This window comes from Peromyscus eremicus, chromosome 5, assembly GCF_949786415.1.
Source record: "Peromyscus eremicus chromosome 5, PerEre_H2_v1, whole genome shotgun sequence".
Classification (NCBI taxonomy): Eukaryota; Metazoa; Chordata; class Mammalia; order Rodentia; family Cricetidae; genus Peromyscus; species Peromyscus eremicus.
The window spans coordinates 131,207,102-131,351,280 of record NC_081420.1 but is presented as its reverse complement, the minus strand read 5'-3'; the positions used below and the strand labels follow the sequence as shown (position 1 = coordinate 131,351,280).

General features: G+C 42.9%; 1 pseudogene; it reads right to left on the bottom strand.

The window, feature by feature from the left end:
* Window positions 1-100,396: 100,396 nt before the first annotated feature.
* On the bottom strand, window positions 100,397-100,834 carry LOC131910797 (large ribosomal subunit protein uL24-like; annotated as a pseudogene).
* Window positions 100,835-144,179: the final 43,345 nt, after the last annotated feature.

Here is a 144,179-nt window from a genome sequence, read left to right as displayed (position 1 = left end):
ATTTGAGGTATTTCCCTGGTTTTGTAAGCTCTCACTTTTTCCAGGTCTAAAAGGTCACACACAAACCCCTCCTCTTTCAACCCGAGGTACACCACGGAAACCTGGGACATACTCACCAGAATGTTTCCAGGCAAAGCCCAGGTGAGGCGGGAATGGCACCCAGTGGAGCTGTCTGAGGTAGGGGTCTTCCTGTGGCTTAATTCTTTGGTTTGTTTTTTGTTTTGAGAGAAACTGAGCGTTAGAGTGGTTAATGAGGCTGCCTGAAGTGAGACCGAGGGCAGGGGGTGTGATCTGTCCCAACCGAGGGCAGGGGGTGTGATCCGTCCCAGACGCATCGGCTTCCTGTGACGCTGTCATGGTTTTCCCAGTTGCCAGCTTGTGGACCAGCCTGAGTCTGAAAGGTCCTCTTCCCTTCTCCATCCATTTTGTCCGAAATTCATCCTAACAAAGGGCCCGTCTAGTGATTCCTGGGGCCTCTCCCAGGGCTGGGTGTGAGCTGTCCCCTCTTAGACCACTCTGTGGTCTGGTCTCTGTTGAAGATTTTTTTTTCCCCTTCAGGAGGCCCAACTGCTGCCACATTGTCAATTGCTAGCTGGTTACTATGGAAACAGGTCTCAAGAGGGCTCTGCTTTTCTCCCTTCTTGAATGAGGAGGAGAGGGCTTTGTGAGGGGCAGTGCTTCCCCCTTCGTGGCCAGGAGAACTGGCTTTGGGTAATGGGGCTTACATAATTTTACCTAAGGACCCCACTCTTTGTTAGCAGAGGATTGTCTGTTTTCTTTCTTACTTGCAGAATATGATGTCCTTCCTCTTTTCCGATAGTTCAGATAGGATCTCTTTTATGAAATGACTGTGACAGCAGAAGAGACAGTTTAGAGGACGTGAGCCCTTGATGGAGTAAGTTTGTTGATGAACACAACATGGATGAATCTCGGAATCACTACAGAGAGAAAGAAACCTTGCAAAAAGAGCGTGCGCTGCAAGATTCCATTTATACAGAATTCTAGAAAGTGACCCAGAAATCAAATCAGATCAATGGTTGCTAGGGGATGGGGTCGAGGGAGGGATGAATTATAAAGGGGCATGTGGAAATTTTGGAGGGAGATGAAAATGTTGCCTGACCGTGGTGCTGGTTTCTCAGGCAGGTACAGATTTCAGAACCAACAAATGGCATACTTTAAATGTGCACAGCTTAGCATCCATCAGTTAGACCTCAGCAATGTTAAAACAAAGCAGCAACCTTTTGTTGGTTCCTAATTTTTATTTATTTACTTTTGTAATTCCTTTTATCTGAGAGTGACTAGTGACTACAGTGTTGTTAGCAACAGGTCTGGATATAAGTAGAGAGTAGCAAGGTTTGCACCTGTTCCCTTTATGTTTGACCCAGACCCCCAGGTCTCATGCCATGGTTTGAGTATCATTTGTTCCCTCTAACTATACAGGGCTTTAATCTCCAAAGTCTTGTGCTAATGGTGTTGAGAGGGTGAAATCTTAATCGGACTATACAGTTTAGAGACAGAATTTAGGGAAGTGATTCGATTCGATTCGATTAGGTCACTTGGGTGGAAACCCATGATTGAATCCTGGTGGCTATATAAGGAGAGGAAGGGACACCTCACAGAGCTATGTATATGCTCACTTCTCCATGATAGGAAACAGATGCACGTGGGCCTTTATCAGATTGTTTTGATCACAGATTTCCAGAATCACAAGGGAATAAAAATGAACCTCTTTTCTTTACATAGTATCCTGTCTTCACCATATAGTTATGCTGACTAGTATTGATCTCCAGCGGTGGGATTTTAAGTGCTAAGTCAACTAACTAAAGAAGGATTTTCAGACTCTGTTCGACTACCTTTGCCAGATGTTAGAATGAATGATTCCTTCTGAGTTCCCGGAACCGTCTCTTGTTTTCCACCTTAGTAATTTTTTTCTATAGTTATCATTCAGCCTGGAGTTCCTACTAAGTAATATACATACAAATGTATGTATCTATATATGTAGTCATATGCCATATAAGGGCATTTCAGACAATGACAAGCTCATATAGGATAATGGCCCCGTAAGTGGTGTTATGTAGTAATACTTTAGCCATCCTACTACATGTAAGACCAAGAAGTTCATACCATGATGGCATTGCCCAACAACACAGTTTTCATAATATAGCCCCAGCATATGCATATGCATTTGTTCATTTATTTCTATCGAAAACTATAGTTTTTGCCATAATTTGCACGGATGAAGCATTGATTAAAAGTAGTTTGCATGCTCCCAAACCAGATCTCTCCCCTACTGTGTACTCAGAACTACTCTGGGAACTGAGACACACATTAAAACAGTTCCTGTAGTAGGGAAATATAGCCCAGAATATGAGTTATAGAAACAGAGCAGGGGTACCTGCAAAGAGCTTGGTAACTCAGGAAAAGAGGACTCATGGAAGTGAGCTGCAAAGGAGAGGACTGATGGGAGTCCAGAGGACCAAAGGACCAGAGGACCAAAGGACCCAGCAGCAATGAGCTGGAGAGGGACTCGTGTGTAATAGGTGCTGCGTTCTGAGAAGAGACAAACCTCAGAGAAGTATTGAGGGTTAAGATCATCATGGTCCATTTGAAACTCAAGGAGGAGGTTAGACTTTTGTGTGTGGTCCATAGGCAGCTTTTGTGAGGTTTCAGTCTGGCAGAAAGCCAGATCTGAATTTAGAAGGATAATTTAGCTGTAGCTATAGCTGTTCATAGACAACATAGCAATTGGGAATCAATCTAGGAATGGTACTAACATCCAAGCTATGGGTGTGGATGGAGGCAAAAGATACATGGGAAAAGTATTAAGAAAATAGAATCAACAGGAAACTGACTGGGTATGAGGTAGAAAGGCGAATAAGGAAAGCTAGGAATGATGTCCAAAGGTTGGCTTTATCCAATTTCTGAGTAAATTATTACATAACAGTTTCCGAGTTTAATTGAGGTTAGAGGAGATCACGAGTTCAGTTTGAGGCAGATTGGCAGGTACCAGAGACTCACTTAGCAATTGAGAAAGAAGTCAAATTTGCTTACGTGCATAAAATTCTGGGACTGGGTCTAGCATGGAGGAAGTTAGCACACCGATGGGAACTGAACCCACCAGGAGGGACTGAAACAGTAAGTGTGCCTAGAGTTAAAAATCTGGGTGGCTCCCATGCTCATGGATAGGGAGAATTAAGGTTGTGAAAATGGCATCCTACTAAAAGTAATCTATAGACCCAACACAATCACCATCAAAATCCTAACACCATTCTTCACTGAAATAGAGAACCAATCTGAAAATTCACATGGCAGCACAAAAGGCCCGGGATAGGCAGAGTGATTCCCAGCAAAAATAGCACCTGACACATCATCATCCCTCATCCCAAGGTGTGCTACAGGACCGTAGCAATAACAATGTCAGACAAATAGATTATACGTAGATGAATGAAGTAGAACGGAGGATTCAGATAAAAGCCCACACAGATACAGACACCTTTGTTCTTCACAAAAAAATGCTGAAAGTACACATTGGAAAAAAGAAAAATGAGCCTCTTCAAAAAATTGCACTGGGAAAACTGGGTATCAACATATAGAAGAATAAAACTTTATCCTTATCTCTTACCGTGCACAAAATTCAACTGCAAATGGACCAAAGACCTTAGCGTAAGATCTAAAAGTGCTGGAAGAAAAGATTTTTGCATATGACTCTGCTCAGTCAGACCAACAAGTGACAAATGAGACCCCATGAGATTAAAAAGCTTATGCATTATAAAGGGAACTGTTAATTGAGTGAAGAGAAGACCTACAGAATGGGAGAAAATCTTCACAAGCTACACATCTGGCAGATGATTACTATCTATAAAATACAAAGAATTAAAAAAACTAAACACTAAGAAAACAAAAAACCATCAATAAAAACAAAAACCCAAAACAAAACAAAACAACAACAACAAAAAAACCCCACACAAATGTGCTAAGAAACTGATCAGAAAGTTCTCAAAAGAAAAATACAAACAGCCAATACTTTTTTTTAAGTGTTCAACATCCTTAGCCACCAGGAAAATGCAAATTGAAACTAATTTGATACGTCTCATTGGAGTAAAAATGGCCATCATCAAGAAAACAGGCATGGATGTGGGCAAAGAGGGACTCCCGCTCACTGATGGTCAGGGTATAAACTAGTGCGGTAACCTGGGAATCCAGTGTGGAGTTTTTACAAAAAAAAACTAAGATAGAATGATAGGACTTCCATATGATTCAGCTATGCAATTCTTGAGCATATACCCAAATGACTCTAGATCCTATCATCCAGGCACTTGTACATTCATGCTTATTGCTGTTTAATTCATAATTTCAAGGAAATTGAATCAACCTAGTTGACCATTGAAGTGGTGAATTGATTAATGGCAATGTACTATTTTGGATTTTTTTTTTTTTTCATTTTGAGATAGGATCTCACCAAGTGGCCCTGTCTGGTCTGGAACTCATTATGTAGACAAAGATGGCCTCAAAGTTACAGCAATCTGCCTGCTTCTGTCTCCAGAGTATTACCATAAGTGGTTAAACAATGGAATTTTATTTGGTCGTGAAAAATGAAACTATGAAATTTACAGGTAAGTATTATATTAAGTGAGGTAACTCAGGCTCAGAAAGACAAGCATCAAATAGTCTGTAGTTATACGTGTGCAATTCTGTGGAAGTGAGTGTGTACAGAACTCAGGAAACAGGAAGGAATCCATGATTCTTTACATGTGAGATGGTAGTAGAGAGCACGTGAAGAGAGTGGATGGTGGAAACTGAGGCAGGAAAGGTTTAACTGCAGAGAAGGCAGGGGAGCACACCTAACCTAACAATGTATGAAAAAGCCATGAGAAAATCTGACACATGAAGAGCTAATTAAGAAAACAAAATTTTTTAGAAAGAGTGTGGGAGAAGAGAGCTCCTTCTAGAATCTGTATGTTGTTGTCAATAAACGAAAATCCCAGTGCAGGCACGGGCAGCTCGTGAACTGTTGGTCAGGGAGGCCCCTGGGACCATTCCAAACAATACAGGCACTTGCCGCTGCTGTTGGCTGCACGCAAGAACTAGATGGTAAGACCCTAGCTATTGCTGAAGACACTATATCTTGAATGTAAGTCATAGAGAAGTCAAGTTGAAACTGGCTAGGCATTTTCTCTGCTGGTCTTTCCTCATCGTACCAGGAGGTGCTATGCAGGCTATTGAGGAATAGTTAACAATATCAATTGGCCAGGCCAGATGTGCCCACTGGTAAAACAGTGGCATGCTATGGGTGTAACCAAACACTTCCTGATTGGATTTGATAGCCGCTTCCCAGGAGGGAATTCACATCTGGTCCTGTAAACCTGGTCAAAAGCTCATGGCTGGGGAGATCAGAGGCCCTGGGGGAGAAGCTACTGCTGTTGTTTTGCTGAATGAACATGATGGGCCTGTCTTCAATAACCTCCAAAATAATATGACGGCTAAAGAATAGCGTCACTGTCAGCTTTACTCAGAGAAGCTTCCTTTTACAGTGGTCAGCAAAAAGAGGAAGCTCAGCCAAACTACAGAGAATAAGTAATTATTGAATATCCAGCCATAAATAGGGTGTCTATATAAGTCCCTCCAGGGCTCAGGGACTATCACGGAAGAAAGGGCGGAAAGAATGTAAGAGCCAGAGGATGTGGGAGGAGAGAGCTGTGGAACTCTGACTTCCGGGGATGGCATGACTGGTAGCCCTTTTGAACTCACTGCTGCTGTTAGTACCTGCACAAGATCAGACCTGTGAACAGCCTATGGGGAAAGGGAAGGGGCTAATGGGGCCTTACTCTTCTCTGAGGATTTATATGCAGTTAATGGTTAATGGGAGAGGCACAGACATTTTCTTCGGTGGTGCAGCCACTGGTCAAGTGTCCACTTGTAAATAAACTCTCATCCAGACTTCTATAAACCCTAATGAAACTCATTAGCTCATTTCCAGCTCCCCCAAAAGGCATCAAAATAGAAGGGGAACTAGTTGGGATGAAGGGAATTACCAAGGGAGACAAGAGGTGCAAGAGTGGTGAATATGATAAAAATATAGTATCTACATGTATAAAAATGCTATAATGAAGTGCACAATTGTGCGTAATTAATATATGCCAATACGAAGTTTTTAATTATACAAACTGTGGGATCTTAGTAGAGACTGCCCATGTTTCCCAGGTACTTCTGCTCATCCAGTGTGGAAAGAAGTCTCTAAATGGTGCCAGGTGGGACTGATGGCTGACTGTGCAATTTTAAGAAAGTGTTCCATGTTCTTCCTTTCCATGACTCTCTCTCTCTTTTTTTTTTTTAAACCTAGGCTAATATTATATATTCAGGCAGGTGTTATTTCTCTGCCCCTTGCATCAAGCCTTTAAAGCCAGGTACCAGCATGCTTTATTTGAATTTTGGCATGTGATAAGGGGTTGGTGAGGGAAATTGAGTGCTTCCTCCCCGCAGTTCCCATGTTGAGCTTTGCAGCAAATTGTTCTTGAAGTCCCATTGACATTTCATGAGAACAAATTTAAATGGGGAGGTATTTGTCTGCACTGAGAGGAGAATTTTAGTCATTTCCACATAAGGAAGGAATAAAGGGCTGTATATGTGCTGTATATGTGCTGAATGCTAGGTCTGTAGGCATGCCTTTGCTGCTGATAAATTGAAACCACTGGACAGATGTTCTCTTGGTTTTTGTGAAAACATTCGGGAGATTCCCTTTTGTTTAGCCCTTGGACTCTTGGATTTCTCCTTGGCTTGCCAGACCAAATCATCATTCTGCCCAAACCGCCCAGAAAACATAAGTAACTCCCGGTCTTTGTTTCTGGCGAACACTAAGAGAAACCAGCCATGGGGCGCTACCCATTCACATCTACGTCTTAATGTTAAGTGAACATTTTTCGTGTTTACAGTCCGCATTAATTAATGTACAGCATGATGAAAATGGTTTTTGTGTGTGCTGGGTGAGTTTCATAATGAGCAGAATTTCTGCAAGGATTTCTTAATCATTTAGCAGTTGAGAACATGCTATTATTTTATAAGCACTCCTGATAAATCGTTTGACAAATACTTCTCAGCCCTTTACAATAATTTTGATTTCCTGTGATTTCAATTGTCTCCGCGTTTTTCCTTGTAAATAGTTGAAGAGTAAGCACATTTTCAAAGAGCTGCAGGGAGGCTAAGATGCCAGTTGCATTTTAACGATATAGGGCATTATCGTTCCTACTGTAGCCAATTCTCTTTTAAATCATTGCAGTTTCTGCTCTAGCCTCCAGCTATAGAATTCTTTTCAAGCTGGCAGTGAACTTGGCAGGTTGCCAGAAGAAATATAAAGGTGTTTTGGTCCACCAAAGTATTTTGAGTGGTTCTTAGTGATACAGTGTTCTTCAGTACATCTGCAAAACATTTTTTCTGAAGGGAATTTTCATGTGAAAAGCCCCCTTAATCATCCCCAGTATTGTTTATCTCAATGCAGCGACTGCGGCGCCCCCCGGGGGGCCTACAAAATAAACAAGGGATAGTCTAAAGAGTTTCCAAAGTGGCAGGTGCTGAGGCTGTGCCCTATTCACTTAGTTTGCGATGACATTTCTGTGCTAATCTACGGACAAACAAGAGACAGGTGACACAGCGAATCAAGGACAATGCACACGAGAAGCCGCTTGCAGCCGGTGGGGTCAGCGCTAGATAAGCGCCTCGGAGGCCGGCCGGTGAGGGAAGCAACTGTTTTTAACGCTCTTGCTCTCTCTGTTCTCATGGTAAAGTTCTAATATCTAAACTGAAGATGTTAGGTAAGCCCTTTGGTTTCAAATGGGAACAAAAGGAGACTCAAATGGACATGTCTTCTGATTGACTATTATAAGTGTGTGCGTGTGTGTGTGTGTGTATGTGTGTGTGTGTGTGTTTACACATATACATACCTTAGAAATATATTTGCATTTGAAGAAAATAAATACATCAAAACATGGGGAAATAACCATCCGTTGGCTGTTTGGGCTCTGAATTCGAGCCAGGTATGCCATATTTTCACAACAAACCAAGGTATTTGCATGCCAAACACTGACACACACAGAGGAATTTAAGGAATAACTGATTAAACACATTGGATAGTCTTTCCTTTTCACTGATTGCCACATATGTGGAAGATGGCTTCTAGCAGACATTGTAAGAAGTTGGATTAACTATGGGTTTGCAGAGGCTCCCTGGGAAGGCGGCTGGAGGACCACTGTTAATCAACACCCTCCTACCGCTTTTTAAAAGTAATTAGTCAGAAACTGGAGACAAAAGAAGTGGTTTGTGAAAGATTATTTTTCTTCAAAAACTTCTTTTTTTTTTTTTTTAAAGTGAAGTATAGCTGTCATGAACAACACCGCATACACAAGAACACTGGAAAGTCATTAAAGTCTACTGCACTGACTTGTAGAATTTGGGGATTTACACAGTGCTCAGGAAAGGTTGAAGGCTTTGCACGAGATCTTAGAAAACAAAACAGAAGCCAGATGGTAGCATTTTCCCTAGCCTCTTTTCCTTAGGAAGCCGTGGCAAGGTCCGTTTGAGTACTGTGATCAGGCGTAGGGAGCGCTCAATGCCCTTCTTCACTCTCGGTTCTTTTCTAGCCCCGTCATTGTTGCCTGGTCTCAGGTACTTCCGAGGTGGTCAGCCTTGGGTAACAAAATATGTTATTTACCAAGTGGTGGATGAATAGAAGGAAGCTGTCTCCTCATAGAAAACACGGCAACTAAAACCAACATCGCAAAGAAACCTCGACATTTTGGTGACACTGTGAGACTATGAACTTCAATAAACTCAAACTGGGAATCTGTGAAGCAGACATGGCGCATGTTTATCAGACATAGTTCATTAGAGAGTTTATTAAAATCAGAGATGACTGTTGGTAAAGCGGTATTAGCCATGCTAAAGGGCCCGCTGCCCTGACTCAGAGGTTTACCACAGTAAGTGTGCCATTAAGAAGACATCAGTGCAGGTGTGTGACAAGCAGGGACCGCCTGTTGGCCATGTTGAATCAAGACCGTAATGGAAAACTTTGGCTTTCCAATCTCTACAATGCTTTTTATACTGAGCACAATAATGACAGTTTACCATAAAAAAGTGGCTTGAGATATTAAAAAAGAAAAAAGTTAACTCTTCATGGGTGTTATCTTTGACTTTGGTTGGCATACTCTCCAACATTCATGGAAAGTCTGATGTTTCACTGCCTGCCAGAGAATGAAAGTCAAACAAAACAGAAGTGTAAGGGAATTGCAGCTTTTGCAAAAATAGATGCATTAAGGGAATCCATCATCTAAGCTTTGCTTTTAAAATATTCTTTTAAAAATGCAAAGAATTGCAATGAAATGCAGATGATGTAGGTGATAGATAACTACTGAATGGAAGTGGTGCCTCTTGCTAATAGGAAAAGATTGGACCTGTGGTAATGATAAAAACACACACCATTCTTTGGGTAGAAGTGCACAGATATAAATGTATTCTTGTACATAAACACACATGGATGATATAACTTCAGAGGAAATAGAAATCCCTGAAGAGAATCCATGGGCCTTCCAAGGATTGTGGTCCTGAAGTAGAGGGTTCCTGATAAAAGCACACAGAATACTGTCAGCACGTAAGTGTAAGCCTTCTCTCCGTTGTTAGCACAAAGCCTGGCAGGCTATCCTAAATGAGGAAAGATCTATTTGTGCCCGTGGTTTCAGAGGGTTTAGCTCATAGTCACTTGACTTCATGAGCTTGGGCAGAACGTGCCAGCAGTGGGGACAGGAGGTAGGGCAGAGACACTTCATGCTGGTCTGGAAGCAAGAAGAAATAGGCATTCAGGAAAAGCCAAGGGCACAGGAAGAGACCTAAGGCCACAATTCCAGTACCCATGTCCTCCAACTAATCTCCATCTCCTACCTTCCACCTCTTCCTGTTAATGCATTGTATTACAAATCCAACAAGGAGTCAATTCATTGATTAGGTCAGAGCCCTGAGGATCTGATAGGATCTAACCATCTCTGGAAATGACCTTGACATGTGCCCAGGGGTGTGCTTCATGAATCTCCTGGAGGATTCTCAATTCATGCTCCGGGCTCATTTCCTATGTGGGATCACAAAACGTTACTTTGACATCTGAAACCATCTTCACTCTGATGACCAGCTCAGAAACTAACAACCAATTATTCCTTGAACTGGATATAGCTGATCCTTGACCTGTGTGTGGAGACAACCAAGAGTGCTTGCACTTCCAAAGGACTTTACAGTTTTGAAACCTCATGCCTATCGACAGCCTTGTTCAGCAAAGAACAGGTATGATTGTATCCTCCCCACTTTTCGGGAAAATCAACAACTTGGGAGTTAAACATCTGTGCCCAGTGAGAGACCCCTACCCTTCTCTTCTTGTCTCCACGTCACTACGAGAAGGCTTTTTTAAAAATTGTTTGAGTTGAAGTCAAATCCTTGTCAATATTAGCTTTTTTTCCTTAATTTTCAAGCATTTAGAGTAGGCTATGGCATTAATATAACCCACTTGTTTTCTTTGCTAGGGTTCCTGAGTAGGTGATATTTGTGGGGGGTCCCAAAACAGCTTGACCACGAAGTTGCCATGACAGGCTTAGAGGCCCAGACACAGCTTCGGTCAGGCAACACCTAGACCCAGGAAGAGCCATAAGCTGATCCCACCCAGTGGGCCTGAATCTAAGAGAAAATATCTGACATTCCAAACATTCTCTATACCCCTAGACAAATGTCAGCCAATCAGGGTCCTGAACCCTGGAAATCCCCTCACCCCAACCTCTGCTATGATTAAAAACCCCATCCTGCCTGAGCTCAGGGCTCTCTGCTCTCACCGCTGTGTCGGATAGACAGAGAGACCAAGCCCCAGAGCTTGAAGGTAATAAAAGCTCTTTGTTTTTAGATATGGGATTCGGTCTCCGTGATGGTCTTTTGGGGGTCCCCTCGATCTGAGCATAACAATATTGAGTCTAGTTATTTTAGACAGGCCACTGGTTGGATAATTTTTAGCCCCACCCTCCCCCCAAAGTCCCCACATCATTTCAACTTAAAGAAGATGTCTGCTGTTAGCTCACATCTGTAACTTCCATTACGATGTTACTTTCAGAATCTTTCCCAAATGAGCTGGCAGCTCCTGCAGCTGACTAATCATTTCATTTCTGACTCTCAGCAACAAAGGCAATGGGGGACAATGACATTCTTCCTGATGATTCATGAAAACAAAAGAAAGAAAAGAAGAAAAAGAAGAAAGAACTCCCAAATTCTGCTCGACGTCTATAAAATTTGAGAAAGGTCTGCCTCAAGTGATGAGACATGGCTGCTGTCTCCTCGGCTCCTCCTTCAGCTCTTGGGGACAGGTACCTGTTGAAGAAGGGAGACAGAGTGCTCATGACAAATGACATCCTGGATTCTGTCCCTTCTCTTTCACATGGCAATAAATGTCTGTTTTCTCTTGCTTCTTACAACACATTCTTGACACTCATTTCATAGCCTGAGAACTCAGAAGTGGCTCCATCTCTTGCCTTTCTGAGAACAAGCCATGAACTTGAAATTTGGAAAATTTGACTAGGTGTCTGAAGGGAAAACCACCCTCTCATGTTCTATGGTGGTTTGCATCTATAAAGTATTTTCAAATGCATAATTTTGCATGTGGTGCTGGGCTCAAACTTATGGCTTCATACATTCTAGGTCACAGTACCCCAGCATTGAGCTACACCCCAGCCTTTATTATCACATTTCATGGTCCTCTGTGGTAGCCTGTGTTAGAAACAGGACAAGTTAGCTGAGAGAGGCTGAAGAACTGAGTAGGGAATCAAGGTCTTCCCAGTATGGGCCTCCCCACTGGTGCTTCTGACACGATTGTTATGCTAGGAAGGGGCCAATGAAGTCGCTCCTTACTTCAGACTTATTTCTTCTGACCCTCCCATGTCCTTGCAGGCGGCACCTCAATTGACTTTCAGGATTCAGGTAACCAATTTTCTTGCTGTTTGCTTAAGAACACTGCTTCTGAAGCACGTGTAGCTGGCTTGGACCTGTAGACAGATCCCCAGGGGATGACTTATGTGTGCAGTGCTGAAAGTCGATTTAACAAAACCATTAATTTGGGTTTCTGGGAATAAACAGTAGCTGTCACCCGTCATCAGAAAATACACACACATGGAGATAGTGCTTCGTAATCCAAATCACAAAGGGCCTGGGCGGACGAAAGCATCAAGGAAAATAACTTTGCGGGTTGTTCCAGGCTGTGTATTGTTTTAACTTTCTGGCCAGGATGGTTCATTTCAGTGTGGTTTTCAGAAAACTAGATATTCTGTTGTGCCTGCCACATTTCATCAGTCACGCCGTATTAAGTGCATTAGGAGGCCCTATGAATTCTTTTACTCTCAGATTTACTGCAAGATGAGGCAGAAATCCATTTATGAATCCAAGGAAAAAGACTGTTAAAGATGGTCCCCTTCACCAGGGGAGACAGACCTCGCTTTTGCTCACCATTCTCTTGTGACAATCCTTCTGCCAAACTCAGCCAGCTCCCTCCCACCACCCCCAGTAAAAAGAATTGGAACTCAAAGAAAGCTAAATTCAAATACAGGGAAAGCAGTTTTCAAAGATGCATGGCTGATCTTGAAGTTATATTTATTTTTAAAAAATTGCAGGAGGTAGCATTACTATGATAAACTTAAAAAAAAAATAGCAATTTTAGCTCCAATCTCCAATGAGCTGATGAGCCAGGAAAGAGCACCTACTGCTAATCCCCACTGCCTGGAGTCTATGCTTCTACAGGAGCATGCCTATTGATTTTCTGCTCTGAAATCTTAAAAAGTATTTAATATGGAATATTTCAAATGCGCAGAAAAATAGGGTGCCGTATCTTAAAGCATCATTCAGATAAATGTGAACATTTTGCCATTCTTTTAAAGATCGCCCATTTCTTTCTTCTTTTTTTTTTTTTTAAAGATGTATTTATTTTATATTATGTGTATGATGAGTGTTTTCCTCCTTGGTCACCATGTGCATGCAGTGCCCTAGGAAGCCACAAGAGGGCATTGGATTCCCCTGCAACTAGACAAAGATGATTGTGAGCTGCCATGTGAATGCTGGGAATTGAACCCTGGGTCCTCAGCAAGAGCAGCCAATGCTCTTAACCAGTGAATAATCTTTCCAGGCCCAATATCTCCCATTTCTTACGTGAACAATGGAACAAGACATTTTTACATATAGATATGCACATATATACCCAAATATTTTGTACCTACACATGCAAATATACTTGCATAAAATACATATGTATGTTTGTCTAACATATTTGTTCATATCACATCTAGAGGTCATACACATTGAGGACATGATTAGCCAACATCCAGAATGGGGAGTATGAGGCTCCCTGTATAGATTTGGAGGCTGACAAATATGCCTCCATAACAAAATATGCTTGCGAAGCATTCCTGTAAGGAAGTAGAGAATCATTAAACAGAGTGTTGTGGCATGCACCTGCACCCCAGCCTTGGGGAGGTTGAATCAAGAGGATTACAAGTTCAAAGCCCACTGAGACTACACTGTCTACAAACAACTAATCAGCAAAACCAAGTATAATCCAAAGATCCAAGGAAAACTCTACCAAACCCTGTAAGTCTTTGTTTGTTCAAAAACACATTTCTTTGGTCTTTTTAAACAAAAATATAGTAAAACTAAAGACTCTAGACTGACAGGACTTGCCTGCATGCTCCTTGTTAGTTTGCTCCTCTTCCACTTGAGGCTGTTAGTGGCCTCAAATAGGCCTACCTTTTGCCTCTGGGCTCTTACCTTTTTCTATTCTATATTCCTTTCTTTCTTTCTTACTCCATGGCTGGCTGTGTTGCTCGGTGGCTGGCCCCTGGCATCCTTCTCTCCTTCTCCTCCTTTTCTTGCTCCTCATTCTTCTCTTCCCAGATTTCTCCTTCTATATATTCTCTCGGGCTGCCAGCCCTGCTTATCCTTTCTCCTGCCTCTCTATTGGCCGTTCAGCTCTTTATTAGGCCAATCAGGTGTTTTAGACAGGCACAGTAACACAGCTCCACAGAGTTAAACAAATCAAAATAAAAGAATGCAGCACATTTTTGCCTCATTCAACAAATGTTCCAGAGCATAAACAAATGTAGCACATCTTCACTGATATTCCACAACAGTCCCCTCTTCCTGACTCTGGCCAGCCTGAGTTGCAGTCAGGCTCAAACACTCAGTGGGAGGCAGACCCTTGCTGCTGTGACTCCCAGCTTCTTCTTACTTGTTGTTGTGAATTCGATCCTCTTTTCTCTCAAGGAGATATGAGTCTTCTAGTCTCTGACTTTGGTTTTACCCCTTTCTCTTTTCATGTTCTGTTGCTAGATGACACTGATCTAACGGGAGGAGGGGAATAAACAATGAGCTAAACCTTTAAAATGTAACTCATTACGATTGTGTAATAGTTTTTAAAAGTAAGAGCAGCTCACTGATGCTTCAAAAGATGTGAAGTAACTGAGTACAAGAAGAATGCACAGGAAATGTATGTCACGCAAATTAAAATAGAAAACTGTTGCCAAAGAGCTGAATAGTGAAAAAATAAGCTGATAAAAGTGACAGAAAACCATTTAAAACAGAGAAAAAGAACAAAAATTAAACTAAAATTATGGGTATGAGAGTAGATATACAATATAAATCTAAAAGAAGGCAAGTTTCTCTTTTCCCTCTGCATTGTGAACATACATGCCTGTTGGGATGTGAGTGGGTGTGCGGATATGTGAGGATAAGTGTGGAAGCCTGAAATTGACATCAAGTGTCTTTTTCAATGGCTGTTCACTTCATTAATCAACGCAAAGTCTTTCTCTGGAACTAGAACTTACCAGTTCCAGCTAGTCAGCCTGCCCTGGGATCCTGTCTCAGCCTCTCAAGTGTCATGATTACATGAGATCCCTGCACTTGTGGGGCTCTTAACATGGATCTGGGGATTCCAATTCTGGTCCTCACCCTAGCAGGGAAATTGGACCATCTTCTCAGCCTTCAGGATGGGAGATTTCAAATGGACATTATAGAAAGAGAAAACTGGAATGAGGAAAAAGTAACAATAGAACAAATGGGACTGTTAGGTCACAAAATTTAGTACACTGCATGCCGGATAGAGACTTGAAGAAAAAAAGACCCAAGTGTGCACACATTAGCATTGTGCTTTTGACTTATTGGAATATGTGAAAAGTAACCTATACAACCTCAGAATGAAGGAAGAATGTGGCCTATTTTAAGGAAGGAAATTCATCTAGCAATGGATGGCGGATACACAGCTGTGCCAAAATCTTAGAGATTCAAGTTTCAGTATTCCTTGTCCTCTTAGAGTTTTCCTTGTGTGGAAGATCATATAAAAGCGATTAGAACAATGAAGTCAAGGAAATGATGTTTAATTACAGTATGATTTTTGCCTAAGGTTTCAGGCGAGGTGTGTACATATGCTGTTAAAGTCTTAACAGAGATGTATAGATTTGTTTACATGTATTAGTGTTTGAACAGAGAGCTTGGTTATATAGGGAGAAGCATCCTGGAGCTAGCTGAGGAAAGCAGGGTCACTTTTAAGAACTGGGCAGCTGAACTTAGCCATAGAAATTAGAACCCAGTGGAAACCAAAGGCCCACCCTCAGTCTCTGGGGCTACTTGATCCATTTCTCCCCTTTAGGAGCCACAGGGTCTAGCCTAGCTTTAATTCTCCTTCAGTTAGTCTGTATGTCCATAGCTCAATGATGTCACACAACGTAAGTCTACAAAGTAGACAGCTGGGACTAGTGACAGACCAACTACATTATTTCTGTGACTCTTCTTCCAAGGTCCTGGGCATAAGGGCTCAACTTGTTGACCTCAAGATCCAGGCAATTTGCCAGACTGGGTGTAACGGCGGCATATCACATGGCCTAGTGGGCTTGTCTTGGCACAGGGCATAGGGTAAGAGCCATTCCCAGAGAAGTGAGTGGTGATAAAGCCAAGGGGCACTCCTGGCAGGTGAAGAGTGGTATAAGCAGCCATTTGTGCCGTAAGAACAGGATACCTGGCTAATTTCCTAAGAATCTAGCTTCCAACAAACATACCCTACTTAGGAGAGTTCTTTCTGAGGACAAAATGTGTCTTTTCCATATTTAACCAGATAATCTCCCAGAGCTATGCAGAGGAGTACTCTTCTATCTCTTCTGTGGAAGTCCTGCAACTCTCCACCGAGAATGGTGCATCCCCTTGGTCTCACCATCATTTATTCCTCAGGTTAGAGAGTCTTGCCTGTGTTATTAACTTCAAAGTGTTTGGAGAGAGAAATACAAATTGGCACATTGGTTCCGTGGGCATTCCTGGAATTCTATTTGGCTCACCGTTGATCATGGTTATCTGCCTCACTTCCTAAGGTGCTCTTTTTTTTACACATTGTCCAATGAACCTCTATGATCACTGGCTGTTTGTCAAAAATACATTTGACTTTCAGTTAGGTATTTTATTCTATGGTTCTAGATAATTCTATCCTGTTGGTGGTCATTTCATCACAAGGAAGGTGTACTAACTTATGGAACCTCATATTGCATGTGAGCCAAGCATCCCACCTTCTCTAGCGCCCCTTCCAGGGAAACGCCTTCTCTAGGACTCAATCACAGCTTTCGGAGGCACAAGGAAGTTAGCCATAGTCCGGAGACACAGAGCCGATTTTCTCTGGGTAGTTTAATCACTTGGGGAGAGAAATGGGGCCCATTTTTGACTTTGCCCTCTGGAATGCTGAATGACAGCCACTGGTTTGAAACAATAATTGACACTTTCAAAACTAAACCAACACAGTTCTGATTTCTCAGACTGAGTAACGGGGGTGGGGTGGGGGGGGAGTATTCTGGGCAAAAGACAGTCAACTGGATTTTCAGCTATGGACTCTTGTGACCCATGCAGCCCAGCACAGCAACCTACTGTTGATTTGGAAGAACCCAGCAGCTTGTTGGACTATTGGGGTAAAGAGCAGGTGCTCTGTGCAAACTCCACGCTGAATCTCCTCTACAAGGAAATGTTCATCCACTCACATACATGCCAACTAGAAAAAGCAACCTGATCCAAATGGAGCAAGCCATTTTCTGCTCTGTAACCACAGTCAAGGGGCTAAGGAGAAATTAACACCAACGCTGTTGCTGAAGGGATTCAGTGCTCACAGCCCAGGCCTGCTTATTACAGCCTTCCATTGTTTCTTATCTGACCCAGATTTCCAGCACTGCTCTGAACTTAATTTAAGGAGTGGTTCAGTATAATGAGTTTCCAACTCTGTGCAGAAAACAAATTTGCATTTTTTCCAACTGATTAGTTTCTCTACTGATTAACTCAGCAAGGTCAGCCTTTGGCCACTGATGTTGATGATAGGCAGAGCTGATATTTTCCAGTTTCAGAGTGGGGAGGTCTACCTTGAAGCTCTGGTTTTTTTGTTGACAGACAAATTACAATTCCAGGAAAGAAGGGAGCACTGGCATGCTTCCATTTTTGAGGGGCTTAGCAAACCTGAAGATTCCCTTCCCTGTTCTTTCTTACAGGAGGGCAGGGCCTTGCTATGCAACCGAGGCTATTCTCAAACTGGAGATCCTCCTGCCTCAGCCTTCCAAGCACCCAAGGCCTCTTCATTCTTGCCATCAATCACAGAGCTTTTTGGTGAGACTTGGCCAGGGTGGCCCTGGGCTGTCAACTCAGTTCCACTGGAAATAGTGTGGAAAAGAACAGCTTCCGGAAGCAAAGAACCCTGGACTGAAGCCACTATTCTGCCCATTTTCAAAGTCTGAATGACTTTTGTTCCTTGGTTCACTCATCCGTTAATGGGGACCATGGCAACCTCCTTATGTTGTTAGGATCCCCAGAGGAAATGGTGAAATGTCTAGCTTAGTGTTGGGAACAGGATAAGAAAATGCTAACTGTCTGCCACTGTTAAAGTTCTAGGTTGATAAACAGAGGGTTAATACAAAAGCTTAGCATGCTTGCCCCATCCCCATGTCTGAACTCTTCTCTGTAAACAACCCAATTATTTTTGTTCCCAGTTCCAGCAGCTGGACAGCTGTGACCGTGTAGTCATGATGTTCTCAAATCCCGAATTCTCCCTCGGTCGTCAGCAGGTCCCAGCACAGATTGTTCCTTCATCTCAATCCCAAACAGTGTGTCTGTGAGTTAAGGACACACTCCTGGTGGTGTCAAGATTGTTCAGGGTGGGTGGGCGGTGGTGGAACACACCTTTAATCCCAGCACCCAAGAGGCAGAGCCAGACGGATCTCTGTGAGTTTGAGGCCAGCCTGGTCTACAGAGCAAGATCCAGGATAGACACCAAAACTACAAGGAGAAATCCTGTTTCAAAAAAAACAAAGCAAAACAAAACAAAAAAGATTGTTCAGGGTGAAATAAAAATGATTTGGGATCCCAAAGAATTCTCAGCCTTCTGTCTGCATAAAGTGTCCACCTGACATTTTGTTCTTTTCTTATTCTTAGTTCTTTGTTGTTATGTTTCCTAATCTCTGGCAGATGCTAGAGATTTCCATTTGGTAGTGTTCTAGTTTTCTCTGGCTAGTGGACTATTTAAGAAAAAAATGAGTGATTTTATTCATATGACACTGATGGCTAGGGATAAGGAGTCAGGATGGCATGGGGAAGCAGCTTCAGGGAAACTCATCAGATTGTCTTGCACGAAAGTGATATTAAGAACACTGGCCTGTTTCACTCACGGAGTCCAGTCAAAGGGGCTGCTCTCTGTTCACCCCCCAGTCCGAGTCCTGTTTCCTCCTCAAAAGGAAAGAAGCTGTCTCTCTGCATCCCACCATAACAGTTGTATCATTTATCTGTACAAAAGTTAGCCATTATCTGATTAAAGAGGAATATGGTTCTCAACAGTCCTTTGTACACTGGCATTTACCTATAGCACCATAACCCAAAAGAAAATAGTTAAGGTGTGAACAATGATATTGTAATAAAAATGAAAGTGTACCTCACGCATGCCTACCTTTCTTTCCATGTTAGCATCTCTTAGTGCTGGACACTGATCATGACTGTGACTTTAAAAATCATGGAAGAGGCTGGAGCATATTCTGATTGGATATTAGATTGAAAGCAAGCTTACCTTTGAGGTTCCACCAACAGGGACGGCCTACCTTGTCAGTCAGGCCTGAGTGGCAGTTAGAGAGAGGAACATTTTGGTGTGGTGGCTCTCATCAGTTCTTATTCATCGTAAAAATCCTTCTCTACTTGATTATTGAAAGTAGAGCTTCGTTAGGGAGAGGGGTGGTGCAGACCTTTAATCTCAGTACTTGGGAGGCAGAGGCAGGAGGATCTCTGAGAGTTCAAGGCCAGCCTGGTCTACAAAAGAGTTCCAGGATAGCCAGGACTGTTATACAGAGAAACTGTCTCCAAAAAAAAAAAAAAAGAAGAAAAAAGGAAAAAAAAGAAAAAAGAAAAGAAAAGGAAGAAAGAAGAAAGGAAGTAACTGTTTAGTTACTGAGAGGGGACAAAGACCATGCAGGAAATCCTTTGTTAAGCATAAAAGAAGACTGCACTCACACTCAGCAAGGGCTCCCACACTCTCTCCTGAAAAGAGTTTTATTTGGGTACAGTCAAGCATGCATCTGGTATAGGGATTATCTCTTGGGAGTTCCTCAAAGTTCCTTACATCATCTGATCATGCTACACTGGCAGTGTGCTAACACCACTTTCCCTAAGGTAGCCTTTCTGGAACTCTGTCTCAAAGTCACAAGTGGCTGCCTCCTCTTCCTCTAGGTTCTTTCTAAATGATTCATTTAGGGCGCTGGGGCTGGTGTTTCCATCAGGCTGGCCTGTAAGATGTCCTCACAGCACGCACGCACGCACTGCTGGTCAGACTTTTCATTTTCTAGCACTTGATGTGTCTTTGGTATTTTGTTTTTGTAGCTCTTGGGATCTAAGTCAGGATCTTGCTCATCTAGCACTAGGCTGCCCATCCCAGCAGCCATGGTAACAGTGTGTTATACTCTTTAGGTGCAGTATCACATCACGCAAGCATGCACGCACGCACGCACGCACGCATGCACACGCATGCACCCCTTCAAAGGTAGATGTAACTCCTAAGACATTCTCAGAGTAGGGTAGCAGCAAAAGCCAAAGCAGCATTTGTGAACTTCTGTAACTTATGCTTAGCCTGGAAGAAGAAAACCACGCTTTGAAGAGTGAATCTGAACGTATAAAGGATATGAATCTATAACCAGATGTTATACAGTATTGAATTTTCTTAGCATTTTGTTGTTTGGCTTTGATGTTCCTTTGTGGAGGGAGGGAGCAACCAAACCTCTTTAAAGCAAATAAGAGCTGTTGTTGATGGCGTTAATTTGAACAGCATCAGTTAGTAATATTTTATGCTAATGTCAACACCCAATTCACACTAGCCTACAACAAATAGTTGTTTTCTTCTTTTTCCATTTTCCTCCGTTTAGCAGTTGGCTCATACAGCCTATAACATTTAGGGTCCTGGCTTAGACTAACTAAAGACAAAGACAGGGCTTTTGTCCTTCCCTGTCTGTACACTGATGTCATTCTGTCCAGTTGGAAAAGGTCTACACAGTCAAGGGACTATTTTATAGTTCTCTAGGGATATGCCAGGAAATAACTTTGACCATTCCAGCTTGGGCCACAGGTCTATTTCTTGAACAAGTCACTATGGTGATGGAGTCAAGGTCATTTATTTGGATGAATTTCACACTTGGAATAAATGCTAGAATGCTTTCCTTCTTCTCTTCTCTTCTCTTCTCTTCTCTTCTCTTCTCTTCTCCTTCCTCCCTTCCTTCTTTCCTTCCTTCCTTCCTTCCTTCCTCCCTTCCTTCCTCCCTTCCTTTCACTAGACCTCTTTCTTAATTAGTCTCTCCAGTGCTGAGATTATCATCACGGTCCTCCAACCCTGGTTTAGAAACTAGAATTCCAGGGGGGAAAGGGGGTGAGAAAGAGCTAGCAGTAATGTCAACAAAAAAAAGAAAGGAAGGGAGAGAGAGAGAGAGAGAGAGAGAGAGAGAGAGAGAGAGAGAGAGAGAGAAGAAAAAACAAAGGAGACTCAGATGAGGCTATATAAGTTGTGGCTATGACTTCCATTTGTAAGCATCTTACTGAATGAAGGGAGGAGAGGGAGAATCAAGAGTGAGTGAGAATGCTGCTGACATGGACAAAGGTAGGAGGAAAACATGTCTTGAGACAGAATCTACTTAGATCTAAACTGTCAGTGAGATGAAAGCTACACTTTTATTCACAAAAGGACCCTAAATGCAGAACACCTAGATGGGCACTCGGTTCTCTGTTAGTGGAGTCTAGAGTTGGCAGGGGTAAAGGTTTCCGAGTTCCTTTGTTCAGAGCGTTCATCTAAGAACCGGGGTTGTCTCTGTCTTGTCACCCTGCCCCAGGTGGAGCTTCATGGGGTAAAATCTGGGCCTCGCCATCACATTTACACCCCAACCTCCAGGAAGGGAAAAGGGGGGAATGAACAAGAGTCCACACAGAAAGCTCTTCAAGGTTCTGCTGGCTCTATCTCCTCAGTCCAAACAGTCAGCTGGCCGCCGTGGTTTACAAGGAAGTCTGGGGAAAGCGCTTTTTAGCTTACTCTTGGGCACAGGTTAAGATCTGCCGGTGCTGTTACAGATTCTGGAGCCCATTAAGCACTTATAATTCCTGAAAGGTAGAAGACTTCAGAAACTATTCTGCCTTCAATGGTGAAGGGAGAGCGTGCTCAGCGCGTGACTCTGATGAGAACACAAGCAGCCAGGGAGATGTGGATCCTGCTGAGGCACTGGCCTGAGTTTCTCCAGCCCCGTTGCTGGCCACGCCTCCCTGGGACACACTCTTTACCTTGCCATCAATGATGTTTTTCTTTTGCCCCCTGCCCCATGTTTCTCAAACAAAGTGTTGGTAGAATCTATGGCATCATATCTGCCTGGTTTAAGTGTGGGTGAAAAGGGTGGATGGTGGAGAGAGACTTCCTGAACATGGAATCAATGACACACATCCTGATGTCCTAATGAGCCCATTTGGATCACCACTGCTGTTACGTCTCTCTTGTAACATTTCCTGTGTGTTCATCAGAGTTTCCAGGAGTGGGGAACGTTGCCCCCATAACAGCCCTCTTGTCTCAGGCTCTGTCAGCCTTGTCTTTCCAGGTCTCCAAGCAACAGAACCTTAAAAATGAAATATCCATTTTCAGAAACCTAATTTAATTTCCGTGATGACCAAGTTGCTTATCAGATCAAATAGTCTAAAAAATTCTCTGAATTAACAGTTCTCTGCTAGTGATGGGCTTTGTTTATTGTATTGATTATTTCCCCCCAACACTTTGTTAAAATATACACATGTAGTGTAGTTTTAACCTTGGTTTACCTGGCAGTGATTAATTCATTTGAGATCTCAGAGTAATGAGAAACATTTCAGGCAATCATCCTGCTGTCAATAAATGAAATACATCATTATTTTTCTAAAACAAGGATTAGTGTTTCTCCCCAGCGCAGTTTAAATTCCGAGCGAGCAATAAGCTAATCTTTAGTTTTATTTTGGGAGCACGTTCTAAAGTCTGGTAGTAAGGCATTCATGTTTCATAACTTGTGGGGCTGATGAGGATTTGCTGACATGGAGCGTCCTGTTAGAGCAGTGACGGATGTAATTGTGTGGGGGTGACACAGTGTGCCGTTCTGAAAGGCGTGTTCTGGTAAATGCTGTTTTGCTGAAAGGCTGCAATTACAGCTTGTTTTCAATGGGCTGTCTTTGTTTTAAACACAGGGTAATGGAGTTCTAAATAGAGAGATTGAGTTAAAAGGCACTTCAGAGGGCACTTTAACCAGGCTAGCTCACAGCTGGAGTTTGGCTACCCTTGTCATGTCTACCTGTAGCCACCATCTATCCAGATGCCTTAACTGTGGTTGTTTCTAAAAATCTAAAAATGTCTGACTCAGGTACTGAAGTTCTCTTGAAATCCCTGGGACGACTGGACTGGTACTAACTCTTTGATGTTGTAAGCTCTCAAAACAATATAGAAACTCAGAAATTGTTTCAAAAAGTTGGCTGTCTTCAGACAACTACTGAGAGTCTGCCCTGTGTTACCTTCTTCCAGAGTGTTCGGTAATTAGACGAGTGGCTGAATTTTGAATTGTGCAGATAGTTTTCCGTCTCTTGGTATAAACCTTCTAGAGTTTTATGGCTGTCACTCCCTTATGTGTGGGTCTTGTCTAGAGCCTGATCATTCTTGATCTTAATGAGAAGATTAAGATAAGTGGTGATGATTGTACACAGTGTTCTTTTTTTTCATCAAACTAAGTGTGATGAATGCTAAACATCTAAGCCATTCTCAGACAACGTTAGCACTGAGATAATGCTTCATTTTTACTGATGGTCATCTTCTAAAAACATCATAAAACACTTACAAAATAATGATAGTAGCAGGTTATATTGATCAGGAGCCCTGCTGTGTTGAAATGATATCAATTTTAGTGTTTGCAAATTGCTTCACTAAGCACGGAGTACCTGAATCCAAATATCTCTGTTCAGAAATACATGGTTTCTATCTATCAGAAGTAGAGTGCTATATAAAAATGCACCTGTGTTTCTCCCACAGTGCAAGTTTTCTAACGATATTCAGATACAAGGAGATTATAGACTCCAATTCATACCTATCAGCCAGATATTTATTTTAACAGTGTGGGGACCATTTTCTTTTCTTGTGATCATGGATGTGTAAGTCACAAACAAATTATCTAAGGTAAATCAACTTATAAAGAAAGAAATTCATTTGAGCTTACAATGTGAAGCTTTCTGTCCATGACCACTTAGCCCCATTGCTTTGGGCCTCCTGCAGAAGAAGAGGCCAGGTATGAAAACGAGAAACAAGCAGCAGTCCCACGATCCTCTTCAAGGACACATGCTCCCAGTGACCTAAAATACCTTACTAGGCCCCACCTGTTAAAAGATTTCACCTCCTTACCGTAGTACCAAGCTAAGGTCACACATGGGGGCCTCCATCACAGGGGCCTTTGGGGGACATTTAAGACCCAAACCACCATCATGTCCGAGAAGACAAACTCCTGTGGAGGAAGAACGTGGAAATAGCTATTGCTTTGAAGACACTGGAGAGCTTCCAAGATGGAAGGGGTTCAGGGACCCTCTCCTTGTGAGAAGAAGGGTACAGAGAAGTGAGTCCATAGTTAGGGCCACTTGTCTGCTCAAAGCAATTTCTGCTTCCAAAGCAGTACAGCTCAAACATGGCAGAAGGGAGCTTTCACAAGAATGAGAAGCGGAAAACTCTGGACAGTTTGCAAGAAATGGGTACATGTATAAGATGAGTCATTAAGACTGACTTCAGAAGTAAGAAGGTTTGAACAGAGTTAAATCGAAGGAAGCAAAAACATTCCCCCACACAAACTCAGGCCTCAGGGCAGCCACTATGAACAGGCTGGATTTGCTAAGGAGTACTGAATACTAGTCTCACAGAAACAGAGGTGATGCTTCCTGGTTTGTCTGCTGATGTCAGTATGACCTCTAACAAAGCATTGCAGGAAAAGAAACGTAGATTAATTTCTCAAAACCACAGAAGTAAAGATATCTAACTGTAAAACTCTAACAAATGACATCAGAAGGTAAATACGAACAATGTTGGCTTTACTTTACTTCGTGAATTAAGTTTAGTATAACATTTAAAGTCACTATAAATTACCATGTGAATTAGAAAACAAGGCGATAACTTCAGTAGATTACATCATTATCTCAACAGAAATAAAAAACATTTAATTAAATTCAGCGTCTGTTATTTAAAAGGTGGTAGGGGAAGAGAAATTAATAACTACAACATGCATACATAGAAACACGTACATCAAATACGAGATGGAAGGCCAGATGTTATTTTCTTTCTCCCCGAAGTCAGGAACGAGGCAAGCACGGTGACTGTCATCATCTGCGTTTCTCACTGCAGCAGCGTGCCGATGCAGTAAGGGGAGGTAGGAAAATCCCAGTGTGTGGATTAGAGAAGTGGAAATGTAGATGTCGACTCATTCTGCTCCGCATGCATTGTATTCCAATGTGGACCAGGAGCCCAGAGCTCTCCTCAGAGCATGCTTTCAGCATTTCACAACACTGCAGAGCAAGAAAGCCGCTGTACCCCAGGGGATCGCCCTTCCTTGGAGCAGCCATGTCCAGTGACTTGTGGATATAAACATCAAAGTCCTAGGACTCTTTCTCCACTTTGGTCATTCACACACAGTTGCCCAGGCCTTTGCTGAGATTACGCCTAGTATCCACCTCTATTATGGATGCCTATCCCCAAAGCTGCCTAATAAACCTCTTGCACACTAAACTCCACTTTAGATCTGTGCTTCCTGGTGAACGACACCTGACAACTGGTAATAGAAGTGGCTGTAGAAATTAGGTACTAAGATGGGATTTTTGGAGCTGAGTCTCTTGAAGCCTGAGTGGCAACGAGGACTCGTCATTGGGGTAGGTAGAACAGAGAACCCCTGTCATAAGGGAACAGTACAATGATTAGGTGTTTTTGTGGTAATAAGGGTTAATATACTAGCAGAACGGAGTCCACAAACGGTGTAATGGCTGATCTCTGAAAGGCGTGGAGGCAACTGAAATACAAAGAATGGTGCTTGTGGGTAACTGTCACTAAGCTCTGTTGCTGCTTTGTAAACCGTTGTCAATCAAAGGGTAAGGCATCCAGAAAGCCTTGATGGCAGTAAATACAGAGGCTTCGTAGTAACTAAGGGCAGAGAAGGCTAAGGAGTAGGCCCAGGTCATTAACCTCTAAACCTAGGAATGACTGCTCTGGCTGGGTCCTGGTTAGGAAGAGGAAGATGAAAGCACATTAAAACCTCACATATGGAGTTTTCCCTAAACCTCTGAGCTTCAACATTACTGCCTATCTCTCTTGATTCCCGTTATTTGAAGATTACATGGACTTCATCCTTGCAGGACATGTGCCACCTGTCCTCAGGATTTGCTCTGTTTCTGACCAATAAGCCTACAAATACATTCAAAATAAGTGGGTCAAAGATAAATGATAAAAAGCCAGCTATTCAGAAAGTATCAGATCAACATTGAACAAAATACAGAATCCAGAGAATATGCACCGGGCTGTACTTTGAGGGGGCTCAATCCATGAGCACTTTGCACTCAGGGAGGCAAGGCTTATAAAATCAGGAGCGTGGTCCAAATTCACAGCTGAACATCCTGGCAAGGACCTTACAAAGATGAGGTATAATGGATACCTTTCTTGTTGCATGGAAAACTTCTGACAGAAACCATTTAGGGGAAGAAGGATTTGGCTCATGGTTTCGTGGAGGGGAAGGTGTGGAGGTGTTTGTGCTGGAAGCTGAGCTTGAGACTGCTAGCTCATATCTCTTTGAGCCATGGAACAGAGCCAGCAGGTCAGGGGAGGAAGGGATTTAGAGCTACAACTCTGTGACTGCCGTCTTTGCCCCTGTCCCAAAGGTCCCACGACTTCCTAAAGCAGCACCACCAGATGAGGACTGCTCAAACACACAGGTCCGTGGGGTACATTCCATAACAAACTATCACAGATGAAGGAGCGAGAATGGACAGCGCAGCCCCAAACACCAGCAATGAAGTGTCATGCTGGTGAAGACAAGGGAGGAGAAAAGCCTGCAGAAGCTAGTGTGTTAGGCAGATAGAGAAGAGCAGTGTGGAAGATCCATGGGTGTCCAAGGACCCAGTCAAGGCCTGGTCCATACACACCTTCCAAGCGAGGCAGATGACAACATCCACTATAGACCTCCTACCCCATGAGCTGCTCAGAATATCAGTTACCGAAGGATGATCATCTCCAATCTGAAGATTCCAAACACAAAAGGCCAGGAAGCCCAGGCATCTTCTCGGTTAGGGGTAGGAGCCCGTATCTACTTCTTCTCCCCTCAGCGATAGTCTCAATAGTGAACAAAGTAGATAGGAAAATGCAGGCTGGATAGGAAGACTTCAGCATACTCAGTCAAGGATGACCAAATACATACGTTATTTAGAAATCAGCCTCACTAGAGTAGCTCAAAGCATTCTTAAATTCATGATCCTTCTGCCTCAGTCTCCCAAGGGTGGAATAACAAGCATGTACCCTGGTTCCCAAACATCACTGATGATTTGCCCATTTAGATAAATTAAAAACCAGACAAAATTGATCTGTGGTGATAAATTGAGAAGGTGAAACAACAACAAAGTGGACTTGTTTGGGCGGAGTGCTTCCTGAGGAGCTCAGTTTCTTGGTCTGGGTAGATACATGGGTGTGTTCATGTGGAAGACTTCACTTCCGATTGTGAACATTCCCTGGAGGCTACACTTCAGCTAAAGTGTTAAGAGTCAAGTTAGGCGAGCAGCAGCATCCAGGACTTATCAGCAACCACGGAAGTGGAAAAACCAACGGTGGTACTCAGCACCGACTCTTCCTGTGTGAGTGGCTCTGTGCACTGCCTTCCACGTACTCTGTCACTTGTTCCCTCGGTCATGTGCACAGGTGTTCTCCAACTGCTGGCCTTTTGTCCTCGTGGCCCAGATTGCTCTTTGAATTTGTTTACTTGTTCTAGTACAAGGCCAGCTCGATGACAGAGGGAGGAGCAGAGATACTGCCTCTAGCTCGTGTCTCTGCCTCCTGCACTTAAATCAGTGTGCGGCACACAGCGGGAGCATAGAAATATCTTTTCAAGGAATAAATGAAGGAGAAGAAGTCTCCAAATGTTTGTATGCGAGAAAGACAAAGGGCTTTGAACAGGAGTTAAACTCACTCCATGGTCATATTTGTTCAGTGGTATTTACATTTTATAGCCATGCACATCTGTTCTTAAATTTGTGCAAGAACTATAACTTTGTTCCTGTGAATATGAGGCTCTTGATCTCATAATTCCCATTTTCTCCATCAAAACAACAGGTTTGAAACAGTACTTTTCATAATGATAATTTCTTTGGGCTGCAACCACACATTAAGGTAGAAAAGAATGAGCGTAGTAAGGTGTCGAGGTGGGAGGGAGGGATTATAAAGACTAAACATTTGGAGAAGGAAACAATCTGGGGCTGAGGCATCCAGGAAGCTCCATGAAAGATGAATAGAATATGGGGAGGAATCAGGAAGTAACAAAGGCACCTGGAGCATGGGGCCCATGGCCATGTCCTGTGGCTGGAGCCAGGATGACCTACCAGGATAGTGGTCAGTGGTGGACACCCAGAGAAGGAGGAAGAAATGGGCTTCAAGAGCTCAATATCTACGTCTCAGCCTACTTCTTCAGTCCCCAGAACCATAGTCTTTAGTGTTGTTTACAAATCACCGTGGCCTTTCCATCCCTGATGGGCTTAACACAGGATGTGGTGATGATGATGTTTTCAAAGTTAGAGCATACATATACACAGGTATGTATATGTGCATTATATGATACGCTGCATCTTAGGGGCATTTTCTTCACTTCTTGAAATCAACAAATCTGTTCTCTGTAGAAGCAGAGGTGTAAATCTTTCTACCCACAGCTGAGTGTCAGAAAAGTGTATAAGGCACGACTCGGTAGAGAGAGACAGTAAAGGGGGTGGTGAGGCATCAGGAAAGAGAATTTGCCCTCTTGATACTCCTGGAGATAGTGATTGGCTGTTTTGTGCCAATGATGTTGTCAGTACTAATCCAGAACACACCAAAAGGAGAGAAATATGAAGTAAGCAGGAGAGACAAACGAAAGAAAGCTCCTGAGGTTGATACACACACACACACACACACACACACACACACACACACACACACACGGGCGTGCATGCACATGCACATGCTCATGCATGAATGCGCACAGAGCCACACATACATGCATACACATGGACACAGACACACACAAACATACGCACATACAAACACAAACATGCACACAGACACACACACGTGCAACTCATGCACATGCACAGATAGACACCACACACACACACACACACACACACACACACACACACACACACACACAAGCATCCATGCCAATTTTGCTGACAGGGTTGAAAAGGAGAGTGAACACAGAGTGGTTATCACTTAAACATTGGCTCTGGCACAAAGCTCTGGACCGGTTGTCCCTTGAGATAGCAGCAGACCTGGCAGCACCACCTTCCTCCTCATGGCAACAATGCTGAAGTCTGACTTAGCCCCCGTCATGCAACTGTTCTTCCTCGCTGGTCCCTGTGAGGATTTCAACTTGATCCTTATTTAATGGGAGGGTGGGGTCAAAGAGCAGTGAGGGGACGTGTAGCATATGATACCAAGTAGCCAAAAGCTATGCTTTGTCTTATGGGTCTGCCAGGGAAGATGATTAATATATGATCATATGTAGAATCATTAAGAAAGTCCACTCTGGAATCATGCATCTGCTGGTTAATTAAGACAAACACTTAAAGCCTCGAATCAATAGCAGCATCCATTCTTAACATCCTTCCTCCTTCTGAGTGGCCCTGAGGGTCGAAGGATGCCAACAGACAGAAGTGGCTTATATCCACAGGACAGAGTAACACAGTGAATGCAGTAGAGGGACACGTCCAGACACTAACAAATGATACAGACACTGTTGAAAACAACAGGTTTAAAAACCAGGAGAATTAGCAGGCAAAAGTGACACTGCCAGTCAAAGCAGGCTAGAAGTCCGGCAGAGTCGTGTCACTGTGCGAGCTAGCTGTGTTCACCTCCTCAGCGGGCCTGGGCTTCTCAAATGGTGGCATTTTTGTGTCTTCGTTATAAGAGCTGTACAAACATTGGTGGGGATGTCTTTGCAACATGTGAAAAAGGGGAGGCCTCCGCTCATTGAAGAAAAGGAACAGAAATGGAATTGGTGGGCAGGGAGAATAAAGCCAAGGAGAATGACTTCCTTCTTTGAGAACACTGTCTACCAGTTTCACCTCTGTGACAATTTGTCTGGTAAGCGTGTGTGATGAGGTCATAGCTGTTGAGATTCAGATAGAAGGATCCCTGCGGGAGTGGTGTGAAGGGCAAATGGTGCAAAGATAAACTTAGCATCCTGCCTATTAGTACATGCACTAGTGTATCTCTGGTCATCCAACAGAACAGACCCCAGTCTCTTCCCAACTCAGTTTCCCTGGAATCAGCCTCAGCCCAGAAGTGGGGAAAATTGGTTGACTGAGCAGGATGAGGACTCTTAAAAGCTGAATGATCTCCCCAATTCAGAGACAAATGTACTAACACAGTGAAAGCAGATAGATGCTCCAGGAGAGGTGGGTCTTAACCATGACTTCCGACAGAGTCACTTGGGTGCTGATACTCAGCCTTTGTCTTCCAGTTAATGCACTCTCTGGAGGTAGAGTTCTGCATCAAGCTGTTGGAAAGGTGCTTCCGCTGATTTTATTGTGCAGTCAATGTGAGAGGGAGACAACCTTTGAGGTCCAGGTGTTTCTGAAGTCCTACTGACATCACAGTGGTCAGTCGTCAGGCTTCTCCAGAAAGACCAGGAGAGCACTGAAGGGACCCCTGAGGAGACAGCCCTGGAGCCCTCTTGCTTTTCTCAGCTTTCATTGCCTGTTCCTCCTCCTTCTTTGACTCTCCTAGGTTAACACTCACCCACTCTTCCAGTGTCAGAATCTCAGGGCTCCTTTGCCTAACCAAACTTCTGGAGGTTTCCACTCTTTGAGACGCTGTTTATTGAACTCTGGCCACACCCACGCCATTCCTAATCCCCTGGTACCTCAAGTTGGCTGATTAGAATACTCACCCGGAGTGAGTGGGAATCTGGTCCCTAGCCAAGGGCCAGCAAGGTTCCTGGGTTCCTAAGAGTTCTATAGGAGCTTCTGCCTGTCATCTGATCCCACGTGGCAAGAGCCATCCTTACACAACAGGGACCTACCAGTGGGAGATGAAGGCAGGCTGCAGGTGCCCAGGCCCATGGGGCAGGGCTGAGGGTGGGGGAGCCATGTTCAAGGTGAGAGTCACAGCTGAGCTTTCTGATTCTGCAAACACTAAGCCTCTTTTGTCCCTTTTGCCCTTTGTCACAATTTTGCATCTTGGTGGGACTGATGCTTTTTTGTTGTTGAGAAAGATCAGTAAGCTGTTGGTGTGGGCAGCTGTGACTGCCCTAAAGAGAGAAGATGTCAAGGGGTCCCTCACTAAGAAGACCCCACCTGATGCAACCCACAGCCAGGGACAGTGGGGTGTGGGCTCCACTTTGGGAAAGGAATGTGAAGTCTAAATGGAACCACTTCCGTCAACTCTGGCAAGGAAATGAAAGCCAAGGTTATAAACTGTTCCTGCTTATGAGTACCTCTAGTGATGGTCACAGAAGGCTGCTGACACCACAGATGCACACAAGGGCCAGCGCAACCTCACAGGACCAAACAGAAAACAGAAAACAAAAAACAGAAAACCTCAGCGAGACACCGGTGCAGGCACTGTATACTCAACCTCAGGTGATCAGCACTACCGTGATAATCCTTGAGGTCAAAGATTATTGCATCAAAATACCTGAATTAATACTTCTCCCTACCTTTAAAACTGTCCCACATCTCAGCCTCTTTGGATACACCCGATGCCATAGTATGCCACTGTCATGCTCTGCCAGCCCTCAATAAATACCACTATGTTTGGGAACTCTCATTTTGATTTTTCTTCTAGGTTCACCACTTTGGTTGTGTCTTTTCCATCGTCCTGGGTAGGGGACAGTACAGACAGCCAACTGGAGGGCAGTCCAAGTGGGGTGCTCCAGAGTGCAGACAGAAGCCCCTCGTGGGGAAGGACCACTGAGAGCCTTGTAAACCAGTCTCAAAACTAGTTGTTCTGACTTAGTTTCTTTGCTGATTGGTGGGAACCAGTTCAAGCTTGTGCTCCTCTCATGGTCCAGTGCCCCAGAAGAGCGGTTTTCAGTCTCTGACAATGGCTCCATTGAATAAGAGGAAATACTGTGTAAGATTTGGGGGCTCTCAAGAGTGTTGTAGCTAACAAGTATTGGGGAAATTATAAATGTTAGTCATTGTACTTGTGTTTAGCATATATATATATATATATATATCAGATTTTATAGCATATAAATATATAACATTAATTTGATGTGGGCCATAGTCACAATAGGCTGTTCTTGCCTTTTTGTTCATAGTCACAACCACAGAGTTCCAGAGGTGGGATTCCAACTCTAGAATCTGTTGCTCCAGGACCAGTGGAATGCTATATCCTAGCCTGCCCATGGCCATGTGCCCAACCCAGGACAGTTTTGTCCATTTGGTGGAAGGTGAAGAAGATTGCAGGACACGGGGCTATAGATGGATGCTGTTGACAGATGGCTTTCTCACACACAAGAGCATGTAGCCACCATCTCCTCCTGAATGGAATGTTTGCTCCATTGGACCTGGGCTTGGCTACATGAGTATATATCGATTTAGGGCTGTTCTAAGGGCAAAGCAGCCAGTAACTCAGGAATCAAGCTTTAGGAGCATATTGCCAACTCCAAGTGCAGCATCCTTTCAGCAAAGCCTCAAAGGGTGCTTTGTTGATAGAAGAAAATGTTTAGTGAGAGTTCCCCTTTTAATTTAATATGAAAGTAATGCTTGATTCCCTGGGCGTTTTCATGTCTAACTAGTGCTCCAAATCGCAGCCTAATTAGCACCATTGACTCCAAAATGGAAGCTTCCCTCTTTCAGGGAACGAAGGGGCTATTAGAAAGGTTTCCTGTCCACACTCCCCCATTCGCTCTATACTGATTTCAGTTTGTTCAACTTGTATCTCCTGGCCCCAAACAACCTTCAGGAACAAAGAGAATATAATCTCACTTCTGGCCACACCTCACATTCTGCTCCCCTTTCCCACTTTTCGCTAAAGCTGAAAAACACAGCGTTTCCATATGGCTGTTCTCTCCTGCGGTTGGAGACCAGCCCTGAAATTTCAAAGAAACCTCCTTTGTTCAAGATTTAAGGAAACAATCACCACACAGCAAATATTGATATGACTTTTAATGGCCATTTACCTGATTAATATCCTTTCATGCGACGAGGCAGCGTGAGACTCAGTGCTTAAATGAAAGCCAACAACAAAGCGTGGACCAGGTGTGTTACTAAGAAACAATCTTTTGTGTGATTTAATTAGTCAAAGCTTTGGCTGGAGCAATTACAGGCAACCTTAGAGAAGTGGCAGCAGTGTGGAGCCCTTTGCTATAAATTGGTTTTTTAAAAGAAAGACATCATGGTTTAATAACTGCACATCTTGAGTGAAAGCAGAGCCCACTTTTAATTGGGAGCAGGAGAGGGAGGAACAAACTCATCACGGTGCTTAGATCTTCCTCCTCTGCCTCGTTTCTCTTGGGGAGGAATATGAACAACTTACAACTGTTTCTGGGATTTGACAGGGACTGTTGCTGTTCTCTTTCCTTTTCCCTCGAACCCCTCACTCAATAGCATTTTTGAAACTGGCATTCCCATTGGTGTGGCGACTTTGGAGAAAATGGATCAGTCCACGTGGTCAGGACATAAAAGTTGGCTGTATTGCATTGTGACACGTGAAAGAATAAGAGGAGGGATGGTTTGATGGGGCTTTTTTTTTTTTTTTAATCCTCATGTGTAGGTTTAATGATGTGTCAACCTGCCACTGAGAGACTGACTGGCATAATGCTTATTACTAAAGATAAAGATAGATTCCTTGTGTGATGCCGGGGCTTTGCAATAGATAGGGTCTTATCAGGAAAGGCTGCCTAACCCAGGTAGGATTTGTGACTGACTTCTACATTTCAGTGCTCTGTGTGTCTACTTAAAGACGAAGACAAGCACTCATTGTAGAGGGAAATAAAGACTCCAGATCCAAAAGTGAAACTTCTTCTCCATCAGGCTCCCTTGATGACAGTCCTATGGTGTGGGAAGAGGGAATTTGCACATACCGAGGTCTCAAATTTCCTTAAAACATGAGGAAGTGAACATCATCTATCCTTACAGAGTCCTTTATCTGGGATCACTGGGTGAGCTAGGAGGAACCTGTACAGATAGACATCTTAATGTACAAGCTGATGCTATTTAGGGTTCAGGAGCTCCACCTGACACTGGGCTTGGGCATTTGGGGCCAATGATGACTTAAAGAGACAAGATATTGGTAGTCACCCTCAGTCTCACCTGAGGTGGCATTGGTGAAGAATGGATGTCACACAGACACCCACATTGCTATTTGTGTGCTACAATAGTCTGGTTAAATGATTTCCACATCTGTCCCACAAACCTTAAACTGTTTACTATCTAGTTCTTCAGCACTGGCCTTTGTGCACTGCCAGAGATGATTCTGATCAACAGTCCTTGCTGATGTAACTTCTTATTAAAAATGATCCTAGAGGGATCCACTTCCATATTTCTCAGTGCCTGTCTTAGGGTTTCTATTGCTGTGATGAAATACCATGACCAAAATTAACCTGGGGAGGAAAGGGTTTATTTCACTCATAGTTCCATATAATAGTTCATCATCAAAAGCAGTGAGGGCAGGAACTCAAGCAAGACAAGAATTTGGAGGCAGGAGCTGATGCAGAGGCCATGGAGGGGAGCTGCCTACTGGCTTGCTCCTCATGGCTTGTTCAGTCTGCTTTCTTATAGAAGCCAGGACCACCAGCCCAGAGGTGGCACCACCTATAATGGGCTGGGCCCTCTCCTCTCAATCACTAATTAAGAAAATGCCCTACAGGCTTGCCAACATTGGAGACATTTTCTTTATTGAGGTTCCCTGCTCTTAGATGACTTTAGCTTGTGTCCAGTCAATATAAAATTACCCAGCACATTGCCCAAGAAGCTCAGGCTGAGAGAGACCTGAATAAGAGTCCATCTCAGAACAGTGAGGGGTCTTTTCAAGGCTGGGGCTGGAATTCCAGATGCAGTTTGAGTCCATTTGGAAAGAGCATGCAAGCCTTCCTTAGCTTTAAATTATGGTGTGTGAAACGGATCCATGTATAAGTTTGCGCACTGCAAAGCCATATGCTCTGAGCTCTTTTTGTAGAGAAAATACATATGCTTTGCACATATAATTTTTTCTTATGTGTAACTTTTTAATTTCAGAAGAAACATATGAATTTGTTTTTCTAAAATCTTTTGAACAGTAAAGACAAGGCTGATGACCAAGGATGATACTCAATACTCAACCACAGTGGGCCCATACACTGGCCAATCAGATGGATGCCAGCCCCCAACAGTAAATGCTGGATAATGGTCTGTTCTAGCGTAGTATGTACTCTACAAATGGATCCTTAGACCATCCACCCCTGACTCCCATCCATTATGTTTCCTTTCTCTTTGTTCTTAATTTGACATATCACTTTTTGGAGAATGTTGATACTTTCATATAGACATTCAGTAAATTTAGAGTACTTGGAGATCAGGATTTTAATCAACAGTGTCATTATACAATGCATTATTTAGGAACTTGTTTCTTTTGGTACCAATAGATGATGCTGCCCCATTCCTTTTAGTCACTGTACTGTACACACAGGACAGATGCTCTTAAAAACCTCTGAGTGCATTTTAAGAAAATGACGGCAGATGTTAATAATAAAACACTAGTTTATTTAACATGTCACTAAATTAACTATCTGAACACAGAGAAGCAAAAATAGTAGTTATCATACTATCGTGGTGACTGAGAACTGTTCTTTGTTCAAAGGAGGGGCAGGAAATGAACAGCAATTGTGTACATTCACATGCTAGCTTGCTTGGGCATGAAAGTCTTTGGAAGGTTCCCGAAATAGCAAACTTGGAAACAGAGAAAGCCATTGCTTTTTTGGCATGAATTTGGGGACAAGAAGTAGGGAGAAGTTTCTTGGTCGATTGAATTGTGTGATTCTACCATTTGTTTCAGTGACTAAAGCAAAACATACCAGGAACAAAAGCCGAAGGAAATGACCTGGAGTTGATGCTGTGATTGTCTGGTCAGATCTGCCACTCCTAACAATTGTTCTCAAATCAGACCAAATCACCAACACCTACATCACTATTAACAACCTCAAGGGAGGGCAAGGGCTTTCCTGAAATAAACTGCAGATTGAATCTTTTCTGGAAAAAAATAAACATAGAATATAGATCCACTAAATTAAGATCATTTCATTGAAACTTAAACAAGCAGTCCCCGGAGGACCCGGTCCAGCAAACAGCAGCTGCTGCTCCTTGGGTCCCTCCCCTTCCCAGCCCACATCTGACCTCTGGGTCCCAGGAGTCACCCATTCAGATGTGCCTCCCCTGACCCATGCAGCCTGTGAGTGGCAGGCAATGGGGGAGCAGCTGCTTTGGAAGCATAGGCCCAAATGCCAAGGCTAGGACTCCAGGCTTACTCCCAGCCCCGTCTCAAACAGCATGGCTCTCTAAGGGCCTTTGTCTCCCATTTCACCACTGAGGTCCACAGGACCCCCAGGAATCCTATCAGCTAGGTTGGGTGAAGAATTTTGTGCAGACTTTTTATCAAAGACAATTTCTCCAGACTAGCAGCTAGATTCTCTTTTTGGTATCTTTTATACTAGCAAACATTTATTGATCATTTACTATGTGTGAGACATTTTACTGAGTGGGCTGCTGAATTGCCTTTGAGATGTGTAATGATATTATACCCGTTTTACTAATGAAGAAGCTCAAAGTGGTTAAAAAAAAAAAGTCAATCACCCATCTAATCACACCTTTCTTTGTATCCCAAAGACTCATACTCACATTTGGTTGGAAGAGTAAATACTTTGGCTTTTGCAATACAGGACAAGGTGCCTGGATAATCTCACACCAGAAGCTGGCAAATATAATAATGACCTCTGAAATAATTGCTTAGGGCATGAAAAGGATCCCATCAGCACCAAGTGATGTACTCAGGCATGTTGAGGGTCTTCCAAAACCCGGGAGTTGGACAGGGTAGAGAACGCAGGCATGCTGCTTGCTGTGATAAGCTGTGTGTACAACTGTGATCTCAAAGAGATACTGTTTGGTTAGAAAGTTCCTACCACTTAACAGCGTCCTTGTAGCATAGTGCAACACGGAATCAGTTGACTCTGGGGATCGTGCCATAAGCAAACTGCTTCTCTGCCTGGCGTAAGAATGTAGAACACATTGGTTGTGTACAATATGCAGTCCTTGGTAATGATCATAAGTAACTCTGCTACTGGCTTAAATATTTACCACACTCTACTTGTAATCAACACTTCAGCATACCTTCCTACTCATTAAGCAAAAAGCAAAACAGTATGTTGTGTCACACTAGCAATTACTTTATTCACCCTGCGCTTACTGGGCCTCTTGAATACACCAGGAGACCACACTGAGTGACTGCATTGCCTTGTCTAGGTTCGCATAAGTGTGTTTTATGATGTTGGCACGAGACTGTCTAATTACCAGTTTCTCAGAAAATGTCCCAGTCATTAAGCAACATATATAATACCCAATACCCACTGAGTACTGTTATAGGTGCTACTGTTGGGGATCTACTTATTACATTGACTCATAAGCAGTCATCTTTTGGCAGAGATCTGTTAATTCTTTCATTTTATAGATGAGGAAACAGAGGACTAGAGAGATTAAGAGTCTCTCAGGCAAGACAATTTCTGAGCTGGGAGTCAAACTTTGATCTCTTCTTATATAATATACTCTACTGCATGAATCATGGTATTCTATAATACCATATCTAATTGGTCTACCACTGATGATATTAATGTTTGTATCTTGCTTCTTTTATTTGCTATGTTCTCTGCTGTTTCCCCTTCTCATATCCTATAATTTGCAAGTAACTAAATCTAGCCCACACTCACAGGGAAGGGACCATGCTGTATCTACAGCAAATCTTCAGCGAGCAAGATTCCCCCTTTCCCCATGCACTCACCTATTCAAGTACTTACACCTGTATGCACTCATGTATATGTGTCATATGCTCTGTGGGACAGTCAAATCTATCTAATTTTGTTACTTAAGTCACTGGGACTAGGCCTTTGAGAGCCCTTTGGGGTTGGTTCTTATGTCACTTGGACATGTTTTCTCTCTTGTGTTTTATGCACTTCCTTAACTTCTGGTAATAGGTGGTGATCTAGCTTATTTTTTAATTTCTGTGTCTCATCACTAAAGTCAATTGTTTTTCTAGGAACCCTGGTTCCTTTCAGTGAATAATGGTACCTGGAAACCAAGGTCTGGTGTCGGGGTGTGCTTACTGTTGTCTGAAATGCCTCTGCTGGGAGAGCTTGAAGATTATATAAACATTAATATGTATTATTGCATCTAATACATCAATGCATATGCTACTATAAGTATACACTAATCATTTTATAGGCATATGTCTAAAATTATTTCTACATCCATCCACTTCAGGAGTTTAATCTGTTATCTCGGAGGCTAATTAAGAGCTCTGTCTTTCCTCCCTTACTTGTAAACATTTTTTTTTTGAGAGAGTGAAAAATTTATCTCCCATGACTCTCCCCTTTACACTTTTTCTTCAACTTTAATATGCATGTAGGTACAGAATTGTAAGTCTATGTGCATAAGATCAATAAGTTACCAACTCGAGTGCAATGACTATACACAATTCTTTTTGCCTTTAGCATGAAGTTTCCAAGTGAAAACACTACTCTACCTGGTGATTTAGTTCAACACTATGCTCTTCTCAGAAGTAAATAAGCTCAGCTCCAAAGGCAAACCAAAGTTGGCATGAGTGAGGCTCACTGATGTTTTCAGTTCTCTTCTTTAAGCAATATGGGAGGTTTGAATTTCTCTGACCACACTGAAGTTAGATAAGTGTGGGAGTCTGCTCCCACCTTTTGAAGAGTTCTTAGGTGGAGGAGAGAGGAATGAGGAAATATCATATAGAAAGAGAGACCTAGCTGACGGGAAGAAAGAAACACAGGATAGCTTTGGGAGGGCCTGGGTCAATATCCAACAGCCTCGTCCTTTATTGAAAAAGGCTTTTTATAACAAGCCAATGGGAGAGGCAAAAGGCCTCTTGCAAGATCAAAGCACACTGTACATACAGCCAAGTGTAGACCTTTCCAAACAGCTGGTAAACACGCTTGTGACCAAATCATCTCGTTACGCAGTCCTGCTGGGTAAAGCAAGCTCAGATTCTCTGACCCTGAGTAAGTTCTCACTTGAGGCCTCTGTGGGCTCCCACAGATAAGAACATGTTACTTTGCCAGATGAAATGAAATAGAGGATATTGTTGTTTTTAGAAAGGAGCCCAGAGCTTGTTACTATTGTCTCTGGGCTCTCTTCTCATCTTGCTGATTATGGAAGGGTCCTCTGTAGCATGAATCTTAAAGAGTTCTTATTAATAAAATCAAACCCGAGGCCAGTTATTGGGTTCAATGCTGGTAGATCAGAGAGACAGAACAAGCCACAGTTATCTCACCTCGCCAGATCCTCAGCTGGTCTTGTTTCCTCAGACTGGAAGCTTCTGTGTCCTCATCCCAATGGCTCTCAGCTGAACTGCTGCTCGAAAGCCTGAACACTTAACCAGCCAAATGCTTAACCAGCCAAATGCTTCTAGTTTCTGGTCCTCATGCCTTATAAACCTTTCTGCTTTCTACCACCACTCCCTGGGATTAAAGGCTCGCTTTCTGGGATTAAATGCGTGTGTCACTATGCCTGGTCTTTCCAATGTGGCCTTGAACTGCAGAGATCCAGAAGGATTTCTGTCTCTGGAATGCTAGGATTAAAGGTGTGAGTGCCACCATTTTCTAGCCTTTGTATCTAGTGGCTGTCTGTTCTCTGACCCCAGATAAGTTTATTAAGGTACACAATATTTTGGAGAACACAATACCACCACATTTCCTCTCTTTTTGTCTAAAATTGAAAAAGGCTTATAACTAATACAAGAAAAACTATCCGATAAGTATATACACTATATACAGTCAAGATTACATTAACGATGTTTAGTCCATTAACATTTGACAGATTCAGATAAAAACTCCATTATATATATATTAACAATGTCCAGTCCAGTAACAGTCCTCTGCTGTGAAATTACAGAATTTGTCACATGGAAGATAGCAGCACAAGAGGACATTTAAGAGACTCATAATGGACCTCACATGGAATGATACATTTGTTGTTTTAAACACCTGAGGTTTTAGAGTTATTAATGCAGAGTTACATATTTTGTCCAATATGCAAATAAACACAAGCAAGAACATGAAACATGTGAAATAACTCTAATGTGTTTTGTGGGAGGGAATTAGGAATATGGAGATATGCTATGAATTATGGTTTTTAAAGCTATCTGTGCTCAAAAATTCATTTGGAGATCTAATGAACATAACTGATCTTCTCAAGTGCAAGGGGTACATGCTAACTATTTTTCTCATCTCTGACAAATTTCTGAGAGAGGGAGGATTTATTTTTGGCTCATGGTTTGTGGGGATACTGTCCATCATGGTGAGGAAATACACGGAAGCGGGTGGCCAAGTCCCTGAAGGTGGGACCTCTGGTGGTTGGTTACATTGCCTTGGAAGTCAGAGATAGGAAACTCAGCAGAAGTAGGGCCAGCCTAGAGCCCTCAAAGTCTATCCACGCCCTATAAAAGCAGCAAGGTCCAGTATCTCAAAGGCTCCAGAATGTCCCCCAAACGCTCCACATCCCATTTTGGCTGGTTTTGTGGATTTCCAGAAATCTGACTAGGTCATATGTCCCGTCTCAAGCAAGCCGTCACTCAGCCAACATCTGCCATGGGTTGGGGTTGTGCTTGGAATCAGGTTGCTATCCTGTACCAACCGGATTCAGGTGGATCTGGGTGGGTGGACCAAAGATGGAAGTTGTCCAGGCTGGAGAGATGGCTCAGTGGTTAAGAGCATTGACTGCTCTTCCAAAGGTCCTGAGTTCAATTCCCAGCAACCACGTGGTGGCTCACAACCACTTGTAATAAGATCTGGTGCTCTCTTTTGGCCTGCAGGGACACATGCAGACAGAATACTGTATACATAATAAATAAATAAATCTTAAAAAAAAAAAGATGGAAGTTGTCCAAGATGATTCTTAGAGAAGCTCCTACTTCTGCCAAACCTTAAAGGAAAGGCAAAGGAGATACAGAGTCAAATTTCAGAGGAGCATTTGAGTAAGCACTGGGGAAAAAAATCTTTAAAATCAAGGCTATTATGCTCTGGGTCCCATGTCAACGTCTCCGTGATGGCCAGGCCAGCTCTACTGAAGCACCGTCCTCTGCTTCAACAAAGAGGGGTGGACTCCTTAGCCAGATGAAGGTAGAAGGATCTAAGACCCCAAGAGTGGCAAAATTCAACAACGTCAGTGCTCAGCAGGTTGAATCAGGTGAAGGACAACGTGGAGAGAAGCAGACTGTGGTAAACTGAATGAAAAGCATGGGGGGGCCATCTCAAATGCACACTATGTATCATCTTCAACAACTGCTGTCATGAGAGATGAGGGTAGTGCTCCCTCATTCCAGGTTTTCAAGAGGAAGTGTCTGGTGGGCTTTGGTGAACTATTGTAATTTCTCAGAGATGGACAAAATCAGAGCAGTTGGCATCCTAAGCAGGTGGAAGTCCTGGAGAGCAGGTTTTCCCAGAGCAAAGGCTACCTGGTTGTAATCGACACATGTCCACAGAGGGTTGGAGAGACCCAAAGCAGCCTGTCCTCAGTGGTCCTCCATTTGCTAGGGTCCTCAGGGGCATCTTATTTTCAATGTTCTCAGCAGGCCTTCCGTGGAGCTAGTGAGAACAGTTCACAAGGCTCACCGGGTTCTCAGCAGCCCTCCACTCCCAACCTCTGCCCTGCATGTGAAGCCCTTGTTCCTGCATGGGATGGGGAAGCTGTTCATGGTGGGCATTTTGAGTTCTAGCAGCTGGCACTTCTAAGTAGATGGTATGTACCTGTTCCTGTTTTTATGAACAACAGCATTCGCTGACTTTTCAGGAGGCCATGCAAATCCGATCACATAATTCTTGTCAACTCAAACAAAGAGGAGAAACAGAAGCAGGGTGAAATTACATGTTATGAGCACCTTCTGAACTGCACACACGCACCAGGAACTTGGAAAGGAGTGAACGCCTAAGCTGTCATTAGCGGCCCTGATCTATTTCTCTAGTTTGTTTCACATACGCCTGCTTCACATTCCAGGAGCCTCTCCTTGCTGGGGTTTCCTGTTAACCTCTTGTTTTCTTGGATTATACAGATTGGGGGTAACAGTATTGTTTCAGTTTTCCTCACAGCAGCAAGCTTGCACCCCACCCCCCAAGGTCTTAGAGAGCTGTAATCAAATGAAATCTGAGCAAGATGGTAAACTCTAACGCTTATTCCACCCTGTGAGGAAAGAAATAAAGGGACTCTGGCCCAAAGGGTGGTGCTGTCGTTCCAGATCTGCCTCAGGGTATTGAGAGGGTACAAGGCATTAACTGATGGTATTAAAGGATGGTTCTAGAATTAAGAGATCCTTCACTGATCTGTTGGGCCTCAACTTTGTGCAAGGAGAGTTCTCCAAAGAAGTTGATTCACAGATTTTCAATGGGGTCAAGGTCTCAGCAGAACTTTGAACGTTCAAAGGCTATTCTGACAGCAGAGTCAAAGAAGAGCCACACTTGGTGGCTATGAGATGGATAGATAATTAAATTAAAACGGAGCAGAAATGCGACCAAACCAAGGAACAATGGTAACAAAATTGAGGTGGGGATATTTAGTGTCACAGTGTAAACCTGAGTTTCACACATTCCCCTCCACTGGCATGGTGTTGATTTTGGTCCTGTGAGGAGGGCACATGGTGTTCTGTCATGAAAGATTGGTTGGGTGGACAGTAGGTGGATGCCAACTATCCCACTTCATTTACTCATTTAATAAGTCTGGATCATGATTTCTTAGAACAACAATAGAAAACAGGGACATGAGCATATACATAAATACAAACATACACACACACATCTACACACATACACAAATATCTACACACATGGAAACATACATATGCACATGCATGGACATACACAAACATTATACACACGTGCCCATGAAATACACATACACGCATACATGCATGTACATGCACAACACACCTGGACACATATATATACACACACGGATGCACACATATACACACATACACATGAACAGACAGGCACACACACATGTGCATACAAACACACACATACAGATGTGTGGACACATACATGTACAAACACAAGTTTACACACATGCACACACACGTACACACACACATTGTGATAGCTATTATATGTTGACTGGGTGAAGAGGTGTTCAGGGAGCTAGTAGAGCATTCCTGTTGGGTGTGTCTGTGAAGGTGGTTCAGTTGAATTAGTTACATGTGGTAGAAGAGCTCCACACAGTGCGGGTAGCCTCCTCCAATTTGTCAAAGACTCTAAAAGAAGAAAAGGACAAAGGAAGGATGTATTCTATTCTGGTTTGTAAGCTTGGGAGTCTGACCTCAGAATTTCAAGTCTGAATCTTGGGTTTCTAGACTGTGGACTCTGGGGCTCACATCAGCAGCCTTCTTACTCAGTGCCATCCAACCCAGGCTCAAAGGTGTTGGCTTAATACAGAGTCATAAGAAAATTAATATATGTATGTTAATGTCAGACAAAATGAACTTCAGAACAGGAACTATTACTCCACAAAAGAAAGGCATTTATGATCATATGGCCAATTTTTTGAGATGTCCCAGGAATCATAAAAGCCTATGTGTCTACTAATAGGACCTTAAAGTACCACCATAAGAACCGACAGAATGAGGGGGGCGGGGGTGGGGTGGGACACTGAGTAATCCACAATTGGAGTTGGAAACCTCAAGGCTGCTTTCTCAGAAGGGAGAAGACAGCACAGATCTGATGACATGATGTTCTCTCTAAGCACCTGGGCCGAGTGACAGTGGACATCACCCCCAGAAACCAGGATCCGAATAAATCCTCCCTCACTTGTGTCTCTTAGGTAATTTGTCAAGATGATAAGAACAGTGGCTAACAGGAGCCTAAAAACCAACCAACGTGGGGCCAGTGTCATGGCGCAGTGGGTAAAGGCAGGCTTGCCGTGCACACCAGACCACCTGAGTTTGAGTCCCAGAATCCACATGAAAAGCCAACACTGAAGCACACACTTATAATCCTAGCACTCCTACAACAAGGTGGGAGATAGAGACGGGAGAAGTGACAGGAAGCTCGGGGACCAGCTAGCCGAAAGTTCACAGTGTGGGAAAAAACAAGAGAATCAGCCTCGATAAAGAAGGTGGAACCAGTGCCTTAAAGTTGTCCTTTGACCTCCATATGTTCATCATGGTTCCCGTACAGACACACACACAGACACAGACACACAGACACAGACACAGACACACACACACATACACACACACACACACACACACACACACACACCAAACAACAAACAATAAATTTCTAGAGATAATATGAATGAAAATATCAAGAGATCTCTACATATAAATCTATGAAATACTGTGAGGAAAACAGACTTAAATAAATGGGCTTTTTTACCTGCTCATGTAGGAAGACTCAATCTCATAGCGATATTAAATTCTATAGAAGTTAATTGGTAAAGGTTTAACGTAATTACAATCACAAATCTGCCATACTTTTTTGATAGGGATAGATATGCTGCTACTAAAATTTACACACAAATGTGAAAAACCAGCTGGTCAAAACCACATTAAAGAGGAACCAAAATGAAAGATGTATCCAACCTTATCTTAAGACTTACTATTCTACAGTAGCTAAGACAGTCTGGTTCTGGCTGATGAAGAGACAAATAGTTTAATCGAATAAGAAAGAAGGTCCCAGAAAAGACACACAATACAGTCATTGATTTTTGAAGCAAACACCAGTCAGTTTAAAGGTGCCAGGAACACCTTTTTCAACAAATGGTACTGGGCTGCCTGTCAATACAGGTTAAAAATCGACCTTCAATGCATGGTTCAAATATGCAAAAATCTACTGCAAACGGATTGCAGAGTAACCTACAAAAACTGAGCTGGGAAGCCTTTCAGTGGGGAGTGACTCTTTTATGACCTGGCTAGACAGGAAAAGACACTGTTAGACAAATTCAAAATGCAAACAATAAAAAACAATTGCTAAGCATGACATCATCAAAACTTTAAAATCTCACTATCAATGGTGCCACTGTAGAAATAAAAACGTTCACCTGCAGAAGGAAGAAAACACCCAGACTGGTTTTCACAAGGAACTCCCTGCACATCAGTGCACTCACATGCAGAGTGTGTGAAGACTCCACAATGAAGCACAGAGATAAGTGACCCAACACGTAACGGCCAAAAGGCTAGACAGTTCTCCAGAGGGGATATAGTAATGCCACCAAGCACACCAACAATTGTTCAGCATCATAAACCTGTTGGCAAGTTTATATTGAAAACACAAGAAATTACTATATATTCATTAAAAATCTACACAATTGAAAATACCCGATCTTAAAGGATGCAGAAAACTAAGCTGTTTGTGTATTTGATAGGTAAAAGTATAAAATTATACAACTGCCTTGGGAATCTGGCAGTATATTACAACGTTTACAACGTTTACTGTATACCAACCCCTATGATTCTGCAATCCTGCTTCTGCCTGCTTTCCCCAAAGCTGATGTGCGTGTGTGTGTGTGTGTGTGTGTGTGTGTGTGTGTGTGTGTGTGTGTGTGCAGAGTGACCTGTGTTGAATGCTTACTGTGATTTTTGTAGTGGGTAGCCATTCCAGCTTTGATCTGGAAGTTCCAACCCCCATTGAGACTTCGGCAACTGTCATGCCTACAAGGTGGGGCCAAGGGAGGCGCCTGGGGACCCAAGATCTGGATCAGCGGGCGCTCTCTCCGTTCCGGGACCCTGGATGGTGGAGGTGGATCAAGCAGAGCTCCAGAGAACACCGCTGGACTGTGATACACCTTCCCCAGACCCCGCGACCTACCTATCCCTTAATTTGTAAGTTACGCCATTAAATAAATCTCCTTTTAACTATGTGGAGTGGCCTTAATATTGACACCAATAGATTTTATTCATAATAGTTATGATACAGCACTCAGGAGGAAAGGAAAGGAGGACCTTGAGTTTAAAACCAACTTGGACTACATAGTGACATGTCTCAATAAACCAGAAAGAAAACAAAATCCAAACAATTTACAAGTTCATCAACAAGAAAATGGATAAACAAATTGAGATAAAACTGCACGCTGGCATAATATACAGCAAAAGAAGTAAGACAGAAATGTGAGTAAGCTTAAAAGACATCATGAGAATAAGTCCATCAAAACATAAAATATTGCACAATGTGTGATCCCATTTATGAGATGGTAAAGGACAGACGACACAGTGGGTTAGAAGCCAGACTGGCATTCGCCTCTGATGGAAAAATGGGCAAAACTAGATAGGGACAAAGAGGACTTCCTGGGGTGATGACACTTCCCTACACCTTGAAGAAGATTCTGCTTCAATAATGATAGACACCTGTCTAAACGTTCCTTTAAATGTTCACAGAAGAGCTGTGCACTGTGTTGCATGCAGTGACATCCGAGAACGGAATGTGTGGATGTCCATGATGTGTTGGCCTCTGCACTCAGCCTTGGGATGCAAACATGGCTTCGTGGAGTTCAGAGATGAGAAGAGGAGAAAGGCGTCAATGGAAAAAAATAACTCACTTGTAAAGTGGGAAAATATAGGTGAGTCAAAAGTTAGAGCAGAGGAATGGGGAGAGCGAGCATGCATACTGCTCTCCCGGAGTTCAGTACCCAGCGCCCACATGGGGTGGCTAGAAACAGCTTGTAACTGCTCTAGGAGACCCATGCCCCATTTTGGTCTCCTGGGGCATTTTGCATTCGTGTGTGTGTGTGTGTGTGTGTGTGTGTGTGTGTGTGTGTGTGAATACACACCCATAAAAGTAAAGTAAATGATATAAAAGTAAACTAAATAAAGCTTTAAAAAAGTTAGAAGCAGAAAGAGAATTAAAAAATAAATTTTTAATACCAGTCCCTAAACTTGGGTATGTACAACTCACTTCACGCTCCATTTCACTCATCTTGATTCCTGCAAGTCTGGGCGGCTAGGAAGTTCCATTTCTACCCACATCTGAAGCCACCTCTGCTTGCTGGTCACTTTAGACACAGGCTGTTCTAACAGTCCCTGGATAATGAAATGAGTCCCCCGGTTTCCATCGCTGCTCCAGGTCAATTTCATTTGTTGCGGCAATGTCTCAGGGAACACAGACATGCTGCTATTGGCCTCCTGAGGAATTCTCTAGAAATACTGTGGAAGTACCTTTGGGTGTAGTGCCATCTCTTTGGGTCTGACGGGGAGAAGAAGTATCTACAGCTTAAAGGGTTTCTCATTCCTTTGTTTACACCCCACTCCACCCCTACTCCCTCGCCACACCCTCACCATGCCATCCATCTCCTCGTAGATGCCAAAGCCCTCCTTTCCATGGGATTGTACTGCTTACAAAGGTGGAATAGTTTTGCTTTCTAGTCTATAAGGGTTGATAAGGCAAGGGAAAACAAAAACCATAGGCCTGAAGTGTGAGAAGGAGGCAGATGGTAGTACGTGGGTCAAACACACTTCCCTTACTCAATCTGGCCAAGATTATATACTAGAGGCAATGGTCTGATGGAGGAGGCTGGGAAAGAGCTCCGAAGAACCCATGGTTGATCTGGAATTTGGAAGACGCAGCAAGGCAGTGGGCAGGGAGGAATGCTCCAGGAAGTAGAACACAGAACATGCAAAGGACATGTTTAATTAAAGAATGGAAAAGAGCACTGTTGTACAGTGGTCACAGCCAATGACACAGGACAAAGACAGACAAGTAGGCAGCAATCTTGCAAAGGCTAAGATTTGTCTTAGGATAAATGGAAACCCCTTTGGATCCTCTCTCTTTTAAACATGTTTGTCTGTCTGTTTATGTGGGGAAAGGCTGGTCCTCATACTACCCACTTCTGGGGATACTGCTATATGGAGGAAGGAAGCTTTGACAAAACATGATGTTACAGACTTCGGAGGGCCACCACCCCAGAGACTGATATCCCCTGCAAATGGGTAATATACTCCAGCCAACTCTTGCTAGAGCATATTTCAGCAATTTGGGATATGGGATCATTTTCCTGTTTGATTCAAAGTAGTTAGGTGAAATGGCTGGAGAAATAAAAGTAATTTAGGTTATAAATGAGAATGCTAACCACATGATAGGTTTCTATAAAGGAAGACCAACGTTAACATGCTGTAATATGCAAGTTGAACTTAGAGAGGAATGAATTATATTCTGCAATAATGAGGAGGCGAAAAAGTTATATGAGTCCTTACTGTGGGGAGAGCGCTTTCCACGGTGAGGTGTTCCCATCCGGGTCCATGCCCAGGCATAATTTCCTTATGAGTCTCAGATATCGTATGTTATATCTAGAGAGAGAAAGGGGTTAGTGTCCAGGGGAAGAAAAAAACCCCTGCTATTAAACTCATTAATTTCAGGGCTCTGGCTGTAGAGAGACGGTGAAAGACAGTCATTTCTTGGCTCAGATGTAGTCCTGCGCTACAATTCTAAGTGTGAACTTGTGAAAATATTGAGTGCATGTGTTAAAAGAAGCGAACGCAGGGTGAAACCTTGTTTATTTAACCTCACTTTGTCAGTAATAAAGGAAGGCTGTTTATGAAGACAGGAAGGGTCTTTTTAAAAACAGAACCCAGAAGACAGAATAAAATGTAGTTGATGTACTTCAAATACTGAATAGAGCCCATTTTAACTTCTGGTTTTAGTACCTTCTATTACTTCAGAAGCACACATTTGCATATCAGTTGTAAATCAAGTGCAGACCCTGACAGCATTTTTATTAGGTGGCAGGTTGGATGTGCTATGCTGGGTTTGAACGAGTGTGCTTCTGGAAGGGGCCCAGACAGCTGTGTTTCTTTTCATGTAAGTCTCCTAACCCAGGACGAACAGCTTTCCCTGCCAAGGAGTCCAACCTCTAAAGCTTTGGTGGCAAGGAGAGATTTCCAACCTGGCATCACTGGCTAGGGGGATGCTCGTGGCCACGGGAAGCTAGAAGGTCCACGCAAGGGGCCAGAGGGAAGAGCACTCGGCCTGGGACATGCATACATGTTCCATTCAACTAGTGACCCTGAAGGAAAGTGGTTTCACTGACACTGCAGCACCATCAGGGACCGTCAACATCTCAGTTCCCGTGGGCTCCAAACACTCAGATCCGAAAACTCCCTCGTCCCTGAGAGGCTCCACTTCTCCACCAGTAAGTAGACTGCTCTGGATGTTTGGCCTTTGCCTAATCATACTTGCTCATCAAAATTGACAGAGACAAGGAGGGCTAAGGGAACACTCCTCTGTAGACACCTTCCTCTTTATGGCATGGTATAAGCGGTGGCTATCTTTGTCATACCCAGTCTCCCAATCTCAGTGCTCATTGGCTTCTTTGCACTTCTTTCATTTGCTCACAGTTACATTTTTGTTTACTGTTAATGTTTTTTATTAGCATCCATTAATTACACACAATAAGGGTTTCATTATGATGTTTTCATGCATGTATGTGATGTCCTTTGATCAAACACCTTGCTCCATTATCCTTTCTTGTCTTCTTCTTGTGCCTGTTGATTTCTTCCTCCTAGCTAGTTCCCTTTCTGTCCCTTTTTGGTGTTGTCCCAGTGAATCTTCTTTGGGTTACAGGCGCATGCGCGTGTTTCCGGTAGCTACACAACCGAAGAAAATGTCTCTCCACTTTCAGCAACCACTAAGTGTCCATAGATCCTCTGGAAGTGCTGGGGCCCCAGGAGTGTCCCCGCCCACCTCCCCCACCCCCATCCCTGCGATGATAAGATGTGGATGGGCCCAATCTTGTGCAGATCTTGTTGTGAACCTGCCTTGACAGGAAGACAGTATTCCACTCCACTCCACCCCTTCTTCAGGCCCTTGCACCCTCTCCGCCCCTTCTTCCACTGTGTTCTCTGAGTCTCGGGGAAACGGAGGGACACAGATGCGCCATTCACGGCTTGGGTTTTGACGGTCACTTGTTCTCAGCACTTTGACCTGTCTCTGCAATCACGGCTGCCCTCTGCAGACAGAGGCCTCTCTCCTATGGGAGAGAACTTTTGCTTGCGGAATTCCTATGTTCACTGCTGGGCTGCTGAACTCATTCTTATTTTGCTCATCTGCATCTTCTGTATACAGGAGCAGAGAGAATATCCTCCCAGCCGGGGTCTCTGTGGCTTCAGAGACTCTGGCTCTACACCCCAATTGCTCCCACTGGGCAAATGCTCTCTCTAATGGTGGGTTTGAATGACCAGCTTCGCCACGGACTGACTGTGTGGTCATTGGGTATATATTATTAACCTCTACGAATCCTGGTGGTTTCCTTTTTAAAATGAAGCAGCGCCAAATGTGTCCGCGGGTTTGTAAAGATGAGTGATAATATTGACAAAATGGTTAAAACTGTAACTGGAAGAAGACTCCTCTTCATTTGTTTGCTTACTGAAACAGAGCCTTACTGTGGAGCCCAGGTTAGCCTAAAACTCATCAGGTAACCCAGGTTAGTCTTAAACTTGTGATCCTGCCTCAGTCTCCCGAGAGCCAATATTATAGGTGTGCACCACTATGCCCTGCTCAAAAACCTGGTAATAAAATGCTGATACATCATTTGTTAAAAAATGGGATCTTATTACATGTACAACTTTACAACTTGTCATTTTACTGAAAATATATTTTGAACATTTTTATGCTGCCCACTTAACATTGATAGGCTAGTCTTTTAAATGTATTAGTTTGAATGGCCCTAGAATGCTCCGTTGTGAAGCTTAACTTGAATTAGTGCTCATCAGAGTAACTGTTCTCAATGTTGTACGAGAAACAATGCTTCAAGGCACGTCCTTCACCATACCTACATCTTTCTACCGATGCATGGTTTCTGAAAATGGAATTCATGGGTCAGTACATAAGCACATTTTAAAGACTCTTAAATTGCTGAACTGACTCTCCCTTTCCATTTCTATTAGTAGAATAAGGGAAGTTTCTATTTTATTTTTATATTCATTGTTTCAAGAACTGTCAGGAATTTGGATTTAGAATTTTCCATTGTGTTCCTTTGCATACATGTACATCTTCCTAATAGATACTGGGCCAAACAGACTTGACAGATGGTTGAAAAAAAGAATACTCATGAGGCTTCAAGAGAGTGGTCCTTGGGTTAGCTCACACCTCCTGGAAGGCATTGAGAACTCAGCTAGACCCTAGAGGTTGTTCCTAATAAAGAAGTCCACACATTTGTCTACATGTTACAGTCTTGAGGGGTGGGGGTGGTAGGATGTAAAAAGGCAATGGTCTTGAATCCTGCCTCAGTGGATCTGGAATAGGGCCCAGGCGCTGAAAGCATCTGAAAACTGCAGGTGATATTCATGCATGGTTGAACTGAAGGATGGGTAAAAGTCCTTTAATTATAGGTGAGGGACTAAACGGGCCACATCTGTTTTTGTACACCTGCTGGAAATATCATTTTATTGCCACCAGACAGCCACACCCACTCCTTGTACACATAAAAAAGAACTGCTTCAGAGTAGTAGCATCATTTGGAAACTCAGGTAAAAGACATTATTAGCATCCAACATTCTCTTTCAGCATGTTGTGGGGGGCCATCTGAACAATGATCTGCGAAGCCCCCAATGGTCTCTCTGTGATCAGACCTCTCCTCTCTCAGACGCTAAATCTCTCTTTTGGGGTGACTCTACCTACTATTGTGTTTCAAAAGTTAAGCAAAAGAAGAAACCACTGGTTTTTACTCAGTTGTGTTTGTAAGACCATCTTGGCCTCTGGTCATGTGTGTTGGCAATGTAAACTCTTGATGCAGCTCCCTGAACTTGGACCTTTTTGAGCCCCGGGGAACCCTTAAGTGACAGTTCCAGGTAGCAGCAGGGATGTCATTTGATGAAGGGGCTGCAGCAGCACTTCCTGTGTTTTCACTGGTTTATTTCCAAAGTCCTGTGTCCTGGTATGCCAGTGAACACTGTGGTCAGGAGGCTGAGACAGCGCAAGTTCAAGGCCAAACCAGGCTACGCAGTGAGACCTGTCTCACACAGACCAACAAGCACACACACATGAAAGAAGGAATTTAAGAAATGTTTTTGGTTGTGAGCCTAGCCTTTAACGGCTGAGCCATCTCTCCAGTCCATATCTGTGAGTTCGAGGCCAGCCTGGTCTCCAAAGCGAGTTCCAGGAAAGGCGCAAAGCTACACAGAGAAACCCTGTCTCAGGAAAAAAAAAAAAAAAGGAAGAATAAGAAAAAGAAAAAAAAAGAAATATAAATTGCCAACCCTCCTACAAGAAGATAGTCAGCCATACTCTGCAATTAAAAAACAAAGCCTGATAAAGACAGATGGCTGTACTTACCAGACTAATGAGATATGGTCACAACTTTTGGCAGAAATTTAAGTTGGTAAGGCCATTTTGAAGAGATATTTAGCAATATTTCCTACAATTAGAATTGAATATCTCCTCTGACTTAGAAATTCCAAATCTAGGAATTCATAATGTGGATAATCATATAAACAGGTTCCAATGCATATGTACGAGGTTGCTCATTTAAGCAGGAGGGTAACACCAAGCCATCTGTGATAACATATCCATCAATAGGATCCCCTGAAAAGGCAGATCCACCTGGCTGTCAGAAGCAATGCATCCGAGTGGGACATGCAGCCATGGAGTACTCCCAGGATGTGTGATCGAGGTGGGGAAAGGCCAGAGGATAGTCTCATGATTGTACTTGTCTAAACTAAAACACAAAAACACAAATGTGGTTTCGAATTTTTATTTTTAATCTAAAGGATAAGTGAAAAACTGTTAATAACAGTTGTCTTTAAAATGTAAACAATCAGAGAGGACTCAATTTTATACCTTTGTTTACTCTCAGATTTTAAGGTCACATTTATGTATTGGTTATAACATGAGATAAGATTCTGGTGGTCTTCTAGGTCACAATTACTCAAAAATGGCAGAACTAGAAGGAAGAGAGGAAGTGAGATACCAAGAAATGGTGTGTGTAAGTCCTTTGCCTCCCCCTCCCTTTTAAATTCTGAAATAGAGTTTTTTTTACTGTGCAGCTCAGGCTGGTCCTGTACCCTGGCTCCCTCCTGCTTCACCCTCCTAAGTGCTGGAATTGCAGGGGGCCCTACCAAGTCCGTTTCTTTCTGTAAGATAGGGCCTCACTCAGAGCCCTGGCAGACCCAGAACTTACTATGTAGACCAGGCTGCCACTGAACTCACAGAGATGCGCTTGTTTCTGCCTCCCAGCCTGGATCTAAAGGTATGTGCCACCACATCTGGCCAAACCCAGTTTTTGAAACTTTTTTGTCTTGCAATTCTAGGGACAGAACTCAGGGCCTTGTGTATGTCATTTGAATACTGCATCCCAGCCTCCCTCCCTCCCTCTCTCTCAGGACAAGACATTATTAGTAAGCCGAGATCAGCTTGAGAAACCACAGCACTTGAAATTCTTTTCCCTATCTGCAGAGCTGTGTACAATCTGTCTCACACACAGGCACGCTTTTGATGGTCTCTTTCATGGAAACAGTGGTGCCTCCTTTCTTTGGACCCCCTGCCCCAAGCCCCACCTCAGTACTGTGCGTACTTCTGACAACAGTTGCTGGGAACTGAGACCCTGGTGGGAGAGGGATTGTAGGGTCCTGAGCCAGGGAAGCAGAGTTATTAGTAGCTCCCAGGCTGTGGTCCTTCCACAGGAAGAGCACCCTCTTGCAGGCCTGTGCTCCATGGCTTCCTGTACGGGATGACCATCTTTGGAGTTAACCACAGTGCTCACCAGTATTAGAACAGAAGGATTAGATCAGGGTCTGAGCACCCATGGAGCCCCTAAGCTACTTTTCAGCATAAATGCCCAATAGAAGTAATACACCTTGGACTAGGGATACAGCTCAAGGGGAGAGAGCTTGTCGTGCCTGCCTGCCCAAGGTTCTAGGTTAAATCCTCAGCATTGGTGAAAGATAGAAAGATACAAGTATATGTGGCCATGTAAGCATCGCATTGGCTAGTCCTGAGTTGGTGCAGTGTGTGGCGGGCAGAGTTTCTGAAGCTGTGAAGTCTGTGAGAAAAAAGGAAGATGAGTTGGAGGCCGGTTGTCCATGCTAGGCATCCTTGGCGTCCTTTAATTCAGCCCCAAAGGTCCCCGAAGCCCGAGGTCCAGGCAAAGTGTGCTCTTTTCACCTGCTCTTTTGTCTATTTAGAGTGTAAGTTTGGTCTTACCACCGAGGCAGTGTCCTTGCGCTGGGCAGATGTCCCCATCGGAGTTTTTCCGCGCCATCCACCCACTGTGATTCTAGCAGGCCTCTGTTTAAACCCAGACATCAGAAAATGCTTAGGTTTCTGTTTTTCCTTTGTCGTTTGGATCTGTAAACAGTGTTTTCTGTTTGTTATTATTTCCCTTCCCCTTCGTTCTCTGCTGTATGCATTTTCTTGTATGTTTCCCAGAGACTGGGCATGTTTTGGTCTGGGCTCTTCTCTGGGGTCGAGCTTATCAACGGTGGCCTTATGGCTTGTCTTCACATGCTGATATTTGCCTGGCTATCAATCGTCATGGATGCGTCCTCCTCTCGGAGCCCTTCATGAAATTGCCTCTATTAATATGATAAGTGAATACTAGCAAATGAAGTTCAATTAACATTTAGTAATCAAAAGGACACCGCGAAGCGTCAGCTGCGGCTCCTTCCCCATAAGGAACCTTTTCTCTTGTGCTGTCTTCACAGTTAGCTGCGTGAGTGCTAAACATGGCTTTTAATTAAATAATAAAGAATGTTACAACCTTTACAGTATCATTATGAATTTTGATATGGCACAACAATTTGATTCTTTAAAAATTAATTGCCTTGGAGTATATTTAAGTAGTATTGATTATGTCCGTACCTCGTGTTGATCTGTGATACTTAACCCAACATTTAAAATATCTTTTTTCCATTATATGTTGTGATGCAAGAATAAAAGCAAAGTAGAAAACAAATAGGCACTTGAATTCTAATAGCAATAAGCAATAAATGTCAGGCATCTGGAAATTATGGGTGCAATTTTGTCAGAGTACACTTTGTTCTTCTATTATGCCTGCATGAATTTTGCTACAGGCAAAATCTATTACAGATAACAGTTAAGAACCTTTCTAATCTACACAGATAGTCATGGCAGAATGCTAGAAAACTAAATGTTGGAAAATGTAATATTGCTGGGGAAAAGTGACACTTGTAGAAAATAATGTGGCCCTACTTAGAACCACAAATGGCAATAATTTCTTTAAGACCACGGTGTATTGCATGTTCCTGTGATGGGTGACTCAGATGAAGGACAAGGCTCTGGTAATGAATCCTGCTCTGCTGCCAGTGGATGTGTGCATGTAGGTAGATGCTTATCTGGAACCCCAGGGGCGGGGTGTGTGCTTAATGATTGCCAACCGTGTTGTAATTACAAAGGCAGGTCGCATGTGAGAGGCCTGGGTTTTTTCCACTGCCCTTGGGTACAACAGGGAGGAATATTTCTATTCTGGGCCCACTGGAACCCTTCCAGAGGAAGATTAGTTAGCATTCACCTCTCTTGATGGCACACAGTGACCCTGGGTAGTTGCTTGGTAAATTTACTGAGTTTTAGGGAAATTGGTTGCTGGCTATTAACTTGCAGAAATTGTTTTTCTGCACTTAAGTTCAGCTTAACCTGCCACTTGCAGGTTTCAGAGAATTAGAACAACAGTGTGAAAATGAGGACTCTGTCTTTGCTTTATTTTTCCTAGCCGCTCAGTGTATATGAGCAGTACCACCTGGATTAATTATCTATTGCTATATTGCCAACCACTCTCAACTTCACAGCTGATAGCAATAAATGCTTAGAATCTCACAGTTCTTACGTGGCAGTAATTGGGGGCAATTCTGATGGTTGGCTCTGGCATGAGGTTGATTCTGGCATCAGTCAACTATCTGATGTCAAACTAGGGATGAAGGGCCCTCTTTCAAAGAGTTGGTTGTGGCCATTTCTTGCAGGTGATTGACAAGAGGCCTCTGCTCATCACCTTGTAGATTTCTACATAGGTTGCTTAAGTGGCTGGCTTGCTCAAGATGAAGTCAGCCGAGAGTGAGGGAGGAAGCCCAGAGCTTTTTAGGGCCTAATCTGAGAAGTCACAGCTGTTTCTTCTCCCACAGTGTAGATTTAGTTGTTAAGACTGAGCCGTTGATTGCTACTCAAATTGAAGAGGACAAATGCACTTTATTTCTTAAAGAAACATAGAGGATTTGTTGAAATGTGTTTAAAACATTGCACCAGGAAAGATTCAACTTATTTTCCAGGTCTGACTGGATGACAGGTTGTCTGGAAGATCTCCCTGACTTTTCAGAAACACATTTTTTTGTAACTCTAGGTAGCTGAGCCCCTTACCTCTTAGAACATAGGTCTTTAACTGCTAGGAATCATTATTTCATGCAGTTTCTCTGTTTCTCCTGGATAGAATTTGAGGTATTTATAATTTCCTTTTCTTTAGGTGTCATTCCATGTTAGGCAAACAGCTGGTTCTTAGTCATCGTAGATAACTGTTTTCTGTGGTGGGCCACAGCTCGACTTTGGAGTCATGGAGTCCTAGGCCAAATTCTGCTCCCACCATTAGGGAACCTTGGGAACAGGAATGTGGTTGAAACATAATCCATAAGCCAATTGGTGGAGATACGATGGGTCAACACATATTGAGAACATGGGAGATGGGGTGATTTGAAAATAATGTGTCCTTCACAGGCTCCTGTGCTGAGCACTTGGTCCCCAGTTGGTGACACCATTTTTCCTAGGTAGAAACTCTGGGAGGTAGGACTTTTATAGAGGAAGTAAGTTGCTGGGGGGGCCCTGGTTTTTGAGGATTCAACTGGTCTCAGGTCCTCTTCTCTCTGCTTCCTGTCTATCATGCAATGTTTACCTGGATTAATTATCTATAGTAATAGATAATTAATTCAGGTGGTACTGCTCATATACACTGAGCGGCTAGGAAAAATAAAGCAAAGACAGAGTCCTCATTTTCAAACCCTTGTTCTAATTCTCTGAAACCTACAAGTGGCAGGTTAAGCTGAACTTAAGTGCAGAAAAACAATATCTGTTTACCAAGTGCACCCTCCCACCCCCACCATGACATTCTGTTTCACCATCACCCAGAACCGATGGAGTGGGCTGAGCACACACTATTTTAGAGACGGCAAACAGGCAGGCCCGTGGCACGGTCTCTGCTGCCACTTGTCATTTCCCACCTTGCACATGTCCTTGTCAACCTGTGTCCTCACTGAGCTGAGCTCTCTTTAAGTAGAGAAGAACTTCTGACTTCAGAGGGAGAGATATCAGAATTCAAAGGCATCCATCCTCCCTCCACCCCCCCCCCCCCCACTTACTGGCCCTACAGACCATTCATTACAAATAGCCAGGGACTCTTTTAAAGTCTTCTGTTTCTACCACCCCATTCCTCGAAACTCTCCTCTCACATTATTTATCTGTCCACAAAGAAAACCTAAATATTTGTTTACTGAAAGACTGCACATCTTAATTGTGTATATAGTCTTTAACTGTAATGCTAGGCTCTGTTCCCAAAAAGTAATTAAGGTTCATCGTTATTGTAGGTTAAAAGGCTATGACATATTTTCTTTTTACTAAATGCCTCATTCCACGGCAAGTTTAAACTAAATGAGCCCAATTGTAGCATGCAATACAGCAGTAGTCTCTTGGAAATGCGTTTTCTCCTACCTTTTGACTGCTACCTCTTTGGAAATCAGAGTTAGACAGCTTGTTTACTGAAAAAGAAAAAGAGGATAATCCTTAAAAACCACTTCATGTATGCCAGTGCACATTAGAGTGTTTCCTATGACACTCGGGACAAGACCGTAATAGCTCACGGGCCAGTGTGCTGTGAATGGCCTGCTACAGCTCCTCCCTTGGAATTGTCCTCGGTCTCCCTTGCCCACCCTCTGCGGACGATGGCCTTCTTTCTAGCCCGCTGCAATGACACGGTTCTGTTTTGAGGCCCCTTACACTCATCCCTTCTGCCTGCAAGGCTCTGTGGGGTATCTTGGCACAGCTTCCCTTTGTCATCCCTGCTTCACGTCTGTGTGGTCATGGACGAGTGTCCCAGTCGTGCTACCACCATGGCGACTGTCTCGTCCTTTTAGTTTACTGCTCTAGTATTGGTTTCCTTCCCTCCAGTGTCTGCAGAGAGTAGAGCCTGGTTCATTTGTTTGGTGGTGTATCCCAGGGCCGTGCCAGCACACGCAATGAGCAAACGTTCCCTGAAGAAATGGAGCAATCTTGGCCCTGCCAGTCGCCACCTGGGTGACCTTGGGCAAAGCCACTCTCCTTTATGTTAAACTACACTATGAAATCAACTTGCTATGAAGATTAATAATATGTACATAAAATGTTTAGCACCGTGCCAGGTGCACTGAATGTGTTTCATAAGTAGAAATTTGCTTTCCTGAAGGGCCTCATGGGTGTGTGCCTGGGTGAGCACTTACAGTGGGCACTGAGCGGATATGCGTTGATTGAATATGGGAAGTTCTCTAGGTTATTGGATTGTACTGCTGGGCTGTCAGTCAAGCTCCCCTATCCCTTGCTTGGGATTTGATGCATCTTTGGTAATTCTCAAGGCCCATGGGTTGGGCTAGAGGAGAGAGGATTTATGGAGATGGAGTACACGCACTTCTCAGCATGGCTTTCGGGAGCCGTTGCTTCTGGATGCAGTTCTGCCTCGAGCTGAGTTACAGGGGAGGTCGAGTCATGTCTGCTGGATCAGTTTCTGGTGTGTGAAACAGAGACCATTATACTGGGCTCCCTCTTCCTTCTCAGTAGATTCTGTTACCTGCTCTACCTCAGGAGAGGAGACGCAGCTCCGCCCACATTGCCTGTGTTCTGGCTAGGGAGATGGACGGTAGACACCCATTCCCAAGAGCAACACAAGACTCCAGCAAAGGAGGTCAGGGGACAGCTGCTGGTGCTCTTTGTCACCACAGGCTATTGGGGCCAGAGTCATCTGGAAGAGAGGCTTGAACGGGCTCACAGGACTTGGCCGGATGGATGTGAGATGAAGTAGTACAGTGAGCTTCATCTTGTTCAGAAGGGACTGTGGCTCTCCCTAAGGCAATGGATCTATTGTGTGTCCCCACCACGTGCCACACCTTAGGAGACACATGGGGATCAAGCCCTCCTTTCTCCCTGTTCTACCAGGTACAATATGGTAAAGTGGCAGAAGGGCCACAGTTTGGGTCAGATCTGAACTTGTGTCTAGACCGTTCTACTCACTACAGTCTTGGAAGACGGCTTTACATGAGTAGTATAATCTCGAAAAGCCTCAGTTTTCCTCTATGGAAAATGGGGCCATGCTACAAACTTTGTAGGATCATGGTGGATTATATTGTAAAATACAGTGTAGATACCCTGTTTGGTACAAGAATATTGCAAATGAGAAATGACATGTTTTTAAATATGTGGAAAATTACTCAGAGGAAGACTTTAACATATTTATTTTTTATTTGCATGCCATCTAATTATTGATTAGGTTCAGTTAGTGTCCACATGAATATTTTTCACGTTTCTGCCCAGGTCCAAATTCAGAGAGTTTTGTTGGTTTGCTTGGCAAGAGCATCTGGTTTGTATGTGAAGGTGGGATCAGTAGATTCTGGGCACTTTCTCAACACGGAGTCTTGAGGAAAACACTAATTTTTAGAATTGGCCACAGTAAATAGCTGCTTGTTAGTTGAGAAAGCTGAGCATCTGCATATTTCAGGGAGGGTTCTTTTTGATCTTGTTTCTAAAACAACTGACCTCATCTGTCATCATTCCGGTGTTCGTTTCTTCCGAAGCACTCACAACTACCAAATCTTACCTCACGCGCTTACCTTCTTCACAGTCTTCTGTTAGAGTTGTATGCCAATGTGAGTCAGAGCCTCCTTCCTTCTGTAGCTCTGAGACTTAAAATATTTCCTCACATGTGGGGAGTGACAAAGAGATCCCCGAAACCCGTTCATTATCAGTGAGTGGAGCTACTGAGCTTGAAACCGACAAAAGGGCCTTCTCATTGCTTGTGTTCCTAGGATGCCCTTCCCCGCATTCAAGATGAGACGTACTTGAATGTGTTGCAGAATATTATTTCAAGGTGTGTTATTTTTGTTGATGCTCTGGAATGTTTGTTTAATGCAAAGATGTGTTTGATTAAATAAATTTCTCCTGTGGTCAGGAGGCTGAGTCAGCAACTAGCTGACAGGAAGTGGTAGGGAGGAGCCAGGCGAGAAAGGGTTTATAAGGAGGGGAGCGGAGAAGCAGGAGGGCTGTTGGGAGGGCTCCAGTAAGGAGAGGAAGTGAGCTACTTGGTACTCAGCCTCTCTGAAGAGCAGAATTCCACCTTAACCTTTGAATCTTGAGTTCTTTAGAGGGACAGAGGTTTAGTTAAGTTCCCTTCCTAGCTTTGCAAGACTTGGGGCCGGAGGGAGCAGAATTCCATCAGACTACAGCCCTTGCAACCTAACGCTGCTGGTAGAGGGGGGTTGGGGTGGCAGTTGCTGATTCGGACAGCTGTGGCATAAAAGGCAGAAACAATTTAAATAGGGACAGCATGAATGTTTCATGTTTATTCATCTGGGAAGATGCCAACCAGCACAGGCAAAGTATAAAAATCGCAAGTCCCACTCATACGCAAAACCAGCCAGAAACCAATTCCCACAGCGCAGCACAATGTTTCAAATGGTGGAGATGTAAACATGGACCCCTCCGTCTTCCTCACTTGGAAAGTTGTGAGGTGCAGCACTTTACATAAGCTGCTTTTCCCTGCAGCGGAATGTGGGCCCTCCTTAGGAGGCCATTACTTAGGAGACTTAGGAGTTAAGTTTTCCCATTGAGGGTGTGCTGCAGGAAGCTTGGGGACAGCCTTACTGGAATGTGCAGAGAGGGAGCCTCCCAAACAAGGATTCTCACTTTCCTTCCTGCAGAGGCTGCATGGCACACAGTGTTTGGGAAAAAGGAAGTCTTTCTTGGAGATTTGTGTCCCTTATTACTAAGTTAGTCATGAGCTTGCAGTTAGAGTGGTAACTTCTATCTTGATGCCGAATCCATCTCTGAATAGGGTAACAGTGGCATTTGAAAACCTATCTCTGAATCCTTATTGTGATACCAGCTTGGAGAATGCCTGATGGGAATAACTGTTCGGAGGTGTTGATCATGAACTGGAAGTTTTTATTTTCATGTAAATTTCAGAAAAATCCCTTTTTCTTACATATTTGACATTAATATCCCTGGGTAATTTTGAGATCAATTTTCAGGGAAAGGATGTATTTTTCATCAACCTAAAGACCGTGTGTTGTAATCTTAGAGAAAGGCCACCATGCTAGTCTGCTGTTTGTGTATCTCCTCTGGAGGCCATGGAAACCTCATAACAGAGCACTCACAATGTTTACCTTGTCTGTCACTCCAGGCCCTCTATTCGGCATCTCCTCACTTAAGGTCCACGAGATTTTAGATGAAATGTCTCTGTGCATTGCAGTCCTTTGAGCATCCCTTTGATTCCTTTGAATTAGCTACTGTTAGAAGTGGGGGAAAGGCCAGAGATAGATGTGTAATCCAGCAGCGCCAAATTCATTTTTGTTGACTGTGTCCAAGTCAAACACCTGAGCATCTTTCAACATAGAAATCCCAGGGCTCCTGCTCCCTGGTTACTTTCTTAGAAGAATAAAGCTGATCCAAGAAGTTTTATCTTTAAAAATCTGATGCATACCTGGTTGGGGACCAGTGTTTCAAGCTCAACACTCTGATTTTATAAACGATGAAATGAGACCCGAGAAGGGTGGAGCACAGCTAGCCGGAAACTGAGAACAGCCAACCCTGGGCCCTTCTTTCTGACTTCGTCAGTCTTCTTTAGTTATGGTGACAAGAAGAATGCTCAATAACAACTCTGTGAGTATAGCTGTATAGGCACACAGTAGATGTAGGACTACATATATATATTATATATATTTAATTTATATATGGCTATACATGTATCAAGTCCATATATAACATGACTTATATCACACATACTTACATATATATGTATATATACATGCACATATATATGGGGGAGGGATAGATAGACAGACAGACACATGGAAAGACAGAAGAGAGATTATGGATTAATAAGAAACTCCCCCAAATATTTGCCTGATCAGTGTTCTGGGGGACATGGGACTGATTAATCTAGAGCTAGATTACTTCATAGAACATGAGAAGGGTTGTGGAAGGGGAGCGAACACAGCTAGATGACTAGACAGGTATTTGTGAACACAACTCAGTGTTCTGGAATGTCCTCCCTTCTCCCAGGAGAACAAGTGAGCTGATGCTCTCAGGGCTTCAAAGCTTGGGATTCAGGGTACCTTCTCTCGGGATTCAGGGTACCTTCTCTTGGGATTCAGGGTATCTTCTACCAGGAGTCACGATGTCATCTCTTGGCCTGGCAGACCTTTCGTGTGCTCAAGTTGTTCAACCTAACCTGATCTTCAATTCTCAAGACACCTTACCTTTTGCCTTTAAATTAGTTATGTCTTTTATTAGCAAAGTCACTCTATTCTTTTTAAAAAAGGAAAGAGTAATTTTTAGGTTCCCAGAAAACAGAGCAGAAATGCAGCAAGCTTACATGTTCCCTCTTATCTGCTGTCTCTACCATCAATACTGTGCGTCAACAGAGATCCCCTTGTTATAGTCACTGAACCAACACTGACAAGTTTCATCATGCAAAGTCCACAGGTTACATTAGGATTCATTCTTGGTGCTAGAAGAAAGTTTTTATCATTATTGTAAAAACTTTGAGATACTCAAAAAGTGGAGAAAAAATTAAAAGTATTGTAATCCTGCACCCGGATTTAAGTACTGACAACATTGTGTTTACCAACACCTTTTATCTCTGTCTATGGTGTGTACACGTGTAAGCGCTCATTTGTTTTGATAGTGGAATTTCATAAAGTTAATCACATATTTTGTGCATTTTAGATCTCTAGTAGGCTGCCCCTGTTACTCCTTCAAATGCAAATACCATTGTTACAGTCTGATTTATGCCACTGTATCTAGGAGAGACAGTGTCCCAGCAGACGCCTGTATTCTGGCCCTTAAAAGCTTTCAGTGATGTTCTCTAAGCCACAGACAGAGGAGCTATGATCTAGATGTATTCACTGGGGCTGGGCTCCTCCAGGATCCATTGGTCTGTGCACTTGGTCCAGTTGTGGTTTTCTGTGCTGATCTCCATTTGATATAAAGAGAACCTTTGATGGTGAGTGGCAGCTACACTTATCTGTGAGTGAGCGGATAAGATTTAGGATGCAATAGGGAAACATGCCACTCTAGCAGTGGCAACGTGGTAGTAATGAACTCGTTTTTAAAGTCTGTGACCCCACTGGCTCTAGGAAGTTGGTTAGGTTTCTAATACCAGGCACGATTTTCCTTCTTTTGAATGAGTCCTAAGTCCCATGACAGAGCTGTTGGTCACCACCATTATGTGAGTGCCACTTACTGCACCTCTGCAGACATCTTGCCATGGTAGCCATTGTTGTGGTACACAGGTGCTGCAGCTGGATAGGACTATTCATTGCATCTTTCCGTTAGTGGCTTGCAGAGTGTTCTCTGGCACCATTAGAGTTAGACCTCAGGAAGGAGGCTTTCACATTAGATCCAGCTTGAGTCATCTGAGACCTATGTCCTGTGCCTGTGCTATTTTCAACAACAGGAGCTTACCTTCAACCTTTGAGAAGCGACTGAAGGCAACAATAATGGTCTGTATTGCTTGGGGATTTACTTGGACCACCCTGACATGCTGTGTTCTTTCTTATGATGCTCTGTATGGGGTGGTTGGATAGGCACCTGGAAGATAGGGCAGTGGGCTATGAGGTTGTCAAGGATGCCAGGAAAGGCTTCTGATGGGTGTGTATCCCATATATGTGTTTTTCCTCCAGCTGTTTGTAGGCACTGGGTAATCTTCTAGGAGCTGGGTACAGGGTGATAGTCAAGGCAAATCTAGTTCTCTGCACATGGAGTATAGCTGGAGTTCTTTCAGTCCTGCTAGGGGCCCACAGCTGCTCAGACTCAAATAAACACACAGATGCTTATATTAATTAAAACTGTATGGCCTAATGGCTCAGGCTTCTTGCTAGCTAGATCTTAAATCTTAAATTAACCCATTTCTATAAATATATACCTTGCCACGTGGCTCGTGGCTTACCAGTATCTTAACATGTTTGTTTCTCATGCTGGTGGTTGGTGGTGTCTCACTCAGCCTTTCTGTTCCCAGAATTCTCCTCTCTGCTTATCCCATCTATACTATACTTCCTGCCTGGCTACTGGCCAATCAGCATTTTATTTATCAATCAAATCAGAGCAACACACATTCACAACATACAGAAAGACATCCCCAGCACTTCCCCTTTTCTGTTTTTTTCAAAAAGGAAGGTTTTAAGTTTAACATAGTAAAATTACATATAACAAAACAATTATCAAGCAAGAGAAATCAATTATCAAGCAATTATCAGCTTGAGAAATCAATGGAACATCCATCTTGAGGGGGAAAACACAAGTCAAGCTGTCATAATGATGTTCAGAGAGCAGGTTGGCGAGGGGCTTGAGGACCTGTGGTAGCTGTACTGCTCTTCCAGCAAACGTTCAACATCAGTAAGATGGGCTCAGACCAAGAGGAACCTCCACAAAGTCTAGGTGTTCAGGGAGGTCTAGGGAACTACAGGAGGCATGGCCGGGGCTGGAGAAGGAATGCAGATCAGTCAGGACTTGGGAAGAGAAGGTCAAGTGGTGAAGGATTTGTGAGGACAGCTTTTTTGCCTTCTTTTTTCCTGTTGGGAAGCTGAAGGACAAGGGAGAACTCAATGGAAGGCAATGCCCACAGGGCTTTGCATAGGGCTGGCTGAAGAAACACTCCATTTCACTGTCTGTAAGTTCTCTCTGAGGCTTTTCCTCTACTGGCAGCAATCTGTGATTATTTGTGTTTCTTGATGTTGTAGAGACACTGTCTTGCTATATAGTCTATTGTCGAGGCTGGTTTTGAAACTCACCATCCCCCTGCCTCAGCTCTCTGAGTGTTGGGGTTACTGGTGTATGTACGAGGAGGGGAGGAATCTCTGAGCATGTGAAGTCCTGAGTGGTTGTTGACATGAGCTGGCCATGCTAAGGACTCTAGCCACAGACCCATGGTGAAATGGCAAAGCCCATCCCCCCACAGAGAGGTAACAAAGTCTTCCTTGGGGGTCCAAGTGCAAATGTCAATAGTGTTTGAGGAAAAAGTTCACAGTATCTTTCTCCCCCAGGGTATTTACAGCCTGAAGATTGTTCCTACAGAGCCTGCTCCCACTGAGATTTGATAAACCTGCTTCCTTGTTCAGTTGTATATCATAACCCCACCTCCTTGTTTGTCTGTGTATAAGAACCCTGCCTCCATGTTCAGCCGTATACAATAACCTCCCCTCTCTGTTCAACTGTATTTAATAAACATGCTGAGCTTCTGGGCTTCTGTGGCTTCCCCATCAGAGTGCCCAGACCACCTGATCCCAGCTTTTTTGTCTATCTGTATTTCTGTCTGTGAGTCTGTGTGTCTGTCATTTCTTCATTCCCTCATTGGCCCCCAGTCAGGTCTGTAGTTCTAAAAACCCAGCTGAAGAATCATTGGCATGTATGAACTTCAGGAGTGTAAGCCAGAAGTTAGTTCAGTAACAAAGTCATCGGATAGCAAAGGGTGCCCGGGCACACCTGAATTCCAGATTAAACATATGATTTTAAAAATTATAGATGTCTGAATTATTATACCTGAGTGTGAAAGTGAAATTCCTCTAGATGTCCTACATCCTCACCTGTAAGTTGGGTAAGGTCTACCCAGAGAACTGCAATGCCAGAACCAGGTTTTTTGTTATCACACAGAAGCTCTGGGTTTAGCATATTGGAGATGAGTATGTGCCCTGTTTTGATCCTATTTCTTCCAGGACAGATTCAGTTATTTGCTATTGGTTTCTTTCTTTGAGGAGCCAAGATGATGACATGCTATTTGTTAATAGAGCAGGATCAATGCCTCAGAGGTTAAGAGCACTTGCTGTCTTTGGAGGACTGTTGTAGAATATTATTTTAAGGTGTGTTACTTTTGTTTATGTTGCATTTGTTTAACTCTGTGAAGCCGTGTTACTTTGCTGGCCTAAAATACCTGATGGTTTAGTAAAGAACTGAATGGCCAATAGCAAGGCAGGAGAAAGGATAGCCCAAGCTGGCAGGCAGAGAGAATATATAGAAGGAGAAATCTGGGAGGGAAAAAGAGGAAGTAGCCAGAGAAGGAGGAGGACATTAGGGGCCGGCTACACAGCAAGCCATGGAGCAAGAGTAAGATTTACAGAAGTAAGAGAATGGGAAAAGCCCAGAGACAAAAGGTAAATGGGATAAGTTAAGTTAAGGAAAGTTGGCAAGAAACAAGCCAAGCTAAGGCTGGGTATTCATAATTAAGAATATGCCTCCATGTGTGATTTATTTGGGAGCTGGGTGGCAGTCCCCCAAAAAAGAGTAAAACAACAACAACAACAGATAACCTAAGTTTGCTTCCTAGTACCAATGTCAGGCAACATTTACAACCAACTTTAACTCCAGCCCCAAGGGACCTGATGCCCTCTTCTGGCCTATATGGGGTACCTTCACATACACATATGCACAGTAACACATACACATAACAAATATAAAAGGTAAAAGAAATCAAATATAATAGTTAGTGAATATTTAATAGGATAACAAGGATCCACTTTCCTTTAGATGGTTTCTGTGAGGGACAGCAGCTCAACAAGGCGTCACAGTGGGAGGAGGTGAAGTGAGATGCTCACAGACCCACACCTTTGGAATTTAGGATGGTAGAGGAAGAGGGTCAGCATCCGCTTAGCCAGGGCAGTCCAGACTTACTGCTGTCCCACACTGGTTACGAATTATACCACCCTCACTCCCATAAGTATCCTGGTTTGAGATGACAAATGACCATGATGTGCAGGAAACTCAGGCCAGTGCACCCATTTTACAGACTGGGAAGTCATATGATCTGCTGGGCTTCATTGGTGAATGAGGAGCATCAACAAAACTCTAAGCTCCCCTGCTGGTTCCAAGACTTCCTTTCTGTCTGTTTCTGGGCAGAGTTGGTGGTCAGAGGACACTGGCTGCCTTTCCAGTTTGGGAATCATGAGTAGCTTCAATTTTCCCATATGCTTTGTTTGCTTATGCTCAGCAGAGTTATATTAGTTTCCAAAGATCTAAACCCTAAAACTCATTTCTCATCCTGGGGATATGGAGACCAAATGCTAGCTAGTGCCTGAAGCAATCGCTTTAGTGACTGGCAGATCATAAGCAACCAGGCATGACTCAGCTGCTCAGGGCCAACTTGTGCAAGCGACTTTATAGACTCTTTAGAAGGGAATTGCACAATGTGATAGCGGAACATGGTAAAAATTTCCACCTTTTAACTCCGGTGTTAGATTTACAATGTTTCCCCAAAACCAGTTTTATGTGAACCTTTTCAGACCTTATAAACAGAAGTATATGCTTGCATTCATTTATACCCATACATACAGGCTTTAAAATAAAAAAGTCAATCCTAAGTTTTTAAATACATTGCTATTAATATTCCTCTGTTACCTGTCCCTTTTATCAAATGTGTATCTGTCTGATTATGTTTTCCAAGCCCAGGGCCTTATGCATGATAGGCAATTGATACAACCAACTTCAGTTTAGCCTCATGGTTTTATCACTATGTTTCTCTGTTTTCTTTTCTTTTTAGCTGTGAAGTATTTTACAGTATGAGTATACCAAAGTATATGGAAACAATTCCCTTTTGATGAATATTGAGGTTATTTCTAATTATCTGTTATAATAAATGTCTCAGTGGGTACTTTCATATTATGCATATATGAGTTTATGTAAGGTAGATTCCTAGAAATGGAATAATTAATTTTCTCTGTGTGTGTGTGTGTGTGTGTGTGTGTGTGTGTGTTTAACCCATGCCACAGTGAGCATGTAGAGGCCAGAGGACAATCTCAGATGTAGGCCCTCACCTTCCATCTTGTTTGAGAAGGGTCTCCTGTTCACTGCTTTGTATCAGGCTGTCTGGCTCATGAGCTCCTGGGATTCTTTGTTACCACCTCCCGTCACACAGTAGGACCTCCTGGGATTCTGTGGTTCCCACCTCCCATCACACAGTAGGAATGCTGGGATTTCAGACAGGCCCTATTATACCTGGCTTTGTGTGGGTTCTGGAGATCTGAACTCTCCTTGTTGTGACTGAGCTGCAAGCAACTTACCTATTGATCTATCTCCCCAGGCAGGATTAACTGATTTTTATTAGTGACTGGTAAATTGACATTTTAAAAGGCGCTTTTCAATTGCTTGCCAATTTGAAGGTACTTTCCAGAACTTAAAGAAAACTTTTGTATGAAGGAAGCCTTCAGGTGTTCTCCACAACCTTTTTGTTGATGTTTGGCAGTTATTCCTTGACCTGTGCAATTGGATCAAACTGAAACAAACTGAATCTTACCTATGTAGAAACTTGGTCTCCATGACCTTGTACTTATGTGCCGAGTGGTTTCTTAGACTAGGCTGCAGTGCAGCCATGAGCGAGCCTGATGGGAGAACACTTTTATCCCTCCATCTATAGAAGCTGAATTGGGCTTACTGGGATTAGCTGGTACTGACGGGCTTGTTCATCGACTTTAATTATCCTTCCAATGAGAGCTTTTTCCCAGACTGGATTTTGAATCAGAAGAATGGCAGCTGGAGAGAGTGAGGGGAGAGATCAGCTAAAGATCTTACAGAAAAGGTGCCCACAAGGAAAAGCTCTAGTCTAATGAGGTCGAAAAGACTTTATTTTTATTTTCAAAAAGATGGGGCATTAAAAAAAGTATATCTTGTAAACTTTGAATGATTCTGCTCATCATCAAAATTATTTTTTTCTGAGGATTCGCATTAAAGAGTAGAGGGAAGAAAAAGAATCATTTTCCTTGTTCTAAAATCAGCCAAGCTGTTCTGTACTGAAACTTGCTTCCATAAAGCCAAAAGTTAGCAAAACATGAAAGCTGGGAAAATTGAGGGAACCAGGGAGTGGAAGACAAAGGCTGGACAAAATGGCCCTGGCCATCATCGTGTTCTCTGCTGCCCTCCCGTGGCCATGAGAGGAAAAGTGGTCTCAAGGTCATTCTCAACACAGCTAACCTGTGGCGGTGGTAGGTGGTTAGAACTGCTGTCTTGACGACAGCCTCTCACAGAAGGCAGCAAACAGTGATGCTTCTGCTATAGTGATGTGAATAAACACAGAGAACGAAACTGGAGGGACATGGGAGTCATTGCCCACGGAACTCAATGCAGTCCTTTACGTTCAGCAGCAACCACGCCATATTCCGCGCCCAGCGCTGAAGACAGCCGGCAGAATGAAACATGACTGCAGGCTTTGAAGAGCTCCCGATGTAGATGGCAGTGCACAAATAAACAAGACAGTCTGCAACCAAGCGTGTGAGTGGCAGTTGACAAGATGTGTGCTCTTGATAGTAATTCTCAAGTCGGAATGAGATTACTCACGGAGTTTTCATTTGCTACCAAATAGGAAAAACAAACACACAAAACAACAAATGAAGCACACGTTCTTCTTTAGAGTAGAGATGATGTTGTGGGGGAATGAACAATGTTTTCTTTCTTCCCCTGCTTCTGTAGAACATTGGATTTGGGCTGCTGAGATGGCACACGTACGACAGTTCAAAGGAACCCTGGTTTGAAGACGAAAGCCAAACTGTGTACGTGAGTTCTTTATTCCCTAGTAAAACACACTGCTCTGTGAATGGCAGGGGAATACCTGGCTCTGTGGAGGCCAATGCCACAGGGCCGCACCGCATGCAGCAGGGTCAAAGGTGGTCAACTGTCCTTCTCTGTGAGAGGCACTAAGAGTGTTGCTTAAGGGATATATGCAGGTTCCTCTCCTTAGCAATCCTATGGAGTCTCCTGTATTCAGGGACACCTGGTGGTGCTAAAAATTCTTCTTGCTTTTGCTAAAGCTTTAGGTTGAATTTATAGGAGCAAATCTATTCTTTGCATTAAGCAAGCAGCCATAGAAGAGTGCGGAAATTGTATTAAATGCATAGGGCTCCTTTTCCAATGCATAGATGTGTGTGTGTGTGTGTGTGTGTGTGTGTGTGTGTGTGTGTGTGTGTGTGTGTTGGGAAGCTACTGTTCCTCTAATTCAGAATTTATTAGAAGAGCAGGGGAAATGCCTCTCATGGCTACTTGTTTTTGCCCGGCTGGCAGCCAATCACCTGGTTCCCTGAGTCCACGCTGGGTTTTCTAGGGATGGCACCTCATTCGTTCCTTTTCTTTGTGAGTCACTAGTTCAAAACCACCCTGACATGTAAATGGTGAACTGGCCACCCAGGTGTCCTCAGACTATTGTGAATAACTTCAGAGAAGAGCACAAAGCTGGAGCTGGGCCAGTCAACGCGGATGGAGCTCCACCCTTTCTCTCCTGGAGTAACCAAGGAGGTGGTAACACCTGAAGCTGGTGACATCTTGTCTTGATAGAGTGTCATATAAGAGTGCAGCTGATCTAGAGGAAAGCTGAGCAAGGGACACTGATGTCAGTGATACCTGGACTCCTGGACACAGCCGTACTTGACACATTGCATATCTATTGATAGTGTGGTTATGTGAATCAATCTATTTCTCTGGCTGTTGCTCCAATCAAAAAAGCCATGGGTTTTGGTCTATATTAAATGATCTAAGGGGTGTGTGGAGAGGTAGGCTGCTGTTCCTCACCTTCAAGAAGGTCTGGGCTTGAGGACTTGTATCTGGAGCCATTTCCAGGAGATGGAGTTCTTGCTAGTCTGAGAACCACACCTTGAGAACCACTGGCTTAGAAATCTTCAGCTTGTTTCTGCCGCTTATTACCCAAACTAAATGGACTGGTAGCAGAAGACCTTTCCTCAAAGGGCAAGAATCTTGGAAAAATGACTAGAAGGGGCCCCGAGAATGTATTTGAAGTATGTCAGGAGGCACTTGAAAAGGTGACATGACCATACCCCATCATTATGGGACTCACTTTAGTAGTTTTTTTTTTTTTTAATCTCTTTCTACTCATGTCCTAGCCCCTTTGTGGCTAAAGGCAAAGCCAATAGAGTAGTTGACAAATGAGCCTGAACAGCAGGACTAATGCGTGTTTTGTCAAAGACTTAAAACACACGCACTGAGAAAATGCACATTTTTTCACTCTGATCCAGTCTGTCAACAAAATGCTTTTCAGGAGAAACATCAAAGCCATTTCATCTGCAAATTTCATTTTTCCCCCCCCCCCCGAATCCCTTAATCTACACTGTTGACAAAAATTTCTGTCAAGTGCCTCAAACCATTGTATTAACAAATCTCATTTTGTCAATCATGATTTAGGCTGCTTGCAAATGCATTTTGTAATATTCCACTCGATCCTGCAGGAGGAAAACCTCACCGTCAATGCCTCAATCTTAATACCGAGAGCGAATAAAGAGGGAATGGGAACATGGTGTCAGAGCCTGCTCATTCAGCATGTCCATTGGACGTCCCTGTGCATTTGAAATAAGTGTGGTACGTCTCAAGTCTTCCCTTAGCAATGCAAGCCTCAGAGAGGACAGTGAGGCCATGAGGGTTGGTGAAGCCATGCAGGACTGTTGTTCATGGTTCGCCTTTAGAGTTTTATCTGTGATACCAGCCTGTTGTCTTTCCTCTTATATGACTCATTATGGCTCCCGGGAGTGGCTCCCCTGACCATTTCTAACACCCTCAACTATATATTCAGGATGCCATGCATGTATAAGTATTTTTAGATTTCAGTGTGTCTTTGCTTCAGTTATTACACCATTGAGATGAAGATGACCACTGCTGTCTCTCCTAGCTGCTGTGGGAATGCCTGGGCGTTTCCACTCAAAGAGGGAGCTGTGGTAGGAGAGCTCAAGCTTGAGACGTCTGTTTTTTGTCTGGCTTATCCCTGAACTCTTCAGAGTGTGATGCCAAGAAGGGGGTGTTGCTGGGCTTCCCAGTAGCCTCTGACTTACGAAGTTGCTTGGTTTTCTTGGTATGATCATCACTGCGGCCAGCAAAGTATGGTGGGTTAGACACCAATGCTGGGGAAAATAACAGGTGTGTGAGGTTAAGTGTTAGGAACTCTGAATGTGAGTCTTGACTCTACCTCCTCATAGCTACTCCATTTGAGAAGTCACTGTACATCTCTGGCCCTGGACATCCCCTCATATGCATAACGACACTAAGAGAGAACCACTGAGCTCGTAGGAAGAGCAGGAGAAAGGAGTTCATAAGCTTGTGATTAGAATGATAGTCCAACAAGAACACAGGCTACAAGGAATGCTGGTTCAGAAAGTCTGGCTCTCTCAGGGGAGGTGGATTCTTCTGTGCTGTGAGACAATGCAGACTTGTGATGCACTCTGGGAACTCACCTCAGAAAGCTCCAACACTGGCCTCCTATATGGTCTAAAAACCTATTCTTGGGGATCATATATAGGGTACCCACAAAGTTTGCCAGGCTATGCACATGTGAGTTCTACCTTGGCTTCTTGTGTGACAGTTTGTGGAAACAGAGATGGGATGATCTGAGGCAGGAAGTGTTGAGCCCTGGAACCTAGAAGCCTAGCCTTGACTAGCAGGGACCCAGAAGCCTGGCCTTGAATATCAGGGACCCCGGAAGCCTGGCCTTGACTAGCTGGCAGCAGAAGCCATTAAGTAGGAGGCAGGAAGAGTCCTTCTGATGCCCGAGAGAGGTAGGAGGCCACATCAAGGCTCACCAGTGTTTGTGCCCCCACCAAAGTCTTGCTTCCATCCAGTCCATCACAAATGAAGGATGATTTTATCCACAGGAAGCTTTAGATCTGGGCTGTGTCTAAGGACCACGGTGACTGCCAGAGTGCCATGGTGGCTCTGCCTTTCATCCACAAATCCCCATGATCAGTGTTGTAAGGGGGCCAGGGACTTCCGCGTGCTACCATCTACCCCTCGACTGCTTTACGCCCTCCACAAACTTCTCTTCTCCCCACCAAACTACCCTGGTTCCTCTCAATTCTTCCCCAAACCTTCCTTGTCTCCATAGCCACCCAGATTCAGGCTCTCCCACCTGACAAGTGATGTGCCATTAGTAATAGGCTTCCTGGAGTTCTCGGTCTGAGATTTTGCTGCCTACAGCTAAGGGAATCGAGATTGAGTACACAGTTAGAGAGAAACAAATCAATTATAATAAGTGACAAACAAACAGACTCTCTGTTCCCTCAGAAGCCAGAGCTAATGTACTGAGTTCACACATACGGGCTCTTGGGGCTGGTGGTTTCTGGAGAATCACCCTCAGGATAGGTGTCCCCAGACACTGGGAGGAAAAAGGCAGGGGGCAGCCCAAGGGGAGAGAGGGAAAGCAGAGTGGTAGCCCGTGGCTACGGGCTCTGCACATCCTATTGCACATAATTGGTTTTTCCCAGGAAACATTTGCACTAACCTCTGGCTTCTGGAAGCAGAGACAGGTCTACACAATAAATGAGTACAGTGGGCAGTGTGACAATCAGTGCTTTATAATTGCAAATGATGGATAATGTAGCCCCAGCCTGTTTATAGAAAGGGAGAATTGTGCAACAGCCTTTTGGTTTATGGATCCTGGTCTCCTGAGGGTAAGTCTTACTTTAGATATGGCTGGATGCAAGAGCTCATGCCACTGCAGAAGTGATTTCCTGCTCTTCACCAGCTCAGCTTTCTCTTTGTAGAATTCATTTGCTGATGCTTTAGTCTCGTGGATGCAAAATGATGTTTCTAGTACCCAAAGTCACACCCTGCTAGCTTCAATTCTGGCAGAACAGAGTTCTTATTTCTCTCATTCCTAGAAACTTCCTAGGTTTACTATGACTAGGGAGCCTTGGACCTTCTGCTCGGCCGTGAAGCAGGACATGCCCTGGGTTGTAAGAGCCTAGAAGGACCAAGGCAAGGTAGGTGAGCTATGAAACTGAGAATCCAAAGTGCTGGTGGGAAAGGACTTAGTCATAGATGGGAGGAAAACACACAGGTTGGTGTTTCAAGCTGGAAGCAGCTAATTACAGGATATTCCATGAGAAGGTGTAAGAAGGGTCAAGGTCAAGTTCAGCAATGACTTCCGGAAGAGTCATTCAGATTGGGGCCACATAGGGAACTCAAGAGAAAAACTGAGCTGTTCCACCATATCTGGACTCTGGGCACATCACTTTCATGTAATCCAAGGATCCATCAAAGAGACATTGGCTCCAGCAAAATGGTGCCCTATTTCCTGCGATCTAAAAAGTTAATGAGTTCCTTTGTTAGACCCCTGTGAATCCCATGGGTTTGAAAAACAAACAAAAACCAAGAATAATTCTAGCAACACTAACCAGCAAAATCATTTCTTTGTCTCCCTGTCATTCCTGTTCTGTGTGCCACACTGATGAAGCCTAGAGCCTAGAGCCAGGAGGAGTTCAAAAGAAGAACATTCAACTTGACAGCACTTAAAAACCACTGGCCACTGGAATAAGGGTAGAATGGAAGTTGAATGGTGTGGTAGGCCAGCTCCCACCTTTTCAAGGGTTCTTATGAGGAGGAGAGAGGGATAAGAAAATATTAGATAGAAAGATAGCTAAGAGGGGAAAGACAGGTTAGCTCCAGGAGGACCTGGGTCAATACCTAGTAGCCTTTTCCATTTATTCAAAAGGGCTTTTTACAACAATGCCAAGGGATGGGGCAAAAGACTTCTCCCTTGCTAGATCAAAGCATACTGCACAGCCAAGTGTAGATCCTTCCAAACACCTGGGTACCACACCCATGGTCAAATCATCCCCTTTTGCAGCCCTGCTGGGTAAAGCAAGCTCAGATTCTTGGACCCTGAGTAAGTTCTCACTAGGAAACCTCTGTGGGTCTCCACAGCTCCCTCTTCTTAATATTTTAAAGGACCTCCCAGAACCCTCAGATAGATTGTGTCTTTCTTAGGTCATTAGGTCATTTTCTTCTTCACTAATCAGCCTTACCCTGTATCACTGAGATACACTTTCTGTCTTGGCAGCTAGCAAGAAAGACTTACCCATCTCTGACTACCAGCTTCTTCCAGGGAAAGTACAGTGCCTAACTCTATGCAGCTCTAAATCAGGTCCCCACTAAGAGCTTGCAAGTAGTTGGAACAACCACAGCAACCCCTATGGCTGCCAAACCCCCAGTAAAGGAGTAGAGGATGACCAAGATGAAACGTCTTTTTTGAATGGGTCTAAAATGTCTACAGCAGCTTCAGCTGCACCAAGCCCTTTTTTAAAACAATAAACTCTTGATGCAACCACATTAAATAAGTCAGTAAACTTCTGATGCAACCACATCAAACCTAAAGACTCTCATAGCTTCACCAAACCATGGTTCATTAATATCAACAGATTAACATAATTCTAGCATGAATATTACTATACATATTTATGATTCTTACAAACTTGCATCCAAAAGCAAACTCTCAATAGAACTATTTACATTTCACAAACTTTCAAAAGCAATTTCTTAATAGAACTCCTTACATTTTCTTATAACAAGGCATGGGGTATGTTAACACAAACTAACATTAGTCCACTCAAAGGACAAGAAAATATTTTTTTTTTAAATTGAAGAGACTGAGGAATATTACCCCCCACTTTCTTTATAATTTTTTAAGCTGCATCTTGAGCCTCAGTAGAAAAAACAAATTTCTTCATTGTTACACAAAACCAGTTCCATCCATTCCTATATAACAGTTCCATTTATACACAAACAGTTCATGAATCACTACAGTTGATAAAGCATATAGGTGAAATCAGAATTGTCCCATTGCAATTGAATCACTTCTGTTCATCTCATTTCTTTTTTTTCTTCTCTCTTTTTTTTTTCCATTGGAGCTGAGGACCGAACCCAGGGCCTTGGGCTTGCTAGGCAAGTGTTCTACCACTGAGCTAAATCTCCAACAATGTCTTAAGTCCAAAAAGTTCAAAAAAGACAGTTCTGGTACCAGTCTTAATGTTCCATTGAAAACCTTCTGACTTTGCCAAGACAAGGTAGGGCAGCCCTTTAGAAAATCCTACTTCACAGATAAGTCTGTCAGATATTTTAGGCTGGTAGGCTGAAGATGGATGCCTCAACATTGCAAAGGAACCTTGAGTGACTGTCTAGGCAGCCAGCTGTTTTTGTCATTTCTCACATTTTTTGGAAGTCACTTGCTCACAATTCCTGCTTACTCAGGTAATATTATTTCCTTCTCAGGTCTCTGAGGGAGTGGAAGACTGATACCAGTCTTAAGGTTCCAAATACGAAGAAACCCACAACAAAAAATTTTTTGCAGTTCCCCTGAGTGCAGCAATTCAGTTCAAACAGTCTCTGAAACTTTTGTTCTTAGCTCTTGTCTGTGCCTTGCAGTCCGTAGCCTTCTCCCAAGGCAACTTTGTTCCAGGGCAAAAGCTATTAGCTCCTACAATAGCTGGCTGGTGCAGGGTCCTCTCCAAAGAGACCTTCTCACAGCCAGAAAACAGAAACTGCATGGCTTTTGCTGCTGGCTTTCACAGCTTTCACAGTCCTGGTCTGTCTGTGCCTCCTGTAACCTGCCTGCCTGGCCCTAGGGTTCTCAGTTGCCTCACACTGCACAGCCTCAAGGGGCTGCCCCTGCTGTTATGAGTTATGGCTCTCAAGCAGCAACCCTGGGTCCAAGAGGAAACCCGGCTGTGGCCAGTCACAGCTACTGCACCCTCGGCTCCATTACTTGCTTTGCTGAGGGTCTCTCTTCTGCACACTGCCATACTTGCATGGCCAAACACCACCAGCCTCACGGCTCTGCTTCATTCTGCTGTTGGGAGCCCAGGCTGGCCTAATTTCCAGCGTGTCTCACCCAGGTGTTCTGTCAGCCAGCAGGTTCCCCTGGGTTCACAGCACTACCTCTGCTGCTGTTCTACCCTGGGGGAATGCTGCCCCACTTGGCTCTCTACCAGTGCTCTCCCAAGCTGCCTCTCTTGGCTCTGGTCCAGCTCCTGGTGACAGACCTGCTCCGGTCGCTGGGGTCCGAAGTCTCTGCTGCTACTCTCCAAGCTACCACCTGCCATTTGCCTCTCTCATGGCCCGGCATCTTTGCTTGGCTTGTTGATGAGTGTAACCTCTAGGCATGTCAGTCTGCTCTCACAGGCACCCTGGTTGACTGCACTCTCCTCAGTGCAGCCCTGCCACAGCAGAAAGCATGCAGAACCTTGCTGCTTGCATAGACTCTTGGTGGCTGCTGTTGTTGGCAGCTTCTGGAGCTTCTGAAGCCACTAGGACTGCTACGTTCACAGTGGCTGCCAGGTCCTAGACACTGCTGTGTGCATCCCAGGTCCTGTCCATACCCAGGGGAAGCCTGCTCTACTCTAAATTACATTATATTAAACCTTCACCATATCCCTAGACCTAAAGCTTATATTCTTCAAACTTCACTAAACCTTTTTTACAACTTTAAACCTAACTTACTAAATAGATAGATATATATATAGAGAGAAACATAGACAGAGACAGATAGAGATACTTGCTGCAGGCTAACTTTACTTTATATTTACAATTTTACTCCCGAAGAATAGAATACCACTGCCTAACCTTTAATTCATAACCGGACATGTCCCACTGCTTCTGCGGTACCCCCTTCTCTCCCTTACTTATCCTCTGTACCCAAGTCCCTGTTCTGGTGCCATCTGTGGGAGGCTAGCTCCCACCCCTTTTTTTTTTTTTGTTTTGTTTTTTCAAACAGGGTTTCTCTGTGTAGCTTTGCGCCTTTCCTCACAGAGATCCGCCTGCCTCTGCCTCCCGAGTGCTGGGATTAAAGGAGTGCGCCACCACCGCCCAGCCAGCTCCCACCTTTTAAAGGGTTCTTATGAGGAGGAGAGAGGGATAAGAAAATATTAGAGAGATAGTGAAGAGGAGAAAGACGGAAACACAGGATAGCTTTGGGAGGACCTGAGTCAATACCTAACAGCCTTTTCTGTTTATTCAATAGGGCTTTTTATAACAATGCCAAGGGATGGGGCAAAAGACCTCCCCCTTGCTAGATCAAATCACACTGCACAGCCAAGTGTAGGCCCTTCCAAACACCTGATTACCACACCTGTGGTCAAAACATCCCCTTATGCAGTCCTGCTGGGTAAAGCAAGCTCAGATTCTCAGACCCTGAGTAAGTTCTCACTAGGAAACCTCTGTAGGTCTCCACAGGATGGCTTTCTTAATAAGTCCCATGGAGGGCCAGATAGGGACCCTCACTACAGTGATTCTAGCTATACACAAGGAAGCTCTACACGCACAATGCTTCCTGGCATGAGCACATCTTGCTGGAGAAGCAAAGCTACAGGGGCCTATGAGGACAGACAGAGTCTGTTCTATGTCAGAGTCATCCATAAGTAGTTAATTAGCAAAGAAACACAAGGATATGGACATGGGGTGAATATCAGATTCGTGCAGTATCTGGGCAGGGGCCACAGAAGCAAGGCATGGAATAAGAAAAAGTCTAAGATGGAAGAATCATCCCTGATTCCTTGACTACACCTACATCAGGTCCTGGTTCTTCAGTCCCAAACCTGAAGCTGTCACTGTGTGTACTGAGAGTTAACAATCTCTCTGTCTCTCTCTCTCCCCTTATTGACATTGCTATAGTAATGTTTCCTGTAAGTACCCCATGCACAGTCCTATTCAATGGAGGATAATTACTCATTCATTCAACTAACACTTGTTGGCTACTTCCTATGTAATGGTCTCAGTCCCCTGTGACAGGGTTGTAGCCAAATCACATAGCAGATGTGATTCCTGCTCTTCTGGGTCTTACATCCTGATGGTGACTTATCTCTCTTTGGTAAAAGAGCAAATTGAGGCAAGCACTTCTTCTGGCCAGTGGTGACAGGCAGAATTTGAATTCTGGCACTCTGGCAGCATGGCTGTTTCTTACCTAACATCACTCTACACCTCAGGCTACCTTGAGAGAGAGTGCCAGAGAAGGACCTTTGTCCTACTTCATCGATGGGTGAGCTGAGCCTCTAGGCTGCTGGTCGCTGAGCCTGGGTGACAGCAAAAGCAGGGAGCACAGCTGGAGCTGGAGAGAGATTTGGAGCCAGAGTGAAGTCTGCTCAGGTGAATGTTCTGCCCCAGGGTTCTCTGCATGATAGGGAGGAAATACCAAGGATGGCTCTTGCTAAGAGCTGACACACCAAAGGTGCAACTGCAAGGGACTCTGAGCTAATTTCTTTACATGGTTGTATGTGTTGGGGAATATTAATTAAGGTGTGTTACTTTTGTTTGTGTTTCATTTGTTTAACTCTGTGAAGCTATGTTTAGAAAGACTGTGCCTGTCAAAACACCTGTTGGTCTAATAAAGGACTGAATATCCAAAAGCAAGGCAGGAGAAAGGATAGGTGGGGCTGGCAGGCAGAGAGAAGAAATAGAAGGAGAAATCTGGGAGGAAAGAAGAAGGAATGAGAGAATAGGAGAGGAGGACATCAGGGGCCAGCCATCCAGCTACATATTAAGCCATGGAGAAAGAAATAAAGAAAGGTATGCAGGAATAGAAATGGAAAAGCCCAGAGGCAGAAAATAGATGAGATAATTTAAGAAAAGCTGGCTAGAAACAAGGCAAGCTAAGACCAGGCATTTATAATTAAGTGTAAGCCTCCATGTGTGATTTACTTGGGAGCTGAGTGGTGGGCCCCTCAAAAGAGTAAAAACAACCAACAGCACACATCACTTAATCATTACTGCTCTGTACATGCTACCATTAGATCCATTTCAAGAGTATAAAAAACGTCTCTCAAAATGGAATCTCCCCAAGGTTGCACAGCTAGAAAATGGGGGAGGAAAGGCTTGAACCCTCATCTCCAACCCACCACCATGCGAAACTGTGGAGAAGTCTTCTAATGCAAGAAGCATCTTACTTTTTAAAGATGTGTTCATTTATTTACTAAGTTATTTATGTGTGTGTGCACATGCATATTTGTCTGTGTGAATGTATATCACACAAACTTGAGAGTGTGCATGCCTGTGGACACACCCGGAGGCAAGAAGAAGGCATTGGGTGTCCTATTCCACAATTCTTCTCCATTTGTCCTCTGAGGAAAGGTCTCTTTTTTAACCCAGGTTTGTATCAATGATCCCAGCAACCATCGTGTTTCTGCCTCTCTCAAAGTTTGGGTTCTGAATATTGGTGGGGGAACACCAGGCTTGTTACCTGGGTATTGAGATCACCAGTCCTCATGATTTTGCATCAAGTACTCTTAGCCACTGAGCCACGTCTCCAGCACTAGCACCTTATTTTTTGTTTGTTTGTTTGGTTTTTTGTTTTGTTTTATTTTTCAAGACAGGGTTTCTCTGTGTAGACCTGGCTGTCCTGGAACTCACTCTGTAGATCAGGTTGGCCTCAAACTCAGAGATCTGTCTGCCTCTGCCTCCCAAGTGCTGGGATTAAAGGCACATGCCACCACTGCCCAGCCACAACTTATTTTTTTAAATCTGTGCTGTCGTAAAACAAGTTCAGACTCATGGTCAGGCTTCTGCAGTTTACCGGACCCACAGTGCCATTCTGGCACACAACCTTAAATCAAATGGTACCAAAGCAGAGAACATTCCCTCTGATTTCCTTGGGCTCCCTCGCCCCAGCATTTGCTGTTCTGGTTGACACTGAGTCGTGGCTTGCCCCACATTCTGGTTATCCTTATTCCTGAAGACTTCTATTCAAGCAACAATTTCAGTCATAAGTTAAATAATTTGACAATTTTACTTTTGTATTAAAAGGGGAAAATCATCTTGTGCCATTTAAATTCAGCAATTTCATGTCAACATTGGGGACTTTTCCAGTGGGTGACTTCCAGAGGCCCCTCTTATCTGGCAAAGATGTTAAGTGCAGAGCTTCTCAGTCTGAGTACTGGTAGCATGAGAGGACAAGCCATTTTTAGTTGGGGGATTGTTTTGTGCATTGTAGACATGTGGCATCATCCTTGGCCTCCTTCCACTAAATGCCAGTCCTAGACATCTAGCTGGCTTTATGTTACATTTCACCACCAGATGCTGGGCACTTGAACTCAATCTTATTACAAAGAAGGCTGGAAAATGTACACTGCCAGTCCTGGGCCCCTAAAAGAAGTGGAGTAGGGATCTGGGCCTGAAATGCTCTGTCTAAGAACATAGCGTCAGGAGTCAGAGAAACCTGAGTGGACCTGGTGAGTTTGTTGATTTCTTAGAAACCCAGCTGCACAATAAACCTGGCACTACATCTCTTCATGTAGATGTTGGAACTGACACTACATGAGAAATGGACAATGGTTGCAATTGCTATTTGCTCTTTCAAATCTTTTCTCTCTTCTTCCTGGACATAAATCCATGTACAGCTTCAAGTTTCCCTTGCAGTAAGATAGGATTCAACTGCCTGGAATCTAACAATGAGATATGAGTGAAAGTGATGTATGCCAGGTCCACATAAATCTCTTGCAGGCAAACTTCCATGATCTTCCTATGCTTGGATCTATTGCTGAGGTCTCTGATGCTCCAGAGGAAGGATGAGATATCCTAAAAAGGGAAGCAACGTGCGCCTTCAGTTAGCTGCATAGTGCACAACTTTGTCATGTCAACATTGGGGATTTTACCTGCCTCTGCTGACTGTGATATATATAACAGGAAACCAGCTTTTATTATGTGAAGTCACTGAAAAACGTCGAAGTGTGTCTGTTACAGTAGCTAACAAAACCCTGGCTACCACATGTGCATTATAATACATTGAGCCCTTGCTGAGTGTCAATAGATGTTAGATAATACTATTGATATGACTAACTTGTTTCTGAACTTGACAGACAACAGGAGATTAGTGAGGGGAGGAAGTAGGAGTTGAACTGACTGACATATATCACAATGTGTCTTTCACCAAGTCATGAAATTGGCTTATGTCATACATTCAGGAGCAATATTATGATCCCCATGGCACATCTCAAAAACTGGCTGCCCTGCCTCCTCTCAGAGGATGGATTTGGCTCATCACAAGAAGAATCCGTAATGTTCTTCTCAGGTAGACCCAACAATGAGATCCAAGTAAAGAACATTATGTAAGGGGATCTGAGAAAGCCTAGTAGGTCTCCATTTACTTCTTACCAATGTGAGAAATTCCTTTTTCTGAAGAGCTACACTTGAATAATATATATTGGAGAAAGGTAAGGCTTATACCAGGAGGAGTTCAGAGGGGCAAAATGAAAGCAGAGAGCCAGTCCCACAGGAAGGATCCAATGATAATTTTTTTGTTTCCTCTGCCATAATTCTGTCTTCTCTAATATTTAAGATGCATATAATATTGGGTTTTCAGAAGACCATAAATATGCCATACATTTCATTTCTATTGGTTTTTGTTGCACACCAAGCATAGTGTGTTGAATAATGGCCCTTCAAAGATACCCATATCATAATCTATGGGATGTGTGAACATGCTACCTTCCATGATGAAAGGGGGCTTGCAGAAATGATGCCCTGTAGCTCTTTTCTCCATGCTCTCCATGGCCATCAGCCATCACAGAGCAGAGGCTGCTGTCGTGGCCTACAGAACACTTTGGTCCAGTAGTTAGAGCAGCAATAGATAAGCAAAGCAATACAACAAAATCTAGCTATAAGAATGGGAATGGAGTTGTTACCATGCCCTTAGAGAGAGGAGGGGAGAGGATCACCAGACCACCAATGGGAGTCTAGCCATTACTCCCTTCTGGCCCCTGGCTATTCATGGTAGTGTATATAAGAGGTGAAAAGTTGACCGTGGGTGGAACTATGGTGATGGATAGTCCAGCTTTCATGAATTATTATCCATGCTGGGTTAGGACTTTTCAGTAATGAGATTGCTCCTATAAATAACTGCTTACCAATTCTACTGTAATTAACCTCAATAAAGGTGTTGGTTCACCAAGCTGGACTTGGATGGAATCATTTTTTCCTAGTTAGGTTTCTGTTGCTGTATGAAGACTGACCAAAAGCAACTTGGGGAAAGAGTTTTTGACTCACAGGTTACAGTGCTTCATGAAGGGAAGCCAAGGCAAGAGCTTGAAGCAGAGAAACCAGGTCAACCTGATCTAGGTGATTCTTCAGTTGACGTTCCCTCTCCCCAAGTGACTCTAGGCTTGTGTCAGGTTGGCAGCTGAAGCTAACTACAACCTATTTATTTGGTCTGTTGGTACCCTATCTGATGAGTATAGATTTGTCTTCACACCTTCATAGGAATATTAGCATATAAAGGTGTGCCTAAGCTAAAAATCATAAAAGAGTAGACTATCCTACACTACAAATGCTCAATGTAACCAAACGCCAAGGAAGGCGTAAGGACTAGGACTTGATGTGCCAAAGAGTCTAGAGATTGGAGTGATACAGAAGCTCTCAGCAGAGGGGTACAGTGCTATCCAGGAGCTTTAATGTGAATGGGAACAGTTTCTTTCTTCAGAAGCACCAGAAGGAAGCAGCTCTGCCCATGCCTTGACTTTAGTCCAGTGAGGTTTGTTTTGGTTTCTAACTTGCAGAATGTTTTTAATGAAGAATTGAATTGTTTAAAATGAAGAAGAAGAAGGAGGAGGATGGGAGGAAGAGAAAGGAGGAGGAGGAAGAGAAAGAGGAGGAGGAGGAGGAAGTAAAAGCCACAGCAGCTCACCCACAAAGGAAGCTGACACAATTCCCTTCAATGAGGTTTATTAGAATGAGAGGCCTCAAGGCCACGTTTGAGCCTTGAGGTGGGTGCGAGAATATTAGACAGAAACAATACAGTATATGGAGATCAAAACATGAAAGAGAGGCTTCCCTTTAGAGCCTGCAGAGGAGCTTCATTAAAAGTAAAATTTATAGAGAGACATGGAGAGAGTGTGGGAGAGATACAGCCACCATGAGAGGGATAGTAGGGGGAGGAGGAAGAAGACAGGAGGAGCCTCTTCAGAGAGCATCCCTCATCTCTGGGATGAATCTTCCAGTAGTGTCTCTGAAGAATCTTGGACCAATCTCCAGGACAAAGGAAATGTCTGATTTTTTTAAAAAATAATGTTCCAATGGTGTTAGAAGGTTCCCATTGTATGAATTGTTTGCACAGCGTATATGGCAAGGAGCATGGAGGAACCAGGTACCATAGACTGGGAGCTGCCAACTCGCAGCACAGACTGATGATTAACTCTATCTCAGAAAGGGCTTCATGGTGGCATGACCCAATTCAAGCTATGTAATCAAGTCTAAAGGCACAGGCTTATATTCTCACAATCATAGGCTTGCTCTAAACTAAATAATCTAGTTAGGATAGGGGTTACTGTATAAGTCAGGATTTCTAGTTGTGGCAGAAACTTTCACACAAACCAGCTCCAGTAAAAAGTAAGTAATGGTTCCAGGCATACCCATGTTGAGGAACTCAACAATATCATGAAACATTACATCCAACTCACGCAGTGGTAAAACAGATTTCTTCTTCCAGAATGTAAAGATCAATTGCAAGATGCCTTCAGATTGGTTGGCTTGAGTTCTATGATTATCCCCAGACCAATTAATCCTTGAGGTAAGGGAAATCATGAGGAGTGACAGGTAATTATTGGGGTGTATAGCAATACTTGGGATCAAGCTTCAGTTTTCAAGTTACTTGGGAGTAGGGAAGAATAAAGAAAAACATGCCGGACAGAATGACTCTGACATGACCATTAGTCAGGGAAAGGCTTGCAAACTGAGTGCCATAGAAGATCTTCAGGGAGGGTAGTTGAGGTAGGGGAGACAGGATCCTACTTTGTAATTTAGGCTGGCCTCAAATTCCTGACCTCCTGCCTCAGTCTCCTGAGTGCTAGGATTACAGGAGTATCCCATCATGCCTGGCATCGGCTTTCAGTGGCTGGCTGAAGCTGCTCATCACTATCTCCCATCTCCCTCTGTCTTTTCTCCCTCTCATCTCCACAGCTAAGAACAAAGCCACTGGTAGTGAAGTCCTAGCTATCATGTCTCCCTCCCCCTTTTTGCCACACATCCTGTTGTATTTGGGGGTAAGAATCTCTGAGACCCAGCTCGTAGGTACTGCTCTTAGGGTATTTCATGTAAAGACCAACTTGAATGGATGTAATTAGTCATCATAACTGATTAATTTCTTGCAGAGAGTATCTGATTTTATTAAAGAGACTGAGCTCCTGAGCTCTGGCACCATTTCATGCCTAGAATGAGCTTGCCATCTCTCCTGCCCAGGCCATGATCTTTTCTGCACATTAATATAGCTTATTGGGTTCCTGTGGTGTTGACCATGAGAGCTATTGAGTGAGTTTTCTTCCACTGTGGCGTTGAAATAGGATAATACCGGTGAGAACCTGCTGATTTTCTAAAAATGATTCAAAGAGTGTGTGTCTGGCTCCATTAATCTCTCCTAATTTGTGCCAGCCTGCTACATAGTTTTGGAAGCCTTTTTCTGTGTCCTGATATTTAAACACTTCTGATCAAGATCCCCCCACCCTCAGTGTGTGTGTGCATGTGTGTGTGTGTGTGTGTGTGTGTGTGTGTGTGTGTTGTTTGGGATAATGTGGTCTGTGTGGTAGGATACAAGCATCGTTTTCTAGCTAGCAAGCTACACTCCTTGTTCCGGAGCCTTTGGCCAGTAGCTAAGTGGGTTGGAATGTGAAGCAGATACGGCAAGGCAGCATGAGGCTTCCCAGCAAACCAGCTCCAGGTGTGCCCGGGCCAGGCCGTGGGGAAGCGCTCCTCGTCTCCCAGCATCCAGGTCCATGTCATCCACATGTGGTCCCCACACTAGACTCAAGGTGCAGGAGGGTATTTAGTGCTATGCAGTGAAACCTGCTAATCAGTGAGAAAAGGGTCTGCAGCCTGTTCCTGACAGAGGGAAGGCTGCTTCTTTTCAGGGAATTCAGAGCTTTCCACCTTTCTTCTCTATGCTGGGGATCTCTATGTGGATAAAGCACACAGCATTTCCTGAGCTTGGCAACAGCCCAGCTCTGCAGGGCAGCTTTGTTTCCTTCTCTTACAGGCACTTATTCTGTGCTTTCTATATAGTAAGCTCCCTGCTGGACACGGAATGTGCCACTTGGAAGACATACTCAGTCGCATGTGTTACAGGACTGGTGTTTCAAGTGGCCTTAGGTGGGTACATGCAACCCGTTGTATTTTTCCTAGAATAATAGGCCTTTATGAGTTTTTGCCCAAATCTTGTTCTCAGGAACTGGATTATAGACTAAAATGATGCCTTTGGAAAGAGAGAATTGCAGACCCTGTTTAGTGCTTCGGAACACATGCTTCAGGGTGAAGTGCCTCAGTCCCCTGGCCTTCCCTACTTTGTGGACATGTATGTGCACACCTGTGGTGCTTGCAAGTTCAAAGCCATGCTTGGCTCTGTAACTTGCTTTCAAGTCCCTAGAATGTTGCAGCCATCATCTTATTTCCTAATGTATTCCCTCTCTTTGTTGGGAATGCAATTCTGCTGTGATCATTCTTGCATTTAATAACAAGACAGTGGAAGAGCAGGAGTAAGGGAGGATTCAGGTATTGCAGACACCGAGACCAAACACCAACAAATCCTTTTCTACTGTTTCATCTCTGTCTCTCTCTCTCATACACACTTCCACATGTACTAGCATCCATAAGGATACACACGTGGGCTCATCTATCACATACATGGTTACATACAAATGTATGCACACTCGTATGCTCTTCCAGCACATATGTTTGCACACACCTGTGTGCATACATGCACATACATTCTTTCTCATTACATATATGCTCACATACATGTGCACAGGTATCCTCTTGTATCACACACATATTTGAATACAAACACATGTATGCAGGCATGCACACAGAGGCACACTCTTGCTTTATTTCATTTGTTTTCCTGTCATCTTTCTCCTCCACCTGACAGAAGTTCTAGTCCCATGCTAGACACAGTAGCAGCGATCTGAAAAAAGAACGAGGAAAATTCTGACCATGGTCTCCAGTGAGAAAGCTTCAGAGTGGGGCTGTGATCGGGCTGCGTCTATGCCCTATGCCAGGCCATCCTATAATAATGGGGGGAGGCATGCTAAGCTGACACACTGTCCAGATCTGTGGCCCTGAAGCAAACTCTCTTACCTAGAAGGGAATACACAACGTGTGTTGGAAACACTCCATCAGCCCCGCATTTTCCCGGAGCTCTGAGAACATCAGAAGTAACCACTCAGTGCCTGATGGGGACGTGAAAAGGTGAATAGTCCCAGGAGGTAGGGGCATTTTTAATTAAACAATAGATTTCTTTCATCCAATTATTCTTGAAACATAATAGATGTTCAGCAAAAGTTTGCATGAGAAGGGAGGATTCTAATTGGGCGTAACATTATAAGAAGTATTATTGTACGGACCTCGTCTTTTTTCTTGAAGAAAAACTCTGATTTCAAGATCTTGAAAATGTTCAACTCTTAGAAATTTTAAAGTGAAGCTTGGAATATTTCTACCCCTGATCCTTTTGATTCCCTACTGCTGGAAATGCATTCTGCTTCTCATTAGCCTCCTGGCTCTCTGAGTATTTGATTCTTCTTTCTTGTCCAGCGTCACTTTGTCACTCCCTTTAACGAGGTTCCACACAGAGACACAGGGCTGCACACGCTTTCCTAATTGCAGCCCAAGAAACTACAGGTCGTTTTATAGGCTGACGTGACACACAGGGAAGAAAGGCCAGATGGTGGGCAAATAGTGACCTTAGGTTGGCACATCTGAGCTGAGACTCTGTGGACTCCTGTCCTCTTTTTCGGTCTCCTCCAGTGCAGCCCTGTACAGTCTCCACTTGAGTGGTGGTCTTCTTGGGAAGGATGGAGCTGAGCCAGATGCAACTGAGCAGCCGAGTGTGAGGCTGTCCAAGCAGATGGCCCCTGGAGCCCTCTGTCCATGCACAGGAGCCCTCTGTCCATGCACAGGAACCTTCTGTCCATGCACAGGAGCCCTCTGTCCATGCACAGGAGCCCTCTGTCCATGCACGGGAGCCCTCTGTCCACATACAGGAACCCTCTGTCCATGCACAGGAGCCCTCTGTCCATGCTTCCAATCCTCATAACCTGTAACTTTTTGTGAGGTTCCTTTTAGGTCAAGCATTGCCTCAGGCCCTTTGTCATTAAGAACTCGTGTGACCTTCACATCCATCATTTCTACATTAGTGTACCCATTTTAGAGTTGAAAATTTGAGGTCCACGGTAATCTAGAGTTAAGTACTCCCCAAAGTCATGCCATTAGTACAAGGGAGGTCTAGATTCGACTGAGGGCAGTTCGTTTACATGTCAGAGCCTCTTCACTCACTCCTGTTCCCAAACCAAGTGTGTCCGTCCTGTGTGCCTGTGAATTCCCGCCAGCCGGTTTACCCCGCAGGGTACTCTGGGTAAAGGCAGGGCTGGGAAGTGGAAGGGAGGTGGGAAGTCTCAAGGTCCTGAGATTATGGACTTGATTTGCAGCAGAAGTCAAGGTTAAGAATGGAACATGGCAGATCTTGACTTCCAGATTCCTGATTTTCTACCGCCTTCCTCAAAGTTTGGTCCACAGGCAGCTGGAGATACACTTAAGTGCAAACTACAAAGCTTCTGTTTTTTATTTTAGTGATGTGTGAATTCCTATGAGAAAAAATTTAGTTTTCTTATTTTAGAAGTCATTTTTTAAAAGTATGATTTCATGTTTATAGGTGTTTTGTCTGCATCTACGTCTGTATAGCACTTGTGTGTGGTGCCCAAGGAATCCAAAAGAGGGCATCAGATCCTCCGGAGCTGGAGTTACAGATGGCTGTGAAGCAGTGTGGGTGCTGGGGACTGAACCTGGCTCCTCTGGAAGAGCAGCCAGTGCTCTTAACCCCTGAGCCATCTCTCCAGGCCTCACAAGTTTTCTTGATGATAGCACAGATACAAAATTTCCTTCTAAATATGCTTGTCCTACAGCTGTAATACAGGGTAGCGCTGAGCCATGTAATTTGGCTAAATTCTCTTGATTTTATAGAGAACTCGTGTCAAAAGGAAGATGGCCTTTGCGAGGACACAGACCACATCCAGACCTGGAACCAATGTTGGACTGGGCTCTTCCCAGAATGTTCCTCACTGTCTCCGTTAAAGCTGAATAGATCAAATCTGGCCAAGAAAGTAAACCCAGCATGTTCTAGTCACTGGAAGGACATATTGGAGGGTGCAATCTCCCTCTCTTCGAGTATGTGTCTTTTTGCTAGTGAGAAACAAGCTAAGCCTACAGCCCCACCTGGGATTCTTCAGTACCAATGTGAAGGGTAGAGAACCAAGTTCTGGCCAGCCCATCCGAGTGTCTCCCTAATGAGCAGGAACTTATGATGGTAGCCAGAACCAGCACCATGTCCCCAGAGCACTGGTTCCCATAGAGGCATCCTAGCAGTTTCTGTGGGTTTGTGAGGACAGCTGAGCAGATCGGCTCTGCCCCTCTACCCATCTGCATTTGGATACTTTGCCAATCAGAGTTCCACTTAGTTCTGCTTTAATTTTAAAAAAGGAAGGTCCATAGCAACAACTTGAAAGCTGTTTGAATGATAGGAAGAGAACAGACTTTGGAAAGATGGCTTTGTGAGATATCAGGGATGAGATTAGGGGTGAAGTAACTCACCTTGGTAAACTATATCATTTACTTTTCTGCTGCTCTGGTAAAATACCATGATTAAAGGCAACTTAAGGGAGAGAGAGATTATTTTGACTTATGCTTCCAGAGGAATACAAAAAAAAAAAAAAATCCATCATGGCAGGCTGACCGTTATGGTGGCCAGGAACAGGAAGCTGAGAGCTCAGATCCTCAAATTCAAACACCAATCAGAGAGTGAAAACTGGATGTAGCAGGAGACTTTTAGTCTCAAAGGCTTCCCCCAGTGATGCACTCCCTCCACCTGCACCACCTAAACGTCCCCAAACAGTGCTACCAACTAGGGGCCAAGTGCTCAACAGCCCAAGGCTATGGAGAACATTCTCTTTCAAAACTCTTCAGAGCCTGAGGTTCCTCAGCATTGAAACCCATGTGTTTTAGGATTTATTGTAAATATTGAATGGAGCAGCCCAGAGAAAAGTACCCAGCACCATTCCTGACATGGAGTAGATTCTGGGTAATGGGGAACTTCTCCCCATTGTTACCATCTTATCCTTTTTGAGATTACTTTTGCTTCAACAAAACTCTAGGCGAGAATATGTCCTGTAGTTAGGGTGTGGCCCTCAAATCCATATGTTGAAAGCTTGATCTGTGAGCTGGTATTATAAGATGGGACCTAAAGGGAGCTGATTGGGCCGTTAAGACAGAGTCCTCATGAATGGATCAATAATGGCCTTATTTTAAGAATGGTTTAATTACTTGGAGAGCAGGTGGTCAGGAAAATGAATGCCTTCCATGATCTCCCCTTAGCTATACTGTTTACCCTTCTGCTTTTCCACCTGGGGATGCTGCAGCAAAAAGATGCTGGTGCTCTATCATGGCCTTCCCAGCCTCTACCATGGCCTTCCCAGCTTCCAGAAAGGAAATGTCTCAGCCAGTGGTATTAATTATAACAACATAACACAGACCAGTGCAGTACCGAATTGGGAACTCCAGGCAGCCACCCACAAACAAGGTGTGTGTGGGGGGGGTAGTGACAGTGGCAGAGGTGGAGTTCAGTTACAGACTGGGTAACCAATGTCATCTCGTTGTAAGCACAAGGCTGAGTAAGGACCACAGTCATCAGGCAACTTGCACGCGGCCACCAGATTCAGAAATCTACCTCTGTCAGAAAGAAACAAAACCGTTAGCTGGGGGCAGCTGGTGAGGGGCCCCGGGGTGCACACTCTCAGTGCCTGGGGCATGGGCATTAACACAGGACAAGAAACAGTATCTATGGCGGCCCCTAGGATAGACTTCTTCCCATTGCCTGTGTTCTGGGGAAGAGAAAATAAATTTTCTTCCCTTTATTGATCCAAGGGATTATTCACGATGGCCTATTTTCTTGCTTGAGATGAATTCTTGCAGAGACAGTACCCTAAGCCTGCAGAGCTGGGGGGACGCTCTAATAGTAATGGATGATCTTAAGTGACTTCTGTCTCCACCCCCTCACTCTGTCTTCCTGTCCATCAGCACCAACACTCCATTCTGGCCCAATTAGAATCATAAAATGACTTGGGCTGAGGAAATGTGTTTTGAACTTGAAGTTGCCTCTTCATATTTTTAAATCATTTCATTTGAGCCTAATTCAATATGATTCTGTATTTCCTTCCCATTTAATCTGTGTGCTGCTTTGGCCTACTTGTTGCTAGGACAACCAGCATCAGATCTGGCGTTCACTTGTTGTCCAGGAGGAGGCTGTTAATTAACTCCCTGAGATTGCAGGCCAGGTAATCAATACCAAATGTATGGACTTGGCTGGAATGTTTTAATTAAATTTACAGTAATTTTATTTGCAGCTTCTTTTGCAATCTGCATGGCTGCTATTGATTTCTATTTCAGACACAATGGCCTATTCACTAGCCAGGTCATCCCTTCCCCTAATTCCTTTCCCCATCAGCTGAGCCAGTGTTAGATGAGGAATCACAAGGCAAATTGTTAGTTAAAATGATAAGACAGAAATGAAGCAAGCCTTAAAATATCAGGAGGGCTGGGCTTCTGCCAGTTCAGCTACCCCCACCTAGACGTGTTTTGTATGAACTGAATCCAGAAAACAGAGATCAGGCAGGTTCCGTGGAAAATAACCCAATGATGGGGAGCAAATAGCAAAATCGCACTGCAGCCTCCTCAGTACTGCTCAGAATAAAATACGAACAACCCGCCCTCCACCACCTCAGTATTCTTAGCAAAGTCGTGTCCTTCCAGCAGTGAGCTGTGCACCTCTTAGGAGAAACATTCCCCCACCCCCTCTAAGCATCCTCGCTAAAAGTTTGAGCTCCTGAGGTAGGTAAAACCAGGCTTCCCTGGCAGCAAGGCCAAGTCAATTACATTGTCATCTTTCAGTGTCTATAGGTGGTGGGTCATCCCCACCTCACCACGTTGTCACAGATTAGAGAAAATCACACACAGGGTGGCCTTGGAGTGTGTACTCTGGAGTCAGTCAGGGTTTTATGGCCTGTTTCTGCCACTTGCTATTTGGATACCTTGAGGCCAACAACTTAACCCCTCGGGCCTCAGGCTTCTCGCTTGTCGAATGGGCACACTGCCACCTGTCTCCCATTACGTGAACGGATGAGCATAAAGTATTGAGGCGCTGAGCCTGGCTCATGTGTTCCTGAGTTCTTCTTCCACGTGAGGCCCCATCACACTGTCGGGGCCAATACCTCAGCCCTGAGCAGCTGTGCTGTCTTGGCCAAGCAACTTCCCCAGGGTGAAATGAACGAACCTGTACCAATTACTTGGGGTGATTGGAATTTATTGCAAGGATATTTGAGACCCCAGGTAGAATAAGAATCTTTGCCAACAGCCACATTACCACTCCAGACTTTGTTTTTTCCCTCTTAGGAGGGCCCTGAGAAGCATCAGGCCACAGTCTTTACCTTCCTAAAGGGTGGAAGACGCAGCGTATTCTCGTTTGCCGCTTTCTGCAGTGAGGAGTTTCATGAATGACTTCTGTCCTGTCAAGAGTGGGCAGCTTCTACTAGAGAGTCTCCTCTAACCACACATGAATCAGCTGAGGGCCATCAACACTGCCATTCACGTCAGGGCATGCTAAGTCCTTTATAGCAGGAGCAGATGCTGGCCATGATGACCCGACCTAAGAAAACAGCCTCACAGGTGCCTAAAATAACAACTGAAGGAAATAGCCTTGGTGGGTGCCCTGTTACAATAGTGCCACCAAAACTTCCATCATTTTCTCTCCCTCCCTCCCTCCCTCTTTCCCTCCCTCCCTCCCTCCCTCTTTCCCTCCCTCCCTCCCTCCCTCCTTGCTTCTTTTCCTCCCTCCCTCCCTCCTTCCTTCCTTTTGTTCTTCAAACAAACACTAGTATTTTAGACATGAAAACTTTTATTTGCTGATAAAATATTTTGTTTTTAATTCTTACTAGGGACTCATTAGACATTGCTGAGTGAGGGACGAAAGAACACGTTGGAACAGGCTGACACGGTTCTATACGATGCCTCCAGAATGGTGGAGAGCAGCCAAACCATGACTCTACTGGAAAGCATTTCAAGAGTCACTCTCCAAGTCCGACGATCTGTTTGACTGAAGGTGTTATTGGCCACAAGAGCCTGGAATGGCCACGAGGGAGCGGGTGAGATTTGTACTACGGCAAACACCTGCTTGAAAATTCTCTCTCTGCCTGCATGTTTTGTTTCAAATAAACAGAAACTTAGCAAGAGTGTATTAATTCCCCTTCAAAGGCAACAGTAGAATGGTGTATTGGAAGTGCTCCAGCTAAAAGACAAAAAAAAAATGTGTTCAGTGATGAAAATATAGTTGTTATGGTGGAATTTGAACATATTTCCCTTGACAATAAAATCAATCTGTTTTTCAGTGCTTAAGATGAGCTCTTCTTGGGAGACACCATATTTATGGGCATTAAAAATTATTTGAATCCAGTTAGAGAATTAGGGGTGGGTGACACTTGAGAACATACTCTCTCATTAGGCTTTCCTAATGGAATCTTTCTCCCTTGCTCTTTCTCCACATTTTTATGGTGTCTATTCCCAGACAAAAGCAGTGCAGAAAGTGAGGTCTGGGAAGGAATGGCTCTGATTAAACAATGTGAACTCAGTTACCCAATCTTTTCTGAGAGATGAAAGACCACGGAGAAGTGGGTGGGAGCTGAGCAAAACCATGGAACTCGGCCATCTAGAGACCCACCCTGGAATGACTTCCTGCACTGGAATCCCCCTTCTGTCCACTTAAGGGGTAGGCTGAGGGCTTTGGGAGATTGCTTAACTTCCAAGGAGCTACAGTTGGCTTCAAAGCGACACTGATGAAGTCAAAAGCAAAACAGATCTGAAGAATGTGACTTCCTGGTCTTTTGTGTCTCATCATTGCCTGAGAGCAGATCCCTTTTTCATGCATGTATATTATTTCATGGAATAATTGTGTAGCTTACCTTTTCCCCTCTAACTTTTTTCCCTTTCCCAGATGCTGCAGCGCAGAAGATGTATGCCCTCTCCAAGCCAGAGCTCTGGCCTTAAGACTCAAGCTGAGGTTCACAGTAGACACACTCTGTGATCCCTCAGGAGGAGTGTGGCATGGAGGTATGTCATTTCATCCTTTAAGGAGCAGAATTGACATGGAGATGACTAGTAAGCACACATACTATGCACAGTGAATGTAAGGACCTAGTCTAAGTCCTTGGTATCTCTTTCTCTCTCTCTCTCTCTCTCTCTCTCTCTCTCTCTCTCTCTCTCTCTCTCTCTCTCTCTGTTTGGTTTTTTGAGACAGGGTTTCTCTGTGTAGCTTTGGAGCCTATCCTGGAACTCCTTTGTAGAACAGGTTGGCCTTGAACTCACAGAGATCCACCTGCCTCTGCCTCCTGAGTGCTGAGATTAAAGGCATATGACACCAACACCTACCTGTTTTTTTCCCCCTTTTTTTTTGCGGGGTGTGGGTTATGTAACTCTCAAAACAGCTTTCTGAAGACAGTATCAACCATTCTCCTATTTTTTTTTTTAATAAGACGAAACTGAAGCAAAGCAAATTTTAAAAACTTGTTTCAAACCACATCGTGGTGAAGAACCTGAATGGAAACTGGGCAATGTGGTTTCACTACATGGGCTTAGTTTATGTCCATTACCCCCCACACTATCAAAACCGTTCAACAGAAGCTGTGCTGTTGAACAGGGTCGGTCTCTGGGTCTGTATCTCTAAATGTCCAGTGACATTGCTGACCCAGTGATCAGCCTTGGAACTGCTAGGGGTTCAAACAGTCTTCTAGCCAGAGGGATTGCCTTTATCTGAGTTCTTCAACTACAGAGCTCTTGCCGTATGTGGTAGTTTCTGTTGTTTGAAAGGGGTAATGATTACGAGAAAATCCTTATTAATTTATGGAGTGAAGACACTCTCTGTGCTGGTCACTTCTGCAAGGTATTGAAAGGAGCGATTCAGTGTGAGCTCTGGAGAGAGCTGACTTTGTTGGATCTTGGCTCTGACTTTGATTAGCTTTGTGACTTTGAGCAAAACCCTGGCTTCGATGGGTCTGTAAAATGAGATAACAGTACCTTACCTCACAGGACTATTGTGAATCCTCACAATGAATCCAGGTTCCAAAGCAGCAAGATTAGAACAAATCTTGTCATTCAGCAAGTGCTTCTGTGTGTAGCGCAGTGTAACTTCAGCTGGGTTCATTCTGACAACAGTTCTGTTTCATTTCCCTGTCTTTGGCATCAGTAGAACAGGCGATGACTCACAAAACAACCCCAAGACAGTAGTCGGAGCTTATGCCCACCATTTTCTAAAACTCTTGAATCCCTGGTGCGTGCGTGTGTGTGTGTGTGTGTGTGTGTGTGTGTGTGTGTGTGTGTGTGTGTATACACTGATTGACACACACCTGTGTATCCCAATGTGACTAATATGACTTTTTATAGAAATAAATTAATGAGGCATCCAAAATGAGAGTAGGGCTCATTCATATCCCAACCAACCCTCCAACCCATTCTGATTCTGCCAAGTGTAATGCAAATTGTTCTGTTCTGTGTAAAGTATGAGAGTGTTGATCCCCAATCCTGAAACAGTAGAAGAAGTAAGAATTGTTTTTGTTTTGTTTTCTTTCTTTTTTCTAAGAAAACAGACACTAGATGATTGAGATACACAAAGCTACATTAGGAATATCACAAAGACCCAGGTATTAGGACTTACCTCCCATCTTCAGAAATAGAATATAGTAAAATGGAGTATGTCCTATATTTTCCTTTTATGCCCCTCTCCAGTTGTATTCTCTCTTTTTCAGAGGCAACTGTTCTTCAAATGTAATATTTATCCTTTAAAATTTTTCGTGTATTCTTTATCGACAGGTGTGTGTGTGTGTGTGTGTGTGTGTGTGAGAGAGAGAGAGAGAGAGAGAGAGAGAGAGAGAGAGAGAGAGAGAGAGAGAGAGACAAGGTTACATTTTACATAGTTAATATTTGTATACCATGTGTCCTTGAGCAATTTACTTTTGTCTCTACATTTCAGCAGTGAAATTTATTTCTGTGGCTCTCTGTAGCTCTATAGTTCAGTTCTGTCACTAACAAGTTTTATAAACCAATTTATTTTTCACTCTCTTGCGTGACAAACTCCTACCTCCTCTGGAGTAGAGAATAGCCGTCTCATCACACTTCCCTCCCCTACCTCCCATTGTAGCAGGAATTCAAGACTTGAAGTTTCCAGGCTTGGTTCTGGAGCTCAAAGATATTTTGTTTTCTGGCTCAAGCAGATTTTGATTTTTGTGTCTTAGCTTTTCCTTCTTTTGGACTCTACTGTACATTTGAAAGACATGTCTAAAAATTCAATGCACTTCTGTTTTGCAGGCTGTGTAGGCTTCCTCATACCTCCAGTGAGCAGCTAATCCGCTGATGAATAGACAAGAGTACTCAGGATATGACGTGGAGAAAAGGCACAGGATTGGGACTGAGTCTCATCAATATCTTCAAATAATAACGACCATGTTGATAAAGACAGTTACACCAACATGGATGACTAAATGATATAATTTCACTGAGTAATGTTCTGCCTCCCACCCTTCCATTTTATAGCTTATGTGTTTCATCTAGGGAATCTTGTTAACATGCAGACTTGCTACCTCAGGTGGAGGCAAGGAGTTGAGATTCCACACTCCTAACAAGCTCTCAGAGAACACAGCTGCTGGTCGTCGGAGTCCTCAGCCAGACTCTGAGCAAAGACAATGTATGGATAGTTACATTTGGTTCAGATTTTAGCTTCAGCTTTTCCTCCACAGTTTTCATCTTTTTATGGGGACTTCGGGACAGTCCGTGTCTCTTGTAGTGGTGCTTCCTGAAACAGATGACAAATCGAACCATCCAGATCAACCAAATAATAATGTCTAGGGCTGGGATCTACATACAGCTTTTAATGGTATCTAGGTTACTTCAATGTGCAGTCAAGATTTTCAAGAAACTTCATCCGAGGGCAGATGTTCTCACACTTTGGCACACATTAGAATTTCCTGGAAGTGTTGTTGAAATGTAAGATTGCTAGGGATCAGTCAAATGACTCAGTGGGTCTAGAGTGGACCTAAGAATTTGTATTCCTCCAAGCTCCCAGGTGATGTTGGAAGACTGCCAGCCTTGGGACCCCACTTTGAGAGCCATTACTAATGACTGGAGTTGTCCTCAGTAAAACAGACACAAGTATTACCCACTTCTTATGGCCATTGATGGTTTAAATGAGAAATGTCCCTTGTAAGCTCCGGTATTTGAAGACTTGGTCCCCAGTTGGTGGCACTGTTTGGGAACCTTTGTGAGGTAAGGCCTTCATGGAGGAAGTATGTAAGGGGGCAGGCTTTGAGTGTTTATGGTATGGGCCCTACTTCCTGTTCACTCTCTGCTTGGTGCTTGTGGTTGAGGATGTGAGCTCTCAGCTTCTGGTTCCTGCCGCCACAACTGTCAGTTACTTTGATGCTTCCTTGCCATGATGGACTTTTATCCTCTGGAACTACAAGCCAAAGTAAACTCTTCCTTAAGTTGCCTTGGACATGATGTTTTGTTGCATCAACACAAATGTATCTAATACATGGCTCAGTGGATGATCCACAGAATAAAACCTTTATATTGTGCACACAGTAGACAATCAAGAAATGACTTCCCTTATGATGGTTAAATCTTGTGTTGTATCTACATTCAAGTGAGTTACTTAGTAAATCGTTAGTTGATTTATCCATAATATTGGTTAGGTTGTTTTACTTAACATGTTTGTTTTGAAGTTTCCCAATTAAAGAGACACTTCTAGGTGTAGTTAAAGTGATAGCATTGCCTCTCAGAAGTATTCAACACACAGTCCAGTTCCATTGACATTCTACTCATATGCACATCCATGGTCACATCAGTGACTACACATCTACATGCTCATGTGCCGTGAATATATCATACTTCCAATATTCTTCTCCTTCCTCCTCCTCCTCCTCCTCCTCCTCCTCCTCCTCCTCCTCCTCCTCCTCCTTTTTCTTCTTCTTCTTCCCAGCAGACCACACCTACCTGTGACAGAAGTAGAGTCTCTAGAGACTCAAGTTTGTAGAAGCTGGGGTGGTCTCTAAAGGAAGGTAGAAGAGAAGGAGAGGGGGTTGGTGTACCCCCTTCTGAGCCTTGAAGCTCTGCCAAGAACACATTGCCTCACCGACTCTGACACCAACTCCGTTGTGATTTTTTTCTCCCTGTGAATGCCGTGTTCCCATACAGCTCCTTCCCAGGAAGAAGCATTCCCAGGTGGGATCCTCTGGCCCAAAGGCTGCTGCTTCAGCGCTGTCTTTGTTAACCCAAGGAGGCTGCCTTTTGGGTTTTGCAAAGAAGCACATCATTTTCACTAAATTTTCTGTGTCAAAAATGACCCCTTGCTGGGCTTTGCAGCTTCCCCGGTGAACTGTAGCTATTGATCTTGCTACCAGCATTGTGAGTAATGCCGACAAGACAGTTTCTGGTGCCTTCTCTGACAACTGCCCAGATTTGGGACTCAAGCTGGATGCGGACTGCATCGTAAACATGCCCAGCTTGTGCTGACAACATAGAAAACACTTGAGGATAAACATTTGTGCCGGCTAAAAATGTCTTGTGGGATCGGGAGTGTTTCATCAAAAGACTTATCTATGCATTTTGGAGGGTGTCTGAAAACCTTCTACAACCCCAAAGCAACGGTTCTGACTGACTCATTCATCAGTATCCACTGCATTTCTTACCCTAAGCTTCAAAGAGGGAAACTGAAATGAAAGGGTTAATTCTTATTAAAAATGGACTTATGTCCTTCTTGGGCAATAGAAGGACTTAACTGAAGGATGCTTGCTGTAGACAGGCATTTGGGGCTCAGATCTGACCTCTTAATGTCTCCTGACAAATCTGGACTTGAGGATCAGGATCTGTTGCCTAAGAAAAGATGGTAATTCTCCCTAAGCAATGGCTGGGTTAATCAAGTCTGTCACCAGTTCTAAGGGCAATTGTAGCCAAGTTGAGAGAGCTTTAGAGCCAAGGCTAGTTGCTGTTTTGTGAAACAGTCTGAAATAATTCTCTCTTGGGTCGATACCTCTGGCATGGACAATGCCGCCTTTCTAGAGTTGAGTTTAGACAGCTGGTCTCAGGAAAAGCTATGCATTTATTAAGACCCATGGCTACTGGGCATTAAATTCTCCTCTAATCTGGAGCAGAACCTAAAGAGGATGGGAAAGAATCCATTAAGGGGAGAGAAACACTGCACATCATTGGAAAGCTCTGTAGCCGTGATGGCAGCTAACGCTGTGGGCACATTTTATAAACGGCCTTTGAGTGGGGAGGCAGAGTGCTCAATAGAGTATGTATCTATGTTAGTTTTTTTTTAATGTGTTCCTGTCCACTGATAGAAAGAAGAAAAAGAACCACTACAATAGTAATCCTCATTCTTAGGAATTGTGCACCTCCTGTGCATGAAGCATTTCCCACAGGAGATCACTGCTCTTCACAGTGACTCACAAGGGGAGGCCTATCAATCCATTTCATTAGGAGAAGCACAGAGAGGAGACATGATTTGTCCAAGGTTGAATATCTGGTAAGAGAGTAAGCTGGGGCTGGGAATTTAATCAAGATTATGGAGCTCCTAGCCTGATCTCACTGAGGAGGTAAATGGGCCAAAGGGAGAACGGATCACAGGAGTGTGAGGAGCATCAGAGGTGACATCCAGTTATAACAGGAACTATGGGGTAAGTCTGAGTTTCAAAATTACAGGAACATTTGAATTACTTATACTCACTGCAGGTTGTATTTTCTATTCTGTATCATCTTTCTTTCTTTCTTTCTTTCTTTCTTTCTTTCTTTCTTTCTTTCTTTCTGCCTTTCTTTTATCTATCTATCTATCTATCTATCTATCTATCTATCTATCTATCTATCTATCTATCTACCTTTCTATCTGTCATCAATCATCCACCAATCTATTTATTATCTATACTTTCTACATAAATACAGAGGTTAGTGTTCTTTACCAAAAAACACCATCAGATCAAGTTGGAGTCTGCCAGCTCATTCCATTTTCTTTCCTTTGGGGGACAAACTTTTATGAAATTTTAGATACACAGTTCATTTTATTACATTTATCACTTACATACTACATTCATAAAAACACATAGAAGTTTTATTTCTTGTAAGAGTAAGTGGTACTATATACTATAAATTAACGTGCAATGTGCTCTTTTAAAAAGATTATGTCTGATATTAGACTATCCTTGAATTCTGAGCATACCTCATTATGGTTAAATGAGTTAGTCATTATTTTAAAAACATGTTGCCTAACTCACTTTGTTAACATTTATTTTTGTTTACTTGAGCAGTCTTTAATGGAAGTTGTGTATGAAATACCTCTACTCCTGCATCTCCTCAATCCTTTCTTCCTTGTATTCGCCCTTCTCCTTCCCTACTTGTCCAGAGTTGCCTTCCCTTTCCAGGAGCTTTTCGTGGTCTTTGTCCAGCTCTAGCCTGGTGATAGCCACCTTGCTGGGGTGGATGCCCACATGGACAGTTGCATCATTAGCTTTTTCTCGCTGCACCCATTCAGTGTAGATGACATATGTCTTCCTGTACACTAGGACCACTTTGTCCATCTGCTGGCCTTTGATGTGTCCTCAAACAATCTGAACTTCATCATCCTTTCCAATGGGTGTGGATCGAACCTTGTATTGCTGTCTCAGCTCTTTGGAACGAGGAGAAGATGTGATCTTCCTCCTCATGTGAGAAGGTGCATTGAAATGCTGTTTGTGGTTCCTGCTTTTGTCATAAGTTACAAAGGGATTGAACTTCATTTTGTCTGCTGTGATCCAGCGATGGCCGCCTCACTTTGTTAACATTTTACTGAGTTTTTATTGGTCAACTGGGCACTGTGGTACATGTCTGTGAACCCAGGACTGAAGAGGAAGAATTGTGTGAATTTGAGGCCAGTCTAGGCTACACAGTGAGACAACAAACAAAGAAGCAGACAGACAGACAAACACTTCAGTGTTTTATTTTTGTGACATGACTCCTTGTTTCTGCATACTGCTTTCTGACTGTGCATCCAGAGCACTCCACTTCTCAAATGAGGTGGTGCATCCGGTGACATTGTTCTCCCACAAAGCAAGGCTAAGGTGAATTTTTAAAAAACATCACCATTTAAAAAAAAATCTCAGCAAGTTTAAAGAACAAAAAATAAATTGTATTTAAGCAACACCTCCAGAAACTTGTTAAGAGTGGTGGTATTTGAACGATTGTCATGCCCTCTCCCTTTCCCAGCTCAGCATAAATAGAAGGCACATGCTCCCCAAACCCAGTATTCCATTCTCAGAACTGGAAACTGAGGGCTGTGCTTTTCTGGAGGAGAATGCATGGCCTCTCCCATCTTCCTTTGCTGTGTTTACTTCACCAAACACCTATTCTTAGGGCAGAGGCTCTGGGAAGCCAAGCCATGCTGAGAAGTCTGCATCCTCCCTCGTGGTCATCTCAAGCCATTTCTTAGGGTTTGACAAGCCAAAAAGACCTAGGCCACTGTCCCCAGCCAATGTCCTGAACTTTGAATAATGGATGCAAGTCACCAATCACATCCCAGCTCCAGAGTTTATGGCTTGGAGCTTTTACCCAGAACAGAGGCAGGCCTTGAGAGTCCAGAGACCTCTTTTAAGGAGCTGATTGTATTTGCAACAGAATTTGAGGGAAGCTCAGGCTTAAATGCACTCAGAAAATCAATGGAAGTTTGAAAGGTGAAAGCAACAAGCCACATCCTGGATCAGTTTGTTTTCTAGAAAGAACCGACAAGAGGGACAACTAAGAAGAACCTTTTTGGAGTCAGAGAAAACCTCAAACACTGACCTCAGAAATATCCAACCAAGGGACCAAGTTTATTGGAGCAGACAGGGGACAACGTGTGCCCCAGGGCATCGTCGCCATACAGGGAAGAGGAAACATCTGGTGGTTAGGGAGCTTGACTCCTGAGTGTGATCATGAGAAAGTGGAGTCCAAGGGAGCGCTCTTTAAATCACTGGCACTGCAGGGTGAGACCTGGCACCACCAAGGCTCACTAGTGAATGACTACAGCGCTTCATTCTGCAGTGGTGGTGAAGGAATGAGGGATAGGCTTCACTCGTGTTCTCCAGCTCTCTGCCACAAAATGAACAAGCACACAATGGGAACACACTCCTAATTGCTGTCCTATGTCTAACCACCCCATAAAAAGGCAGGAAAATCCAAGTCGCAAACTGGAAAACGGAAGGTGACGGACGCTCCCAGGGAAAGCACCTGCTTCCAGCTGACAGAAAGACACCCTCGCTGAAGAGGTAAAGCGCGATGACAGCGGATCGTACAAGCGAAGAGAAAGAGGTAGACACTTAAAAAGTGAACCAAGCAGAAACTGTACAGGTGAAAAGCATAATAACCAAAGGTGTGTATTTTAACAAAAAATAAAAAAGGAATCAATACAAAATGTAGAAAATGCTTCAGGAACAGGATATAAAGGGAGTATTTTTGGTATAGCTAGGCAATGTGTGTTTAAGCTAAGCATTATTAGAAAAGTCAAAAAGTCTAAAACCTTGAAGTTGATAGTGTAAAAGACCTCTCATAAGCTAAGATTAGTTATTATAGTATAAAAAGAATAAAATAAGTTTAGTGAGGCTGAAGAACAGGGCGTTTAGCTCAGTAGGATGGTCCTGTCTGAGGCCTTCATGCTCACCAGCTGTTCACTGACTCGCCCAGAACAGCTATCTCAGGAGCTCCATTTAGGAGAATGACTTACACAGATGTGACATTTGTATCCATTATTTTTACTGCACCTTTTAATGCTGAGATAGGCGAATACCACGGTGTTACAATTAACTACAGTGTTCAGTGTTGTAACAAGCTGTACAGATTTGTGCTCATGTGCTAACAGGCTCGCACGCAGGCTTGTGACAGTGTATTCTTGGATGTTTTCATAACCATGAATTACCTAGTGACAAATTTCACATGCCATAACCCTGTTGTTAAGTGCCGGAGACTATAATATGTTGGCTTGTATTGCACACTCATGTAGATAATTACTAATCACAGGCAGAGGAGGTGAGAGGAAAGCACACTGGGGTGAGGGGAACCACACAGGATGACAACTGCAGACATCAGGAAAACAGGGAGAAGCATCATCAAAAATAAAATAAAAAATAGGTTCTCTAGTTCTTTGTTGAACTTTTTCAATAATAAACGCACAAATATGTAAAGCAATAATTATATCAGAGTTTTTAACGTATAATAAGAATCATACTTACTGTAAAGATAGCCCCAGAATCCAAGTATAGTGGTATACTCTTGTAATTCCAGCACTAGGGAGGTTGAGGCAGAAGGATATGAGTTCAAGGTCAGACTGAGCTATGTAGAGAGTTCTAGGCCTGACTGGGCTCTAAGAACCAGTTATGAATAATTTTTAAAATGTAACAAAAAGGATAGGAGTGGAGTTATACTAAGTATTTTCTGTTTTCTGTCTCATAAGAACTGTTATAAATCTAAAGTTGGTTCTTATAAGTTACTATATATGTAAAGACTCCAGAGATGACTAGAGAAATATCTTTTACCAGTAGTGAAAATTGCTAAAACAACTAAGTTGTTATAATTGAAAACACCAAGCAGAAAAATAAACAAAGGGGAAGTAGAGGGTTTAACAAAACATTTGACATATGGAAGGAAAATGGGAGAGTATGTCAGTCATCACTAAATATGAGTGTATTAAATCACTCAGGCAAGGGGCAGGTATCAGACTGGAGGAAAATAGAACACAGACAAATGGAGTTGCTCACCGTCTGTAGGAGGCACACATCAGAGTCTACAGGACAAGTGCATTGAAAGTGAAGGGTGGGGAACATCTCCTGGGCACAAGCTGTCAGAGGAGAGCTGGGGTAGCTACACCAGCACCTGGGAGATCATTCTAGAACAAGGCTAGAAGAGGAAAAGCCAGATGCTGCACAACGGTGAAAGGAAGATATAACTGCTATAAACATGTAGGCATCTGCAGATGATCCCTTGGATATAGGGAAGCCTGACAAAAACGGGAAGCTGAAGTAGGCATTTTAACGATAATGGAGACATCCGTGACTCACTTTACTAACGGGAAGCTAATAGACAGGAAACAAGAAAAGGTACAGAAGACTTGAGCAGCACCCCAAACTGACTAGTCCTCACAGACATCTGTAGAATACCATATCCAACAGCAGAACATACATTCTGATAAAACACATAAATGACACTCAGATCATAAAATTAGACTTAATAAATTTGATCATACAATGGGGTGATGCTGAGAATTAACAGCAGGATGACATTTTGTAAATCCGCAAATGTGAAGTTAAACCATGTACTGCTGCAAACCAAGAGATAAATAAAAAATGGCAAAGGCCATTAGAAAACACTTTGCTGTAAATGGAGCATGCCATAAAGACTGGTGGAGTACAGACTGAACAATACTGTAAATGTGTACAGCACAATGGAGGGAATCGCATCTCTAACAGTAACATAACTTCAAGACACTCAGAACAGAAGATCAAGTTAAACTCACAGAATTCAAAAAGAAATAATCTAATGATACCCAATACCCTTTTACAATAAGAGCACTCAAAAAAGAGTAGACAGGAACACTGACACCTCCCAAGTCATATAAATATGATATTTATAGAGAAAAAACTGAAATCCCTACCCCAGGGCAAAAACAGAGTCCTTTCCACGATTATCACTTCTACCCAACAGTGGGAAGGTGTTTCTGTCAGAGCACTTGGGTTGTGAGACGAAATGAAGGTTGTATTAGCTGGCTCCTGCTGCCATGCTAAGACACTGTTGACAGCATGGCATAAACAAGAGGAAGCTGGTTTCTCGCAGCTGTGGAGAAATCAAGGTCCATCAGGGAACAGCTGAATATGGTATCCTCGGACCTGTAGGTGTCCCTGTGTTTGGGTCTGGAAGGAGCCACAGGATTTCCTTCTAATACTGTTACTCAGGGCCCCAACTTTATAATCTTGTTTGCCTTTTTGTTTGTCTGTTTTTAATTTTTTGTTTTTTGGTTTAAGAGACAGGGCTTCTCTGTGTAGCTCTGGCTGTCCCGGAACTCACTCTGTAGACCAGGCCGGCCTCTAACTCACAGAGATCCACCTGCCTCTGTCTTTTGAGTGCCAGGATTCAAGGCATGCATCACTACTGCCTGCCTGATCCTATTTGACTTTATTTCCTTACTTCAAATATGAACACAGAGTAGAACTTTAACATGTCATTTTTTGAAAAAAGAAACATAAATATTCAATCTACAAGGTTCCACCCTGGGCTATTCCAAAACCACGCAAAATGCATTTGTTTTCAGCATCAAAAAGTCTGGTTCATTACAAAATTAGCTTTAAAGTCCAAAAAATTACAAATTCTTCTCTAAACCTGTCTCAGGGAACATAGCAGAAGGGAAGGTATAGAGAGTACAAGAGGCAGGGTCCCAGGAAGTCTGCTGTGAAACCCTCTGTCCTAGTAATGACTGCATAAGCAAGACCAGAGCGTCGGCAACATCGATGGATAGATTAATGTAGAAGAGGGTTAATTTCATGGGATCCCACCCCTAGACAAAGACCAACAGGCAGCTAGTGACAGCTGGAGAAGGAGAACACACACACACACACACACACACACACACACACACACACACACGGGGGGGGGGGAATTGATATAATTCTATTTCAATTAAAATATATTAAAAATTAAAAAATCATTTAAATCAGATATTGGTGAGACATGAGGTATGATTCACCCTGCGGCAAAATTCTCTAACTTTGAATTTGTGAGACCAGGCAAGTTATGTGCATCTAGAACACAATGGTAGGCCAGCCAAAGGCTAACCGTTCCCATTCCAACAGGCACATGGGAAAGACCAAGGGGAAGTCTAGCTAGATAAATCCCATTAGATCTCAAGGCTCTAGCATAATACTCTTTGGTTAGGTGCTCTGCTCTGCAGGGCCATCAAGGACAGAATGTCACTCTCACAGCTCTATTTTCTAGATCTTTTGAGATGGGGCAGGTCATAGTCTTCTAAACAAGGAGGAAACAGCCCTAGAATGGCTCCAGTAACAATTGCCTTTTTTCTCCTCTCTTACTTCTCTGTCTTCATAGAATTGACCGGGAGGACTGGGAAGTGGGTGGGGCTGGGGTACATGATGTGAAATTCTCCAATAATCAATTAAAATATTATGTTAAAAAAAGAATGACTGGGAAGGTCCATACTTGGTCCTGATGGCCAACATGGCACACAGTGGCCACACAAGGGGTGTGGTATTGGCCATCCTCACCCCCTGGGCCTGGGCAGTGGCAACACAGGGCTCCTCTCCCATGTCTACTCCAGAGACTCCAAGAAGAGATACCGGAGATAGATGTGGATGGGCTCTTGGACATGGAACACGGCAGTACTTGGACTGCTAGAGTTGAGGAGCTGTTAGCTGACTATTACAAACCCACTGAGGCCTTCACTTTTGGCCTGCTAGACAAGATCTGGGCCATGAAGAAGCTGAGCCCACCCCAGAAGAAGGAAGGGTCTTGACCCAGATGACCATGGATCTCACAGGATAATTGCTGGCCCCCAACAACCTCATAGCAACAGCAATACTGGGGGACCCTGCAGCCAGGTTGGTACAGTGAGCATAGATCCTGGTGCCCCTGCCTAGGGCGCTTTTCCCTTGACTTCAGTTTTCTATTTTTTTTATTGCTATTGAACTGATGGGACTATTTGTGTTTTTATATTGACTCTACGACACAGGTCCTTTAAAAATAAAGTTGGGATATGCCTTTGGAGTTACCAATAAATAAATAAACAAAAAATAAATAAAAGAATGACTGGGGAGGTCTGTTATTGACACAGAGTCTCTTCTGGGGTGTTGAGAAAAAAACCATTGAGGTGACAGTTATACAGACATGAGAAAGATAAATGCTATTACCTCAAGGCTTAAATGGATGGATTGTGCAGTCTATGAATTATATTTTAATAAAACTGTTACAAATTAAATTCAAAGGAAAAATCAATTATGGTAGCTTACCTCGTTGGTTTTGACACTGTAAAATATGAGTTTTTTCTTATTGAGCAGGAAATATCAAGCGTGGGATATCTGGGGCTGGTATTTGTACAGGAGAAAATTTTCTTTTTTCCATTAGATTAAAAATATTTAATGGTGATTCAATATGGATGTAATTTTGACTTGATCCTGGTTACTATTTTGCCTAAAAGATTATCCATTTCAGGAAAGTTTCACAATACTGGCATAGAGTGTATTGTCTTATTTGTTTCTTTTAACATGTTGGTACTGCAGTAATTTTCCTGTGGAAGGAGGCAGATTTAACATTTTTCTTTGACCAAGGCATCCATTTTCTCCATTGTGTCTCCCAAGCCTGCGATTCACCCCTTCACCTCTGGTATTCTGTTAGTGAGGGTTGCCTTAGCGGTTCCTGTTCAAGTTCCTAAATTTTCATTTCCACATTTCCCTCAGGTTGGGTTTTCTGTATTAATTCTATTTCCACTTTCCTATCTTGAGCTGTTTTATTCCTTCCTTCCACTGTTTCTTTGTGTTTTCACAGATTTCTTCAAAGGATTTATTCATTTTCTCTTTAAGGGTCTCTATCATATTCCTAAAGATGATGTTAAGATCCATGTCTTACACTTCAGCCATGTTGCAATACACAGGGCCTACTCTGGTAGCATTCCTGGGCTCTAGTGGAAACACATTGTCCTTGCTGTTACTGATTGTGTTTTAGCACTGGCCTGTAGTCATCTGATTTGGTGGTGGTGGTGGTGGTGGTGGTGGTGGTGGTGGTGGTGGTGGTGGTGTGTGTCCTTTCTTTTGATCTTGCTGGTCTGAGAAGATTGTAATTCTAGGTCCTGATATCTGGTATTGTCCTTTTTGTGTGTTCGTTTTGTTCCCAGGTTTCTGTTACCCTCCTCTGGTTCTTAGGGGAGTGTGGTGGCTGTGTGTTACTCAGTAGGAAATTCTTTTTGGATCCTGACAGGTGTGACATCTGGGGATTCTGGATAAAATGTGTTCCTAGGTATTGGAAGCTGATGCTTAGGAATGGAGATGGGCTATGAAGGAGGGGTGAGAGGGTTCAAAGGAGGAATGGGGATGGGCTAGGAGGGAGTGCTAACGGGATCTATAGGAAAGAGGAAAGCAGGGTGTTTTCCCAGCATCTGTATAGTTCCCTGGTAATGGAGGCATAGAGTGAGGAGAGGTCACAACAGGTAGTATGTTCTGAAGTGATTTTTCTAAAGAGAGTATGATGGCTGTTCTTGTTGTCAACTTGACTGCATCTGGAATGAACTAAAATCCAAAAATGGAGGGCACATGTGAGAGGAATTTTTGCTGAATTTGAAGTAGGTATATATATTTCTAACTCAGACCTTTAAGTTATATATTTCTAACACAGGCCTTTAATCAGGATCTTGAGGTAGGAAGACACACCTTTAATCTGGGCCACACCTGCTGGAAGCCTATATAAGGACATGGAAGAAGGAAGCTTTTGCTCTTTGCCTACTTGCCCTCAGCTTGTTAGCAAGTCCATTCCTTCACTGGCATTAGAGCCTACTTCTTCAGGACTCCAGCGTATACTGAAGACCAGTTGAGACATCCAGCCCCATGGACTGAGCAACTACTGGATTTGTGGACTTTCCATTCATAGCCAACTGTAGCGCAAATTCTAATTGGTCTTAATAATAAAAACATAAAAACCCGGAGTCAGATTTCAGGGTAAATGCTGAAAGGTCAGAGAAGTAAAGGAGCCAGCCACTAGAGAGACTTCTTAACCTCTACCCAATCCTCAGACTGAAGGGGGCCGAGCTCCTGTCTCTACCAGCCTTATATTACTGTCTCCACCTCCCTAGTGCTGGGATTAAAGGTGTGAGCCTCCACTCCTGCCTCTGTTTCTCTTTTAGACTGGATCAATCTGGTGTAGTCCAGAGTGGCCTTGAATTCCTGATCTTCCTGCTTCCTCCTCTCAAATGCTGGAATTAAAGGTGTGAGCCACCACGGCCTTTCCTCTAGTTAACTAGTAGCTAACTCCGCCCTCTGATCTCCAGGTAAGCTTTGTTTGTTAGAACACAAACCAAATATCACCACAGCCAACCACACTTGAATTAGTGGGACCTTAGCCTATAAGTAATTTTAATAAATCATATATATATTCTAATAAGTCCCATATATATTCATTCTATAAATTCTGTTAATCTAGAGAACCCTGACTAATACAGAGTCATTTAAAGAAGGAATTGTGCAAGCTTTATTAGTACATTGATGATATTATTCATATCTTACATGTTCTTTCTTCATTTTGTTTTGGACATTTTGATATATTAGTTTCTAAAGGAAGTATGTTAAGCTCTTCTATCCTGAGAAACAAGGCATATTTTTAAGATGCATATAACACACTTGTATGATTTTAGTCTTTTGGAAATTACTTCTCTTTCATTGTGGGGTAGTCCTCTTTTAATCTTATTAGGTATCTCTTCCTTTAAATACTGTTTTATTGCGATAGTATCAGCAGGCAAGCTCTAATGGTGTGGGTAATTATTTTACTTTCATCATTTTATTCTCAATTTTTCTATATAATTTTCTTTTACTTCTGTCTTTCCAAGAAAAAAATAACTGAGTTCTGTTAATTCAACGTGCTATTTTCTTGAATAAATATTAATATAATGTTTCAATTTTTTTTTTCATTTTATAGTTTTGAGACAGGGTCTTCTTATGTAGCCCAGGATGGCCTTGAACTCACAACTCTTCTGCCTCAGTCTGGTGCTGGGATTGCAGGCATGCACCAATACAATCTCAAAAATACTAACTCTTCCAAAACCCGTTTCTACTGTCTTTCTGGTTTTTAGATTGCTGTGGATTTTCTTAGTTTATTTCCTCCTAAGCTTTGGTGACGGGTGGAATTTTGTGTGTGCCCTTTGGGTTCCTCTGCCGTTTCAGAAGATTTGGTTTATATCTCAGGCTTCTTGGTGATATTTGAAGGCCCAACAGAGTATTAATCTTTCTTTCTGAATGTCGTTCAAAGTGAACCACCCTCCGTTGACTTCAATAAGTAGATCTGTCTGAAGTATAGGGAACCCTTTTCCTGTTTTTCTTTTTAAACGAGTTGTCTTTGAAAGCAGGATGTTTGCTGTTGTTTCTAAGATGATTTCTTTGGTGTAGCTCAAACTGACCTTAAACACTCAATTCTCTACCCCAACTTTTCCAGTCTGGGACTCCAAGTGAGCGTTACTCGCCTCTGTTCTTGAAACCAAAACTGTTCACAAAGAGGAAATGTTTTTGGCGCTGGTGAGATGCTTCTGTGAGTGAAAGAGCTTCCTTTCAGACCTCACCACCCGAGCTTGACCCTTAGATCTCACATGGCGGGTGGGAACCAAATCCCCAGAGTTATTCTTTGAACTACACGAACACCATGACAGGGTACGCCTTTGACGGCTTGTGCTCTCTGTCATACACACATACACATGTGTGTCCACACTCATAAAGTAAACAGGTTAGAAAATTTGTGAAAAATTAATGAGAAACAGGAAAATCAGACATATTTACTTAACTACAAAAGATAACTTGATCTTCTTAAATCAGAGCGCTTTCTAGTTGCTGAATTTTCAAGTGGAATACCAGGACCAAGACTGATTTTATTCTCACTCAAAACTCTGCTACGTGACATCATAGCTGATTTCATTTTCTAAAACTGGCTCAAGGTGCTGAAATATGGTAGTCAGTAATTCCTGACCGTTTTTTATCTTCCCAGTATTCATTTAATGAGTTTATGTCTTCATTTTTAATGACTTCAGCCGTAAATGTTATTTGATCCCATGTAAAGAAAATGTATTGAATTAATGCTGGCTCCTAAAGTTTCACGAGGAAATACTTCCTCGATTTATAATATACTCTATTATGGGTACCACCCAAGCAGTCAGTGTCTGGGGGCAGGGGGAGAGTGTGGAGTACAGCCATTCAGCAGGCTGAACCAAACAGAGCTAGGCAGCAGCTTCCTTTATAGTGAGGTTCCAGGTGGAAGGCAGGAGGTCACCACAGGAAACGTCAGTGTTGTGTGACCTAACCAGCTCTCTCCTGAGCATACAAGGGAAGCCAAGCCTGGGCACAGACCCTGGGTTCCCTTAGTGTAGTGAGGGAAACTCATGATTGCAGGATGATAGAACCACCTAAGATTTTATTTTCTATCATTATAAGCTTTAAAAACATGCTTTTTTACTGGGTATCGTGGCTCATGCCTGTAATCTTAGCACTCAAAAGACTAAGGAAGAGGATCATGAGTTCCAGGCTAGCAAAAGTCAGATAAAAATCTAACATTGTGAGGTATCCTTATTAACACGCATGATTCTTTCCAGTCTTTTATTAACTATCTTCCCCCATTCCCCCACCCCTGCTGGCCTCCAGTGGTACTTGCACACACATAGCGTGCACACACACACACACACACACACACACACACACACACGGACAAAGACACACATGGACAAAGACACATACCCATTTTTAAAACTTTCCTTGATGGTGAGTTCTCAACGTCAGGCCAGGCTGTCTGGGAAGCGGCTAATGGGCCTTAGGGTGGATATTCTGGACAAAACAGTGATTCACATCCTGGAGAGGATGAACAGGATAGGCAAATACTTTAGCAGATATTCAGTGGCACACAATTAAGGACTTGGTGATTATTTATTTCAAGAATTTGCCCACATAGTGCTTTTAGACCGGTTGACTAAAGGTACTAGGTGCCATGGAACCTGACACGAAGATAAAAAGAGGGCTATATCATTTGTGTCTTCCACTGCGTTTCATGGTCTCACAGTCTTCACAAATATCAGTTCTCATGCATGTAAATGTGTTACTTAGATGTGTCTTACATTAGTTTGTTTCCATCTTAGTATCTATTTTTATCAGAAAAGAGTCAGTGATAGTTGGGTGAGAGTTCATGAAACCCATATTAGCTGACTGGCTATTTCCTCATCTCTGTCTCTAAAATGGGATCATGAGATCTGACACCTTTTTTTTCTGTTGCTAAGGCTACACACATCTGAATGTCCAAAATAGCCATTGACATTTAACTGTGGCGGAGAGCTTTTCAAAGGAGAGATTCAGGGCCCAGAAAGGGAGAGGCGAGGTTAATAGTGGACACAGATTGGTGCATTTTAATTACTGGCAAATCCAAATTAGATTCTGAGATAAAATAGCATCAGGTATTAAGAGAGGCCAGGGGGTCGGAGGCACCAGGCCCTGCTAACGATGCCCGCTCTCAGCGCTGTAACTGATTAAAGCGTTGCAAGGTGAGTGATTTCGGAGCGTGTTCCAGCACTTCCTCTTGTTAGCTCCTACACTTGCTTGCTGCTGTAAAACATGGTGAAATAATTGAATTACTGGCAATCATAGGGAAGACTCCTGCCACAGAAATGGTGTCACAACATTTTAAAAGGGAAATACGCAGAATACTTTGTTCATGGTCTGAGAATTCCCTTATCAACTCCTCTGCTCAATGTCTGGCTCCTCACTGCTCTGCTGACAGGCAGGAAGAGGCTGGGCAGGAACCAGCACTGCTTGAAAGTCTAGGTAGAGGTGATGCTGGCTGGCATGCTTCCCCGGAGCTCTTCAGATGTGGAATGTCCACACAGATACCCTGTGGAACGTCAGAATGAAGGCATGCCTTTGTAGATTTTCTATCTCAAAACATACTTACATTTTTAATCTCATGGTTACGTTACTTGTCTTATATGTAAATGTCATCAGGTACAATTCCATGTGCATGTATGTATATAGAGGTGACGGAAGGAAGCAGCAACAGCTGGTTTGAGGATCCAGGTTTGGACCATGTTGGTTATTTACCTTCACCCATTTCTTCCTCTGGAAGAATAATTAAGTTGAATTGTGAATTCAACAGCTCCTTCTTGTTCCCATTTCCCATGAGAAAAAAAAAAGCAGTCCCTCCCCCGAAATGGTTTACCAAGAACACACAAAGGTTCATACTTTAAATTCAAGAAGTGAATGATAGATCACATCCACTTGCCCACAGATGGAGATGAGTATGAACCGAGAAGAGTGGATGCAGGTGGAAGGGTAAGTGTCATAGGTGGGGAGGGTGGTTTGGAGGGATGGTCAGTGAGTGGTGGGGTACCTTGTAGCCTGCTGCTTCCTCCTGGAAGGAAAGAGCCATCCGAGGATGTCTGCCTTGTCCTTAGCTACACCCTCGACTGCCTAGAATCACTCTTGGAACACCATAGTGCCCTAAATGCTTGTTGAGTGAATACATGTGCTGAGGGCTGTCTAATAAAAAGGTTTGTCTAGAAGCAGAAATCAGAGTGCCTCGTGCAGGTCTGTCCACTTGCTGTCCACGAGAAGAAAGACATTTTTGGCAAGACATCTTCACTTTTTAGCACTCCCTTCGTTAAGGCCTGAGATGGGATGGGTTTACCAGATAGACCATTACTCCAGCCATTTCCCCCTTGGTTCATTAAACGGTGAGTGAGTTGGCTTTCAGAGTGGAGCATAAGGGCCAGGAAGTATGAGATTGCTTCTCCTTTCATTTGGAATTCTTCAGAACAAGAAGTTTCTCTCTCTCTCTCTCTCTCTCTCTCTCTCTCTCTCTCTCTCTCTCTCTCTCTCTCTCTCCATTTACTTATTTCTTTACTCAATTCCTTATTTTTATCAGGACAGATACAAAGGTATTCATTTTCTCCCTTGGATTATAATCCTATGTACTGTATTTCTTGAAAGTTGTGCCAACTTGGGCCATTGGAAGATTCTGGTAGGCTGCTGTGCCCCTTTGGTAGGTCCCACTCTTGCTGGTGTTCTGTTTTTGTCTTAGTTAGAATTACTATTGCTGTGACGAAACACCATGACCAAAGCACCTTGGGGAGGATGGGGTTTATTTGGATTATACTTCCATATTCATTATTGAAGGAAATCAGGAAAGGAGCTCAAACAAGACAGGAACTTGGAGGCAGGAGCTGATGCAGAGGCCATAGAGGAGTGTTGCTTATTGGTTTGCTCCTCATGGCTTGCTTAGACTGCGTTCTTATACAACCTAGGACCACTAGCCCAGGGCTGGCACCACCCACAATAGGCTGGGCCACTATTTAAGAAGATCTTATGGAGTCATTCTCTCAGTTTAGATTCTTCCCTTTCAGATGACTCTAGCTCGTGTCATCATAAAACTAGCCAGCACACATGTCTACTTTGTTTTGTATTTTAGCATTTCCTCATCTGTTGCTAAGAAATTTTCTATGTTCCTTTTGAATATTTCCTGCCCCAGTCCCAGATCTCTGCCATTTCTTCAAAGATGTGTATCCTTTTTAAAAATCTGTTTTTTCTTCCTTGAGAATTGTTTGCTTTTTATTTCTAGCTATGTCTGTACTCAGAAACTTCTTAACTATTTCACATGTCAATCTAAAGCGCTCTTTCCTTGGAAGGAAGTTTCCTGATTCTGTTACTAACTAAAGCGTTTAGAAACAGAATTCCCAGCTTGCCTTCTGAGGCATCTAGATTACTAGAGTCAAATGCAGGCATCCATTAACACAAACGTGCTATCCAGAAAGGGCTTAGAAGTACCAGTTAGAGTCAGGTGATCCATGGAGAAATGTACAAATTCATTGCATGTTTTCCTTGGAGGCAAAGTGTGCCTTGCCCATTTAACTGCAGAGATTACCATGCTTGGTAGAAGGAAAAGCATGTTCCGCTTATGAAGTTTCTGACTGTTTCTGCCTACTTCCTTCTTCCCCTAAAGCTCCAACCTCAGCTGAACTCACGGCGGGTTAGGGCTTCTATACATTTAAGGATGGTTTTCCATGAGAAGGGAGAAAACACGGGTTGATTTGTGTCAACAGGTGGAAAGACAGTGTGCACACAGGAGTCATTTTCATTTTGGGTAAAGTCCTTGGCCTCTGGGATTCTTTAAACTTTATTTAAATTTACTTTAGATAAAAATGCTTTCTTTTAAATGTAATTCTAAGCAAGGAAGAACTCTAACATACATTCCTCCCAATCATTCTGGGTCTAGTCCTTGGGAAGCAAGTTTTTCTTTTGGTAAAGTAGAGATTTTGAAAGCAAAATTATTTCTCAGAGGTTCTTCAGGTGGCATGTATAACCAGGGAGCAATTTCTTTTGGCCTAGGGGAAAATTGTACATTCAAGTACAGGGGGAAATGTAGCTACCTCCAGTGTCATCTTCTGCTTCTGGGGAAACAAATGATCAGTGTCTTCTCTTGTGACTGGGATTGCATTTTGAGGGAATCTCTAGTGGAAACATGAATATGTCCCCTCCCCTCTGCCCCTGGCGACAAGTGAATTATTCAAGGTGGACTCAATTAGCAGAACCTACAGCTGTCACTGTGTCCTAAACAAGACTGGAAATTTAATGCCAGGACACAAGAACTTCTGACCTTTCTAAAGACATGACAAGGCAGGCCAAGAGAAGGAGCAGGGAAACTCCTTCCTGGTCCCTAGAAATAATGATGAACACGTTTTTATTTATTTATTGAGTTAGTTAGTTAGTTATATTTTTAAAGATTTATTTTTATTTTCAAGTTTTATGTGTGTGTTTGTGCAAGTATATGTGCACACATGAGTTCAGGCACCCACAGTGACCAGAAAAAAGTTCAGGTATCCTCATGGCTGCTACTCTGAGCTAGAACTTAAATCCCCAAGAACTGGAGTGACAGACAGTTATGAGCCATCAGACGTGGGTAGTGGGAACTGAACCTGGGCATGCTAAAAGAGCAGTGTGTGCTCTTAACTGCTAAGCCACGAGCATGCTTTGAGTTTCATCGATACTTTGAATAAATTTTAGTGCATGTGCATTCGTCAAAATCTGACTTTATAGATTATTAAATGAAAGAATTATTTTGTGTGTCTTATTAAAGATAAATGTCCCAAAGTATGAAAAATTTGCTCACGACACCTGGCTGAGCTCTGGACACTCAATGGCAACACCTTTTGCTTTTCAACTCTCTCATCTGGATCCGTTTTTTGTTATAAACCCAGGAGTCCCTGGAGCTTTAGAACAAGATGCAGTTCTTTTGGAATCACTAGCCACGGTTTGACAGAAAACCCCACTTGTGCATTATGTTCCATGCAAGCAGTGAAATGATTACCGACTGTACCTCTGGGTCAGATGAGTTCAACATTGTCTTTGAATTATGGAGGGCTCCCAGAGGAACCGCGACCGGCACCATCGATGTCAGCACCAGCTTTCTAGACTCCGTTTCTAGAGCCTGAGTTTACAGGACTCAATGGGCTTGGGTTTGGGTTGGTATTAGATATGATGAGAGGTGAATGTCTGTCTCCATTCTCACTAAGCAACCTCACGACTGACACAGAAAGGGGCCTCAAATTGCAGAGCTATTAAATTGAAAGGCCTCCTTTAAACATGGGTATTTCTAGGGAGAGCCTGAGAGAGCCCCACATTAAAGTTTACAGTGGATGAAATGCACATAATGGCACAAGGCGAAGTGTCTGACAGTCTCTTGGCAGGATTCATCAATCACCCCAGACCTTCTCAGTGGGGATAAAGGGCTCAGCATGAGTCAGGGAAGGGTTGACATCCCAGGAATCTTAGTTTAGTAGAAATATATCCTCTGAGTTACTTTTATTAATAGCTTTTTGGGGCGAAGGGTTGTAAGAAAATCCCCCCTTCCTGGACCATGGATTTATTATTAAACGCTATCGAATTTCTTGATCTGTTAAGTACCGTGCATCGCCATATAACACAAGTGACAATCTTTGGGGAGGCAGCAGACATAGTACATAAAACAGACAACATGTTGTAGATGGAAACTATTCAGTGCACTTGACCGCTCTTGTTGTTCTTTATAAACAAAGAACAAGCAAGTGAACACATGTGCCAGGTGGTTAAATGTTCGGTCAAATGACATTTACTAATATATTAGCTAATGTTTTAGCAATTATAAACTGCTGAAAAATAATAAAATATTCATGCTTTGCAATATTTCAAACTTGTATGGCTCCTTTGAAAAGATGTCAATATTTATAGCATGCTAAGTATGTGTTGCTTTAGGTGATACGTCTCACTGTCTTGAGTATTTTCTAAGACAGATAAAAAGAGATATTGGCTCTAATTTGGTTAGTCAGTAGTTGATGCTCTAAGAAGTTAAGCAATTTTACTCAGGTCACACAGTTATTTTATGATGTGGCCAGAATTTGAATCAAGGTAGACTGTCTATGCTCATGACTGTTACTCTGAAATAGACATAATAATATTGGTATCTATGGTGATATAGTCCAAACCATCCATCATCTTCTAGACATGGATCCACCTCAGCTTCAGCCTGTGAGAAACATTCTGGATCTTGTAAAGTACTCTGCGTCTGGATCTTATTTTCCTTTCTTACTTAAAATCTCCATTCTTGTAATTCCATCCACAGTTTCTTGTTTGTGTACAGACCTAGCTCATATGGAAGTGTATTGATAACTGGAGAGCACTATGTGGGCATTGAGTGCTTTACTGCAATGCTTATAGGAGAGACAAGTTCTACTTTGGTGGGGTGGCCTTGATGTTAAAGAAATTTTCATGTTTTCCAGACCAAATGTCATCAGTCTCTAGAGATACTGTAGTGGTTACTTCTGTGTTGTTGTGGCCAAAACACCCGATAGAAACAGCTTAAGGGAGGAAGGGCTTATTTTGGCTCACGGATTCCTGGAGTTTCAGTCTGTCACTTCAGGAAAGGCACGGAGGAATGGCTCAGTCCATTGTGGCAACAACTTGTGTGGAAGGCTGCTCACATCATGCTGGACAAAGAAGCAGAATGAGGCAGGAACAGGAGCTGGATGTACACTGCAAAGGCCCACCCCTAGTGACCTACTTCCTCTGTCTCGACCTCTTAAAGGCCCTGAAATGGCCCCAGCTGCTGGGAATAAGACCTTCAAGGTATGAACCCATGGGGAATGCTGAGATTCACCATAAGAGGTATCTGTCATTGACACTAGTAAAAACAACGAACAGCCTATGGAGCTAACCCAGAGCCACAGGCTAAGAAGTTGCATACCATGAGAGGACTAAGTCCTCAGGAAACAATCATCTTAACATGATCTGTAATTTGGTACCAACATTATAGCTTTGATTATTCTGTGTGAATATTGTTCTGTGTTAGATGGAGAACGGGAACACAGATCAAGTGATGCCCATGCTTAAAGTGTATAGGATGGAGGTACAAGGCTTGAATTTCAATCTGGAGTCTAACTCCAAACCTTTCTTCCTGCTAAGCAGCTCTCTGGGGCTTTCTACTGTCGAATCCCTATGTTCACTGACAGACTCAGGCCCAGGCAGCTACCTCACACCACCCCTTTGCTCCTGACCATTACTCAAAGGCCTCATCATCTGGTTTCTCATATGGGTGGCCACCAATGGGCACTCTTTTCTTTTGTGGGGGCTTCTGTTTGCAGAGCTGCACAGTGAATCACAGTCTCCTAGTTCCCACTTCTTTATCATTCCATGTTCCCTACATTGGTACCATGTAAAATAAAAAACAGTGCAAAAATGCCCCTAACAAGGGTTACTTTTTTAAAAAGTATCCGTTTAGTTCATTTGTCGATTTGTTGATTGGGAGTTTAATTTATTGGTATTCAGTTTCTGCAATTCTTTATAAAGTCTGGATATTAACCCCTGTCTGAAGTATAGCTGGTGGAGGTTTTCTCCCATTGGGTGAGCTATCTGTTTGCTTATTTCCTTTCCCGTACAGAAACTTTCATTTTCATGTCGTCCCGTCTGTTGATACTGGGGTTAGTTCCTATGCTGTTGGTGTTCTATTCAAAAGGTTCTTGCACATGTCTCCCCCCGGCCCCATATATTGACATCCCCTATGTTTTCTTCTAGAAGTTTCAGTGTTTCAGGTTTTAAATGAAGGTCTTTGATCCATTTTGAATTGGTTTTTGTATGGCATGAAAGGTAATCTATTCCGTTCTTCTTGGTAGGCATCTGGATCTGCCAGCATTATTTGCTGAACATGCCATCTTTTACTCAACGTGTGTTTTGCTGCCTTTGTCAAAAATTAAGCAAAAAATATCTTATTTATAGATCTGCTTTTCTATTCTATTGGTCTTCCTATTTTTATGCTAGTACCATAAAGGCCATCTTTATCCCTATAGCTCTACGGCATAATTTTTGAAGTTTTGTGCTACCTACAGCATCTTTCTCACTCTTTAGGATTGCTTTGGCTATTTGTGGTCTTTTGTGGTTCAATACGAATTTGTGCACTGCTTCTTTTATAAACATGGGAAATATGATGTCACACTTTTGCTAAGTATTGCATTAAATTTATAATTCAATTTTAGTAGTATAGGTATTTTTACTATATTAATTCTGCCAGTCGAGGAGCATAGGATGTCTTTCTACTGTCTAACATACTCTGTGATTTCCTTTTTCAAGATTTTGAAGATTTTGTTGCAAGGTTATTCACTTCATTGGTAGATATGATCCTAAATACTTAAATTTTATGGCATTATTATAAATTGAATACTTTTCATAATTTCTTTCTCTGAGAGTACATTGTTGCTATAACTGAAGGCTACTGAGGGTTTTTTTTTTTTTTTTTTTTTTTTTACATTGAGTTTGTATCCTGCAGCTTTACTGTATTTATAAGGGTCTAAGAGTTTCCTAGTAGAATCAATAAGGTCTTTTTGGTAAAGAATCACTCCATCTATAAATAGGGATAGTGTGAATGCTTTCTTTCCAATTCTTAATTCCCTTTATGTCTTTCTCTTGTCTAATTCCTATAGCTAAGACTTTGAGCAGTGTGAGAGGGAAGAGTGGGTCGTCTCATTCTTTTTTTTTTTTTTTTTTTGGTTTTTCGAGACAGGGTTTCTCTGTGTAGCTTTGCACCTTTCTTGGAACTCACTTGGTAGCCCAGGCTGGCCTCGAACTCACAGAGATCCGCCTGGCTCTGCCTCCCGAGTGCTGGGATTAAAGGCGTGCGCCACCACCGCCCGGCTCTCATTCTTGACTTTAGAGGAAATGTTCCCAGTGTCTCTATTTAATATCATGTTGGCTATAGGTTTGTTGTACATAGAGTTTTTTTATCTTGAGGTATATTCCATCTATTTCTAAAGTCTCCAGAACTTTTATCATAAAGTCATGCTGCAGTTTGTCAAATGCCTTTTCAGCATAAATTGAAATGATTTATAAGTTGAAATGTAACAGCACCTCAGAGGAGCTGTGTTACAGACAGAAACCAGTTGCCTGCTCCCTGACACTGTGGAGAGTTTATACAGTTGAGTCTCTTGGTTTATGCAATATGGGAAGTGAAAATTCAGATAATGTGGACACCTTAAAAGTTCTTTTTTGCCATGTAGAGTTATTGATCCTACTTGTCACCACAATAGCAAATTAAAGCACACTTGTCCAATTATTTCAAAGTAGCAAAACTATGGAGACAAAATAGGCTCAATGTGTGTTGTGTGGCTGTTCCATATGGACATGTCCTTGGGAAAGTTTTCCTACCCAAATTTTTCATGCATAAATGGGCCCAAGCGCTGTCTGTGGTTTGGCTTCACTAATCTTCACAAGCCTACAATAATTGTTCACTTTTATTAGGGGCTTCATATGAGTAAAAAACTGAACTAAGAGTGACTGGAGAGATGGCACAGTGGTTAAGAACACTGGCTGCTCTTCCTGAGGACCCAGGTTCAATTCCCAGAACCCACATGACAGCTCACAACCATCTGTTACTCCAGTTCCAAGGGATCTGGCATTCTCACACAGACATACATGCAAGCAAAACACCAGTGCACATAAAAATAATACATTTTTTAAAAAATGAACTAAAAGCCGAGTGGTGGTGGCACATGCCTGTAATCCCAACACTTGGGAGGCAGAGGCAGGCTGATCTCTGTGAGTTCAAGGTCAGCCTGGGCTACAGAGTGAGTTCCAGGAAAGGCACCAAAACTACACAGAGAAACCCTGTCTCGAAAAAACAAAACAACAAAACAAACAAACAAAAAATGAACTAAAGACATGAAAGACCTTTACAATGAAAACATTGATGAAAGAAATTGAAAGAGACTTTAGAAGATATGAAGACTTCCATGCTCATGAATTAGTAGGACCAATATGAAAATGACCTTCCTACCAAAAGCAAGCTACAGTTTTAAATTTCCATCAAAATTCCAGTGCAATATTTCATAGAAATTGAAAGTAATTCCTAAAACTCATTGTATACAAAAGAGACTCCAAATAGACAAAATAATCCTGAACATTAAAAACATTGAAAGAGGTATCACTAGTCCTGATTTCAAGTTATGCTCCAAAGCTATAGTAAGAAAGACAGCTTGGTACTGGCATGAAACCAGACACACTGGTTAATGGAATAGCTTTGAAAACTCAGTTATAATCCTATACTCCTACAGCCAGTTGATTCTTGACAAAGGTCAAGAAAAGAGGAGAAAAGAGGGTGGGGTGCCTTCAACAAATGGCACTAGACAAACTTGATAGCTTCACACAGAAGAATGCAGCTAGATTCTGCCTATTCACCCTACACAAAGCCCAACTGATTCTGCTTACATATCAGGCTTGCCGTACAAGGAGGAGTTTGTGCCTGGTACTGTGGACCTGGACAAAGGCTGTGGCTGGGGTGGGCATAAGCTCTAGGCATGAATCCACTGTTTCTGTTTTGGTTAATATTCTATTGCCGTGAAAATATATCAGGACCACAGCAACTCTTATAAAGGAAAATACTTAATTCGGGTGGCTTGCTCACAGTTCAGTAGTTTATTCCATTATCAGTATGGCAGGAAGCAAAGCAGCGTGCAGGCAGACATGGTGCTGGAGAAGTAACTAAGAGTTCTACAGCTGGCGTAGACAACAGAAAGTGGTCTGAAACACTGAGCGTGGCTTGAGCATGTATGAGACCTCAAAGTCTGCCTCCACAGTGACACACTTCCTCCAACAAGACCACACCTACTCCAACAAAGCCATACCTTATAGTATTGCCACTCTCTTTGGGGGGCATTTTCTTTCAAACCACTATAAGTGATTAACGCAGAGATTTGTAGATCATCTCAGTGTTAACGGTAAGCTACTGTTAAGTGATCACCCCTCAATGAACCATCCATAATATCCCTCTAAGGCTCAGGAAACACCGCAAAAGAGGAGACTGAAATAATGCAATATCTGGAAAATGGGGTGGATTACCATGAAATATTTTCTGGGCATGTCATGGCTGTTTTACTCATGAACTTACCAGCTTCTGTGATCTGCACAGAATTTGCAAAGACTGGACCCATCAAGATTCGGTCACAAGGGATCCTTTCAGGGCTCCTGGGTACTGGTCCCTCCCTACAGAGCTATTGACAGTTGATTGCTGCTTGTGTCATTGTCTTTAATGGTGTCTCTACTAATGACACCATTAATGCTTTAGTGGTTATGTTTACAGCCATATCCTCTCAGGCAGCTCTGGTTAAACTTAGTGGTGGGCCACCAAACCAGACCAAAGGTCATATTAAAAAAAAGGCAGGAAGGTGGGAGGGAACTTATTGGGAGGGAACTTGTTGGTTTTGACTCTTGCTGTGAACGCTCTTGCCTAGAGTGATTTAGGGAAGGCGAAAGTTGGCTGTAGCTTTCAGATTACAGTCCAGCACTGACAGAATTCAGTCAGGAACTCAAGCAGGAACTTAAAGCGGAAGCCATGGAGGAATGTTGTTTTCTGACTCACATTTAGCTAGCAAACTTACATACCCTGGACCACATGCCTACAGATGGCATTGTATCTATCCTGTCAGCAGGATATCCTGCCTATATCGCCTATATCACCTAACAATGAAGACAACCCCCAGGGACGTGGCCACAGGCCAATCTGATCCAGGAAACTCCTCAATGAAGGCTTTCCTCTCAGGTGACTGCAAGCCTGTCAAGTTTACACTTAAAGCTAACTAGGGCAGGGGATTTTGGTGGGGAAGAGGGCGATGGGAGAGGGTGGAGTGGTTGGATATGACAAGGAGTACTGTGTACACCTAAAAAATTGTCAAAAATAAATTAAGTTTTAAAATGGATGATAGTTATATATTTATTCACTAATCATACCAAAAATACATGCAAACATTATTTATTACAGATAATTAAAAGAAACAGACTTAGCAAGAATGGTGTGGCCAGTATTTTTCTAAAGTTCTTCAATCTCTGATTTGTTAAAAGAAAACGGGAGCCTCATATTTGCCTTTGTATTCAAACGATGGCTGTGTGTGGATTTTGTTCAAGTACATGAAGAGAACTCAGCTTCAGTGTATTTAATGGTTTTCCCCCAAATATTGGTGAATCATCTTTGGTATTATGCCCACCCTTACTCAACAAGTGATAAATTTTGAAAAGTTCATTTCAATGTAGAATCTGAAATCATGTCAATAAATACTTTCTCACTTTGTTTTATTAGCCACCTCTCAAGTCTTTTTTATCATTTAAGGCCATCTTGATATTGTGATTTCACTTATTTCATTTGATAGCAGTCAGTTTGATGAGTTATACAGAGCTTCAAAATTTATGTTTCATTTCATGATGTAAAAATCCATGTTCATTGGGCTGGTGAGATGGCTGACTCTGTGTGTGTGTGTGTGTGTGTGTGTGTGTATGTGTGTGTGTGCTCATGTGAGCACGTGTATTTGTGTGCATGTTTGTATGTAGAGAAAGAGAATAGTATTCCATGTAATGATGAAGTAAGAAGACTAGAAATAAATATCATAATAATGATACTTCACAATATTAGGGTTTCGATCTGACTTACATTGGTTTCAGATTGTGTACCTCCACTCACAATATATAAATTAATGGAAAAGAATTAAAAACATGTTTATCACTGTCACCTCTGTTCTCACCACTGGAGTCATTACATATTGAGAAGACACCAAACTGCAGCAGCAGACTGTTGCTGGAGAATTTTTCTCCAGCTCCCGCCACCAAGTCCCGCCAGTCCCAGAGCCCACTTATATAAAATAAACACACAAACTCTTACATTATTTAAACTGCTTGGCCATTAGCTCAGGCCTGTCATTGTCTAGCTCTTACTCTTATATTTAGCCCATTTCTATTAATCTTTACTTTGCCACATGGCTCATGGCTTACTGGTACCTTACATCTTCCTTGTCCTGGCGGCGGCTCCAGGCAGTCTCTCTCTTCCCTTCCTGTTCCCTCAATTCTCTTCTCTGTTAGTCCCGCCTATACTTCCTGTCTGGCTATTGGCCAATCAGAGTTTATTTACATATAGCGATATCCACAGCACTTCCCCTTTTCTTCTTCTTTTTTTTTAAAAGGAAGGTTTTAACTTTAACATAGTAAAATTACATATAACAAAACAATTATCAAGCAAGAATTACAGTTACAATATTAGAGAAGAGATCCTATCTATCTTATATTTGTAAGTTTAAGGTTTTTTATCTAACTTATCTTTTATTATAACTAAGGAAAATTGTAAGTATCTAGTCTTTAACCACATCAAAGACCTCAGAAGGATATACTACTACCTGAGAAATGGAGAAGGATGTAAGCAACTTTTAGGAGTCTTGTAGGGTAGACAGAGACAGCTGGCAGCCTGGACAGTCATTCAAAGTTCTCTTGTAAAGTTGGGGCATCTGTCTTCAGCCCACAGGCCTAGAGTCTCTTATTCACTTTTCTCTGTGTCCTGTAGAATGTCTGGCAGTTTTCTCTGCAAAGCAGGAACCTGAAGGACCATTTTGTCAAGCAAAGTTCAGTGGTCACCTTTATATGGGTCCTGCATGTCCAGTTGATCAGGCAGTCCAGGCAAGAACAATTTCTTGCCCAAATGGCTATTTTTGTCAAGGTGAAGATAAACTCCGTATGGAGTGTCTTCGATGCCCATCCTCCTCTCTGAAGTAAATTGGTGCTGTCAGGAGCAGACATGTCTCACTGTCCAGAAAGTCTAAATTTTTAAAACATTTTAAATGCCATATTCTGTAGGTCTTTGAAGTGTTTGAAGACTACCTATCTATCTGAAATATAACTATGTATACCTAGAAGACTTAACTAACATGGCTACAAATATGATTATCATAGATGACTAATTATTAATCTATTTTTTAATTATCCATTATAATTTTAAATGAGTTACATAAACATAATACCTCAAACAAGAATAGAAATATATATACAGTATAACAAAATTAAGTTTAAACTTGTATCAATAAACTAAAATCTATAGCGATGTAAAACATTTTAAACAAGTTGTTACTCTTTAAAAGTAGGTTCATTAATCTACCCTTTCATCCTATCATATCTAAACTATCCCCTTTTTTTCTTTAGAAAGAGATTGTATTTATAATCAACCTGCTTTAAATAAAAATATTGGTTTTTGTCTGTCCCACACCAGAGGGCTCTTCTGATTTGGGACATAAGAATCTCTTAACCATTTTTTTTTTTTTGAGCAATATGTCTGGGTTTAGAGGGGGAGTGAGCCAATTCCATCTCTAAAGCCAGCTTGGTATATTTGGGAATTTGGGCGTAGCTTCTCTTACTACTTCCTGCTGGAGGGGGGCGCTGTATCTTATGGGGACACAAAGAAAATTTTAGGATCATGGAGTAGTCCATGAGGCTGTATCGTCTGAGCCAGTTGCCTTGAAACCATTCTGGATGTTGAGTCATCTGGGCCATGGTGTCATTGGAGACCTTTCAGGGGGTCTTGGCTGGTCAAACCTGATGTATCTTAATCTGGAACAAATCCATAGTCTCTGGCTTTCTGTGGAAACAAAAGCAGAGACTCTTTTCCAAAGCAACATATCCTTATATCCAAATTTTGAAGTCAAGGTACCTTTAAAATATACATTTTGGCATAACTCAACAGCTTTTACAATCAAATGTTTTTCTGCAGTTATGAATATCAAAGAGAACATAATCCAGATTCTTTGTGTGGTAGCCATCTTTACGTGGCTTATTTTTTTTATATTAGCTTGAGCCTATTCCTTTTAAACTGCAGCCTTCTAAGCCTGAAGTGGCGCAGTGGCTGCTGGCTCCACCCACTTCAGCTTCCCAACATGGCGGTGGTCCGCTTTCCGCCAGCTCTGGGAGCCGTAACTCTCAGACATAGTGGGTCTACACTTTTACCAAAGTAGCATGTAGCCCAGAAACTTCTTTTTTTTTGTTTTGTACTAGCAAAGGCTAAATCCACCACATAGCTTAATGTGTTACTTGCAGAGGCCTCATTCCTACCATACTGCAGGTCGAGAGTGCACACTAGGAACCCGCCAGTAGCTCAAACCAGCAGCTGACCCTCATTTGAGAGAGACAATTAGGAAGCTGTTTTTAGTTCCGTTTTAGAATCTTTTTTCTAAGTTTTTAGGTGGAAACTCTTGCCACCACGTTGGACGCCATTTGTTGCTGGAGAATTTTTCTCCAGCTCCCGCCACCAAGTCCCGCCAGTCCCAGAGCCCACTTATAAAATAAACACACAAACTCTTACATTATTTAAACTGCTTGGCCATTAGCGCAGGCCTGTCATTGTCTAGCTCTTACTCTTATATTTAGCCCATTTCTATTAATCTTTACTTTGCCACATGGCTCATGGCTTACTGGTACCTTACATCTTCCTTGTCCTGGCGGCGGCTCCAGGCAGTCTCTCTCTTCCCTTCCTGTTCCCTCAATTCTCTTCTCTGTTAGTCCCGCCTACACTTCCTGTCTGGCTATTGGCCAATCAGAGTTTATTTACATATATCGATATCCACAGCAGCAGACCAGATTCCCCACATTCTAATTCCCATTTGAGAGCTATATTCTATCACAGGTAGCAAACACCTCAGTGTTTGAGTAGAGGTTCATACTGCCTGCCAAACACCCAAGTCCGAACAGCCATGGCTCGTTAGTCATTCTTTTGAGTGAGAAGGATGCCACCTGATGGAAGTGGCTAGTTTGACTCAAACTCAGACCAGTGCACAGTTCCTTTCCTTGACAGAGCCATAGTCCTTCGGTGCATCTCCAAGTGCCTCATGTGCACTTCTTATTCCATCACGTCAAACATTTAGACAATGTGTGTCCCAGGCTGAAGACTGGACAGAGACAGTTCATTACTAACAGTGTTTGTTACTTTTTTTTCAGTGTGTGTTGATGAAGTTGACTTGGCTTCTGATGCTACTGAATACCCTTCCTTGGTCATCCTAAAGTACAAGCATTTTTGACCACAGCTGAATTTTGCATCACAGTAAAGTAGACAAACGACAATGTCTCAGTGTTTCTATGAAATAGTTAATTTCCTGTAGGCTCCAGGAACGGAGTTCAGCTACTCCTGAGGGCTTGTGGACCAGACTTTAGGGACTTCTGTTTTAAATGAGGACTAATTCACCTCCTGAAGTTGGAAAAGGAGCTGACCAAAAATATATACATACATACATACATACATACATACATACATACATACATACATCAGAGTTTGCTAGTAAGGGAAGAAAAGCTGCTGTATAGACATCCATGGCATCCAAAGCCACTCTGGATCTGCAGCAGTCCAATAGGGAGAAGACTCCCAGAAGCTCCCCAAATGCCTGACTCTGGTCCTTGACTTTTAATCTGTTCCCCCCACCCTTAGGAAATGGAGCAGTTCCTTACTAAGCACTTCTGACCTTGTCCCTACATCCCATACCCTCCTCTTAGAATGCCCATCTTCCACATCATCTCTGCAGAGCATCTCCCTGTCTCTTACCTCTAGCTTTACCTCATCCCCTGGCATGCTTCCCTGTTCACATTATTCTCCCTATACAGACATTAGTTACCTCCATCTGAAACCAAAAATACTGCCAACTTTTTTCCCCATATTTTATGATGCCCAGATCAAGATGACATTAGTTTAGATGACACTATATTGACATATTATTTGATGATACTGTGTGCTTTGTGTTACATACAGTTCTACCCATGTCTGATTTTTCTGCTAAACTTAATAGTACCATCTCAAAGCTTTCTTCATTTTTTTATGCATTGCGCTTTTCCCACCCCAAGTTCTAGCATGTCACAAACGTTCCCAACTATGACTTTAATTTTATCCACAAAAACATCTGATACATAGCATTTGGGGCATTTTACTGAATGTCTGAAATGACCCATCCTTCCAGTGACTAGACATGGGAGGGGAGAATTATGATGGGTCCTAATGCATATTCATTGCTAATTTGACATACATTTGTCTCCTGGGAGTTGCTGCATAATCAGATGTAAGCAAAACACCATAAATGCAGCCTCTTTGATTTTATTTTTATTTTTGTTTCCTCCAATGCAATGTGTTTTCTTCATAGCAATGAGCATGATGAAATGAGAGATCATTTTGGATATGAATTCTTGCCTGACTCAGAGTCTTTAAGGTGGTTGATATGAAAATGTGGCACAGGTGTGCGATTCTTCTGCTAATTTAAGCTACTTTATCAAACTCAATGCCTGATGCAAATGAAAAATCCTGCATTTATTATTTTTCCAGTTACTAAAATAAAAGGGCATTAAAAATGAAGCTCTATCTAGATTACTCTTCCTGAAAGCTTAACAATAAGCCGTGGTGAGTAGCTTGAAAACCCACAACCACCCGGCTGGAAACTGGAGGTGAGAGCCTTGGTGTGGCTCTGACTCTAGACAGCATGTGTCAGTGCCTCTGTGACGAAGGTTCTGCTTTCCGGGCTGTTGTACAGAGGCCCTATGGACCAACTGAGAATTATGGAGTGCTAAAACAGTTTGCAGCGGGGGTTAATTTGCATATACGTTATAACACTTTTCCTGGAAGGATATAAAGAAATGTGCATTCACTCCATATAGAGAAAACATTGAGAGAGCAAGGAAAAACGTCGGTTCAAGGTCAGCTTGATGAGCCAAGGGGTGATTGAGATTGCTAACAGGAGCTCAGGTGAGTCAAAGGCAGAGGCAACAGTGGGATGCCACCTGGGAAATTTGCAAACAAGCTGTACCACCAAAGAGTCTCAACTGTGACATGGACACTCACAAAAACAAACAAACAAATAAACCAACTGTAGCAGGGTCCTGTGCTGTTGTCCCCTTTGGGGGAGGGGGCCAAGTAGGTGCAGAGTCAAACCACACAGACTCCGGGAGAATGTCGAAACAACAAGCTCAGTTTATTCAGTTAGAGGCAAGCCTTATATACCCTCCACCCCACCCTGGGGGGAGGTCTGATGAATATGCATCTGCTGGTGTGACATGGCTGCCTCTCATTGGTCCAGGTCATCTCCAGATCATGTTTCAGCTGCTGTTGCTAAGGCCCTTAGGCAGACCCAGGTTGGCTCTCAGAAAGTATCTTTTTTACTTGTTTGGGCCGGCTGGCCCTCAAGCCTGTTAGGGATGAGTCATCCCACAACCAACCAACAAACAAAAACCCTACACTACTAAATCATTCCCTGGGAGATGCATGGGCAGTTACACTACCTATGAGTCCAACTGCAGTCAATTGTGTACCTCTTGTAGAATCTAGGGGAGGGGGAAACCTTGTGAAGATCTTGTGGAAGGCTCATGAAGTTATGAGCCCTAAGAGCCTTTGCTCTCCCACCATGAAAGGGTGTTAGTAGGTCTAATCTTATAAGGGCCTTGTGACCACCATGAAAGGGTGTTAGTAGGTCTAATCTTATAAGGGCCTTATGACAGGAATCACCGTTGCTCTGATTCAATATGACAATGGTTATGTACAATCCAGAGGAAACAGTTACACAACACTCCACACCTTCACCTCATTCTTATCTTCTTTCCAATTAGTCTTGTATGGTATTTCCTGAGCCTTGTAGGGCATAGCATGTATGTATGATTTCTTTCTTCCATTAAAGCCTACATTGAATCTTTGTATTACAAAAACACTACACATCACAGTAAGACTCATTCTCAGTAGTTTAAGCAGTAATAAGTCTCTGTAGTAACTGCCAATCACTGTAAAGTTCCTTCTATTGTGGACAACATCATCAGTAATCTACTAGTACCACTGCAGATGTTCAGAATAGGCATATCATATTAATTTAACAAAACAGTAGCATCAGCTTCTGCACTGGAGCCTATGATCAATCTAGTCATATGCTTCTGCCCAGATTTACAGTACTAAATGGGTTCCTTCTTGTGATGTAGACCTTAAATCAAATTGGAAAATAGTTGGTTGCACCTGTGACAGTTGGGCCACTATTGGTTGTACCTGTTACAGTGCACTATTGTACTATTGAACAATTTGACCAGCTTGCTGACAGAGTAACATGTAAGGTCTGTAGCTAAGCAAACTGTTAGTAACAATTCTTCCTTAGCAGCCAGTATAACATACATGGCTTTGTGAATACTAACCAGGAAAGGGAGCTTCAGCTCAGACCCAGACTGATTCCTCCATGTCCTGTAACTAGGGCATGTGGCATATGCAGAAATAGGGACTTACTATCTAATTTTGCCACCAAAAATAGTGAAAATAGCCTGTATAATATTGGAAAGTGTCCTCAGGGGCCTTCCTAGTCAACATCTCATGAGAAAACACCCCACTCCTGGTACTAAGATATTTACTCAACAACCTTATGCCTCCTTCCATGCATGCAGAGTACCTTCACACAAACTCTAGCTGCTGTTTTTACTGTGCTTCCAAATGGTTTTCCAATTCTAGAAGACATCCAGAGCTTAGCACTATATAACAAAACCTTTTTACAGAGGTGGTTAGACTCTTTCAAGGTTCTCTATCATTGATTGTAGGGAAACACAGTTTTATCTTATGACTCAGTAATGAAGAAGATAATAACATACTACTACTAACAAATATTCATTCACATTATGTATAAAAGCATGAACAGATCACATTACTTGTATCAACTGTTCTGTCCAAAGAGCAACAACATCGTAGATGAGTTCACTACTCCATCTAGCCTTTCATAATTCACGATCATTCTGTGTGAATGTCTCAACCTCACAGGCCATTGAAAAGATAGTGCATGAGGTAAATAGTCCCTGAACTCTACAGGATTCCATTTCACCATAACACAACTGCCCCTTTAGCCTGCATTCTTGGGCACTACTCTTCAACAGTGGTGTGCAAAGTGTGTTCCATCTACCCCAGTACACTTTCCTATGTGGAAATGTACAGAGTATGGTTGTCAGAGAGATAATTGACTATTTCCATAAAGATTTAAAAAAATATTAGTTGTATGTGTGCATGCATGTGATAATGAGCATGTATGAGTTCAGGTGCCCACAAATCTAGAAGAGGCCATTAAATCTACTGGAGCTAGGGTTATAGGCAATCATGAGTAGGCCCACCTATATACTAGGAACCAAACTTAGATCACCTGCAAGAGCAATCAGTCATTGATTGAGCCATCTCTTCAGCTCAATAATTATCACTTCTTCATCTTTTCACCTAAACTGTTATCTACATACCCCTCCCCTGCCGTCTGTTGCCCTTGGTGCTTTGGAGAGTCGCCGTGGATAAAGATATGCTTGAATCCACATCTAAAGTTCGAGTATATCTACAAGAGACCAATAAATATGCAGTTCAACTTGGGGTTTCTGGTCACCATTCTTAGACCTCTCCTACAGGCAAGATTGGGTACCCAATTAAGGAAGTGAGTAGGATGGTACTCAAACTATGTATGTTCCTTCCCCCACAGCAGGGAATGAAGTGAGAATCACCCATAGCCTTCTGTCATTCACATCTCTGGTAACATGTTTTATGCTTTAATCACTTCCAGATATGCACAAGCAGATTATCTGACTTTTTGTCAAAAATTTCCCTAGGAACTTTGGGAATTGATATGAATATTGACATGAATATTAACTTCATTTTCTTTTAATGACTTGGCTAGGCTCCTTGTCTGATTTCCCTTATATTAATTCACACATAAGATGTAGCAAGCTTATACTTCCTTTCCACCTTTACTCTTATCTATTTTCCAAGCCATATCAGGCACTGACATGGAAGGTGATTCCAAAATATTTATTTCCCACAGTAATTTCAACATTATACACGCAAGTTCCCTCTGAGTAGACACCTAGACCTTATCCATATTAGGGACTAAAAACTGTTGTTACAGCAAGGAGTCACATCCCCAGCTATTGTTTTTTGGCAAACTTTACAATACCAGGCATATATTCCCTCCCCGGGAGCAGCCATCAAATCCAGAGAGAAACAGCTAGTTACTCCCATGGGCTTCATACCACTACTGCACCTGTGGGTATGTCTTGCCTGGAAGGTAGCACATGGGGTCCACCCCGGGTAAGACCACTGATAACTTTTCTCCCCTAACAGTTTGTATAGTACATTCCAGTGTGATAAACACTGGCCAGCATGGAGGGAGCTTCCAGCTTAGTATCAGTTCGGTTTCTCTGTGTCTCATATCCAAAGTGTGTGCTGTCTTTAGCAATAGGCTCCTCCCATGTAGCTGTCATTCACAACCCAGAGTAATGGCAAGAGCCTGTATTGTTTGGGGAGTCTCTGGGGAATTCCTGGCCAACAACACGTAAGGAGGTATCCTGCATTTAACTCTAGGATTTCGGTATACAGTCCTTTGACTTCTGGGATTAGCATTATCCACCATGCAGGGTACTTTTGTTCAAGGCCTTTAGTGTGTGTGTGTGTGTGTGTGTGTGTGTGTGTGTGTGTGTGTGTGTGTGTATGTATGTGTATGTGTGGTTTATTTATTTTTATTTTATATATGAGCATTTCACATGCATTTATGTATGTGTACCATGTGTGTGCAGTGCCTGACGTGGCCAGAAGATGACTTTGGATCCCCAGGCCCTAGAGTTAGATGCTGGTGAGTTGCCATGTGAGTACTAGGAACTGAGACTGAGTCCTCTACTAGAGCAGCAAGTGCTCTTATCTGCTAAGCCATCTCTATCTCTTCAGCCCCTGATATATTTTAAAATTGTATTTCTATAGTGTTTTTCATATGTTCTTGGTTTGATTGGGTTTCCCACCCCACTTACCCTCTGTCCCTCTATTCCTTTGCTTTCATATCATATGTATTTTACTATTACCCCCCTGTGCACGCACACGTGCGTGTGCACACACACACACACACACACACACAAACACATACACACACACACTCAAGACTTCTTCTCCATACACATATACTTCTCATGGCCCCTTTATTGCTTTCTAACCTCTACAGATACTGCCCTAGTTAGATTCTTTTGTCAGCTTCACACAAGTCAGAGTCATTTGGGAAAAAGGACCTTCAATTGAAAAAATGCCTCCATCAGATTGACCTATGGGGCATTTTCTTGATTAATGATTGATGTGGGAAGAGCTAACCCACTGTGGGCAGTGCCACCCCTGGGCTGGTTGTATAAGAAAACAGGCTGAGCAAGCCATGGGGAGCAAGCTAGTAAGCAGCATTCCTCCACTGCCTCTGTTTGAGTTCCTGTCTCAAGTTCCTGCTCTGAGATCCCTCAAGGAATGACTGTAACCTGTAAGATGAAATAAACTCTTCCCTTCCTAGATTGCTTTCAGTCATGGGGTTTTATCACAGCAACAGAAAGCAGACTAAGAGAAACACTCATAGTGACTTAAATACAGAAAACTTAAACTCTGAAGCTAGAATCTTCATATAAGAAATGATATAATATACAATGTTTATGTTCATGGGCCTGGATTGCTTTTCTCAGTGTAATATTTCCAGAAAGTTTTATATATTTTTGAAGCTGAATAAAATTCCTTTGTGTATAAATACCATATTTTGATTATCCATTCACTTAATTTGTTTGCTACTGTAGATACAACAGCAATAAGCATGATTGAAGGGTGTCTTTGTCGTAGGTACAGAGTCCCCTGAGTATCTGCCTGAGAGTGCTATGCCTGGGTCACACAGCACTTCTCTTTTCAGCCTTATGAGGATTTCCAGGCTGATGCCCATATTTAAGGTGTACCAGTTTACAGTCTCACCAACAATGAATGTAGGTCCGTCTCTCTTCACATCTGGTACCATTTGTTTTCTCAATGAAACCATTCTTATTAGGGTGAAATGGAATTGCAAAGTAGTTGTCATTTGCATTTTTGTGTTGACTAAGAAAGTCAAGTAATTCTGAAGATATTTATTAATCATTTATATTTCTTCTTTTGAGAACTCTGTTCAATTTCATGATCCATTTTTTGAGTGGATTATCATTTTTTGTGTTTAGTTTTTGAGTTATTTGTATTTTCTAGATGTTAACTCTCTGTCAGATGTAGAGCTGGCGACATTTGGCTCCTATTTGTAGGTTACCTCACTTGGTTGACCAATCCCTTTGCTATACAAAAGTTCTTTCATTTTATAATGACCCATTTGTCATTTGTTGGCCTTGTTTCCCAAGCATCAAGAGTCCTATTCAGAAAGTTCTTACCTGTGCCTCTGCATTGTACTGCTCCTCTTCTCTTCTCCTTTAGTGTTTTTTGTACTTTTAGGTCTTGCATTGAGATCCTCGACCTATTTGGAGTTGATTTGTGTATAAGGTAGGAGATAAGGGTCTACTTTTGTTCTTCCGCATGCGGACACCCAGGGTTCCTGGCACCATTTTTGAAGACACTGCCTTTTTGACTGTGTGGATTTGGGCACAGGTGGCTGTAGTTTCGTAGACATGTACCTGAGTCTCATTACCTTAAACTCCCTCCTCTTGTGCCATTGTGCTTAATGTTTCTTCAGCTCCTAGCCCTGAACACCCCCTGATCTATTTTTTGTCCTTATAATTTTGCCTTTTCCAGAGTAAATACAGATGACATCATACACTGGGTAGTTTTTGTGTCTGGCTTCTTTGATAAAGCATTTTAACTTCATTTATGCTGGAGTAGTCAGTTTTTGGTTCCTTTTCATTGCCAAATAGCGATTCTATTGTATAGGCAAACCATAATTGGTTTATCCATTGATCGACTGCAGAAAATTTATGTTTCATTTTGGAGCTATTGGGAATAATGACACTGTAAAATTGTATGCAGATCTTTATGTGAATGCAATTTTTCATTTCACTAGGAGAGATTGTTGGATCATATAGGATGTTTAAGTCATGGTGTGTTTCTTTTAAGGAAGGTTACATATTTCTCATAAAATGTTATTTCTTATAAGAAAATGGTGGCTATTCCTCTCAGAAGATGTGCAGGCAGGGCTGTTCACAGCTGAAACAATTGACAATAATGCTCTTGCCATTTGGTATTGAAAAACCTCTGTGTGGTAGTTATACAACAGATTTATCTTCCCAATTACATTTTGTTCCAGCTGATGTTTACATTAGTCAACCTTCCCTGGGTATCCACCAGTGTTCCTTTAAAGCAGAGGGTTACAGACCAGAGGTGGAGACAATCAGCTGAGGTCTGTGGCCACAGGGAATCCACAAAGTGGATAACAAGCATGCAGATAATCAATTGATGCTATAGTATTCTTGCAGTTACAATGACAATCACCTTATTTTACTTGCACAGAATATTGATTTTTCCCCCTCAGAGAGTCAGAACTGTGCCCATTTATTAAGGTGAAAATACGAAATACAATTCATCCAACATCCTCCAAGCTAATCAGTAAGTCTTTTCTGAATGTCCACCTTCTTTTTCTACTTGTGATTTCCAGGGAGCTTTGGCCTATGTGTGTGTGTGGGGGAAGGTATTTGTTCCTTGGAAGCTACTTATGTTGTCCATGGAAAGGAGATTTGGATAGGAAGAAAAGGAGACTGACAGCAGATTATCTGTTGCTTGGGGTTAAAGCAGTAGACAAGGGCTGATGCATTCTCAAAGCACAAAAAGGAAATACTCACATGCAATTCTTAGGAAACCTCAAGGGAGAGGAGTCGTCTCACCAGCTCCTTGTTTCTGGTTTGGTAATATTGTGGATTACGCTGCTCTGGATATTCTTGCATTAAAGTGGTCCCCATCAGAATCGGGATCTTGATTTCGATCCCACTGTGCTTCCCCGGTGGCACACGTGGCTCCTGTACTTAGCAGATGTTCACAAAATTTACAAAAAGTCGTGTTGAACGAGAAGAGCCGATGAAGTAAGTTCCAGCTCCAAAGACTTCTGGGTCAAGACACAGAAGAAATGAAAGTCCAGTCTGAATCAAGCTGATATGTCAAATAATCAGCACATCAGCCATGTAATTCAAAGCATCAATCCTGGAAATTCCTTGCACATGCACAATAATATGAAAAGTGTCAGAATCCACAACATCAAAACAAAAGTGACAACAACCAAAACAAACAAACAAACAAACAAACAAACAAACAAACAAACAAACAACAGAAATGAGGAACTGGAGAGATGGCTCAGCAGCCAGTTCATGCTGAAGCTCTTGCAGAGAACTTCGGTTCTAGCACCTATGATGGGTGTCATGACTCCCTATAACTCCAGTTCCAGGAGATCTGGTGACCTCTTTTGGAGTACATGAGCACCTGCCCTCATATGCACACATACCCATACACAGACATACTCACACAGACAAAATTAAAAATACAAATCTTTTAAAAACACAAACATGACATGCCCAATAGGAGAAAGGATAAATAAGTTGTGCTATAGTTATTCACTGAAAATGAATGAACTGTGGGTGATAAATATCAAAAGTAATTTTTTGATAAAAGAAAAATACCAAGAGAGAAGGATATGTGTTTAAAGAGCCTCTCTGTGAAGTTCAGCGAAACAGCCTAGTTCCATTTCTATACTCTTTCCCTTTGGCCTGCCCTTGGGTGTTTGGAAGCAGGATCAGGTGTCTTTCCTTTGCTCCTTCCTTACCAAGCAAGCCCAGTTACCTGAATTTCCACCCACACAAGGGATGCCCGGCCTTTTTGGCCTGGCCTTCTCTCCTGAAGCCCCTAGTAGCATTTTGATGAGCATATAATCAGGTTGCAGAAAGTGAGCTGGACTCCGGAAATAAATCCGAGGGTCCAAGTCCATGACATGAATGAGACATATGGGAGAAAACTGGAAAGGGACAAACCAAGGAATGAAAAGACAATCACAACGGAATTTAACTTTGGCTGTAGAAAAAAGTACCTTAAAAATCATAACAATGGCTGCCATTATCAGTATTAGTTACATTATTGGCAAGAAATATCCTGTGCATACATCTTTCAAAGACATGTTTCCCTTGTTCCCTGTTCCTCTTTCCTGCTCTCCCTGGTAAGTACCTGCCCAGGATTTATTCACAATGAATGAGATGGTGCTTTCGGGATTCTAACATGTCCCAGTTAGACCCCACTGGGAGAGATGCACAGGACCTTTCTTCATCACAATCCTGTTGCTGAGTTTCCTCATCTGTAAGTTTGTGATGATTCTACCCTGAATTCCTAGAGAAAAAGCTAAGATGGGATTTGAGGATGGTTTTGAAGAGCTTGGACTTGGGTTTGTCATCATGATTGCTAGTTAACTTTGTCATTATCATCTGTCCTATGCTCAAGGATCCCATGACCCAAAACTCCACAGTTCTACAGCATACAGTGTCTTCTTGGTCATCCTTGCACAGGGTAAGGTGAGGGGTGGGGTGGGGTGGGGGAGTGTCTTGTTTCTTTGCAAGAACTTCTCCTTTGTAAAGCAAGCTCAGATGTCTGAGGTAATCCCAGTACTCTTCCACCCTGAAAGTAAAAGGAACAGTCCAGGGACACTATTTAGTTTGCCTGGCAAAGAATTAATGGCTTTTAAATTTACTGATTCCATATTAAACTCTGAAGTCTGTTATCAACCTCTGATACCTGGCACATTGAGATTCTATTTCCTCAGCTCAACGATAGCCTCATGCTAAGTCTGGCTGTTATTTTATATAGGACATGCAATCCATAGTTCTCCACTGACTCCAGCCTGGCTGCTTCACTGCACACACACACACACACACCGTGATCACATGTCTATACAACCCTCCTTCCTCTTCATTACTGAAAGGGGTTTTCTTTATTGATCACATGCGTCTGGGTTCGGCCATCACAGATTTTAACTTTCTCTCTCTCTCTTTTTTTTTTTTTTTTTTTTGATTTTCAGGAGATTTTGAATCTCTTCTCACATGTCAGAGGAACTTTTTCCCCTTGAAGCAGGTTTCTTTTTGTACTCTCCAAGAACAGCTTGTAGGCTTGTAAAAAGGAGAAGCAGGGTTCTTTGGGGAGCTGTCAGAAAGAGCAGATGCAGCCTCAGCATGGGGCTCCTGATCTCCGTGAGCGGCGCGGGAACATTTTATTTGTAAAGGGAAGGACAGAGGCCTTCTCTTCTCCCCATGTCTCGATTTGCATTTTATTAGGCACCCAGTAGGATGGTTTGTAAACTGACATCTTCACTCACAGATCTCTCTGTCAACCCCCAACCTACCAGAGGGCAAAACGCGGGGATCCTGAAAACAGAATAGAGTTAAAGGAATCAGACTCCAAGGCTCACAACTGTGGCTTTTTCTTCTTCAAAAAGTGCCTTTTGTTTCTAAGACTTCTGAGAGAGGAAAAGGAGGGGGGCTCTCTAGAGACAGATGGGGCAGTCCAAGGTTCAGGAGAGGAGGGCTATTGCAAAGGAGGGGGGTGGCAGAACCGTCTCTGTGATTACACCTCCTTTGGGGGCTGCGTGTTCTGGCATAAATAACCTCGCACTTGGCCTCTCTTTCCTCTTAATCATAGGTCAGAGAAAAGCATCAAACTTTCCCGGCCATGTGCATTTGGCATCAGTCACTCATCTCTGCATCCTTTGTCCAGGATTCTCCCGTCAAACGCTGCCTCCATGAACAAGAGGCAGATCATACCTTCTAAAGAGCTTCAATCTACTTCATACGTTGATATACCTTTAGTCATTCTGGAAACAAGAAAAATAAATCAACCACGAAGAACTGATTCCAGCACCACCACCACCACTACCCCCCCCCCCCCCACATTTCCAATTTTATTTCCTGAGAGGCATGTGTTGATGGTTATGTTTCATGCCTGGGACTCTTTGGAGTGTTTGGTTGGTTTTGTCTGCGATGCGCATTGTGGGGTGTTCTAACTGTGTGGGGTATGTCTGCTACTTCCCCTGGTGTGAGAACAATGTGGCCCTTGGCTGTTCTGTATGTAGTTCAGCTTACCTTCAGTACAATTTGAACTTAAAAGTAAAGCTATCAGTTCATGACTAAGAAGACTGTACAGTAAAAATGAAATCTGAGGGCAAAGTTAAATAGCTGCTGTGTCTTTCTGAAGTATATACAATGACTTCACAATGACATTTAACTTTCATGTTTTATTTTCATATATATTGGGAGTTGAATTAGCTCCATTTCTTTCTTTCTTTCCTTCCTTCCTTCCTTCCTTCCTTGCTTCCTTCCTTTCTTTTTTTCTTTCTTTCTTTCTTTCTTTCTTTCTTTCTTTCTTTCTTTCTTTCTTTCTTTCTTTCCTTCCTTCCTTCCTTTCTTCCTTCTCTTTCCTAGAATGACTAAGCATTAGTTGCTGCCCATCTTCCCCCTGCTGGACACAAAGATTATGACTTCCAGAGTTCCAGATCACTGAAGTCAGCCACTCCCGAGAGTGTCTTCTGGGCTCCATGGATCTACTGCATAGGCTGCAGAGCTTCTCATCCCTTCATCATCCCTGTGATGCCCATTCCTGTGGAGCAGAGAGCACAGCCCTGGGGTTATTCTCTTCTCTGCCATAATCCCTTCATGTCTCGGAAAGAGCTTTATTTTAGCAAAGACGATGCTTCACCATGCTTATCTGTTCATGTGTCTCTTCATGAATTAGCTGAGGACAAAACCCAAGTCTCATCTTTTTATGGCAGGAGCTGCATTAGCAGCTTGTGAAGGGCAAACTTAGTACTATGTCAAACGCAATCCAATGAAAACAGTACCCAATGAGTGAGTGCTCAAATCCAACTTTCCCTCTTTCTCTCTTGCCTATCCCTCAAACACTGGAAAAGTTGTGGCTAAATAGGGAAAGGCTTTGGCAGGAAAAAGGCCTGCCCGTACTCCATCTGTGTGGTCAGACTTCAACTAGCGAAGGGGTGGTGGAAGAGGAGGCTAATGAAATAGACAGGGCTCAATGAGTACTGGAGCTCTTGCATTCAAGAGTGACAACAACAAATTTGCTTTTGTTGGCTTTGTGTTAACCATTGTGGACACTTGTCCTCACTCCCCTTTCATCCCCCTCCTTCCCAAGGTGAATGCTATGTGGGGGTGAGGGCCTTACCAACACTGTCAACACTACCACCGGCCACTCAGACTTCACCTCTTTACCCTTGCCTTCCTCTGTTGAGATGGCCTGTGTTCCTAGGGCCCTTTATGTTCACACTACCCTTCTCCTCTCACCCACTTCCCTTTTGTCTAAGCACTGTCTTCAAAGCAGGGAACTCTTTAGCTGGTGACCATTAGAAACAAACGTGCCAAGTGGTAGTGGTGTATGCCTTTAATCCCAGCACTCAAGAGGCAGAGCCAGGCAGATCTCTGTGAGTATGAGGGCAGCTTGGGCTACAGAGTTCATTCCAGGAAAGGCACAAAGCTACACAGAGAAACCCTGTCTCGGGAAAAAAACCAAAAAAAAAAAAAAAAAAAAAAAAAAAAAAAAACCCCCCAAAAAAAAAAAGAAAAGAAAAAGAAAAAGAAACAAACATTGCTCCATTCCACACTATTTTCCCCAGTATTTTTCAAAGCTATCTGATATCTTCCTGAGTATTACAACATTATAGCTCCGAGAAACAACAAAAAAGGAGTCCTGTTTCCCTGTCCCTGTTTTCTTCCCAGTGTCCCCTCTCATTCCTGAAGTGTTAAAACACAGAAGCACTCAGTGCCTCTGTAGAGACAGGTAATGATGGGAAAATAAGAGTGAAATCAGTGCATGCTTGTGATTCCAAAACTGCCATCCTGCCAGATCTCTAGGTTACATTTCCTAGACTTGACTTTACTGGCAGCAGGGAGTCAGAGGATTATGGACATGTAAGAATATAATCAAATTGACCCTGCAGATTGATGTGTGTATAGAAGGCTTTTGAGCAAACTCATTCATTCATTTGCTTACTTGTTCCAAATAGTGTTGGAAAAGCACCAAAGAGGTGACTGTCTACACACAAAGAGGACACACCCAAATGGCTCTAGTTCGTGGCCAAAGTTGGACTTGACATCTCCCCCGTGAGCAGGATGGGGTCTCTACTTGACTGATGATTTCTCTGATATTTTAAGTTTATAAATACTTTTGTAGCACTAGGTGGTCAAAACCTGAGCCTAGCACAAGCTAGGTGTGTGTTCTACCACTGAATTATACCACCAGCCTCTGTTGCTTTCCTTAACTGGGCCATTTTGGCATTTGCAATGAACATCAAGTGAACCATACCCTATTTTAATTAGCTGACTCTGCTCCATTCCTGTGCCACATGAATTGACAACATAGAAATGGTTCACAATGCCCACCTTGTCGAGGACTGTAAGTGAAATCCTTGATGTTCTATTGTGTTGGCATGCTGATGTTACAGTCTTCATCTGAAGAACCAGAGTCTTCCATCTGGAGTCTACATGGGTCAACACAGAGACCACAGGTTGTCCTTCCAGCATCAAAAGAAATGTTCAGGGAGGCATAGACTGGACAAGGATCAGACAGTGGGCATATCCCAGCTAGTTTTATGCCAATGAGACACAAGCTACAGTCATCTTAAAGGAGGGAATCTCAACTGAGAAAATGTCTCCATAAGATCCAGCTGTGGCACATTTTTTTAGTTAGTGGTTGATGGAGGAAGGCCCAGCTCATTCCTGGGCTGGTGGTCCTGAGTTCAATTAGAAAGCAGGCTGAGAAAGCCATGATGAAGAAGCCAGTAAGCAGCATCCATCCATGGCCACTGCATCAGCTCCTGCCTCCAGGTTCCTGCCTTGTCTGAGATCCTGTCCTCACTTTCTTCAATGATGGACTAATAAAATGGAAGTGTAAGCCAAATAAGCCATTCCTGCCAAATTTGTTTTTGTTCAAGGTGTTTCATTGTAACAATAGTAACCCTAACTAAGACAGGGCATGAGGGTTCTTATCAATTTAAACATGTCTCCCACACGAGGGAACCCTTACCTACCAGTCATGCAACCACATGTTAGGCACGTTGTTCACTAGGTAAAGAAGCACCCTGTGAAAAATCATACTGTAAACGTGCATGGCCAGCACTTATTTCATCTTTAAGTAGGACAAGATTGTTGGTCACTTTAGTATCAGAACCCCAATTTATAGAGGAGCTTTCCAGATACCAGTATTATACTAGAAGTTATGGGTAATTGGGAGCATATTAAATAAAGTGCAAGACCTAAGGCTTTACTTTTAAAAACTTTGGGCAAATGAAATCTTAACTCAGAAACAAAAGAGACTCCATTAAATATATGTGTAACTGGGGCTTATGTGATACAGTACAGCTTGTGAGTGTTAAAGGGTGGGTAAAGAAAAGAGCTAGATGCCTAGAGGAAGGTTCTGTAAAGAGAAAGCATGCGATGAATTCAGCACTAAAAATGAATGAAGCTGTGTAGTGGTTAGCTGTTCCAGCTTTGACCTTGAAGCACTGTCCCTAGTGAGGCAGCGGGTAACTAACACACCTACCTATGACCTGCCCCTTGGGCGTAGTTGAGACAGGAGCCTTTAAGACCCAAGATCTGTACATGCCAGCCCTCTTGGCTACTTGTGATCCTGGATGCTGGATCACAGACCAAGTCAGTGTTCTCCAGAGAACCACACTAACTGGACTGAACCTCATCTCTCCCAGATCCTGTAACCAACCCCTTACTGGTTGTAAGTTACCCCAAAATAAACTTCCTTTTAACTAACAGATAAACTATGTGGAGCTGCCTTGTTAAATCCCCACTTCATATGGTGCACAAACCCACAACCTTGAGATTAAGAGTCTCATTCTCTACTGACTGAGCTATCTGGGCCCTGAAACTCCGGGTAGACGTGGGAAGATCTGATGCCATCATGCTGCTGCTGCTCCTCCACACATGCACACAGGACACTCTGTTCCCACCTGCAGCTGCCACCCGCCAAATTCTTCAGCAAAACCTGCTTTAGTGCTACACCAGCGACACCTGCTGGCTGAAAAGTGCTACTACACCTAAGAAACCATCAAAAGGAAGGTAATAAAAGCAAGCCAATGTTTCATTTCAGGTAAGAGTACTTGATAATTTCACACCTTGAAACTGATTAACAAATTTTGAATATTTCTCATAATATGGTGGAAAATATTACTTCACAAAAATTTAAAAACTTGGGCTGGAGAGATGGCTCAGAGATTCACTGGCTGTTCTTCCAGAGGTCCTGAATTCAATTCCCAGCAACCACATGGTGGCTCACAACCATCTATAATAGGATCTGATGCCCTCTTCTGGCCTGCAGACAGAACACTCACTGTATACATAATACATAAATAAATCTTAAAAAATTTTTAAAACTTTTTTGCCTGTCTGATGAATGACATTTTACTGGAAATATATGACCTTCCTGGGGCATATCTGGCATGCACCACTTTGGCATTTACCATAATAATTCACACAGCATTAAAAACTGATTTAATAAAAATAACAAAGATGAGTCATTATTGGGACTGATCCAGGCTTTAAAAGATAGCAATAAAAACTTACATAAAAATATTCTTTCTTGACGGGCGGTGGTGTCGCACGCCTTTAATCCCAGCACTCGGGAGGCAGAGCCAGGCGGATCTCTGTGAGTTCGAGGCCAGCCTGGGCTACCAAGTGAGTTCCAGGAGAGGTACAAAGCTACACAGAGAAACCCTGTCTCGAAAAACCAAAAAAAAAAAAAAAAATTCTTTCTCTGGAATCTGCTAACCAGGATTTACAAGGCAGTAATAAAGACTTACATAACAGGCTCCTAAATTTGGAATCTGCTAACTTATTGCAAGAACTTCAGTCCATTAATAATAAATGTATAGCCAGATTTGATTTTTATTGATAATAAATATGAATACTTAATGGATAAAACAATAACTCTCCAGGGTGAAGTTGTTGCTACTCAGACACTTTATAAGGAAGAAAAATTATCATTAACTGATAAAATAAGGTCTGTGGAATCATATGTTTCAGAAGAACATAAAAGGTTGCATGAGTCCATGAGAAATCTGAAATCCCTTGCAAGAGAGGAGATTCACTCATTGGGATAGACCCTAGATGCTCATTTGCAAACCCTGGAAGAAACTCTTAGTAAAGATGACAAGGGGCCTAATAAGCAGAAGGGCAAGACCATATAGGTCATAACATTTCCAGATGGCTCTCATACAATGGCTTTTTCTGTCATCATCCATGAGAA